The 106173-nt window shown below is 41.5% G+C and overlaps 8 protein-coding genes, 1 long non-coding RNA gene and 1 other non-coding gene across 12 annotated transcripts; 4 read left to right on the top strand and 6 right to left on the bottom strand.

The window, feature by feature from the left end:
* Positions 1 to 12187: 12187 nt before the first annotated feature.
* Positions 12188 to 27816, bottom strand: LOC143875203 (O-Glycosyl hydrolases family 17 protein). The gene is made up of 2 exons (XM_077376948.1): positions 27339 to 27816; positions 12188 to 13650 (listed from the first exon to the last, which is right to left on the bottom strand). Exons 1-2 carry the CDS (start codon positions 27668 to 27670, stop codon positions 12546 to 12548), a joined length of 1437 nt encoding a protein of 478 aa, XP_077233063.1. The 5' UTR covers positions 27671 to 27816; the 3' UTR covers positions 12188 to 12545.
* LOC143875219 (uncharacterized) lies at positions 16724 to 18352 on the bottom strand. The gene is made up of 2 exons (XR_013249881.1): positions 18060 to 18352; positions 16724 to 17711 (listed from the first exon to the last, which is right to left on the bottom strand). It is a non-coding gene; the product is annotated as an uncharacterized LOC143875219 (long non-coding RNA).
* Positions 27817 to 29361: 1545 nt separating the features above from the next.
* Positions 29362 to 42627, bottom strand: UBA1 (ubiquitin-activating enzyme 1). 2 transcript variants are annotated; one of them, XM_077376946.1, is made up of 7 exons: positions 42372 to 42627; positions 41844 to 42160; positions 40621 to 40838; positions 32122 to 32916; positions 30895 to 31763; positions 30269 to 30701; positions 29362 to 30171 (listed from the first exon to the last, which is right to left on the bottom strand). In XM_077376946.1, the coding sequence occupies exons 2-7, from the start codon at positions 42145 to 42147 to the stop codon at positions 29575 to 29577; spliced, it is 3216 nt and encodes a 1071-aa protein (XP_077233061.1). In that variant the 5' UTR covers positions 42148 to 42160; positions 42372 to 42627; the 3' UTR covers positions 29362 to 29574. The 2 variants fall into 2 exon arrangements, with proteins under 2 accessions (XP_077233061.1, XP_077233060.1); XM_077376945.1 differs by lacking the exon at positions 42372 to 42627 and having other exon boundaries at positions 41844 to 42333.
* LOC143881883 (ubiquitin-ribosomal protein eS31 fusion protein-like) lies at positions 37131 to 37668 on the top strand. The gene has a single exon (XM_077385214.1). It carries the CDS (start codon positions 37138 to 37140, stop codon positions 37666 to 37668), a length of 531 nt encoding a protein of 176 aa, XP_077241329.1. The 5' UTR covers positions 37131 to 37137.
* Positions 42628 to 49683: 7056 nt separating the features above from the next.
* LOC143875161 (ferritin-2, chloroplastic-like) lies at positions 49684 to 58602 on the bottom strand. Its single transcript, XM_077376944.1, has 5 exons — positions 58015 to 58602; positions 54051 to 54134; positions 53899 to 53959; positions 53688 to 53775; positions 49684 to 50173 (listed from the first exon to the last, which is right to left on the bottom strand). The coding sequence occupies exons 1-5, from the start codon at positions 58320 to 58322 to the stop codon at positions 50010 to 50012; spliced, it is 705 nt and encodes a 234-aa protein (XP_077233059.1). The 5' UTR covers positions 58323 to 58602; the 3' UTR covers positions 49684 to 50009.
* Positions 58603 to 64367: 5765 nt separating this feature from the next.
* LOC143875145 (ethylene-overproduction protein 1-like) lies at positions 64368 to 80149 on the top strand. Its single transcript, XM_077376943.1, has 4 exons — positions 64368 to 66790; positions 67852 to 68143; positions 68241 to 68550; positions 79505 to 80149. Exons 1-4 carry the CDS (start codon positions 64824 to 64826, stop codon positions 79735 to 79737), a joined length of 2802 nt encoding a protein of 933 aa, XP_077233058.1. The 5' UTR covers positions 64368 to 64823; the 3' UTR covers positions 79738 to 80149.
* On the top strand, positions 77461 to 77579 carry LOC143846072 (5S ribosomal RNA). The gene has a single exon (XR_013234643.1). It is a non-coding gene; the product is annotated as a 5S ribosomal RNA (ribosomal RNA).
* Positions 80150 to 87094: 6945 nt separating the features above from the next.
* Positions 87095 to 94626, top strand: LOC143885420 (Mad3/BUB1 homology region 1). Of its 2 annotated transcripts, none has more exons than XM_077389595.1 (6): positions 87095 to 87450; positions 87562 to 87706; positions 87844 to 88001; positions 92563 to 92647; positions 92731 to 92806; positions 92947 to 94626. In XM_077389595.1, exons 1-6 carry the CDS (start codon positions 87356 to 87358, stop codon positions 94122 to 94124), a joined length of 1737 nt encoding a protein of 578 aa, XP_077245710.1. In that variant the 5' UTR covers positions 87095 to 87355; the 3' UTR covers positions 94125 to 94626. The 2 variants fall into 2 exon arrangements, with proteins under 2 accessions (XP_077245710.1, XP_077245703.1); XM_077389588.1 differs by having other exon boundaries at positions 92731 to 92818.
* Positions 94627 to 95219: 593 nt separating this feature from the next.
* Positions 95220 to 95756, bottom strand: LOC143892284 (non-classical arabinogalactan protein 30-like). The gene has a single exon (XM_077396787.1). It carries the CDS (start codon positions 95754 to 95756, stop codon positions 95220 to 95222), a length of 537 nt encoding a protein of 178 aa, XP_077252902.1.
* A 5766-nt stretch (positions 95757 to 101522) lies between these two features.
* Positions 101523 to 102056, bottom strand: LOC143892276 (non-classical arabinogalactan protein 30-like). The gene has a single exon (XM_077396775.1). The coding sequence runs from the start codon at positions 102054 to 102056 to the stop codon at positions 101523 to 101525; it is 534 nt and encodes a 177-aa protein (XP_077252890.1).
* Between the last annotated feature and the right edge of the window lie 4117 nt (positions 102057 to 106173).

Genomic DNA, 106173 nt, shown 5'->3' with positions numbered 1-106173 from the left:
TAGTCCGGAGTCTGGAGCAGTCCGGATTCTGGGGCAGTCCGGAATCTGGAGCAGTCCGGATTTTGGAGCAGTCCGGACTCTGGGGCAGTTCGGAATCTGGAGCAGTCCGGATTTTGGAGCAGTCCAGACTCTGGGGCAGTCCGGATTTTGGAGCAGTCCGGATTTTGGAGCAGTCCGGAGTCTGGAGCAGTCCGGAATCTGGAGCAGTCCGGAGTCTGGAGCAGTCCGGCTTCTGGGGCAGTCCGGACTCTGGGGCAGTCCGGAATCTGGAGCAGTCCGGAGTCTGGAGCAGTCCGGATTCTGGGGCAGTCCGGAATCTGGAGCAGTCTGGACTCTGGGGCAGTCCGGAATCTGGAGCAGTCCGGATTTTGGAGCAGTCCGGACTCTGGGGCAGTCCGGATTTTGCCGCAGTCCGGCTTCTGGGGCAGTCCAGATTTTGGCTAAGCCGGACTGCTTCTTGTCATTTTGCGGAACGCGTCATATCCAGTCCGGCTTGGGCCGGACTGCTTTTTGTCGTTTTGCGGAACGCGTCATATCCAGTCCGGCTTGGGCCGGACTGCTTTTTGTCGTTTTGCGGAACGCGTCATATCCAGTCCGGCTTGGGCCGGACTGCTTTTTGTCGATTTGCGGAACGCGTCATATCCAGTCCGGCTTGGGCCGGACTGCTTTTTGTCGTTTTGCGACCCAGTCCGGCTTGGGCCGGACTGCTTTTTGTCGTTTTGCGGAACGCGTCATATCCAGTCCGGCTTGAGCCGGACTGCCTTTCCCCGCACGAGCATTTGTATGACTCCCCTTGGTCTTTTAGAGGTACGTGCGTATTTTTCGCTTACGCCCTTGCCTCGAAGTCTGCGCCCGCCATTAATAAAAGACATGTGGCACCACTCGGGCGTCCTCGAAACGTGTGCCCTTCATTTAATGCACACCGCCTCAGAGAAATCTATAAAGAGTGGGTTTTACCTTCTCATTTTCACTTTTTACTTCTCCTCCTTCTCCTCCTCTTTTTCTCTCTATTGGTTCAGCGAAGCCTAGTTCGGCGAAGGCCAGTTCGGATCATGTAGTTTTGTGAACAGCGGCGGATTCAGGAGCATTCAGTGTGATCCGGTAATTTTTCTTGAGCGCGTCTCATTCATTTCTTTTCCTGCTTTCATGTCTAGTAGCTCTAGTTCTGAATCCGGTTCGGGGGAGTCGTCTTCTAGTAGTTCAGGGTCTAGATCGTTGATTAGGACCGAGGATAGGCCTGCCTGGTCACCGGCCCCGAAAATGGTGAGTGTGAATATTATAGGTAGTGATGAGGAGGTAGAGGACGAGGCAATATTGGACTTGAACACCGCTCCGCTTCTGACGGATAGCTATGTCCCACAAGGGGGGAGTGTTGGTAGTGACGCCGGCGAAGCGTCCACAACGTTTCACCCGGGCCGGGCCGTTGAGGTCATGGCAAGAGCCCGGATGGATGCCAATCCTAAATACAACATACAGGCTCTCAATGAGGAGAACTACCTGGACGAGTCCGCCATGGCAGTGATTAGGGATAAGTATTGCATCCCATCCAGGTTTGGACTGAGGGAGGCGATGGAGGGAGATAGACCTGTAATGAAAGCTCCGACATTTGCATATATGACGAGTCACTAAGGGCCGGACTCAGATTTCCTCTGCACCCCTTCTTCGCCTCGGTGCTTCAGCACTACGGGCTGGCCCCGGCCCAGGTGGCTCCGAACTCATGGAGGCTGCTGACAGGGTTTGTATACCTCATTCAGGGCCGGCTTCAGAGGAACTTGCCAATACCGTTGTTCCGCACGTGTGCGCAATTGAAGAAGCACAAGGGTGGGGGTTGGATTTACATTAGCCAGCGTCCGGAGATAAAAATGATCACTGGCATTCCCTCCTCCATACACCTGTGGAGGAACAGGTTCTTTTATGTCGAGGACACAGAGTCCCGCGAGCCTTGGCCGGTCCCTTTGAAATGGGGAACCCCGGATACAGTCGCGATGAGTCGCAAGCCGTTCCTTGAGGGTGAAGATGCGAGAACCCTCGCTCTACTTCGAGAGGTGCTGGACCGGGAGGGGCCTGCTGATTGTTCAGACTTCTAAGGGGAAGAGGTTTTGGTTGGGTTGGGCCTTAGTACTGCGACCCGGGCACGTACGTAGATAGCCTCCTTTAAAATTTGTCTTTCCTTTTTTTCTTGTCTCTGACTGGTTTTGTTTTCGTCTATCTTTCAGAGATGCAGCAGCAGTCGTTAGTCGATAAGATGAGGAAGGGGGCCTTTGGGACGGTCCGTCAGGGCTAGAAAAGGAAGACCCCGGATACGGCGATTCCGGCTCCAACCCAGGACGCGCCGCCCCCACCCAAGGCCAAGAGTTCGGTGAAATTGGTGAGTTCATCCGGCCGGGGCGCAGGGTCTTCGAGGACTGTGGCGACATCTGCTGGCATCCTTCCACCCCCGGCGAGGTCCGGAGATAACGTTTTTCGGCCAAATTGGGCCGTCCAAAAGACTGATACCGGCCTTGGAGAGAGCCGGGTAGCTGTAGAGATTCAAAGTAAATGTATTATTGACAAAGACAAGCAACAGGTCCTCCACGAGCCGCCAGCTACGGCCGAAGAGGCCGTATTTTCTTCTCTTTATCAGGTAAGATGGCTGACGAGTACGCTCACTCTTTATTCGCCTTCTACTTCGTTTACCTGTGTTAACAATTGCTCATCTGTATTATATAGATCGGAGTGTACTTCAATGATCTTCGGGGGAAGAGTAAGAAAATTTCCGATGCTATAACCAAGTCTGAGGAGGAGAATGGGAAGCTGAAAAAGGATGCGAAGGAGCTGAAGAAGTCCGTCGAAAAATCTGCCGACGAGATCAAGCGGCTGAGAGAGGATTTTGCCGCTCAGCTGGCCGCGCAAAAGGAGGAAGCGACGGAAGCCCTCAACGCTCAGAGGGAGAGAGCCCTATCGAGGCAGGCGACGGCCGTTCAGAAAAAGGAGGACGAACTCCTTCTTCTATCCAGTGAGGCCTACAAGATAGGGTTTTTTGACTGCCTTGGGCAGGTCAAGGATTCCAATCCGGGCGTTGACCTGTCGAAGATGGTTATACCTGACCCACCGACGCTTACTGGCGAGGAGCCGGCCACAGCTGAAGCACTCTTGCCCCCGAGGGCAGATTCAGCGCGGGATGGGGGCAATGAGGCGCCTTGAGCTCTCTTTCTCCCCTTTTTGGCGATTTCTTGATTCCTTTTTGTAACGGCCCCTTAGAGGCCCAACTCTTATTCTTTTTTTTGTAACAGCCCGTTGAGGCGCCGCTTTTGTAATGGTCCTCTGAGGCCCCAACATATGAATGGAAAGCAAACTTTTATTGTCTACCTCTTCTATGCTTGTCCGTCTCTAGTTTATACTGCTTGGCCGTATGCTGCGTAGCTATCGCTCTAGGTAGGCGTCATGGACTTAGGTTGGTCCTGACGTGCTATGTTTTTCAGGAGCTTGGGTCTTTGCGTCCGGGCTGGTTCCGGACCAGGAGTGGACTCCCGGTCTTTGCGGAGACGAGCCGTGGTGAACCAAACTTCGAGTACCCTAGTTTTAGTGAACTGGGTTTTGAAGGAGCTTTGGTTTTTGCATCCGGGCTGGTTCCGGACCAGGAGTGGGCTCCCGGTCTTTGCGGAGACGAGCCGTGGCGAACCAAACGTCGAATACTCTAGTTTTAGTGAACTGGGTTTTGAAGGAGCTTTGGTTTTTGCATCCGGGCTGGTTCCGGACCAGGAGTGGGTTCCCGGTCTTTGCGGAGACGAGCCGTGGCGAACCAAACGTTGAATACCCTAGTTTTAGTGAACTGGGTTTTGAAGGAGCTTTGGTTTTTGCATCCAGGCTGGTTCCGGACCAGGAGTGGGCTCCCGGTCTTTGCGGAGATGAGCCGTGGCGAACCAAACGTCGAATACCCTAGTTTTAGTGAACTGGGTTCTGAAGGAGCTTTGGTTTTTGCATCCGGGTTGGTTCCGGACCAGGAGTGGGCTCCCGGTCTTTGCGGAGACGAGCCGTGGCAAACCAAACGTCGAGTACCCTAGTTTTAGTGAACTGGGTTTTCCAATTTGACGGACACGAAGACACTTGTAAAAAAAAGGTTCTTTCATTCACATTCAGGAGATATTTACAAAGTTTTCTTTTTTCTTTTTTTTTTGTGCCGGCTGCTTCGCTACTGCGCTACTGATGGTATTTGCGAAGGTTCTTTGAGTTTCAGACATGTGGTAGTAATTGTTCCTCGAGTGTTTCCAGTTTATAACTTCCCGGGCGAATCATCTCTTTTACCCGGTAAGGCCCCTCCCAGGTTGGGGAAAGCTTTCCGGCCTTCTTGGGTTGGGAGATAGCAGCTTTCCTTAAGACCAGATCTCTAACTCGAAACTCTCTAGGGCGTATCTTCTGCTTGTAGGCGGCGACTCTTATTCGGGATTCTTCTCTGGCCTCCTCCAATAAGTCAAGATTCGCGCGGAGCCCGTCACCGTTGAGCTGTTCGTTGAAGTTGGAAATTCTAGCGGACGGGGTGCCTACATCGACAGGTATTACCGCCTCTGTTCCGAAGGACAGGTTGAATGGAGACTCCCCCGTTGGTGTGCGCGGGGTGGTGCGATAAGCCCATAGGACATGATAGAGCTCATCTGCCCATCGACCAACTTTTTCGTCCAGTCTTTTCTTGATCCCTTGCAGTAGGATTCGATTTGTGACTTCTGTCTGCCCGTTGGTCTATGGGTGTGCTACGGAGGTGAACCTTTGCTCAATTTTCAGGTCGGAGCAAAACTTTCGAAAGTTTCGGCAGTCGAACTGTTTACCGTTATCTGTTATCAAGGCGCGAGGAATCCCAAATCTGCAGACCACTGATTTCCAGAAGAAGTTCTGTACATTCTGCTCGGTGATCTGGGCTAGAGGTTCGGCCTCCACCCATTTGGTAAAATAATCAATGGCCACTACTACGAAGGTGCGCCTTCCAGAGGCCGGCGGAAAGGGGCCCAAGATATCCATCCCCCAAATCGCGAAGGGTAGCGGGGTGATAATTGGAGCCATGGATACAGCAGGCTGATGGATGCTAGGGGAGAACTTTTGGCATCTCTCGCACCTCCTGACCAGGGTCAGGGCATCCTGTCTCAGGGTTGGCCAGTACAGACCTCTCAGCAAAACTTTGATCGCCAGGGCCTTGCCCCCCAGGTGCTCTCCGCAAATACCTTCGTGAGTTTCTTGCAGGGCGTACGCGGCATCGCTGGGCCGGAGGCACTTTAAGTATGGGAGGGTGTAGGATCTTTTGAACAGGCTCTTGCCATCGAGTGAAAACCGGGCTACCCTTTGATCACCTTGCGGGCTTCTTTCTTCGCCTTGGGTAGTTTCCCACTACGCAGGTAGTCGACGATTTCGTCCTCCATGATTTCAGCGGCCTTTCTCTCGATACTGGATCTCTGTAGGAACTCCATACATATATTCCCGAGAGTCGTGTATCCGGACGCGGCTAGCTTAGATAGTACATCTGCTTTTGTGTTCTCTGCTCTGGGGATTCTGACGACCTCGAAACTTTTGAAGTTGGTGGATAACTGTTGGACCAGAGAGAGGTACTTGATCATACGCTCGTCGTGGGCTTCGTACGTTCCCTGAATCTGATTTGTAACCAACTGGGAATCACAGTAGGCTTTCAGCCTGTGGGCCTTGACTTGAATGGCGAGATTCATCCCGACGAGGAGGGCTTCGTATTCTGCCTCATTATTAGATGCGCGGAATCCGAACCTTAGGGCATAATCTGCGGTGAAGCTGTTTGGTCCGATGAGAATCAGACCGGCGCCACAGCCACCCCTGTTCGAAGACCCGTCCACGTACACTTCCCAGAGGGGCTCGGTGGCTGATGGATCCTGCTCTACTGGCGCGGGGACGATTTCTGCTTTAGCCTCATTCGTCGCTCGCTCCTCATGAGTTACTGACTTTTCCAGAACTGGGGTTTGAACAATTTCAAATTCGGCAGCCTGTCGGGGGATGGAGCATTCAGCTACGAAATCTGCCAATACCTGAACCTTGATTGCGGGCCTGGGCATGTAGCGGATGTCGAATTCACTCAGTTCCACGGCCCATTTAACGAGTCGCCCCGAGGTGTCCGGCTTATGGAGAATTTGCCTGAGCGGCTGGTCAGTAAGGACCTTTATCGTGTGAGCTTGAAAATACGGTCTCAACTTCCTGGCCGCCATCACCAGCGCATAAGCCAATTTCTCGACCCGCTGGTACCTTATTTCAGCATCGTGTAAGACCTTGCTAACGTAGTAGACCGGCTTTTGTTGGCTGTGATCCTCACGCACTAGGACTGCTGCCAGAGCAAGGGGGCTTATAGATAGATACAAGAGTAGCTCCTCACCAGGCTCAGGCTTTGTTAATAGCGGCGGAGAGGACAAATATCTTTTTAACTCCTCGAAGGCGGCCTGGCATTCCTCTGTCAAGGGCGCGGTCTTAAATCTTTTGACTGCGTTGAAGAAAGGGAGACACCTCTCCGCAGATTTTGAAACGAAGCGCCCCAGCGCGGCTATCATCCCTGTCAGTCGCTGCACTTCTCTGATGGTTTCGGGCGGAGCGAGTTCCACCACGGCCTTGATTTTTTCTGGATTGGCTTCTATGCCTCTTTGGCTAACCATAAACCCTAGGAATTTTTCCGAGCTGACGCCGAAGGTGCATTTGGTGGGATTGAGCTTCATCCTGTGCTCTCTCAGGACTTGGAACGTTTCTTCCAGGTCGAAGACATGATCTTGCATACTCCGGCTTTTGGCCAGCATGTCGTCAACGTAGACTTCCATGTTGCGGCCGATCTGAGTCCGAAAGAGTTTGTTTACGAGCCTCTGATATGTGGCCCCGGCGTTTTTCAGGCCAAAGGGCATAACACGGTAGCAGTAGGTCCCCTGGTCTGTTACAAAGGAGGTCTTCGGGATATCTGACTCATACATTCTGATCTGGTTATATCCGGAGAAGGCGTCCATGAAGCTCAGTAACTCGTGACCTGCAGTGGCGTCGATGAGCTGATCGATCTTTGGGAGTGGGTAGCTGTCCTTGGGACAGGCTTTATTCAGATCAGTGAAGTCGACGCAGGTTCTCCATTTCCCATTTGCCTTTTTTACCAGGACTACGTTTGCCAACCAGTCCGGATATTGGATCTCTCGAATGAAGTCGGCTTTCAGGAGCCTCTCCACTTCTTCTTTGATCGCCCGCTGCCTCTCGAGGGCGAAGTGTCTTCTTTTCTGCTTTACTGGCCTGCAGGTTGGGTCAACACCTAGCCTGTGCGTACTGACCTCCGGATTAATACCCATGTTTGCGGAGGTCCATGCAAAGACATCTGCGTTGTCCCGAAGAAATTGGGTGAGGCTGCGCCGGGTGCCGTCGTCTAGAGAGGAGCCGATCTTAACGACCTTTTCATCATCATCTCTGCACAGGGGGGTGGAGATAAGGTCTTCTGCGGGTTGAGTTCCCTGAGCTTCACTCCTCATGTCGAGTAGCTCAATCGGAAATGACTCTATCGCATTTTTGCCTTTCAGTGCCATTGCATAACACTCCCTAGACTACGGCTGGTCCCCCCTTACTTCTCCAACGCCGTTGGGCGTAATAAACTTCATCTTCTGGTGATAAGCAGATGCGACAATGCAGATCTGGTTCTGGCCCGGCCGTCCTAAAATAGCGTTATAGACCGAAGTGGCTCGCACTACTAGGAAGTTGACCATGGTGAAGGCTTGGCAGGGTAATTCTCCGACGAGGACAGGAAGTTCGATCTGTCCCTCAACCTTGACTACCTCTCCCGAGAAGCCGAAGAGATCTGAGTTTGCCGGCCTTAGGCGGTCGTCACCTATCATCATCCTTTCGAAGGCGTGGTAGTACAGGATGTCGGCTGAACTCCCATTGTCTACCAGGATTTTCTTCAACTCCCAGTTCGCGACGAGCATGGTTAGGACTAGGGGGTCGTCATGTGGTAATATCAAGCTGTCGAGGTCTGCATCAGAGAAGGAGATCTCATTCTCCGTCTTCATCTTCTTGTCGCATGCGTGCACGGTATTGACTCGGCGTGCGTAAGCTTTTCGCGCAGCGGATGAGGTGCCACCAGCTGCCGGACCGCCCATGATTGTGCCGATGACTCCCCTTGGTTGGGAGCGGGGTACTTCTGGTTGTGGACTAGGCGGTGGAGGAGATTGTCTCTGGGCTGGGGGCGGTTGAGACCGCCGAGGACTCCGGCCCTGGGGACCTCTCTCCTTGGGTTCGTTCCTGTGGGTGTCACCTCGGACATACTTTTTCAAATAGCCCCGACTGATCAATTGCTCGATCTCCTCCTTCAGCTGCCAGCAGTCGTCCGTGTCGTGGCCGTAGTCCCTGTGGAAACGGCAGTATTTTGACTTGTCTCTCCTGTTCCCTTTGGAGATCATTGGGGTTGGCCACTTTATGAACTCCTCTCTGCTGATAGCAGCTAGTATGTGCCTTCGGGATGTGTTGAGAGGGGTGAAGTTTTCCTCCCTTCTTTGGGGGGACTTGTCTCTTCTAACAACCTTGTCATCCCTACGCGGCTTAGCAGGGTGCTTGTCTCGGTTCATATCATCAGAGGCCCTCCTTCGACTCGAGTCCAGAGCTGCCAAAGTCTCTTCTACCGAAATATATTCCTCCGCCCCAGCCATTAGGTCCGCTAGGGAGAGTGGATTCCGGCGGGCCACTGCTCGGCGGAAATCATTAGATCTAGCACCTGCGAGAAGTGCGTTTGTAGCGGCCGAGGGGTCTAGATTTGGCACTTGAAGCGCCTCCCTGTTGAATCGGTTGACGAAAGCTTTGAGAGGTTCATTATCCTCCTGCCGCAAGGCCATTAAGGATGTTGTTGTTTTCCTTGGCCTGCGGCTGCTCATGAAGTGGCGGACAAAGTCTTCCCCGAAGTCATCGAAGCTGCTGATGGAGTTCGGTCTGATCCTTGAGTACCAGTCCCTTGCTGCACCTGTCAGGGTCGTCGAGAATGCTCTGCAAAGGAAGCCATCTGACGCACCGTGGAGGAGCATCATTGTTCGGAACGTCTCCAAGTGGTCCACGGGGTCAGTGGTCCCATCATACTGCGGAATAGTTGGCATTTTAAATATCCTGGGTGCTGGGGCGGCCATGACGTCGTCGGTGAATGGCGTTCTGCTCGTGAACGCCCTAGAAACAGGCCGGCTTTGATCTTTAGCCAGCTCTTCAATTCTGTGGTCCATCTCTTCTATTTTCCGCAGCACCGGGTCAACTCTACGGTCTGGGGACCTGTTTCTTTCCGCAAATGGGCTCGCCGCGGAGCCGGAGTGGCTTTCCGGACTTCTACGACGGGACCGGGATTTTGCCTGTGGCACGCGCTCTTCATGAGCTCGGTGCCTTTGCGGAGAGCGAGACCGCGACCTTCGACGGTGGTGCGGCTCTGTCTGTGCCTGCCTGGCCGTGGGGTGACGGACTTGTCTGGTGGAGTGGTGAGTTCGGTCCTTACCATGGCGCGACGACTCTCCCCTGTGGATATCTGGCCTCTCGGGGACAGGTCGTGGAGCTTCCGGAGGAGGTTGGGGGGGCGCCTGGAGTAACTGCTGGTACTGCCCAACGAGAGCTGTCATTTGCCGAAAGAGGGCTTGAACTTGCTCTGGAGTGGGCATGGGGTTGAGGTGCTCCGAACGAGGCTGGCTCTGTTCGGCCGTAGCAGAAGCTGCCACCACTAGCGAGGCGAGTCGCTCACTCCGAGTCCTGTCGGGTAGCACGGCTCGGGTAGTCCGTGCGGTTGGCACCCGCGCACTCTTGCGCCCTGCCATTTTTGTAAAGTGATTGGAACAGCCTTTCGTTCTGGGGTCCCACGGATGGCGCCAATCTGTTAGGCCCGAAATCGGTTAACAGATATGACAGTGACGTAAGAGCCGAGCTGGAGGGCTCGAGGAGGTGAAATGGAGGTTAGAGTCCTGATTAACTATATCCTGCACAGAAGCAAACGAGGTCAGAATGGCCGACCCGGAGTGTACTCCGGACAGACCCTTCGACACTCAAGTCAGTAAGAGCCGGAGTGAAGGGGTGGTTTTTAGAGTGGTGGGTAAGAATTCAATACCCTGATTTATGAGCTTTGGGAGCCTTTTTATAGGGAAAGTTTGGGGTAGGTGGGGAGTTAATGCCCCAAAGCAGGTGTCGACCAGCTATAGGTTCAGGTTCACCTACTCCGAGGGAATTACCAAACTACCCCTGCTGACGTGGGTACTGCAGTGGGCCCTCCTCTAGCCACGTGTTGGAAGCCAACAGGCTGCTGCGTTTTTGCACCCCTTTGGCTATAGTATGGCATAAGAGAGAAACATGAGAATCTTCAAAGATAAAGAAAAACAAGAATAGTCAGGATCATATCTGAGATAAAGATGAGAATTTATATGATGGGCGGCTGTGAAAACACGTGAAGTCTAAAAAAGTAGGTACAGCTCAATCCATATGATAATCCAAACCGTTCATCTGTTTGGGCACAACGTAAATAGGTTGTGCCCCAAAAGCCATTTCCATAGAATGATCCTAACCTTCTGATCTGAACTATTCTGAATATGGAGTGCCCTCAAAATCATTTATGGAATCTTCTACAGATCAGACGGTTAGGATCATCCTATGTACATGATTTTTGGGGCACAACCTATTTATGTTGTGCAGATGAACTTGGATCATCATATGGATTGGGCCGTACCTAGTTTTTTAGACTTCACGTGTTTTCACGGCCACCCATCATATATAAATTCTTAGATAAAGATAGACCTCATCATCTCTTGGGCAAAGTCAAGCCATCTCTTGGATTCATATTCAATGACCGATAAGTTTAGAAATTGGCAACCAATCATTTGGGAGAAAATAGTTCAAATCCCTCCTTCTCCATTATGCAACCCGCTCACTCTTAGTTGGTTCAAGCTTAACTTTGATGTCAATGCCAACCGCAAACCGGACCCGGCAAGGATAGGAGGACTCATCCGTGACGCCAAGGGCAGTATAATCTTTTCAGACTCCGGACCATGCGAATCTAATTAGGCGCACTTGGGCGAGTGGAGAAGCACCAGGACCTTGGAAACTATCACCTATCATATTGGAAATCCGAGACAACTGCAAATTTCATCTGTCCAAGTTTCTTGCATACTTTCAAATTTGCCAATGAAAAGGCGGGAGAGTGGATACTCCGTGCAGAAGAGTTTTATCCTAGTGTAGCTCATGTCCTCTTGGTTGAGGTTTAAAGTACTATTCTATTGTTTTAGCCTAACACTTCAACAGTTTACCATACAATGTTGGGACAGCATCTCTCCTCCATCTTTACTTACTGAAGTCACCTTTAAAACACAAAAAACAAAAACTCATTACCGTTTTTTTTTCGAAAGGTGGAACTCAAAGCACATTATTAAATATAATAAAAAAGATGTCGGCCCACCACTTTTTAACTGAAATGATATATAAAACCTGAGTATCTTAAATTAAATAAGAATATTAGAGGTTAATTTAATTTCTTTGTTGTAGAAATATCACATTAACTCCTTTCATGGGGGCGAGCGTCAAAGTATAAAAGATTGAATAATGCCTCCTTCAACAGCTTAAGCTTCTGGAGTAATTGGTTGTTTCACATGGTATCAGAGCAATTGTCTCATCGGCAGGTCCTCTGTTCAAAACCTGGAGAGTTTGATATTAAAAATCCAAGTGTACGGCCAACCCAAAAGATGGGCCACATATGAGGGGGAGTGTAGAAGTCTAAATGATTAAATAACACCAACTCTCAACAGCTCAAACTTGTGGAGTAATTGGTTGTCTTCACATGGTATCAGAGCAATTGGCCCTGTGTTCTCCTTGATATTAAAAATCCACATCTAATGGCCTACCCAAAAGAGAGGCCACATGTGCCATGTGTAGGCTAACCCTAAAAAGAGGAGCCACACGTAAGAGGGAGTGTTAAAAGTATAAAAGATTAAATAAAGCATTCTCCAACAGCTTACGCTTTTGGAGTAATTGGTTGTTTCACCATTAAATGTGCTTGCCAATTCCAAGCAAGAAACCACCATTCTGCTTGATAACCTGCTCCGATTTCATAAATTGATGTCTGAGCTACTCCTTTGACAAATGAACCGATACCCGTGATCCAAAACAAAAGTTAACTATGGATCTAATACATCTTGCAAGAAAAACCAACAAAAAATCAGAGGAAAATATTGCAAGATAAAAATAGGGAGAACAATATAAAGACCCTGCAAAATTCAAGTTCTCACTACACACCGCCACCCAAACACAACTGCTATTTCCAGATTTCTGTTCTCACTCCACTATCCAAATCTAATGGATATAATCAAAGATTGAAAAAGCAGCAACTAATTGAAGTTCAATCACTACCAAGGTGTGTTCTTTCAAATGAGAACAGAAAAGACGGCTCTGAGAGAATCACAAAACTTGTACAACATGGCAAAATCTACAAGCTCAAGTGATGAAACAATCCCAAACTGTGGCAAACAAGCCAACAAGATCTCCCCGCATAGCAAATCTCTCCAATGACAATCTAAACAAACTCTTGCATACCAGTATATTTACTACAAACCATTCAACCATACCATTAGCAGGAACATCCACCAGACGAGCAAAGTCCCATGCAAGGAAGTAGAAAGCGATGTGTCGAGCCCAACAGAAAACCTACACTCACCAACAGAAGGGTCTACAGTAGTTATGAGGCCCAACCCACCAAAATCACAGCTCTCTGCCTTCTGGTCTTGTTGCTGGTAGTAACTATTAAAAGCATATGAAACATTTCCCGGCCAACCTACAGAAAAGCAAGAGCCTCCAGGAGATAAGGCAGTACAGTCAGCATGAGAACACGCTTCTAAAGCACTGGCAGAGACATTTGAGTTTGACAAGTCCTTGTTGTTATTCACCACACACCATTTGGATGCAAGATATTCTACATTCTGAGCGTTGACAAGATCCCTCGACCCTTGGCCTAAATCCACATTGTACTTAGCCTGGCCATCAAAAGTGAATACACCCCAATGTCTCTCAAAGTTCCCAGTGGCTATGCTTCTCTGATCTTCATCTAACAGGCTGAGAATGTAGGTCTCTATTGGAGGCTTCCGAGGTCTGAGTGGAGTGCCGGCGTTGCTCTTCAAATGATCCACTAGGCCTTTCATGAATGTCTGAGCAGTTGAGGATGAGGCATTCATTGCTCCATCTGTGGGCCATCCTATCTGCCCAACGATAATTTCCATGCTACGAAAGCCAACCTTTGACAAAGCTGTAATAAGAGTATCAATGCTTGTGTCGAAGCTATTTTTGTATGTCTTATGGTCATCTATTAGTGAATGTGCAGTTGGTTGGAAGAGGGCATACTCAATGGAGAAGTTCTTAGTTTGGTGAAGGCTCGAGAAAGGGTAGATGTTGACAACAAAAGGTGATCCCTGCTTGCTTAGAAATGAGAGGAGTTGGATCATGGTTTTGTTGAGATCTTGCCTAAAGTGCCCTTTCGATGGAAGGTAAGAATCAGACTGGTAGGCATCGGAATTGCAGGGTACAACAATTTTCAACTTGTCTGCTAACTTTGCTTTCGTCAAAGCCAGCAGGATGTTAGTCACCGCACCGATGACAAAGGGCTTGAACTGTTCTCCATAGCTTTGGAGGAAGGGCTCATCTCCAACGGCAATGTACCTGTAAATAGTTCTGTTAGAATATCATAATAAAAATGCACAAATCTGAGGAATGATTCCTTCATGATATGCTCTTTTTTGTAGTAATTGCTGCCACTTTTTTTTATTGACGTGATTATCTTCCGAAAGAAAAGAAACAGCAAGCATCTAACTGTAGTACAGTGGTTGACTACTCTAGTTATAACCACGGTTTTCGTTGTAGTCTTCCTCACATTCAAAAGTATCAAAGAGATATTGGGCAAATTCATACCTCATGCATAGATATAATTATGAAAAACGACAGTGGCAGGCATCATTTAGTTGTTTCACAGGTTAATGCATATCAAAGTCTGACTATCTTGATCTGGTTCCACCTCACAAACATTTCAACACCCAAAACTAGCACATTTTTTTTAAAACGGTGACTTTATCGATTCAAACTAGCATAATTAATTTTAGTTTACATGTAAGGCACTACAAAATGCATAAAACTAAGATAAAAATAGAGTTTGAAGTTTACTAACAGGATACCAAAGCTTCCATAGAGGGTTTGGTGAGACATGAGAGGAAATAGGGTTCACTCTAGCTGCTAGTATATACTAGAGTCTAGCATATACCATTGCGTAACATGTGCTTGCGTATACCATTGTGTACTTTCATGTGTAAGGACCTGGGGTAATTATCCAATTTCTATATGTTATTCTTGTTAAAAAGTACCTTGAGATAAATAGTGAGATTAGAGGAGGAAGAGATAGAAATCACACGGGGAGAAGAGTAATCTGATTTTTCTTTTCTTTTTTTCTTTTTTCTTTATCTTTTGATAAATCGTACTACCTCACCTTCTCTTTTATTATTAAACCACCTGTCAAAGGTTATTAGAATTCCGAAAAACCTCTGAAAGCCAAATCAAAAAGAAAAGAAAAGGTGAGATAGTGCAATTATCAAAACATGGCAACACCAATATCAGTAGCCTAACAATCTTTTCACTTGTTGATGGTGCCATCATATTTTTGCTTTAGCATGAAAACTCAATTGCAGCAACCACATTTTCTCTACAAGTCAAGTCCATAGTTACTAGGGTGGGAAACAAAACGTGAAACGGAAACGGGAAACGCATCAAAATAAATATAGGGGAAATGAGAAAATGATAGAAAATCGTATGAAAAAGGTCTTAGGAAACACATTAGAAGCGTTTCATAAACAATAGAAAAAACAATCATGAAATACAAGGAAAACACGAAATATGTGGTTTTGTAGATTTAAATTTTATTAATTTCAAATTTCTATTTGAAATTTTCTTATTTTTATTTTTATTACAATATATGCTATTGTTTTCTTTTTTAATATCTATTCCACAATTTTTGATGTGTTTTTTCAAAAATGATTTTCGTAAGTTCCACACATGTTTCCTACACGTTTTGCATGCATTTTCTACGACTGTTGAATACGTTTATCACGCTTTTCACACATGATTCCCATGCGTTTCTCATATGTTTCCCATGCGTTTCGGAAACATTTCTCCAATTTTTTTTTCATGTTACGGTAACATTTACGAAACGCAGGAAACGCGTTTTAGGGAAACGAGTTTCCCACCCGCGAGAAACGCGTTTTAGGTGAAACGAGTTTCCCACCCGCCCAAGGAGTTTCCGGAAACTATGTTCCAGTCACAATGTCCCACGTGTCAATATTGTAGAGAGCATTAATCTCTTCCACCATAGCTTTTAAACCTATCATTGGTTAATGCCTCTGCTAATGATTGTAGAAAACCACGATCTTTAATCACACAAATAGGATCAAACATGATGTACAACAAACATTAAGAAGAGATGCAAGAAACACAATCACAAAAAGCAAGAACACAAGATTTACGTGGTTCGGCACTGTGCTCACATCCACTGAAGAAGAGTTCACTATTTTGGTTTAGGGTAACAAAACTCTCTTTTTCTCTCGGCCAAGAAAACTCAGAGAAAATTTCACAATCCATAACCCTAATAGGTGGCTTATATATCAATGCCACTACATCAAGAAAATTACCGATATACTCTTTAGCACAAAACCAAAAGTTAAATTTTCCTTATGGGACGCTGCCCCATGCATGCCCAACTCAACCCTCGTGTACGTCGTGCACATTGGTCTGTCAGGGTACTATATCACTGCCAAAATACAAGACATCTGAACAACAATGATGATGCCCCATTTGACATTATCACTTGATTCGCTCAGAGTTAGTTAGATTCCCTACTGAAAAGAGGAGTTGAAGATTAACTAAGAAGTTCTGTCTCACAAGCTTCTGAGTTTCTATCCATATTAGATAAAAAGACAGTAGAACTTGTGTCTGTTGCTGAATTACCTAACTAATCTCAGTTTATCTCAAGCCCTCTGCGGAAAGCTTGATCTGTGAAAAGATCAAGACATGATCCTAATGTCTTTATGAGGACAAGCAGTTCTATTTGCGGGAATCTTAACTTGAGTCTAGGTTGACATGCTAAACTGTGACTGTTTGGTTCTCGATATCCATGCTCCTAATAACTTTGGCTGAATGATGAGTTTGGTGATTTTATCCTTCAAGCTTAGTCCATTCTCCACTAGAGAAGCTCTGTAGCTAAAGCCCATTTGGACTTTCGGAAAGCTTCAGTCAAGGAATAATACCGGTTGATAATCAGGCTACATGCTGGACTGAGTTGAATGGGTTCTCAGCAGACAGGATCTTTCAAACCTGAGAACAAATTCAAGACAGCAGCCTCAAAGTGGTTTCAGAAATGAATTTTCCTGGATTTTCTGCAGTACCTCGTTGTTTGATCCATGAGATTTTCAGACATAGTAGCAGGAAGTAGTCAACATATGAACAGATCTGAATTTTCATGGGTCTTTTCTTGAAAATTCTTCAACAAATTGCTGTAGTTTTTACAATGATTTGAATTTGAATTTGAGTAGGGCTGAGATTCCCCTTTTGGAGGGAAAAACTCCTAAGTGCAGAAATTTCACTTTGATTCTTGAAGATTGGAGGCTTGTTTTCCAAGATTTCTCTTCCGAGATCAATCCATTTCGTCCCTGTTTAATGCAAGGTTCAATCAATCTACTGTAGATCCTGCATCTCCCTCCAAGATCCAAAGCAATTTGATGAGAAGAAATAAAAAACAATCAAGGAAACTTGCAAGAACAATCCAATCTGCCCAGAAATTTTAAGGATGCTGCAACCTTGAATTCCATGAATAAAGTTGGTGAGATCTATCCTTGATTTTCGTCTCCTGCAAGTATAATTGTACCTCTTACAATTCAATAGATCTGTGATCTTGTCATGATCTTTGATCTAAACAAAGATGGAAAGGCCTAAAGACTAACACATTGATAGAGCCACTCTATAAAGGCCAGGGAACTCGTCTTTTGACGGGCAAGCACCACACCAAAGATCATGCCAGAATCGAATCCGCACCCAAAACTCATTCTACATCTGATACCCAGCTGAAAGACATTTTTGTCACCCGGGGTCTCTCTTCAAACAATGACTCTATGGAAACTAAAATCATTTTGAGAAGCTCACCCACCAAAACTAGAATCATTACTTCTCAGTAATCACAGCATGCAAAGATGATCCTGCTCCTCCACAACCACTATCTCAAATGCGTGTTGTTCATCTCTCTAAGAATGCATATACTAAGACCCCATTCAGGCTTCGACTTGCAGACAACCTCCCAGCTAATCAATAGTACTTCGTACTCTCCTCATCGTTCCATAAGAAGCTCTTCAAAAGTTGATACACCCTATGAATAATGCTAGGGCACCAAAATAGAGTCATGAAGTATAGGGGAAGGTTGGCCAGCATCGCTTTGAGTGGATAAGCAGTTTGCGGAGGCAGATCTTCTCACTGATTGCCTAATGGGTTTTGATCCGTCTTTCCTTTGGAGGAATATTGGTGACATCCTTCTGTAGGTCTTGGAAGGAAATAGATGAATAGGCGTGCCATGGAGGGTCGGCGGCCAAAATAGGAACCACCACCTCTGGGGAAGCTGAAACAGAACTTTGACGGCTCGAGACTCGGCAACTCTAGACCAGCTGGAACAAGGAGCTTCCTTGTTCGTAGATCTTTTAAGAATAGGGGACATGGTAAAGATAGAGGAAAAACCAATTTGTGAGATAAATTAAAAAATACACAGCAATTTCCATTGAGTGTTAGGGACTCATGGACACCAAGAACATGAAAATACCAAAGGAGGAAGAAAGACACAAAACCAACATGAGTGATGGGAAGCACCCATGGCAATGCGAGCCAAAAGATAGTAAGGGACAAGAGATGATTTGCCACCTCAACCATCAGGAATATGGTGAGTGGCACCATTCGGAAAAAGAAAAAAAAGAGAGAGAGAAATATGGTGAGTGACACTATATCAATCACCCACGAAACTTCAAAGAGTGCAGAGATGGAGAGCTCACCTATATGGTGTGTGAGGGCCGAGGGAGAGAACTCCTTACTTTTGAGTTATATTGATGGTAGCAATCTGCAGTAATGCGATTTCTTCCTTCACATATCTATCATCTGGTGAGACTCTGAGAGGATCTGCAAGCGTGGTAGAAGGAAATAGACATTGGTGCACAAGGGTAAACTAATCCTGAGTATCAGCTTGTGTGGACGTGGGAGCATACCATATTGGCCATGTGGGTACACCTTATCCATGTCAAAGGATATAGAGTCGAAGTCTTTCTCCTAGATAGGTGTTGGCATTGAAAATTATTACATATTAAAAATTATTAAAACATAGTACAGGAGACAAGGAGGAGGATAAAGATGAGGGTGTTGGAATAGAAAATCCGTGTGGTTCAGAGTTCCCTACTAAATTTAAGAATATATTATATATGCCTACATTCCTCAATATTACAAACATGTCACTTGATGTTTTTATCGATCTGGTTCCATCACTTTTAACATTTAATCCTTCTGCAAGAGTTCCTGATTTCAAATTGGAGAAAACCTGAAGACTTTAACAACTCTTAGTAGCAACTCAAGCTTCCAACCTTTTCAACCTCATTATGAAAGGAGGAATGAAAGACATTTGGTGATAAGGCAATTTCGTCATTTTGATTAAATGCTCGGTAAGAATTGGACAAGATAAAAGTGAGACTTGCAGGGTAACCACTACTTCTTTCCTATTAACGAAAATTATAATTTGTTACCTAATTTAGCAAGATAATATGCTTTCATGGTAAACTATACTTAAATTACGAATGAAGAGCTCCTTGGTCACAATTTTCAAACATAACAATTCAACATGAAAGAGGATTTTGAAGCTTCTGTCATTCCTTGAGGATGTCTTGTTTGATTACACCCTTTCACAAGCCCCTTTAACACAATTATGTGTTCAAGAAGATTTTCGCCTTCGTGCATCTTCAATTCGTACAATTGCCACTTCACATACAATTGTTTGGGCAAGCTTTTTGGCATTTTAATCTTCTCTAACTTATCCCATAACTTTGGCATCGATTCTTCTTCCATAACGCTAAAAACAACGCTATCCGCTAGATACAGTCAAATTGTGTTGATTGCCTTCGACTCTATGTATTATCACTCGATATCCGTCATCTTCTCTAGCTTCCCATCTTTTCCCTTCAACGTCTTAGCCAGGCCTTGTTGAACAAGAATGTCTTTTACCCCCATCTGTCATAGGGCAAAACTACCATTTTCGTCAAATCGATCGATGTTGAACCGGGCAAAACTCAACTTTATTGGCATTTCAAATAACCCTACACCTCTAAACAGGATTAAATTTGATCGTTCCACACATAGGAGAAAATATGGGAAAGGCAAGTAGGTAATCCCCTCTAGACACACCGATCAATCTAATCAATCCTAGATTGATACGATAACCTTTCGAAATTATAGAGAAATATTTAGATGGTAAATGCCTTGTTACGGAGCTCCACTTAGAAAGAGAATCTCTCGAACAATCTGTCTACCGCCAATGATCACTATAACCATGATCCAATCACAACACCCGGATCGCTCCAACCGCAGCCAAACCGACGATCACTCCATCCATGGCTCTGATACCGCTTGTTGAGAAATCCGTTCGGAAAATCTCAACCAATCGTGCGCAAAAGTAAGAAAATCATAGAAATAAAAGAAAAACACAAGATGAACATCGAGTATTTAACCATTCAAAAAAAAAAAGAAACATCAAGTTTTTATGTTGGTCATCCAAGCTGCTTACGTCTGCAGGCGTCTGCAGGCGAAAACATGGTCTTCCACTATGAGAAAGCAAAATACAACGATTACATTGGATTAAAGCCTCAAACCCACAGATGATAACCCTTTCCTTTCTTAACCAAGACTGTGTTAAAGATTTTTCAAAATCAAGTGTTTTTGGTCAAAACAATTTTTGGAAAATATTTTCTTTAAGTGTGTTTTGGAAAAAGAAAAACTTTTCTTTGGAAATAGTTGCTTTTTGCAAGAGAAAGAGAATAGTGTAATGTAGTTGAAAAGATAGTCCCAAATCGGATGAGAGAAAAGAAAGAGAAGGGCTTATAAAGCACTACACTTTTCTATTACTTGTTTGATTGCACATTGAGTTGAACCCATGGTTGGACCCGCGGGACGGTGCAACGCACCGTTCGCACACGCGCACGCGCACACGCACGCGCGGCGTGGGCAATGGGCTATAGGGCGCATAGTGGCGCTTTATTGGCGCTTTTTTAGGCGCACTTTGCACTTCGCACGCCGCATCGTAGCGAGGAGCGATTGGAGCCTTTAATTTTTCCAGATCTGATCTGGACCGTTGGATCTAGACGATTGTGGATCGGTCTAGTGGGTGGGCCCAATAGTTCAAAGGCCCATCAAGCCCAAGCCCAGTGTCGAATAGTTCGATTGGGTTGGGCTTTGATTCGAGCACAACGGTCGGCCCAGCGGGCCCAGTGCTCCAACGGTCAGTGGGTGCGATCCATTGGGTTGTGTCCCTTCCCAACGGTCAAGGATCTAAGGGGTGCGATCTGTACCATAGATGGATCATCTAACGGTTAGATGGGAGGACGGGAATTTAAATATCCCAACAGACTCTCTAGGATTGATCTGGTTCGTTGAATCGCGTATGGCCGCGATCTAACGGCCAGAATTCAAACCGATCTGGAAAGACTCTATACAGGGGTGCTTTTCACACTGAAAAGACACCAGAGGCTCTATAAAAGTTGCAGAACCCAACCATTTCAAAGTACAATCGAATTTACCCATTTCTGGATAAATTCTTAAGACTTCTAGTGCATTATACTCTCTTTCTTGCTCCCACCAAAATTCGTTTTACTAAACTATTTTCTTATTTTTTATCTAATTACTGTTATACTGCAGTAACAGAAATTAGACTGATTCTCTCAGGCTTGTAAGATTCTAAGGGCATTTCGGATTTGAGTCCGCTTGTGCATAGCGTCGTCAAATTAGTAGGACATTCCTACTGGCTTCATTGTATCTTGGAGGCAGTTCGCGGATCCCCTTTGCACACTTCTAGTGGGGGCGAAATCTGTCTTAAGGAAAGCGATTTCGCGCCTTGAAGCAAACTGGTTACTGTTTTTTCTTTCCAACAGATACAGAATTATTTCTCTAACAATCTTAAGACATATTTTTCTTTGCTTCAATGGCGTTGTACTCAATCCGTCAAATGTCCCAAGACTTTGTCAAACTTGAGCGATTTGACAAAGGGAATTTCAAGCGATGGCAGAAGAAGTTGCACTTCATCCTTACGTCGCTCAAAGTAGTTCGAGTTCTCACATCCCCAAGGCCGACAACAGTTGAAAATGAGACATTAGCGCAGGCTCGTGCAAGAATGAAATGGGAACAAGATGATTACATCTGCAAAGGGCACATCCTCAATGCTATGTCGGATACTTTGTTCGACATATATCAGGGAATGGGATCGGCAAGTGAGATTTGGAACGCACTCGAAGCGAAGTACATGGCGGAGGATGCTAGCAGCAAAAAATTCTCTGTGAGTCGTTTCCTGAATTATCGCATGGTAGATGATAAACCTGTTATTGATCAACTGCATGAAATCCAACACATGGTGAGTCAAATTCATTTGCAAGGCATTTTACTTGATGATTCCTTTATAATTCCGTCGATTATTGACAAACTTCCGCCAAGTTGGAAAGAATTTAGAAAAAGTCTTAAACACAAGAAAGAAGAGATTTCTCTTGATGACTTGGCTCTATGCCTCAGGATTGAGGAAGAGTCAAGGATTAGAGATCATAAAGATGATCATGAGAATTCTTCCTCTAAGATACACTTGGTGGAAAATGTCAATAAACCAAACCAACAAGGGAAAGGCAATCGGAAGAGAAACAAACACCCTGACAAGAAGAATAATAAAAATAAGAAAAGGAAGGGTGCTTGTTTTAATTGTGGCAAACCAGGCCACTACAAGAGTGAATGTCGACTTCTTAAAGATAAGAAGTCGGGAACACCAACAGACAACAACAAGTTTGTGGCCATGATTTCAGAAGCAAATATTCTTGAAGATGGCAATGATTGGTGGATTGACTCGGGTGCGACGAGGCATGTCTGCAAAGAAAGGAATCTGTTTTCGACCTATGAAACGGTTGAAGATGGAAGTGTCCTTTACATGGGCAATTCGTCGACGGCAGAAGTCAAAGGAAGAGGCAAAGTAGAACTGGAATTTACATCCGGCAAGCGCCTCACTCTTACCGATGTCTTTCATGTACCTGAAGTGCGAAAGAATTTAGTTTTTGGAAGCATTCTTAACAAGAATGGCTTCAAGCTCGTATTTGAATCTGACAAATTCATTCTTTCTAAGGGGGGTACCTTTGTTGGAAAGGGATATATGTATGAAGGGATGTTTAAACTCAATATCAATAAAGTAAATGTCTTTGCTTATGTTGTTGACTCTTTATCTTTATGGCATAATCGTTTAGGACATGTTAATACTAGGAAAATGCATGATATGGTTAAGTTAGATTTAATTCCAAAATGTGAAATTGATTTAGTAGATAAATGCAAAATATGTATGCAAACTAAATTAATAACTAAACCATTTCTCTCAGTAGATAGAACTTCTAATCTGTTAGACCTTGTACATAGCGATGTATGCGATATACATAGTGTTCCTACCAAGGGAGGTAAAAAGTATTTTGTTACTTTTATAGATGATTTTACTAAATTTTGCTATGTATATTTACTTAGTCATAAAGATGAAGTGTTGGAAAAGTTTAAGGTTTATAAAACAGAAGTAGAAAACCAATGTGAAACATGCATTAAATGCCTTAGATCTGATAGGGGTGGTGAATACCATTTCCCTCTTTTCTGTGAATCAGTGGGCATAGTTCATGAAACTTCTGCCCCTTATACACCACAGCAAAATGGTGTAGCAGAAAGAAAAAATAGAACTTTACCTGAAATGGTTAATGCTATGCTTGTTAATTCTGGTTTGAATAAAATTTTTTGGGGTGAAGCATTACTTACTGCTTGTTACATATTGAATAGGGTACCAAGTAAAAAGAATAATGTAACCCCTTATGAGCTTTGGAAGAAAAGAAAACCAAACTTGAATTATCTTAAAGTTTGGGGTTGTAGAGCCATTGTTAAAGTTCCTAAACCTAAATTAAGAAAATTAGGTGAGAAGGGTATAGAGTGTATTTTTTTAGGATATGCTAGCCATAGTAAGGCATATAGGTTTCTAGTTATAGAACCTAATGATTTTCTACAAATTAATACAATAATTGAATCTAGAGATGCCTTCTTCTATGAGAATAGGTTCACTTCAATTCCAAAAGAAGTTCAGCCTAGTAATACTGTGGAACTTTCTTTAGAACCACAAACAAAAGATGGTGAACCTAGTGAAATAAGAAGAAGTAAAAGAGATAGAAGTGAAAAGAGTTTTGGTCCTGACTTTGTTACTTACCTAGTAGAAGGGACAAGAGAAAAACTCAAATCTTCTATAATGTTAGATTTAAATGTAGAAAGTGACCCTCAAACCTATACGGAAGCCATAAAGTCACAGGATGTCGCTTTTTGGAAAGAAGCAATTAATGACGAAATGGATTCTATTATGGGTAATAAGACTTGGTATTTAGTTGATCTACCACCTGGATCTAAACCTATTGGGTGTAAGTGGATCTTCAAAAAGAAGATCAAAGTAAATGGAACTATAGAAAAGTTTAAAGCTAGGTTAGTTGCCAAAGGGTTTACTCAAAAACCCGGAATTGATTATTTTGATACATATGCTCCCGTTGCTAGGATTTCTACCATTAGAGTCTTGATTGCTCTTGCTTCCATATACAAACTTCACATTCACCAAATGGATGTTAAAACAGCATTCTTAAATGGTGAACTTGATGAAGAAGTGTATATGGAACAACCTGAAGGTTTCATTTTACCTGGTCAAGAGCATAAAGTCTGTAAATTAGTCAAATCTTAATATGGCCTAAAGCAAGCTCCTAAGCAATGGCATGAAAGATTTGATAAGGTGTTAGTCTCTAATGGTTATAGAATTCATGAGTCAGATAAATGTGTATATAGTAACTTTAAAGGTGGTAGTGGTGTTATTATATGTTTATATGTTGATGATATGTTAATATTTAGTACAGATTTTGAATGTATTCAAAGTACTAAATTATTTTTATCTCAAAACTTTGATATGAAAGATATGGGTGAAGCAGATGTGATCTTGGGTATAAGAATCATAAGACATAACAGTAGTTTGATTCTAACCCAGTCACATTATATTGAAAAAGTTCTTAAAAAGTTTAATCATTTTGATTGTTCACCTGCTTCAACTCCTTTTGATCCTAGTGGGAAGTTATATCTTAATTCTAGAAGGACTATTTCTCAACTAGGGTATGCTAGTGTGATTGGTAGCCTTATGTATGCTATGACCTGTACTAGGCCAGACATAGCATTTGCTGTGGGTAAACTTAGTAGGTTTACCAGTAATCCAAATTTCTCTCATTGGAATGCAGTCTATAGAGTATTAAAATATTTAAAGAAAACTATAGACTATGGTTTATGTTATGGTGGTTATCCAACTGTAATAGAAGGATACACTGACGCTAGTTGGATAACTGAGCGTATAGATCATACATCAACCAGTGGGTGGATTTTCACCCTTGGTGGGGGAGCAGTCTCCTGGGCCTCTAAGAAACAAACATGCATTTCAACATCCACTATGGAAGCAGAGTTTATAGCTCTGGCAGCATGTTGTAAAGAGGCGGAATGGGTTCGGAATTTGTTATTGGAAATTCCGTTATGGCCTAATCCTGTGCCATCGATTTATGTCCACTGTGATAGTCAGGCCACACTATCAAGGGCATATAATCATGTTTATAATGGTAAGTCCAGGCATATAGGACTTAGACACAGTACTGTGAGAGAGTTACTTACTAATGGAGTAGTAACTATTGATTTTGTGAGATCAAGCCAAAATTTGGCTGATCCATTTACTAAAGCTCTTGCGAGAGATATGGTGTGTAAAACATCATTAGGGATGGGGTTAAAGCCATTACCAAATAGTCACCAATGATGGAATCTCGACTCAACACTTGAATAAATATCAAGTCTTGAGTTCAATAAGTCAAAGTACATCATATAGAGTGATTGCAAGCACTATAATATATATTATATTTCCATCCCAAGGTAAAGTGCTTGGTACCTGTAATGTATAAAAGGGAAAGGCTGAGCATTTGAGCTCTTAATAGACTTATAACAAAGTGTTGGAGTGTTATAGTTACAGGGGCACTCTTGATAAGTCTACCTATGTGAGTGTGGGAGTGGTGCCGCTTCCTATGAGACCTGGCTAGTTTCTAGAGCACTCATGAAACCAAGATATAGACACAAGGCCAATTCATGTGTCGGTTTTTTAGAAATTGCCTAAAGAGATAAATTCTTATGTGTGAGATGTGTCCGGTTAACCAAATAGAATCGCTAGTTCAAAGACATGTCTACTATGCAATTCTGGTTAACTTTGATGTGTTTTCACTAAGTAAAGGTTCAAATCGAAAGATACCTTTATTTATGCATAAAAATTCCAAGCCTGATGAGAAAATCTTTTTTGATTTTGAAAATGGTGGGGGATTGTTAAAGATTTTTCAAAATCAAGTGTTTTTGGTCAAAACAATATTTGGAAAATATTTTCTTTAAGTGTGTTTTGGAAAAAGAAAAACTTTTCTTTGGAAATAGTTGCTTTTTGCAAGAGAAAGAGAATAGTGTAATGTAGTTGAAAAGATAGTCCCAAATCGGATGAGAGAAAAGAAAGAGAATGGCTTATAAAGCACTACACTTTTCTATTACTTGTTTGATTGCACATTGGGTTGAACCCATGGTTGGACCCGCGGGACGGTGCAACGCACCGTTCGCACACGCGCACGCGCACACGCACGCGCGGCGTGGGCAATGGGCTATAGGGCGCATAGTGGCGCTTTATTGGCGCTTTTTTAGGCGCACTTTGCACTTCGCACGCCGCATCGTAGCGAGGAGCGATTGGAGCCTTTAATTTTTCCAGATCTGATCTTGACCGTTGGATCTAGACGATTGTGGATCGGTCTAGTGGGTGGGCCCAATAGTTCAAAGGCCCATCAAGCCCAAGCCCAGTGTCGAATAGTTCGATTGGGTTGGGCTTTGATTCGAGCACAACGGTCGGCCCAGCGGGCCCAGTGCTCCAACGGTCAGTGGGTGCGATCCATTGGGTTGTGTCCCTTCCCAACGGTCAAGGATCTAAGGGGTGCGATCTGTACCATAGATGGATCATCTAACGGTTAGATGGGAGGACGGGAATTTAAATATCCCAACAGACTCTCTAGGATTGATCTGGTTCGTTGAATCGCGTATGGGCGCGATCTAACGGCTAGAATTCAAACCGATCTGGAAAGACTCTATACAGGGGTGCTTTTCACACTGAAAAGACACCAGAGGCTCTATAAAAGTTGCATAACCCAACCATTTCAAAGTACAATCGAATTTACCCATTTCTGGATAAATTCTTAAAACTTCTAGTGCATTTTACTCTCTTTTTTGCTCCCACCAAAATTCGTTTTACTAAACTATTTTCTTATTTTTTATCTAATTACTGTTATACTGCAGTAACAGAAATTAGACTGATTCTCTCAGGCTTGTAAGATTCTAAGGGCATTTCGGATTTGAGTCCGCTTGTGCATAGCGTCGTCAAATTAGTAGGACATTCCTACTGGCTTCATTGTATCTTGGAGGCAGTTCGCGGATCCCCTTTGCACACTTCTAGTGGGGGCGAAATCTGTCTTAAGGAAAGCGATTTCGCGCCTTGAAGCAAACTGGTTACTGTTTTTTCTTTCCAACAGATACAGAATTATTTCTCTAAGAGACTGTACCACAACCCAAGAGAGAAAAAAAGGTCTAGAAGACCACCCACCCCACCCCAAACACACAGCCTTTCTCTCTCTCTCTCTTTGGTTTCTCTCATCATCTCACGGCAGAGATCTAGCCACCACCTTATGATCGTAGGTACAAGGAGCTTCTATCACATAGTTTTCCAAAACCCTAGAGTGCCTCTCTTTCCCACCACAACTACAAAACCTAGTCGTGGGAAACAAGACACTTTCCCAACAAGGTGACCCCCATTTCTCATGCCTCCTCTTTTTGCATATTTTATAGTTAAGTATAGCCCTCTTTTCTAAAGCAATGCTCCTCCAAATCCATAACCCAAAGTCTCCCATACCCATAAAAACAAAAACAAAAAAATGGCAACTTACCCGATTCGAACACGTCCAACTCCACCATTAGAAAAATAGCGGGTAATGTTATCATGAACCCAACTCTCTGCAACCTTCTTAGAAGAACTCAAACTCTTGAGCATGGCATTAGGAATCCCAACCATGACATTAATTCCAGACCCAGAAAGAGATTCAACCACCTGAGGATCGGCATCAAAGAGCTTGACTCTGGTGATATTATTAGCTTGTAGTAATTTCACAACTTTAGAAGGTGGGAGAGGGTGTGATGATGAAGTCCCCCAGTTTATGCCAATGGCTCCAACCCTTGATACCCAGAGAATGACAAGCCCCCAAAAGGCAACACTTGCCATTTTCGTAACTCTCTCAGTTTTTTTGTCTTTTTACTCTTTCATCCAATTGGGGTGAGAGAGAGAGAGAGAGGGAGAGGGGGAGAGGGTACTTCAAATGTTAAAAGAAAGGTGGTCGGAAGGGTATATATGTTTTGGGCTTTGATTAGTTTTTGTAAAAAGAAACATTGTCTATGTATCTCCTCAGGCTCACATACACAAAATTAATCACTATTTCAATGATGGGTGATCTTTATTGCATTAGGATTTAGGATGAGATTATGGTTGGATTGCATCCCATCTCACTCTTTGGCTCTTTTTGGCTTTGTTTGGTTGAGACACTTTGCCACAAAAACGTCACGGAAAAGGGGGTGGAAATTGGCAAGCGTTTTGACTGTGTTCTGTAGGGGGACCCAGTGCTAGCCTGGTTTACTTGGGTTGCCCTAAATATCTGATGTGGCACCCTTTTAAAATCCATGTTCCACAGTGAATTTTTTTTTCTTCATTGAATTGGATCTTCCACGAGTGACTTCTTGATGGAAAACGCATCTTCCACGAGGGAATTTTCCATGGAAAATGGACCTCCCTCTCTCTCTTGATGAAACCCCATCTTCCACGAGCAAATTTTCCATGTAAAATGGACCTCTCTCTCTCTCTCTCTCTCTCCCCCTCCGACCTCCTGTCTCGGAGGGGGGAGAGAGATGGAAAACTGGGAAACAAAAATACTATTTTAAACAGAGAATCTTTTTTCATTTTTTTTTACTAAACCCTTCACAGGCTCCCCTCACTTAGGTCCCTCTGAGATCTCTCTTCCAACAGCCCTCTGTACCCTTCCTTCACCTTGGGTGAACAAATATTCCATGATTTTTTAATGTTTACCAAACATGCCCTTACATTTCTAATATATAGTAGTCTAATAGTTTAGTGCAGGAGTAGCAGAGAATTTATTTCCATGAAGACACAGGAACAAGAGTAGCAGAGAAAAATATCCCATAGTTGCAATTTTTCCTAACACAAACCTATCAGCATCAATGCCGTCTGACAATTTAAAAAGATGAGTTTAAACCATGTGAATGAGGGGGGTGAAAATCAAACCTATTAGTAAAGAGGGAATTGCTAGGGTCCATCGCAAAAGGCATTTCGCGGCTGGTCTGTCGCATGTCAGACCAGCCCCTTCGTGAATGGAGACTAACAGCTTTTGCCTCCATTCATGAGAGGGTTGGTCTACATGCGATGAACCCTAGCAAATCCCTAATAAAGAACACGAACTTTGTCCCTGCAGCCTCAGAGAGTAACCATTCTATAGCAAACTAGGACTCCAACGTCCACCTTATACTCAAGAGGCTACCTTTAGGAACACTTACCCAAAACAGACTAACACTAAAAAAAACCTTAAATCTGGAAATAAGTCGCACAAAGTGTGCCTTTACCAAAACCCCTGAAAGCAACTCTAAAGACTGGGGGAGGGGAACACCCAAATATCTTCAAAATAAAAGAACAATAAAAGGGAGATGATATTTTTCACCCCCTTCTGTTGGTCTTTTATAAAAATTGGCAACATTTCTGCTCTCATTTGGTTGTCTTCTCCTGGAAATACCCACCTCTAGGATAACACAAACATAAGGGAGTGGAAATATCATTCCCCAACAATGAAAAGCCACCAAAATATCTTTCCAACACATAAATTTGATGCCTGCTGTGAAAGAAGCCAAACAAGGAGAAATTATGTCAATGATTCATTATCAGTCTTCGTGCTACTAATTCATTAACTCAGAAATCTTAACATAGAATGAGATGATAAACAGATGGTTCAATCTAAAGCTCATAGCTAGTATTCTATTGCAGTATAGTATCTCTGAGGGATGTTGATACCAATTTGCTTTCTTCTATAGAAGCCACCAAGAACTTTGGATGGGGTACTCTCCTCTCTACCGAAAATATAAGGAGATCAGAGGGATGTCAATATCGTTGTCTTCGTCATCTTCACAGGCCACCACGACATCTATATGGCGCCTGTATGAAGGAACCTCTACCTTGGCGATTTCCCTTGCCAAATCCACCACCTTCTTGTCCATCCTCTCTCTGTGCCTGGGGAACATGCTATTGTAAAGAAGGCATGTCCCACACGAAATACTGTATGCATTCAGTCCCTTCTCCTTCAGCCACTGCAACAGCTCCCTCAGAGTCAAGTTCTCCTTGATTATCCACCGGTCCCACACCGTCCAGCTCATGTCCCGGTGCTTGATCACCTTTGGTGGGACGGGCTCCGCCATGGAAAACAGTGGCAACGCCAGGTTGGCAAACGTGTTCCTGTAGTCCTCCAGCTTGTGTCCCCCAGCCGCCACTTTGTATAGCTCAAGACATACAAGCCCAGTAGCCATCGCTGTAGAAGTTGCAATGGCAGGGATAATCCTCCCGGCGATGAACTTAGCTTTCAGTTTATCAACTTCAGGAATGCTGTAGTTTCTTGCTCGCATATTAGCTAGCCCGGCGATGCAATCCATATGGAAATTTGTGTCATCATCCTGCACGTTTATAACCAGAAAGAAGAATTATTAAAGACCCAATTAGGAAAAGATTGTCTCGATCACCAATTTAAGGTTTTGGGGAAAGCTAAAAAACCTTCTCGAACTGTATTGGGTTCATTCGGAAACCTGGAGGCAGCTTCTTAGCGCATTCTTCCAGCTTCATAACCAGATCGTTAATGACTGCAGCGTCATCAATAGAGGCAGTGGAGAGACTCGTGGCTTTCTCATCTGTCACGATCTTTACTCCTTGCCTGGGCTGGAAATCAGGAACTATCACTTTATTGACGGCCTCGGGTAACTTCTTGGGGTTCTTGGCCCAGTCAGGTATAGGGATTCCGAATGTCTCTGCTCGTAATATGGATGCTGCCATAACGAATTGAAGGTGACCAGAGTCATTAGATGAGAACTGTAGTGGTCGGGGAAAACGCTTGGGAGCTGACCAGAATGGTGCCCCAGTACTGGTAGCAGAATCTTCAGGGAAAGTGTAAGTCAACTGCTTCACACGGTTATCAAAGTAGTCTTCGAACCTGCTCGGGTACACATCAAACCACATCATTAGTAATAAAAACCCAGAAGATAATGAATACATGAGATTATATACCATAGTTTGGTCAAACCATATCGCAAAGTGAACATTATGCATAGACAACGCAATATTTTACGACAGCTCAGTAACAAAAACCCAAAAGAAAAATGAAAAAGAGAGTATATATATAGTACTTGAGTCGAGCCCAAGTGATGCAGTCTTGGAATGTTTCACATTTCTCAGTGTCAAGGCACTCAATAACACGTTCCAATTGATCCCTTGCCTGGGCATCACCTGCATTTTTCATACTAGACGTGTATTCACTAGGGTTCAACAGAAAAGTGTTTACTTCAGCCGGTGTTTTCTCAAGCAAGCCCTCAAACTCGGACCGGGCCCATGTTAGGCAGTGATCAATGTTATGAGGGAACGAATGAACTGTGCACATGGGTGCTTGTTTCTCAGGTGGATCTCTAGAGGCCCCATAATTCTCCGTCAGATGAGGGATGACCATCTGTGTGTTGCACTTGGCACCTAAAGTTCCTGATTCCAAAAGTGGCTTCTGGAAATATAAGCACCTCTGATCCATGTACATCCTGGCATTCACATTATCTAGTGCATTAATGACAACATCAAGATTTTCCCAAAATGTATCGTCAAACACGTTTTCCGTCTCGGGGCCTGCACGGTTTTGCAGAGCTTCTACATGGAGACGGGGATTTATTGAACCAGCAACAGAGGCAGCGACTGTAGATTTAGCCTGACCGATATTCCAATCACGAAAGAGAAACTGCCTGCTAAGGTTACTCTTCTCAATAACGTCGTCATCTGTTAGGGTTAGCTTCCCTTGGCTACTACAACAAACCCCCATCAGGGCTAAGTTCTTCAAAAACTCACACCCAAGTGCACCAGATCCTACCATAAATATTCTGGCCTCTTCCAGCTTCTTTTGTAGCTTGGATCCAAACACTGAAATCTGTGCATCATAACGGCTATTTAATGGCTTCAAATCAGCAGGCTCCAAAGGTTCCGTTGGAAGGGACTCGATCGAGTCGAAATAGAAGAACTGAAAACATTCAGTAGCATATATATATGTCAGATTATGAAAATATGGAGAAAGAAATGTAAATTCAAACCGTAGTTAGCAAAACGTGATACGGCAATAAAACGGGACACCAAAAATTCGAGTTTATTACAGTTTTGGTTAAAAAGTAGTAAAAAAATGGAAACACAAAACGATGCATTTAAAATTTTGTTTTTACAAAATTCAGTAGCGGTAAAGTTGGAAAGTTGATAAAAAAAAATGTGATTAATACATTTAAAATGCTTGTTTAAAAAGTTTTCCCCAAAAAAAACGGAGTAAAAGTTTTAAACGCCATTTTCGCTAACTATGGTTCAAACCACAAGGATTTTGTAAGTCGAACCTGAAAAAGCGGATGGAACTTTCCAGAACAAGCTTTCACAACCTCTTGTCCAACAATACCACCAAACATTGCAGCCATAGGATTCAGAACTGCTCGGGAGCCAAATGCAAAATGCCACAAAAGCTTTTTATCAATCACTTCAAGTTTAGAATCTCCCAAGCTTTCATTGATATTGGAAGCCAAAGAAATAAGCTTTTGAGCATCACCCTCTGATCCGGCAACAGGAAAGCGTCCCATGTCAGCGATAAACTTATCCAGCGACTGAAATGCCAAGTGTAACAGAGGAGGACGATCAAACTTGGAGAAATCACTCAGAAGAAAGTCGCCGGGATCTTTGAGAGCATCACTCAATGGTTTGAAGTTCAAAACCCTGGGTTGTTTTACTTGTGTGACAATACCACCTTTCTCATATGCACCAAACTTCGTCGTGTCTTCCTCGAGTGCAAATGAGTATGGCCTTGTGTTTTTTACTTTTCTTGGCTTTCCATCATTCAGCTCTGTCATGCCATGAACTTCGGAGAAGACAACCAGATCCCCATCCTGAAACTCGAGCCTTTCATCATCGACACAAGATACAAGTGCAGGGTTGTCATTGCTGATGGATGCAATTATACCCGTATGTGGTTCCTCCCCATCAACATCAACAACAGTGAACTCAGGACCAAAGTCACAAAACACGCTGCCGAAAAGACCTCGGACTTCAGATTTGATGAAGGAAATCGGTGGCTGGTGATTATGACAGTAATCATCAAACTCAATCGCTTCTTCTAAGCCGATATCGGTGAAAATAACAGCCTGCATTGCAAGAAATTTAACAAGGATAAATTATAACACCATAGCACTAGAGAGGACAATAAATCAATGACTATATAAGAGGACAAGCATCACAGCCATGACTCCGCCGCATAATAAGGTGGCATTAGACAAGAGATTCTGGCGGTAAAATTTAAGGCCACGAGCTGTACAAAGTTTTCATGCATCGATGGGTATGAAAACAAATAGAGATATTTACCATTCAGATATACAAATGAGGACACTAATGTCCTGACATTATTCCATGCATCATCCGGGATTCAAATGGTAGGATACTAATGTGCTATTCAGGTACAGGTGGGATTTGCAACTCCAACAAGGGTGAAACAAAAGCATTGCTATGGGTATTGAAATGGAACGCTTGTGCATGGGTCCTCTAATTATTGAAGGTGACTCAATCAACGTACTAGCTCGGGTGACCAACAAAGCGAGAGGCCCATGGATTTTATTTTTATTTTTATTTTTTTAAGTTGACAAAAGTATATTTAAACTATGAGAATTACTTTAGGGACCAGAGGTCCCAGCTTGCATTTACGTAGCATATCTGGTCAAGAGCATACTCCTGAACCATAAGGTAGAACTGGGAAGCGAGAGGCCCATGGAAATTAGCCACCATCGCTGCAGAAATTAAGGATCTCATCAAGATAGCTCAACCACAAATCCAACATATGAGGACAACAGTGGATGGGCTTGGTTTCTGTGTTACTGTGTTCGTGTTGTACCTATGGAATTCATTGAAGATTGGAGGTTTATGGGTTGGGAGGAGCATATAGCTGGTGTACACATGTAGGGGTATGGTGTAACTTTCCTTGCATTTGTGGGATAGCTTGTCCCTGCTGATGTATTTCGGTTAGTGCCACATTAATAAAATTTCGTGATCTTTAAGAAAAACCTAGGTTTATTGGCAAAAAAATGAACCTTATTTGCAGATCTTATGTACCATAACAACAATCGCCCACACAAGACAAAGTAATGAGGTGGGGGAAATGAGGTCAGATTCGTATATGTTAGGAGGAAAGTTAAACCGAACATGTCTAGGGAGATTGTTGCAGCATATCAGCAAAAAATCTGTTACAAAACCCCATGCCTGCGGCTATGAAATTCGGTCTTAATGTGGCTTTTTGCAGAGAAAGAAATAGCAGTAGTGTTTTATCTATAAAATGCTTCATAACTCCAAAATTAGTAGTAATCAATTTCTCAGCATTATAATTGGTACTTGAAAGACTGTTGCATATTTGCAGTTTTGACAACAGAAAAATGGATCAGCACTCTAAACTAAAAACTTGGAGCAGCTAATTTTATGTAAATATTAATCGAAATTGCAACTATTTAGTTCGTAGATTCTGCCAATATGGAACCTTTCTGGTCCCACAGTTTTTAGTCCTTGCTTAGGTCCAATTCCAGTACAGATTCAGATTCACCACTAAAACTATCACAATCCAAACTTGATTCACATGACTCAGCCGTGGTCAGTTTGTGACAGTTTCCATTAGGTAATCCTTTTCAAAAAACGGACCACCTCCTAAAGCTAATATCTTGCTGGACCGGAAGGGTGTGGCTCTTTGGCGTAAAGTCATGGGTTTGCTCCCCAGTGACGAGCGTTCGAATCCCCCTTGCTTACCCGATGCGCGTGGTTTCCGGGTGATTGCACGGATCCGTAGGAAAGTGTTGGTGAGCTTAAGCGCCCCAATCACATGGGTCCCACATTTTCTGTGGTGATCCAAACCATTCATTTGCAAGGCCCATCATAGATAGGGTGTGTACCAAAAATCAGCTCCATAGGATCATCCTAACCCCTCCATTTGTGGAGGACAGAAATGGGCAGATTTGTGGACAAATAATGTCTGTCCATTTTGACCTCCACAAATGGATGGGTTAGGATGATCCTATGGAGCTGATTTTTGGTGCACACCCCATCTATGTAAGGGCCTTTCAAAGGAATGCTTTGGATCATCCTAACAAAGTAGGCCCCAATGTGATTGGGCGCTTAAGCTCACCATAAGTTTGGTGAGCTTAACACTTTCCTCTCTCTCTCTCTCTCTCTCTCTCTCTCTCTCTCTCTCTCTCTCTCTCTCTCTCTCTCTCTCTCTATATATATATATATATATATATATATATATATATATATATATATATATATATATATCTTGCTGGACCGAGGTACCTTGAGCTCTATAATTATCCACCAACAAGGACCACCTCCTAAAGCTAGATCCATATTTAACCACAATCATCGTTCTCCAGAGACAGTCTCTATGTCCTACAAATCTCCATGGTCATTTCCCAAGCAGATCCTTATTCATCAATTTTAGCCTTCTTATGCCAAGGCCTCCCTCCTTTTTAGGCTTGTAGATGTCTTCCCAACCGACCAAATGGTATTTTATAATGTTCTCTATATCGTTCCATAGAAAGTTCCATTGAAAATGTTGAATTCTATCACTCACTGAAACATGACAATGAAATAATGACATGAAGCATGTGGATAGATTGGAATAGACAGCCATGTTGAGAGTGATTCTACCCTAAAGGACAAGAAACTTTTTTCCCAAGGGAACATCTCCTTTCCACTCGAGGCTTTTAGAGGGCCTATCAATGCACAGGGGATGGGTTAAGTAAGAATTAAGTATAATTTCCATATTACAACCAAATATATTAGCAAAATCCTCAACCTCTAAATCCTCCAATTGAACACCGATGATCATAGAGTTTGCAAATTTAATCCTTTAATCCTTTGCCCAAAAACAAACTCATAGCATCTGAGCACAACCTTGAGGTTCTTCATCTTCCGAATGTCAAGGCTGCTAAAGAGCAATGTCTGGTCAGCATATCCAAGTTGAGAAATTTCCACCCCAGACTGACCAATATTAAAGTCTTCAATAAGCCCTCCAAAGTGACTTTTTCCATCATCCTGTTGAAAGCATCCGCTAAGATTCTAAACAGAAAGGACAAAGGATCTCCCTATCATAATACTTTGATCGTCATGAAGAAACCTCTAGGCGAACCACTAAGCAAAATCAAGCACATGCCGAAGACAGATCTCAATATTCAAGCTCTCCACTTATTACAAAACCCCATTCTCCCCATTAGGCACTCGAGGCAGCTACCCTCCACTCTGTCATAAACTTTTTCTGTTTCAATTTTGTAGAGGACTCCTCGTTTTCCATTCTAGTGATAGAGTTCGACACACTGTTTGCAACTAAAGTTCCATCAAGAATTCGTCTGCCATGAATGAAAGCTGATCTATAGAAATAATATCTCAAGCATCCTCACAAAGCCTATTAAGGCACCAATTTGGTCAGGATCTTATGGACACTTCCCACTAAACTAACACGATGAAAGTCAATCAGGCTTCCTGCTCCGTCTTGTTTAGGGATAAGAGAGATAGCGGCTCTCGTGCATCAACCCAAGTTACAACCTTCATAAAATTCATTAAACAAGTCTATGATATCCCCATTAATCTAATCGAGCATTCCCAAAAGAACGCCATACATAAGTTGCCAAGCTTAGGGGCCTTTATCTCTCTTCATGGAAAAGGGAGCAATTTTAACGCCCTCCTCTTGGAAAGGCCTTCAAGCCCCTACCTAGAATCTTCATCCCAATACCCAAACAAAACATCCGCAGGCTTAGGAAGGATCCACTCCTCAAAGTTGTACAGCTTGTCACAGAAAGAAAATATAATCAAGAAAATAGTTGACCGATCTTCGACCCCAGCCCCATCAATAACAAGCGAAGTTATAAATTCCCTTTCGTTCACCGTTTCATTTTGGCGACCAAAACCGAACGTTTTGGCGACCGGAATGGAACGTTTCGGTGTTTGTCCGTTTCGTTCGGCGTTTCGTTCAAAACTTTCCGTTCAGCTACATCGAGAAGGCCCACCTCGTCGAACCAATATCATCTCCTCTGAGAACCCCGCCAACGCCCGTTAGTCCAGAAGTCCCTAAGCTAGACCCATCAAAATTAAGCTTTAATTGACCTAGGCCAGGAGGTTCCAGCCCTGGGCTATTGGGGGCCCTTTGCTCGCCACTAAAGCACACCTCACTCACACCATTCCAAAGATCAAAAGCTGAGGTGAAATTGAAAATAGCAACGGTTCTCACCCAAGAGATGGTTAGGGCAATTATCTTCAGAAATATGAAATGAGGGCTTTTAATTAAGCCTCTAAAAACTCGAGCATTCTTGGAGCGTGAAATCCCCTCCGCCAAGATGCAGATCTTCGTGAAAACCCTAACGGGGAAAACAATCACCCTCGAGGTAGAATCCTCAGACACAATCGACAATGTAAAAGCCAAAATCCAGGACAATGAAGGAATTCCACCAGATCAACAACGTCTGATCTTCGCCAGAAAACAACTCGAGGATGGACGAACCCTAGCTGATTATAACATTCAGAAGGAATCGACTCTCCATCTTGTTCTTCAGAAGGAATCGACTCTCCATCTTGTTCTTCGTCTCCGCGGAGGAGCGAAGAAGAGGAAGAAGAAGACATATACGAAGGCTAAGAAAATTAATCACAAGAAGAAGAAGGTGAAGCTCGCAGTGCTCCAATTTTACAAGGTGGATGATTCTGGAAAGGTTCAGAGGCTTAGGAAGGAGTGCCCTAATGGGGAGTGTGGGGCCGCAATTTTCATGGCGAATCATTTTGATCGTCACTACTGTGGGAAGTGTGGGCTTACTTATGCTTATCAGAAGGCCGGAGGCGATTGGCTTCCGATGCTGCCTTTCATTTCTAGGTGATTGAGATCTGTTGCTTTTCATTTCTGGATTTTAGGGTTTGGCTTAGGGTATAACTATTATGTTTTGTTTTTGGTAATATTTTGGAACTGGTTGGAATTTATATTTCTGGTACTATCTCTGCTGGTACTAAAGTAGAGATTTTTTATATTTCTTTTAGTTGATGGATCAAAAAAAAAAAACTCGAGCATTCCTCTCTTTCCATAGCACCCAGATCGTAGCTAGCAGTATAACATTCCAAAGTATCTTACTTTTTTTCTTGCAGGGGGCAGGGGTCCACTAGAAATCTGAGAGGGTGGAAGGGAAAACTCAAGTCATACCGAATCTACTTAGAATTCTACTCCACACAATCCTGGCCACTCTACAATGAAGTAACATATGACCCACCATATGATACACCCACTCCCTTTCTATGCATAATGCGCAGTTATCTATGATCAACATGTGGCGGATGCGATGGGGGTCAACTATGAGGATTGTCTTGGAAGGTCGTCCATCCAAAAGCACATACCCTGGGTGGTGCTGGGATGCTCCACACTTTGGCTATGCACGAGGTCACAGGGCTAGATACAATCATGTGGTAGAATGCTTTGACGTTGAAGATCTTGGAAAAACATTCGATCCGAACCCTTCTTTCTTCACCAGACTTCTAAATATATCAAGTCTCTAACCGCTCCAATAGACTTGCCACCTAGTCCAGCTCACTATCAAAGAAATTCCGTCTACAATTTATCTTCCAAGCTACTCTTTCCTCCCTCACAAAGCAGTCCTTTACAAATTTTTCTTTACTAACACTACAGATAAGTCAAGGTAGACGACCTTTAGGGGGACCTCTCCACACTATTTTTGAAACAAAATTTTATTTTATCTTTTCACCTGAATAGACTTTGAACCTTATCCCTTCATTGAATTCATTGAATTTATGTTTCTGATTCAGCATCTCCAACCCGGAGATGCTCCTTAAACCATTAAATTTATTACAGTATATCAAAATAAGAAAAACTAATTATAAAAAAATCAAAGAATGTTACAAGTAAGATCTCATTACTCAAACATAAGTCATCTCATTGCTAGTATAGCAACTATAACAAGAGTAAGATGAATTGAAGTAATTGACAAAGATAGTGTGTATAAGAAGTGGAAAATGGAGCTTAGATGAGTTTATATAGGTTTTTTTTTTTGTTTGGGGTCGACCCAACTCTAGCCAGGTAGATTCCTTTCACCTTCGTCTTGAAATTTTTCTGAAGGATTCATTTAGCCGACCCCAACTAGTTTGGGACAAAGGCTTTGTTGAGTTGAGGGGAGGCACAAAGATGAAAATACCCTTCAAACGGCTATAAAACGGTCAAAAGGACATAAAATAACAGTAAACAGACAAAAAGCAAAAAAAGAGATGTTGTGTGTGTGTGTGTGTCGGGGGGGGGGGGGGGGGGGGGGGCGCAAATCTGTAATTTTGAAAAAGAATAGTATGTCCTAGACAAAGTAGGGTGTTTCACGTTTCACCCTATTTCGTCAAACAAAGCGGTACGAACAAAAAATACTGAAAGGGACTGGATCAGAATGGATTTCCAACCAGTATGCTTCGTCACTGATTTGTGTTTCATTTGTGAAACGAAATGGAATGGAATTGACAACGATGGTAATATATTATTTAGTAATAAATAAAAGGAAAATGATATTCTCGTCCCCTTTCGTTTATTTCTTAAAAATGATTGCATTCCCACTCCATTTTGTCTAAGTTTTCAAGAAAGGACAAGAAACAGAGGTTGGAATAATCATTTCCCTAGCTAATTACTTGAATAGAATTAATGTTTTTGCAATGATCGGTTCGCTTAGGTGACTACTGCCATGACTTACACCATTATGACAATTACTATGCCCCAAAATGACCATTTCCATCCAAATTAAATTTACATTCTTTCAAAAAATGAACATTTTCATCAGCTTAATAGAGGTCATATCTAAGCATAATTCAAAATAGTTAGATGGACAAGTGTGCAAAAATCAAATGGCAGGGTAAAATTTGTCTACTGGCAAAGCTTATTGATGTGGGGATCAGATTTACGAACATGTAAATTAACATCCACGCAGCTATAATATTAATAGTAGCTATAATAAATATAAATAAAGTATTTAGTAATCACTAACAACTTAATAAGATTTAATGCTGCTGCCTTGGTCAGTTCGCTTAGGGATGAAAACGATGGCTACAACTTAAATCATTCTAATAATTAGTATGCCCCAAAATTACCATTTTTCAGCTTAATAGAGATGCAATACCTAAGCATAATTAACAATAGTTACGGGGACAGTTGTGTTAAAAATCAAATGGCAGGCAAAAAATTGCCTATGTGAAAAGCTCACTGACATAGGATTCTGATTTACGAAAATGTAGATGGCAACCCAAAGAAAAAGTATAGACCATTGCATTCAGAACAATACAATTGTATGAAAATTGTTCAAACCCATACCCAAATGCATCCAAGCATCTACTTCAGCTTCAACATGAACAGGAAGTAGGAACACATTCTATAGCCATGACACATATAGGTACATTTACTATCAAATGGATCAAATTATGCACTTCAACTGCAATTTTGGCCACAATGAGTCAATAAGTTATGAGGATCATTGCCTACAAGATTAATTACAAAAATACACCTAGTTCAAAGTATTCCATTCACTTTGAAAGGTCCAAACCAAGATCCCATGCACTCCCATGGACAAACTAATTGATCAGCTTGTTCACGACAAGTTGTTGACAGGGAAAATATCAACATTCAAGCAACACAGAATACACATGATATAAGCAATACCTACTTAACAAGCCTTCTATTGTACCACAATCCTTGCAAACAAAGTAAACCAATAACTTGGGAATGGTATGAAACCTAACCACCCCAACAAAGAAGGCAACAGTAAGAAAACAAAAAGAAATAAATTTAAATAACAAACCTGGAAGTCAGAAAGTTGTTCCTTGGATAACGTAGATGTTAAAGTAGATATCGCAACAGCACTGTTAAGCTCTTGCAGCTTCTGGATGCAAGCAAGTGCCCGGTTCTTTCCCACGTCATCCTCTGTGAAGACGAAATTGCTGGATAAGTCCCACAACTCGACAGTCCCCTCATCGTGCAAAGTAACAGATTTGACACCTGCAAGAATAAGGTTTTTTGCTGCAAGAAGCAAGAATCTCAATTAGCCCTCGAAGATAAAGGGAAGGAATGATAAAGAAAACAACTACTAACAGTACAAAGAGGGCGAAAGGGAGTAACAGTACAAAAAGGGCGAAAGGGAGAGAGGGGAAAAGTGTGGGTGTGTGTGTGTGTGTGTGTGTGTGTGTGTGTGTGAGAGAGAGAGAGAGAGAGAGAGAGAGAGAGAGAGTTAAGCTGGGATGAACCAGCAGTCCCATATCTACACGACACTGAGCACCATTCAAAAGACTAACGAGCTCAACCCCAGCTTAAATGTTTACAACTTTGCCAAATCGGACCATATTTTTGTGGGGTTTGGCATTACTTCTGGTAACAGATTAATGTTAGAATTCTCGTTCTTTGTTTAAAAAATTACACCTCATTATTAACGATCAAACAAAGACTTAGTTGAGTGGAAGAAAACGATCCATGTAGACGAACCCAACTAGTGACAGGATTAGACTTAGTCAATTTGAACTGGGTAGATTCTTTCACCTTCTTCGTGAAAAATTTCTAGAGGATCCATTATTCGACCCCAACTAGTTTGGGACAAAGGCTTAGTTGAGTTGAGTTGAGTATTAACGATCAAACAAAGAAAAATTAAAAAACAATCTCACGATAATCCACAAAATCAAAAAATCACCCACCATCCTAACAGCATTCAAAAGAACAACATCATACAGACCCAGATTCTAGATTTATCACCCAATAAAGCATAAGGTAACAGATGACAAAACTAATATTCAACCGACAATAATTCAAGTAAAAGATACCAGATCAGTTCTTCAGTCATTGCTTAATCTGAAAAACCTAGTAAAAGATTATTAAACAAGAATCTCAAAATCAGGATCCCACAACAATCCCCAATTAACAAACACCAGTGGAATCATCATCATGATATTCATCAACAGAACAACAATTACTGAGATTCAACAAATTCATAACAAAAACGAAATAACAAAAAGAGACGACCAGCAAATTACATACCGATTTCCACGCCGAGGCCCTGCATACCAGAGACAAGAACATTCGACGCAAAGAGCCGACGCATAGTCTCGCGCCCATAAACAGCGAGCTGTCGGCTATGGAGATCCTCATCAATCTCAGGAGGGTTTACTCCAACACCAGCCATGGCGGCGTGTTTCGAAACGAGATCATTCGTGTGGTTATTATCCATGGCCGCAGATTCCGCAGAGCAAGAGATCACGAAATCGCCCCGCGGCTTCTTCAATAAGGTTTCCGTATTGTGTTCTTCAGTTCCCTCTAAGTTCGTTCTCTTTCTAGGAAGCATATAGTGTAATAAACTGCTCAAAACCCCACCACATCCCATCGATAAGATCAAAACCAGTAGAAAAAGATTAAAGAAACTCAGATCGAAAGCTTTTTCGAACAAATACGCGACGGCAATTGATGATGAAACAAAAAATGCTAACCCTAACCCTAACCCTAATCTCATCGCCATGGAATTTATTAAGAAGAGAGAGAGAGGGGAAAGAATGAGTGCAAAGAACGTACCGATGATGATTTGTTCGGCGGCAAGGAATGGGATTCCAACCAAAGATTAGTCCTCTTTTTCTCTCTCTTTGTTGCCCTTTCTAGGGTTTTGACGTGGGATTTAGGGGAATTCTGGTGTCTCATGGAAGACGAAGTCCGGAGGGGGTTATAGACTTACATATAGGGAGGGCATTTTGTATGAAAGGGCAGTGGGGAATTTGTTCTTCTCTATCTTTATTTTTTTCCTTTAATCAATGATGAGATGGTGTGGGGTGGTCGGCTAGAAGAAAAAGTATTGGATTGCTATTATCATCCCATTTTTTATTCTCCTCCTTATGATTCCCATGTAAACAAAGTGGAAAGATAAATACATAATTATTTAATTGACTTTGTGAGAGCAACTTTAAAATTTCTAATGAAAAATTTAGGAAAATGATATCCGCACAACCATATTTTAATAATTGCACAAACCTAAGTTATCTTTTCTTTTTTAATTGGCTTGTGAGAGCTTATAGGGAACTGTAAATAAACATCTTATAGGAGTAAATAAACATCTTTATAGATAAATACCTTTCTTTATTTAATAAACTGGTAGGGGTCCGCCTAACCCATCTTACCTGCGCAAAAAATAAAATAAAAATATTTATAGATATTAAATAGGAAAAAATATTAAAAAAAATGCAAAGTTTTGTCTAAATTGTGAATAAAGAGTAGTGATTTGAAAATTATAAAAAAGGTGTTGTCAGGTGAGAGAATATGGCTTTTAGGACAAATATACCCCTCCTACCTCTTTTTTCCCTCCACTTTTTTCACCTATCCCTATACACTTATTACCTTCTCACCTACCACCTTCTTCTTCATCAAGGCTTTTTTAACGTGGAAAACTACATGAGAGGGTTTTGAAGGTTGCCATTTACCTACCACCTTCTTCTTCCTCAAGGCTTCATGGAAGGTTTTTGAAGCTTGCCATTGTAGTTTTGGAAGAAAAAAACTCCATTGCCAATGTTTCCGAGCTCCATTAGCATTTTAGTGTTGAAAAAAAAACTTCATTTGCAACGTGATAAAGCTCCATTGCCATTGTACTTCAGGAAAAAAGCCCATTGCCAACGTGATTTAGCTCCATTGCCATTGTAGTTTGGAAAAAAATCTCTATTGCTTATTTGGGTGATAAACATAGCCTCGGTTAGGTTTAACATCTTCTCTTCATGTTTTCATGTTTTTTGTGCTTTGGTTTTTTCACCCTATTTATGAGACTCTTTGTTTGGTTGCCATGTTTACCTTGACCTCTCTCTATCTCTCTCTAGGTATACAATCATGTTTGGTTACATATTATAACCTAGTAGTTCCGAGGTATAAAATGTGGTTCCGTAGTGGTTCGGGGTAGAAAATGTGGTTCCCCAGTGGTTCTGGGGTATAAAATGTGGTTTTGTAGTGGTTCTCGGGTATAAAATGTGGTTCTGTAGTGGTTCCGGGGTATAAAATGTGGTTCCCTAGTAGTTCCGGGGTATAAAATGTGGTTCTCTAGTTGTTCCGATGTATAAAATGTGGTTCACTAGTGATTGTTGTGTAAAAAATGTGGTTCCCTATTGGTTCCGGGGTATAAAATATGGTTCCCTAATGGTTCCAAAGTAAAAAATGTGGTTCCCTAGTAGTTCCGAGGTATAAAATGTGGTTCCCTAGTGGTTCTGGGGTATAAAATGTGGTTCTTAGTGGTTCTTCGGTATAAAATGTGGTTCCCTATTGGTTCCGGGGTATAAAATATGGTTCCCTAATGGTTCCAAAGTAAAAAATGTGGTTCCCTAGTAGTTCCGAGGTATAAAATGTGGTTCCCTAGTGGTTCTGGGGTATAAAATGTGGTTCTTAGTGGTTCCTCGGTATAAAATGTGGTTCCCTAATGGTTCCGGGGTAGAAAATGTGGTTCCATAGTGGTTCTGGGGTATAAAATGTGGTTCCCTAGTGGTTCTGGGGTATAAAATGTGGTTCCCTAGAGGTTCCGGAGTAGAAAATGTGGTTCCCTAGTGGTTCCGAGGTATAAAATGTGGTTCTGTAGTGGTTCTGGAGTATAAAATGTGGTTCCGGAGTATAAAATGTGGTTCCATAGTGGTTCGGAGGTATAAAATGTGGTTCCCTAGTGGTTCAGAGGTATAAAATGTGGTTCCCTAGTGGTCCGGGGGTATAAAATGTGGTTCCCTAGTGGTTCCGGGGTATAAAATGTGGTTCCCTAGTGGTTCTGAGGCATAAAATGTGGTTCCCTAGTGCTTCTAAGGTATAAAATGTGGTTCCCTAGTGGTTCCGGAGTATAGAACGTGGTTCCCTACTGGTTCCGAGGTAGAAAATGTGGTTCCATAATGGTTCTGAGGTATTAAATGTGGTTCCGTAATGGTTCCAGGGTATAAAATGTGGTTCCGTAGTGGTTCTGATGCATAAAATGTGGTTCCCTAGTGGTTCCAGCGTATAAAATGTGGTTCCCTAGTGGTTCCGAGGTATAAAATGTGGTTCCCTAGTGGTTCCGGAGCATAAAATTTGGTTCAGTAGTGGTTCCAGGGTAGAAAATGTGGTTTCCTAGTGGTTCCGGGGTATAAAATGTGGTTCCCTAGTGGTTCCGTGGTATAAACTGTGGTTCCCTAGTAGTTCCGGAGTATAGAATGTGGTTCCGTAGTGGTTCTGAGGTATAAAATGTGGTTCCCTAGTGGTTCCAGGGTATAAAATGTGGTTCCCTAGTGGTTCCGAGGTAGAAAATGTGGTTCCCTAGTGGTCCCGGAGTAGAAAATGTGGTTCCCTAGTGGTTCCGGAGTAGAAAATGTGGTTCCCTAGTGGTTCTGAGGTATAAAATGTGGTTCCCTAGTGGTTCCGGGGTAGAAAATATGGTTCCCTAGTAGTTCCGAGGCATAAAATGTGGTTCGGTAGTGGTTCGAGGGTATAAAATGTGGTTCCCTAGTGGTTCCGAGGTATAAAATGTGGTTCTCTAGTTGTTTCGATGTATAAAATGTGGTTCACTAGTGATTGTTGTGTAAAAAATGTGGTTCCCTAATAGTTCCGAGGTATAAAATGTGGTTCCCTAGTGGTTCTGGGGTATAAAATGTGGTTCCTTGTGGTTCATCGGTATAAAATGTGGTTCCCTAATGGTTCCGGGGTAGAAAATGTGATATCTAGTGGTTCTGGGGTATAAAATGTGGTTCCCTAGTGGTTCCGGGGTATAAAATGTGGTTCCCTAGAGGTTCCGGAGTAGAAAATGTGGTTCTCTAGTGGTTCCGAGGTATAAAATGTGGCTCTGTAGTGGTTCCGGGGTATAAAATGTGGTTCCATAGTGGTTCTGAGGTATAAAATGTGGTTCCCTAGTGGTCCCGGGGTATTAAATGTGGTTCCTTAGTGGTTCCGGGGTATAAAATGTGGTTCCCTAGTGGTTCCGAGGCATAAAATGTGCTTCCCTAGTGCTTCTAAGGTATAAAATGTGGTTCCCTAGTGGTTCCGGAGTATAGAACGTGGTTCCCTAGTGGTTCCGAAGTAGAAAATGTGGTTCCATAATGGTTCTGAGGTATTAAATGTGGTTCCGTAACGGTTCCAGAGTATAAAATGTGGTTCCGTAGTGGTTCTGAGGCATAAAATGTGGTTCCCTAGTGGTTCCAGCGTATAAAATGTGGTTCCCTAGTGGTTCCGAGGTATAAAATGTGGTTCCCTAGTGGTTCCGGAGCATAAAATTTGGTTCAGTAGTGGTTCCAGGGTAGAAAATGTGGTTTCCTAGTGGTTCCGGGGTATAAAATGTGGTTCCCTAGTGGTTCCGTGGTATAAACTGTGGTTCTCTAGTAGTTTCGGAGTATAGAATGTGGTTCCGTAGTGGTTCTGAGGTATAAAATGTGGTTCCCTAGTGGTTCCGGGGTATAAAATGTGGTTCTCTAGTGGTTCCGGGGTAGAAAATGTGGTTCCCTAGTGATCCCGGAGTAGAAAATGTGGTTCCTTAGTGGTTCCGGAGTAGAAAATGTGGTTCCCTAGTGGTTCTGAGGTATAAAATGTGGTTCCCTAGTGGTTCCGGGGTAGAAAATATGGTTCCCTAGTAGTTCTGAGGCATAAAATGTGGTTCGGTAGTGGTTCGAGGGTATAAAATGTGGTTCCCTAGTGGTTCCGAGGTATAAAATGTGGTTCCATAGTGGTTCCGAAGTATAAAATGTGGTTCCGTAATGGTTCTGGAGTATAAAATGTGGTTCCGTAGAGGTTTCGAGGTATAAAATTTGGTTCCTTAGTGGTTCCGGTGTATAAAATGTGGTTCACTACTGGTTCCGGGGTATAAAATGTGGTTCCCTAGTTGTTTCGAGGTATAAAATGTGGTTCCCTAGTGGTTCCGGGGTAGAAAATGTGGTTCCGGGGTGGAAAATGTGGTTCCGACGCGGGGCCCGTACAGGCCGGGTTAACCCGCGGGTCACCCTGATTTTTGCCGTATATTTTAAGATGTTTTGGGAAATTGTTATCCGCACTACCGTATTTTGATGAGGACACTCCTCACTTTATTAAAAGTACGGTATGGCCCTCACCATAGGATGATCCAAACCATCTATTAGAGGGCCACAGCCTAAATAGGTTGTGCCCCAAAAAGCATTTCCGTAGGTTGATCCTAACCCTCTGATCAGAATGTTAGAGGGTTGGTCCTAACCCTCTATAGATCAGAGGGTTAGGATCAACCTATGGAAATGATTTTTGGGACACAACCAATTTAGGCTGTGGACCGTCTAATGGACGCTTTGGATCATCCTATGGGGGGGGCCATACCGTACTTTTAATTAAGTGAGGAGTGCCCTCATCAAAATACAGTAGTGTGGATAACATTTCCCTTTTTTGTATGGGAATTTGCTAGCCACCTTCGCCGAGGCAACTTCTCGGCTTATGGCCCATCCTTTGATGCAAAGATTCGCAGAAGTAATATGGGTGCAAAGGTGGCTAGCAAAAACATAATTGCAAAAAATAATAATCATTACTTGCAAAAAATAGCAATCATTAGGGATTTGTGGTTGAAGTGCTAAGTTTTAAATGAAAAATTACAAAAAAATGGAAGCAAAGTAGTAAAATTACGAAAAAAAATACCAAAAGGGTGCACTAACATATGACAATTACCGAACTACAAAGTTCGATTGTCTTCCGTCGGAAGTCCGAACGTTTGTTCAGAAGTCCGACTCGGAAGTCCGAACAAACCTTCGGACTTCCTAATGGAACCAGTATTTTGGTTACGTATACTGGCTTCCATTCGGAAGTCTGAAGTTTTGTTCGGACTTCCGACGGAAGCCAGTAGAATATGGATAATTCCAAAGATTTTTATTTTCAAATTGAGTAATAATTCCAAGGATAATAGGAATATACATTGTGATCACAGTGTCATGCAGGCAACCATAAATTCAAGCTTAGTTTTGATGTTTTAGAATTCAAAAATGCAAAGAAAATGGATTTATCTTGAAAATGGGGAAAACAACAAAATTCAGTTTTAAGCTCAAAATTCATTTTCTTTGCATTTTGTAACACTGCTTCGATAAGTTTATTATGAATAAACCCTCATGAATACCAAACCTTGTTGTAAATGGCAACCCTCAAAACCCTTCCATGGAGTTTTTCACGTTAGAAAAGTCTTGAGGAAGAAGAAGGTGGTAGGTGAGAAGGTAATAAGTGCATAGGGATAGGTGCAAAGAGGTGGAGAGAAAAAAGAGGTAGAAGGGGTATATTTGTCCTAAAAGCCATCTTCTCTCACCTAAGAACATTTTTTTATAAATTTCAAATCACTACCCTTTATTCACAATTTAGACAAAACTTTGCATTTTTTTAATAATTTTTCCTATTAAATACATAAATTGTTAATATCTGCCTCTGATTTTACCTCATAAGATTTTAGTCCTAAAAATGCATATTTTTGCATGAATGATGAGTACCTCATTTTCTTGTTTTAGTTATAAAATGCTAGTCAACTCAAATGAGATTAGACTAACTCTACTCTTCTCTCCACCTATATGTATGATAATTTGCATACTTGTCGCTAGGGGTGTTCGTTCGGTTATAACCGAACCGAATAGACTTAATTTGATAACCAAAATAATTTCGGTTATCAATTTTCGATAACCGAAACCGAACCGAAACCGAACCAATTAAAACTTCGGTTATTCGGTTAACCGAATAGTGGGAGAAAAAGAGGAAAAAAAGTAAAATCTCGATTTGGATCGGAGGGCTAGGATCATCCTATTGAAATGATTTTTTGAGCACAACTTAATTAAGTTGTGATCAATCAAATGGACGGTTTTGATCTTCCTACGGAGTGCCCATATAGCAATTTTTTATTTTTTTTTGAAAAAATAATAATTTTTATCCGTAATTTCGGTTATTCGGTTAACCAATTTTATTTTATTTTTGAGATAACCGAACCTGAACCCGAATAACCGAATTTTCAAAAAAAAATAACTGAAACCAAACCGAAAAGGAAAAAAACCGAACCAAACCGACCAAACCAATTCGGTTTGGTTCGGTTATTTGGTTATAACCGAGTAATGAACACCCCTACTCGTCGCTTTATATTATGGGTTCATTTTTTGCATTCATTGGGTCCAAGACCGTGAGAGAGTGAAAATTGTTGACAGAAGATAAATCTCCCCACTTTTGTATGATTTGCACGGAATTTTCAATCGAAACTGAAATTTAAAACCTCACTTAGGAGCGGTGGGAGGACAAAGAATTTTGGATGCACATGTATCTATGCAACTCATCCTTAAATTATATTAGGGCATGTGTGGCAACTGATGGGGATAAAAATCGAGAAGCATCCAAGCATCCATACCCGGACACATCGTCAGTGACAAAAAAGAAGCTCCACCATATCCCGAAGATCTCGCCAACAACACATCACGCTTGGAGCAACGGAACCTCCTACAAACAGGAACCTTCCTCTCCATTCTAGGGGGTCGGCTCCCTCCGGGGCAACATCTAAGGTAATTCAGAATCTTCCTGGTGTCAAGTTCTCGTTTTGTTGATCTCAATACTAACTTGAGCGTCGGAGGGTTTCCCAGAGTTCCGATTTCGGGTGGTCCCTAACCTGTTGTTTGTGACTGCAGGTCAGATAGAACTGACAACAGGAGGGATCGATACCATCTAACCTGTCCAATTGCTTGGACAGATTGAGCATCATTAGCAACCATGAAAATTTTGATGTAGTGAATTTTATTTTATTTTTACTATTTTTTCCATTGAATAATTTTTCATGGTTGCCAAACATGCCCTCATGACACACTGATATATCTTTAATTTGAAGGATGGAGAGAGAGAGAGAGAGAGATTCCTTGATTTGTCTTAATGACACTGACATTCTCACTAATTTAAAGGATGTTAATTTGAAGGATGTCAAGAGAGACTTAAACTCAAGATTTCTCTTTTATGTTCTACAAAATGTGTTCTCTCCACGCATACACATACATGGACTCATATTTCCCAAGACTTCACACAAAGGTAATGATATTTACAAAGATGAAAGTTGGTAATTCGATTATTACATCTTGCCCTCACAGAGACCAAGGAACACTCGTAGGCTAAAAAAGAAATAACTATCAATCAAATAAGTTGGAAGGTGATTCACCACTTTTTGAGAAGGACAATGCTTATTTCACCATACTTGAGTCCTCCATTTACTAATAGGAAGCCTCATGTCGATCTAAAGCAAAACTTCCAAGAAGACCCTCTCTTGTTGTTGTTGTTGGTATTAGGAGGGCAAGAGGAGTGAATCATCTCCCACATCACTTGTATATCTGCATATCCACTGCAAGACTCTATCTCCTTATAAAGTTTCACAAGCCCATGTCCTTCCCCTGACATAGGTATATATTGTCATGTTAGAGAGAAAGAAAAGTTTGAAGAAAACTCATTACCCAAATGAAGAAATTCATCTTTTTAAGTATTTAGTAGAGATCAATTCAGAAGAAGAAAAACAAGAAAGTGTATGAGCCTGGGGCATAAACACGAAGAGAGAGAGAGAGAGAGAGAGAGTAAAGAGGTTTGCAGAAAACCTAAATGATGATGGGATTCACCTTTTTTTATTACCTAAGTAGGGATAAATGGAGAATAAAAAAGCTGGAAATTGTATGTATGTTAGAGAGAGAGAGAGAGAGAGATTAAAGAAGTGTTTTTAAAAAAAGAAAACATAGCCGTGATGATGCGTGCGATTATCCCTTTTTGTTACATGAGAAGGTAAGAATCAATGCAGAAGAAGAAAAACAAGAAATTGTCTGTTATAGAGAGAGAGAGAGAGAGTAAAGAACTTTGAAGAAAGCCCATAATCCAAATAACCCACAAATGATGATGGGATTCACCATTTTTATTTCCTTTGGGGGTAAAGGATAAATGCAGAAACAGGAAACAAGAAAGCAGGTGTGTGTTTGAGAGAGAGGGGGGGAGAGATTAAAGAAGTTTGAAGAAAACCAAGAACCCAGATAACCCAAAATGATGATGTGATTATCAGCAGAACACGAAATTGTGTGTGTGTGTGTGTGTCAAATTGCTTTATCTTTGTCCCTTTTATCACCCAAGGACCAATGCAAAACAAGAAAATGTATAACTGTATGTGTTAGAGAGTGTGTGAGTGAGATTAAAGAAGTTTAAAAATTAGCATTTCAAAACAGGTACGTTGACCAAAATGTCGCAAAAGCAAATCCTAGTAGACTCAACACGACACAGTCAAGGACTCGGTTAATGCCGCTGTGTATACTCGGTTGGCCGGTCATAATTCAAGAGTCAAAAGAGTGTTTTGATTGACTTTGTAAGGCAATACGTGGACTCAAACAAGAACACGGCCAAGGTAAAAGGGAGTCGACTCGGAGGAGTCCACGATGACGCGAGAGAATTTTGAAACTACTAGAAAAACTATAACCTAAATAACCCAAATGATGATGTGAATACTTTTCTATTACATGAGAATAACATATCAATGAAGAACAAGAAAAATAAGAACTTGTGTGTCTGACTGCGTTACCTTTGGCCTTGTGGGGGATGCGTGAGGTAATAATGTTTAACATGAAACGTTTTGTGGGGAAGATGAAGCCCTTCTTCCACCAGCTCCACATCTCTATATTCTTCCATGTCTCCTTCCACAATCCCTCTTCCTTTTATATACCCACCCCAACTTCCCCATTTTTAAACTAATCCCAAAAATACAAAAGAAGAAAGAACCAACCAGGGGACGGAGGCCTCAATGTGATGGACAAGATTTACTAGAATTACCCATAACTTTCTCTCAAATGAGAAAGCCTCTCTAGTGGGTCTTCTACAACAACAGTGAGGAACTAAGCAGAGTATCTTGAAGGTTATATGAGTCATTTAGCGTGAGAATTGAAGAGGAAGGAGTGTAGAGTGAAAGCATCTTTGAAAAAATGTTGAAGAAATGGACACGAGCAGGCACCTTACCTTGGACTTAGCCTTTCTCCTTTAGCCCTCCTCTCATAGATTCTTTTGGCTAACTGATGAGGGAAGGTAATAGTGGGGCCTTGGTCAAATGGTAGTTGGATTTCCACATTTTTTATGACATTGTTTATTAGAGTGAGAGAGATCTTAACTATATATGGAAACTCAATGATAGGGATTTGCTAGGCAATTTCGCGGCACACTTTTGCAGAGAGAACAGTGGCTCACTTTTTAGCATAATTTGTCTTATTCATTTAATTCATCTGTGGTGGCTGTTCTCTCCTGCAAAAGTCAGCTGCGAAATGGCTTTCTCGAGAAAGCCATTTTGTGGCCCCTCTTTTTCAAGAAAGAAAAGCCACCTCATACATATTAAAAGAATAAGACAAGATGAGGTGACTCTTCTCTTGAAAAAACAAAGGCAGTGAAATGGCTTTCTCCCAAATTGCCTACACTCCCACAAATAATACATATAGTAGGGTTGCTAATAATAGTAGTTCTAACAGAAAATTCATGTTCTTGATTGGTTTACATCGAATTTATTCTTCACATCTCCGTCACCTTCTTCTTTGTCCTCACCTATTTGGTTTATTAAGCAATACAAGTCGTCTTCAAAATTCTTAGCTCTCTATCAGCTGAATACTACTGAAGTTTATGGCTTTGGAACTACTTTGGTCTTCTAGTCATTTTGATGCTATACCATCACTTAAATATTGGTTTTTATATAAATAGATTATTCAAAAATAAATTAAAAAAATAATTAGAGACCGAAATGAAAACTTTGCCTAGTGTGACATAAAAAAAAAAGGGAATTGCTAGCGTCCATGGCAAAAGGGTTTTCGCTGCTGGTCTGTTGCACATCAGACCAGCCACCTTGTCTCCATTCACGAGGTGGCTGGTCTAGCGTCCATGGCAAAAGGGTTTTCGCTGCTGGTATGTTGCACATCAGACCAGCCACCTTGTCTCCATTCACGAGGTGGCTGGTCTGACGTGCAACAGACCAGCCACGAAAAGCCTTTTGCGATGAAGCTTAGCAAATCCTTAAAAAAAAAATTATCAAACAATGCCAAGAGTGACATAAAAATAATTTTATTAGTGTGAAACAAGCCAAACTTAACAAAAGTGGATAGAGTATGACAGGTAGATAGAGATGGGTATAAATGAATCATTAGAGACTAGTAACACAAGTAATAGACGTATGAGAATACGTGTAGAAAATATAACCTATAACTATGAAAGAAACGACTCTATACTCGACGAAATGGCGGATTTGTTCGTGGATATACCTTATGTACCTTAATTCCAAGAAAAAAATGAGTTTTTATGAAAAACCAATTATGCGACTAAAATGAGGTATGAACTAGGTCGCTATCTTTAAGGTGAATGTGAGACTTTGCGGAATGAATACACCTTGCAACATATCTCTGCACGATAACCCCTGAAGAAAATGACCAACCACATTGTTGATCTCTTCACACTCTGCACCACCGAAAAGAGTTACACCGCACAAATGGAACACCACTAGTCTAGCCTTATAGCAAATGAAAGAGAATACCATAGTAAAAGATACATCAAGAGGATATAAATTTCTCCGCATATGAAAACAGAGGAACACGACTAAATCATATGCAGAGGAGTGCTAACTCAGGTCCACCCTTGGGACGTGACCATTAAGCATTTAATCATATGAGAGAGAGAGAGAGAGACAGAGAGGGAGAGAGAGAGAGAGAGAGAGAGAGAGAGAGAGAGAGAGAGAGATGCACAAAACTCTGTATTTTCTTCTAGTTCTAAAAAACATTTACTCATTCTAGTGTTATATTCTTCTTGGAGTTAAATCTACTAGAAATTTTCTTTTGCGGCCCAATTGATTTTATACTGCAGGCACAGAAAGGAATGCGATCCAAATAAACTTAATCGAATGAAACTCACCATACAGTGCATCTCCCTTGTCTGGGTGATCAAACTCACTGAGAGGCATCAGTATACAATTCAGCTTCACTCTTCCTCCCCGCTTGTTCTGAAATTATAAAAAGAACAGCTTAAAAGACCGAATACAAAGTGAAAGAAAGCAATGCAAGTTTCATCTGCAAACTGAAGATGAATAAAAGAACCAGACCAAACAAAGAAAGATTGCAAGAACCTGATATTCCATCAGTTTCTCTGCATGTTGTCTTTCCTCTTCGCTCGACTCCTTCAAAAACCTGAAGTTAAAGGAGATCATAAACCAGCTTAAACAGCAAGGCAATCACGAAAGCAACAAAAAAAAGGGTGCTCGGATTTTCCATCAATTACTTTGCAAGTCCTTTGAGTGCTACATTGTCTCTGTCGAAATAGGCAAACATGGCGTGGTAGACGTACGAAACGTTGTATTCAACACTGTTTTTCAAATAGCAAATATAGCCACAAATTAGAGAAAACAGATAACAGGCTCACATGAATATTGGAAAAAGAAAAAGGAAAAAAAATTAAAATAAAGAAGAACAGATAGATATAAAGAAGGACCGACAATCAACAAAGACGGTTTCATAGTAGATATAAATTTCTTTTTTGGGGGGTTTGGTAGTAGAGACAAATTTCTTTTTACAGAAAGATCGATGCATATATTGAAACCCTAAATAAAATTATTTAGTAGCAAGGGATATTTTCTAAAAGAAACGTCAAAAACAGCAAAAGAAACAAAGACAGAGGGAATCACACAATAGAAAATCGAAACAACAAGGAATCAACATATTATTCGTAGAGAAACTGGATGATACCATTCCAAAAAAAAAAAAAAAAAACTGGATGATAGACACAGTTCTATCAAGACAGAAAATAGAAAAGAAAAATAGAGTAAGAGAAAAATGGAGAAAACCATGAGTTACTTCGAGGAAACTCAGCCTCAAATGTGCTAACAACACTAAATGTGATTATTGCATGCTGAATAGCCATATGATATCTGCATGTTATAGAAAATAGGGAGAGCAAAATAGGAAACATTAATCAGCATAATAGAAAGAAAAAAAGATTATGGAAACCTACATAAATCAGCATAAATCAACTTTGCCCTGAAGGTTGATCAGTAGTAAACTCCAAAAAAATTTGTTGGAGGGAATGGTACAGTTTCCACGTGGCACCATCTCCATTGCACAAGGATGCTTGACAATCAGCTGGTCCAAGATAGCATGTGGTTGCGTTTTAGCTTCACCTGTTAGAAACGTGTTTGGCAGTTGGAATTGAGCAACAATACGCTCTCAATTTCTTCTTCAAGTATGACATGTGAAAAACAAGGTGTGTTTTTGAGCCCTTTGGTAGATTTAACTGGTAAGCAACAGATCCAATGTGCTTATGCACCTTGTAAGGCCCATAGAAACGTGGAGAAAGCTTCCTAGAAGCACGAATATTGATGGATAATTGTTGATGAGCTGTAGAAGCTGGAATACCAAATCACCAACTTGGAATTCTCGCATAGGTTGATGTTTATCCGCTTGTTGCTTCATGCGGGCTTGAGTACCATGTTTGCGGTGATCATGAGAACTCCTCTTAGGAAGCAGCTCCTCCGGTTTTTCAAATATGACTGCAAATTCTAAGAGAAGAGTTTCCACGTTAGCAACTTTTGTGGCAAATTTAAAATTTTGCAGTCTTCGCAGCTGCACTAGGAAGACGTCATGCTCCTTTTGCACTAGCTTTATGTTGGATGATTGTTGATCGTAGTCATGCTTTCTCCACCTTTACCCATGATGGTCACCTTTTCTCCATTCAATGAAATTTGTATAATGAACTAGGAAAAGTTCCAAGCAATATCCCAAGGGTATCAACCATTGAGCTCCCAAGACTAGATCACAACCATCTAGTGATAATAGGAATAGATCTGTGAATAACTCTTGACCTAGTATGAAAACTTTCATATTAGAGCATTTTCCAATACGAGTTAAGGTTAGAACATGTGCTACCTTAACCTCAAATTTATAAAAGTGTGACACGCGACAAGAAAGTCTTTTAGCAACCCAAACGTAGATAAAATTATTTATACTACCCGAGTCAATTGAAATTGTCACGGGCTTACGTTTGACATATCCCTTGACCCACATAGTCAGAGAAGTAGAATTTCCTGCTAAAGCATGCACAGAAATAGAAACTGTATCATCATTTTCTTGATTGACATCCTCATGATGAGATTCATCCTTATCCTCGTCCTCTTTGTCGGGATGGTCTGCAGGCTCAATCATCAGCAGCCGTTTTTGTCTGTAACGATGACTCCTGTACCACTAGGGATGTTATACCACTAGGGATGTTACAACCCGGGGATACGACAGGACCTTCTCGAGGCACATCAACGCGTCGACTATCTTCATGGAGTCTTTCCTCCTGCAATCGTGCATAAGAAATAGTCGTTGTCATCATGCGAGGATGATACACCCTGACTTCTCGTCTAATGTCTGGGTGCTACAAACGTGCCGACCAACTATGGCTCGAACCGGTCTCGGGCTCAGTTAGTCATACGAAGCGGCCATGATACCCCTAGTCAGTTGTCGTTGGTCTTATTTTTGCTAGATCTCCATGAACAACTTCGTACTTAGAGAGGCTGAAACGAACCAATTAACCCCCCACGAACTCCTTCCAAGTAGGAACTCCATGATAGATTGCTTCAAACCAATCATACCATTGGGTATCATTGCCTTTAGGATTGATTAAAGCGATTGCGACCCTAAGATCTTCCGTTGTCTAATGGAATCGGTAATATCGCTCTGCTAGGGACACCCGGCCAAACGGATTGCTACCATCCCATCCCATAAACTCTATTTTCATGTGAGGAGAATTTTGATCTCAATCAAAATAAGTTACACCTCGTCGATTGTCTCGTTCATTGATACGATGATCATGAAAGTTTGTAGTGCCCTGATCAGACCGATCCCTATGCATAATGGTTGATTTAGACACAGGATTAAGTGGATCTCGGATGGTCATTGCATGGGGACGATTGAGATTTTGGGAAAGAAATTCTATAAACATCTTTAGCATATTCTCTTTTGAGGGCTTGGATTCTTGATTCAAGTCGTGATTCGATCTTCGCATCCAAACTCGCTTCCAAGGCTTGTTCTTCTGCGGACGACTCATTCTTATTTCATGTAGTCATGGAATAAGGCTTTAGAGCCTTGATACTAGGGGTGTCAATGGACCATCATAATCCGAACTTAAATGGACAGCATCTGGACACATTATCAAGATCAATGGACTCATTTCGAGACCAAATCATAGGATCCGAAATTATTACAGATAGGCTCCAAATAACCAACAAAAGTTCATGGGACAATCCTAAATCTGATTTTATTATACTATTTTGCGAAAAAAACTCTCTAATTTTTAATACTTTAAGTATTACTTACAGGGTATTTTAGTAAAAATAAGTCATGTGCATTTTTTTAGAACGATTCCTATTTTTAGTATCTTTTTTCATTCATCTCTCTCAAGTCTCGAGTCACCATCTTCTCTTCCTTCTTTAACCACTGACCCTGAGTCCATGGCCCAATGCGTTTCTGCCGTTGTGGCTCACCCTTGCAGCTATTGGTTAAGTTTGCACTCGCCCTCTTCTAATAATTTTAACTGTGTAAAATGTAAGTAGGACCTACTAGGGCACTCCGAGTCTCCGATGGATGGTTCGATTTGAAATGGATTGTGACTAAGACCCCAGGAAGTAGGAAACAAAGAACACTCCGAATCCAATCCGACCAATAAGAGATTTGAATGGGTCGTGACTAAGACATAGGTGGATCTGAACCAAAGTGGATCTGTTGACATCCCTACTTGATACCATGATCGGTTTTTTTTTTTTTGAAGGCGCCTCTCAGGCGTCCACCAAGAAAGTCCTCTGATGGAACACAGTTCTATCAAAACAGAAAATAAAGAAGAAGAGAAAAATGGAGAAAACATTGAGTTAATTCGAGAAAACTGGGCCTCCAATGCTCTTATAGAAAATATAGATAGAAAATAGGGAGAGTAAGGAAATAAATACTTGTAACACTGGAGATGAGGAAGACCCACATAAATCTAATATGAAATAAATTGGATTTCTAACAGAAAAGGAAATAAAGATAGACAAACCCAAACACCCCATAAAAGAATTTCTTTCAAAAGAAGAAAAATATGAGAGTTTCAAGTAGAAAACAGAGAAAAAACCCAGTCATGGAAAACCCAATTCATAAACACAGAAAGAATGAAAGATAAGAAACATGAACAAAATTCCTCAAAAGAACAATGAGAAATCAAATAGACCCACTTGATCTGCTCATTGATTGCAGCCTCACAATCAGCAGAATACTTTTGCCGGGCGATTGAATCATGGGGAACAGTTGGCACGAGAAGGAGCTCCTTCTTCACCTCTTCAAAGGGCTCGAAAACGATACCTGTTAGCGGCCTACTATTCTGATTCTTCGAAGCCATAGCAAATATCCCATCTATTCCTCCTCTTCTCTGTGAAGAATTCAGTCTTAGAGAAGAAGAAAAAGATGAAGCAGAGCTCAAAGGGTTTTGATTTTCTCCATGTGTAGAGGAAAAAATGAAAGCACACGCAGCTCTTAGAAGCATGGCTTTGTATGAAGAAAAGGGTCTTGAAAGCTAGGAGGAAAATGGAGTGATTTGGGAAGGAGATGAGGATAATATAGAGGGAGAGAGAGTGGCTAGGTTTTGCCTTTTTTGGATCAATGGATGCTTGAAATGTGGACGGCTAGGATTACTAGTCTGAGAGGTGTGGCGCGTGGAGGACTCGTGCTCTCTGTACAGATATTTACGCACCATCGAATCCCGAGAAACCCTCTCAGAATCGTCTCAACTAAAAAATTATACAAAAAAAAGTAGGGTTTTTTGGCTTTTTGCCTTGGCCTTTTGGGAGATAGAAAGAAGATGAGACACCGAATACTAGTTTATACAGGAACTTGGTGTATAAACTATGACTATTGTTTAGATCATGTAATGGATTAAGTGTTAGTCTGGGACTTATATTGATTAGATGTTCTTAACTCTATGGTTATTAGTAAGCTTTTGGAAGCTCGAGAACAACTACCTAGTTGCAGTTTGCTAAGATAATTATTGATGGAAAGATTGAGATTATAAATCTAATGTGATGTTTTATAGATTTCCATTGAAACTGGACGAGTGGGTAGTCTTCCCTTTGCCATCTCATTGATAGGGGTGTAGCTTGGTCAGGCTCAACCCGAACCTATGGGTTGAACCCGAATTCAGATAGAAAAATGAACTAGATTCCAAAGAAGTGGCTCATCCTAAAAATCTCAAAGCTTCTCAAAGAATGAAAAATGCTACATCCCATTGATCCTTAACTTGTTTGGTTTCAGTTAAAAAGTTATTATAACGGTTAATTTAGTGGGGAGTGTTTAGAAGCGTGTATGAGGGAGAGAGTTGTAGAAGCATGGCTTTGTATGAAGAAAAGGGTCTTGAAAGTGATAGGAGAGAGGCTCAAAAAGGAAATGGAATGAGTTGGGAAGGAGATGAGGATAATATTAGGTTTTCCTTCTTTTTTTTTGGATCAATGGATGGTTGAAATGTGGACGGCTAGGATTACCCGTCTGAGAGGTGGCGCGTGGAGGACTCGTTCTCTCTGTACAGATGCTCAGGCACCCATCGAATCCCAAGAAACCATCTAAGAATCGTCTCAAAATAAAGAAAAAAAGGTTGGGTTTTTTGGCTTTTTCCCTCGGCTTTTTTAGGGAAAGAAAGAAGAAGGAGATACCGGTACCCTTTTGCTTTCAGACTCTGAATCCCAGTTTGTACTGCAACTTGGTGTATAAACTATTAAACTATGACTATTGTTTAGATCATGTATTGGATCTAGATGTTAGTCTGGGAGTTATATTGATTAGATGTTCTTAACTATAGGGTTATTAGTAAGCTTTTGGAAGCTCGAGAACAACTACTGAGTTGCAGTTTGATATTATATTTATTGATGGAAAGATTGAGATAATAAGTCTAATGTGATGTTTTATAGATTTCCAATGAAACTGAACGGGTGGGTAGTCTATCTTTGCCATCCATCTCATTGATATGGGTGTTAGGTGCAGCTTGGTCAGGCTCAACCCGATCCTACGGGTTCAACCCGAATTCAGATCGAAAGATGCACTAGATTCTAAAGAAGTGGCTCATCCTAAAAGTCTAAAAGCTTCTTAAAGATTGAAAAATGCTTCATCCATTGATCCTTAACTTGTTTGGCTTTTGTTAAAAAGTTATTATAACGGTTAATTTAGTGGGGAGTGTTTAGAAATTATAGAGGCAAGATGATTTTTGCTTACTCACATTTCTATAATAGTAGCATTATTGTGCTGACTGAAGTAAGAAACATTCTAGGTAGAGCTGCAACTCGGGTCGGGCAGGTCGGGTTTTGGAGAACTCAACCGTACCCGAGAAATATCTCGGATCGGGTCGGGTTTTGGAGAACTCAACCGTACCCGAGAAATATCTCGGATCGGGTCGGGTCGGGTTTTTTTACATTGACGCAATTTTTTAAGGAAAATTCTTGTTTGGCAAGGCAACTCAACTCATAGAAGCAGAAATTACACTCACATTACACTTGAATCAAACAATGTTGTAATCAAACAATGTTGTAATTACAATCAAACAATGCTGAATCAAACACTTGAATCAACTCAATTCATAGAAGCAGAAATTACACTCACATACAATAACAGTAGGTGCGTGGGTTTTCACTTTTAACTTTTAACTAACAATAGAAAAAAATGTACATACTATAACTTATGTAACTCGGGTCGGGTCGGGTCGGGCCCCTTCAAACCCAGCTCGACCCGAGATTCATGCAGGCTTTTGAATGCTCAACCCGGCTCGACCCGAAACCCATGAAACCTGAACCCAACCCAGGTTATTTTCGGGTCGGGTCGATGCGGGTCGGGTAAAACCCGGCTCGAGTTGCAGCCCTAATTCCAGGTGGACACAGATACAGCAAAGAGCTTGGGTTCACAAATATTTGGATTGAATGGGATAGTAGGATTGTGATTGATTTACTTGGAAATAATAAAACTCTTCATTGGACCATTAAATTATAATGGCAAGGACTGATATAGTTGATCATGTAGTTGAAGTCTAGGATATCCCATGCCTATAGAGAGACCAATCAAGTTGGTGACTCCATGTTAAAGTATGCTTGCAAAAGAAAAGATAATAAAGCATATAGTTGGTGAAAGGATCTTCCAATTATCGCTAGGGGTGCTAGTAGATGTGATGCTTTGGGTATTCCAAACATCCGTTGCAAGTAAGTTGTGTTTACTTTCGGTTTTTGGGGTAAGGTGGAATGGCCTTCTCTTGTAATTTTTTTCTTTCGTCGGTAAAATCCAAGGTGCCACCCCCTAGGATCCTAGATAAAATTTGGTGTAAAAAAACACTTAATTTAGTGGGAAATGATATCTATTTGTGTGTAGACATCGTGCTAGGTTACATTTTTTTATATCAATGATGTGAACCCACACCAAACAGGACAAAAAATATTGGTTAGTGCCTTAAGGGCCCGTTTTGATACCTCAGATTTTGTATTTGGATTTGGAATTGAGTTTTCAGTACAAAATGAACAGACTTGCCAGCTCATGTTGAGAGGGAGACAGAGAGGGAAGAGGGTAATTCCTTGCTGCAGGGGAGAGGTTGAGGAGCTAAGAGGGTGAAGGGAACTCCCAGATCTACGTATTTCCAATTTCTTATTTCCAGAGTTTATTTGGAAATCTGATTTTTGTCACTGTCACTCGCTGAATTGGAAACTCAAGGATTTGATTGGGATCCAAATGTCAACGCAAAAAACGCCGCAAATGTGAGAATTCCAAATCAAAATATTGATTTCCACCTAAAATCTTGTTTGGGAATAAGGTCAAGTTTACATAATATGATTTTTATTTTTTTTGTTTCAGTTTTTGCACAAAATTATTTTGGAGAATAGTTGTTGAAAGTGGCCAAAAGAACTAGATGACAAGAAACTCATTCCCCATGCAATTTCCTTTTCAAGATATCATTTTTCAAGGATGTGAAGGACAAAAAACTGAGAGCACCAATTACAGGAATAGATCAACGATGGGTTTCCCTCATAGAGTAAAATATCTAATCCAGAAAAAAAAATCTATTTTCATTTCATAAATAGACTAAACTCTGGATAAAACAAATCTTATAATTGACAAAAAAACAATAGTTCATTATTTTTTACCTATTTTATTAAGTACTGTACATCAGATTATATTTCATTTTCATATCGACTATTTAATTATTGCTAAGAGACAATATCAATGAAAGAGAGATTTTAAACTCATATTTAAATAAAAAAAAGGTAATCCCAATGAAATCCTCCTAATGCTTATCCATCTACTTCCAATGCCTCCCAAAAAAAATGCTAAAAAAATGTGGTAGGTTAGGCTCTTTCCTAGCTGACACTTTTTGGGCCCTTGGTGACGTACGGCATGATCCGAAATCCGAAAGACCGACACCGAAACCACGCAAAACCGAAATGGTCATTTATTTCGGCCGAAATTTCAGTTTTTTCCGAAATTTGACCCAAAAAATCTGTTTTTTTTTTTTAATTAATTTAATATTTCACCGAAATTTTGACCGAAATTACCAAAATTTAATATTGAATAAATATTGTTTTCGATTTTTGAACCTGATTTCGATTGAAATTTCAAAATTTCAAGGTCTGAAACCGGTACAGAAACCAAAATTTTAAACCTTGATCGAATCAACATTCACATGCTCTGCTCATTTGATCTCGACCTCACCTTGATTAGATGCTTACATATTGTTTTACCCACGTAGGCCACAAATCGATGGTCGGGATCAATCCAATCCTAGTTATATAAGTTTATTGTGTCTCCCCATTCATTCTCCTTTCATCCCCCACCAAAATGATTACAAATTTACTACAACTTCAAACTCAAAGATAAAGAAAAGCTTTTCTACCAAATTATTTTCTTGAAAAAAAAGCGAATGACAATGGAAAGAAACATACTTAATAATGTGATAGAGGGATTTGCAAGGGACCGTCCCAAAAGGCATTTTGTGGGCCGGCGCTCTTGCATGATTAAGCAGTCGCAAAGGCTTTGTCTTATTCATTTAATTCATCTGACGGGCTGCTCTCTCGTGCAACAGACCCCGCAGAAATGACTTCTGCAAAGGTCCCTATCATCATAAACAGATAGATATATACATAGATTTTTTAACTCCCTTTCTTAGTACTTTTACCTCTTTCTATTTGTTTGTCTTTTCCCAAAAATTGAAGAAGAAGACAAATAAGAAGAGTGATATACTCTCCCCTTTTTCTTCCATTCGCCACCCCCTTGTAGTGTAGGAATGATTGTCATAAATTGATGGAGCGCAGTCTAGGGGTGCAACTCGGGTCGGGTTAGCCCCGAGGAACCCATTTTTCCAACCCAACCCAACCCAACCCGACTTTTAAGCTTACTTAAATAAAAAATTATAAAAAATGTCGGGTTTCACTTGGTCGGGTCCAAAGTCCCAACCCCTCAACCCGAACTCAAGTACTTAACCCAGGTTGGGAAAAGTCAACCCGACCCGACCCGACCAACCCGAGTTTTTTTTTTTTTAACGGTAAGAGGGGGTTTGGCAGGACCCGATCAGATATCATAAATAAAAAGAGGTTACAAAAACTAAGGGCAGCCATCTCTGAAGGAACAAGCTCCTTCATCATTACATAGGAGAAAATCTTAGAAATAAAGAGACAATCTGAACAAGCCATCTCCGGAACAGGCACAGTAGAGGGATAGGAGAAAAGGACATAACCAAAATAAAATAAACTAGGATACATCATTTGCGCATGTAAATTTGCCCCGAAAAGTCTGCTATGGCTATATCAATCAGCTCGAGGGGGAGCGAGTGCAAGGGGATGTCATCACCTTTAACCGGACAGGTAGTCTTGGAGAGGAGGTCAGCTCCTCTGTTTGCTTCTCTCCAAGAATGAGTAACCTTGAACTGGCGGAAGAATTGCACCCCTTATTAGAGGGAGGGGGGGGGTGTCCCGATGAAGAAAAGGGGGCATATATATAGACACCCTATCTATGTGAGGGCCTTTAAAATGGATGGCATGGATCACCCACACAATGTGAGCCCCCACTGTATTTTAAGCTAGTGTGTAGAGAACTCTACACATATGTGTAGGAACCGTTTTCTCATATATGAGGGAACATTTCCTACACACTTGTGTAGGTAAGTTACCTACACACTACCTTAAAATACAGTGGGGGTCCACATTGTTTGGGTGATCCAAACCATTCATTTGAATGATCTTTACATAGATAAGGTGTCAACAAAAAATCAGATCCATAGGATCATCCTAACCATTCAAACTATGGAGGCAAAAAATGGACTAATTTGTGAAGGTTTATGCACGTCCATTTTACCTCTACAAATCGTAGGGTTGGGATGATCCTATGTATCTGACTTTTTGTGGACATCCTATCTATGTGAGGACCATTCAAATGAATTATTTGGATCACCCAAACAATGTCGGCCCCCACTGTTTTTTTGAGGTAGTGTGCAGGTAACTTACCTACACAAGTGGAAATGCTGGAAATACCATATTTCTATTTTAAACATATCAAATATAAATAAACATGAACGATAGATGCGGGAAGGAGAGTGGTTGCGACTTTCGAGAGAGAAAGAGCAAAACACGGAAGAGATAGAAAGAGAAGAAATACAAAACCCATCTTCAGATCGACAACACCATCTGGTTGGCTACAGAAAACAGAAATCACCCACCCAAGAAAACTTCTTTTTTTTTTTTTTTTATTGATTTTATTTCTGAAATTCAAAAAAAAAAAAAAAAAAAAAATTTAAAATCTCTCTCTCTCAATTTTTCCGGTGGTGGGTGGTGGTTTTTGCAGGTGGACGACCCGCTCCAAAAAAGGTTTATCTTTCCTCCTCCTTTCTCCATTTTATCTCAAATAAGAATTAGAGAGAGAGAGAGAGATAGAGGGGAGAGAGTAGGTTGAAATCATAGTTTTATTCAAGTTATTGATAAATAGGGTATTTGGGATGTGTGATTATCAATCGAGAAGATTGAGATAGTGAAAAATGCAGCACAAATTCTTTACCACAATGCGTAGTCTCAAAATCGTAGATAGTTGCAAGAACAGCAGCCAAGTCCATGCCCTAAATTCCACCGGAGAAAAACCCACCCAAGATTCACATAGGGCAAATCATAGAAGATCCAAATCTAACCAATCTCAAAACAATACAAATCACGAATCCAATTCCCACCTCTCTGAAACCTTCCTCCCTTTCGGCCTCCCAGATCCCAATCTCATCGACCCCCCTATCGAACCCCACCTCAAATTCGTCGATTTCATCCAAACCCTAGCCGACACCTACCGCAAACTCGACAATTGCTGCCCCCAATCCGAAAAATCCGACCTTTATCTCGAGCAATTCTCCGTCTTTCGCAGCCTATCCGATCAGAAATTGCTCCGCCGCACTCTTCGATCTGTCCGCCAACATGCCCCCGATGTCCATTCCAAGGTCGTGGCCTCGGCTTGGCTCCGGTTCGAGCGGAGAGAAGATGAATTAGATGGTTCGTCCTCAATGGATTGCGGTGGGGCCACATTGGAATGCCCTAAGGGCACGCTTATATCTGGGTATGATCCAAATTCTATATATGATCCTTGCCCTTGCCGCATTCCTCTAGATGCACATGTTTTGAACCCGTTAGAAGAAGAGTGCTCGACATCGGCCAATGAAGGAGATGTCGCATTCTGTATTGGCGATGAGGAGGTGATCTGTACTAGGCATAAGATTGCTTCACTCTCGACGCCTTTCAGGACAATGTTGTATGGTGGCTTTACGGAGTCTCGAAGAGAGAAGATAAACTTCTCGCATAATGGGATATCGGTGAATGGAATGCAAGCAGTAGAAATGTTTAGCAGGACTGGTAGATTAGATGATTTCCCTCCGAATATCTTCTTGGAACTCCTCTCCTTCGCCAACAAGTTTTGCTGCGAGGGACTGAAATCCATGTGTGATGTGCACTTAGCATCACTTGTATGCTGCATTGAGGATGCGCTAGTACTTGTCGAGTATGGGTTGGAGGAGACTGCATATATGCTGGTGGCCTCTTGCTTACAGGTCTTACTGAGAGAGCTCCCGAGGTCATTGCAAAATCCAGATGCAACGAGATTGCTTTGTAGTGCAGAGGGTCGGCGGAGATTAGATACAGTTGGGCATGCTTCATTTATGCTTTATTACTTTTTGAGCCTGGTGGCAATGGAGGAGGACATGAGATCGAACACAACGGTGATGTTTTTGGAGAGATTAGGAGAGTCCGCGGTTCCAGGGTGGCAGAAACAACTCGCATTGCACCTATTGGGTTGTGTTATGTTGGAGAGAAAAGAGTACAAGGATGCACAGCATTGTTTTGAGGCAGCTGTGGAGGCGGGTCATGTTTATTCGTTGGTGGGTGTTGCAAGGGCTAAGTACAAGCGTGGGCATAAGTATTTGGCGTATAAGCAGATGAGCGGCTTGATCTCGGATTATAAGCCAGTTGGGTGGATGTATCAAGAACGCTCACTATATTGTATTGGAAAGGAAAAGATGATGGACTTGAATACGGCGACCGAGTTAGACCCGACCCTTTTGTATCCATACAAGTACAGGGCCGTCGCAATGATGGAGGAAAACAAGAATGGCGCCGCCATATCAGAGATCAACAAGATCCTTCGGTTCAAGGTTTCTCCTGACTGCCTTGAACTACGCGCTTGGTTTTCTCTTATCATGGAGGATTACGAAGGAGCACTGCGAGATATAAGGGCGCTGCTGACTTTGGATCCGAATTACATGATGTACCATGGGAAGGTGCATGGGCCTCAGTTGGTGGAGCGTCTCCACCAACATGTTCAGCAGTGGAATATGGGTGATTGTTGGGCGCAACTTTACGATCGATGGTCCTCTGTGGATGATATTGGCTCTCTGGCTGTTGTCCATCAGATGCTGGCAAACAACCCTAAACAGAGCCTTCTAAGGTTTCGACAGTCTCTTCTCCTCTTGCGGTACGTATAATCAAGAATGTAGTTTTGTTAATGTTTTATGGACTGTATTTTTGAGTGGCCTTTGTCTGCACCAGACTTGGATCCAAATTGATATGTTGTAGGCTTATCCTTGTACCACATATCCAACCAGACTAGAGTTTTCCTACCACTGCTTGCTTTGGATTTTGACCTCCTTATGAATAACCATGAACTGGACGAATCCTTTCTGCTACTCCAAAAATCTAAAATATGCACCAGCTTTTCATTTTCCCCTCCAAGATAGATGCCAAAGCTCCTCATAAGATTTGAAGAGTGTTCCTTTTCTCACATTGTGAAGGAAACTCCAGGGCTGATTGCCTTGCAAATTTTGGTGTAACTTGGGCATAGTTTTTTGTTTTTTGTTTTTTTGTCATAAAAAAAGAAACACAGCTTTTTGTTTGGCAGGATATTTCAGAGTTTTAGATTATTCTAGATTTTGTCTTCTTTCCTTTTTCTATTCTATTGTAGGCTATTGGTATGATTCTTGTATTTCTCATACTTTATAAATTACCTGTTCGAAAAAAATGGATGCCAAATTTACTGGACCCACACATGTTGGCACCATCTCCTGAGCAAAGCCAAACTAGCACTTTCTGCCCCTATTTCAAAGATTCCTTTTCTCCAAACGATCAAATGAGCTGTAACATTGCTCTTATCCCATTTCATAGAGAGCTAGCCGGATTGTAATATTTTCGGTGTTAACAACTAGCATCCTAAGAATTTGCGTTTGGTAACTAGCCGTTTGGAAAAGAAATTTCTTTACTGTGCAGGAAGAGAAAGCAACCATTGCACAAACTTTTATTTTCAATTTGGATTATATAAGATCATGCATATTCCAAAAGCACTGAATTCTATATTCCCACAACCTATTTCAGCCTCAGTTGACATTTCTTCAAGCCAAAAAAACTTCTCAAATCTCAATGAAATATTAATGCTAACAGAAGATGATTTTTTTCTGTAGAATTTGTCGTTTCCAATTTATGGTTTTTGTCAGTAGTTTAGTTATTATTTCTACAATGTAACAAGTAGTTCTGGATTTTTAGGTTAAATTGTCAGAAGGCTGCAATGCGCAGTCTGCGTTCGGCTCGTAATCATTCTGCATCTCCATGTGAAAGGCTTGTTTATGAAGGATGGATTTTATACGACACTGGTCATCGTGAAGAAGCGTTAGCTAAGGCGGAGGAGTCCATTTCTATCAAGAGATCATTTGAAGCATTTTTCCTCAAGGCATATGCTTTAGCAGATACAAGCCTAGATCCTACATCTTCCTCTAAAGTAATACAACTTCTTAAGGATGCTATTACGTGCCCTTCTGATGGGCTTCGGAAAGGACAAGTAAGCATTCATTACAAAGTATTAATTGAATCGAATATCTTGGTAATGTAGCCCTAGCATATTTTTCTAGATACTTTCTTATTATGATTTCTTCCAGGCATGGAATAATCTAGGAAGCGTCTATGTGGATTGTGAGGAGCTGGATGAAGCCGCAATCTGCTACCACAATGCTCTTGGCATAAGGCACACTCGAGCGCATCAAGGTCTTGCACGTGTTTATCATCTTAAGAATCAAAGAAAAGCCGCGTATGATGAGATGACCAAGCTGATAGAAAAAGCACGAAACAATGCATCGGCATATGAAAAACGTTCAGAATATTGTGACCGTGACATGGCAAGGAGTGATCTTAGTATGGCGACACAATTAGATCCATTGAGGACTTATCCCTATAGATATAGGGCTGCAGGTAAGCTTGTTAATTCTTTTCTTAGAGCTTTATCTTGTAGTTTACTTTTGGTCATTTTAATTACTTAAACCCTGGTTTAACCTTGTATTCATTTAATTGATTACATAATAGGAAGTATCTTATAAGAATATATAACAATTAAGATGCTGTTCGTAATAATTTGTTTCTGCGATCAAACTGTGCCAATGTAGATGAAGTAAACAATGAATTGTAGGTTTCATGGGAAGCAGCATGCATCTGCTTCCATCTTATTATGTACGTGCTACTTGAGAAGTGCATTTTCCGTGGGCTTCTTGGAAGGTGGGTCTAATACATGTTAAATAATTTTTCTCTGCGAGCCATCAGCTACCAAAATTGTGTCTTTCTCTGATATAGTTTTGGACAGAGCCCTGTCTAAGAGTAGAGAGTATGGTGGTTTTCTAATTTCCAAGTTGATTAAATGCTTCATGTCAACATGTCTCTAGCAGCAGCTGAACATTTTTTGACTGTTTCTTTAGTATTTATAGTAGGGTGCAATCTGATTCAAATATCCATGGAAAGATGCACCATATAAAGTTCGTCAAAGATACACCATGTTGATTAAATGCTTTATGTCAACCGGTGGTTCCTCCGTGCCATATATAATATTGGAAATATTTCAACTAAAGTACCCTTAACATTGTCAAAATTACCCCTCATTTCCTTGGCACTCTTGATTCCCGAATGTCCCTATGAAATTCTCTATTGACAAGGTTCTTAGCATGATATTTTTGTATAATCCAGTGAAATCCCTTCCAGAAATTGCTCTGACTTGACGTAATTGATTTTATATCCCTATCTGTCTTATTGTTCTATTTTTCCGTAGCTCTTCCTCTTCCACACACACACACACAAACTCTCTCTCTCTCTCTCTCTCTCTCTCTCTCTCTCTCACACACACACACACACACACACACACACACACACAACACCTTTCTTGTCCTTGTTTAACTGTTGGGATCTGGGATGCATGTCCCAGAGAGACAGATTGATGTGACATGCATCTTCTCATGACAACCAACATAAGACTACCCATTATGTTGGCAGGTGAGAACCTATGTGCACATATTGGACTATTGCTGAAATAACTGAGTGTTATTGTTGAGGACTGAGGTAGACCATTCAATCTGTAGAAATTAGAGGGGAGTGAGAGAGAAGGGGGAGTCATGGAATAGGGTATGCTTTCCTTCATGGAGCATCCCTCTTTGATTCATTTAAGTGAGAGGATATGTAAGACATAAATGACCTCAAGTGAGATATACATGTAACACATGAACATACTATATCTTTCAGCACCCCTCCTCAAGCTAGTGCGTAAATGTCGAACATGTCCAGCCTGCAAAGAATATCTTGAAGTTTGACTCCGAGAAATTACTGTGATGAGAATCTTAGCAAAGCTGATCTTTCTACCTGATGTATGGAACAATTATAATCTTGGCCTTCATGTTTTCCCTAACAAAATGACCCTCGATATGCTTGGTTCTCTCATGGAACACGAGGTTATATGTAACCTTCAATGAAGGAATTGAAGATCCTTTGTTTGTAAACCCATCCATGCTTTCCGTTTAAAACCGAACTACTTGGCTTCTACCTTCAACCATCACTTCCAAAATGACCAAAGACTCCACCTCTGATGATCACCCAAGCCGTAGCATACACCATCAACCTTTCTAATCCATCCGCAACTATGCCTTCAAAATTGCATAGGTGCAGGTATTGTTTCCTTCAATAAGTGTCCCATCCTAGATATGCAAGGGAATGCGATGTACATGATGCCTTTTTTCCTTTTCACTGCCTACAACAAAAAAAGGTTTGCCATATTGTTTCTGGTGCAAACACATATGTCCAATGTCTCCAAGGACTGTTCGTACCAGGAGGAAGTATGAGAAAAGGTTTTTGGGGGAGAGGGGAGGGGATGTATACTGAATAGCATATCAACTTGCTTAATTCAGCAATGGCCTCCATCCACAATATGCAAAACGAAAGGAAAGGGTTGATCAATAGGATATGGATAAGGAGCATCTGAACTGTATCCCTTACCCTTAACCAAGTATCCTTATCCAATACTTTGATACTCTAGGTTTTTGTAGAATCCGGATATCATAGGAGTGAGGAAGGTGATGAGCTGAAAGAGAATGGAGAGGCAAGGGCTGCAGATGGAAAAATGGGGCTGCCGGAGATGAGAAGGGGCGGTGATGGAATCATAGGGGGAAGGGAGGTTGAAGAGGACGGTAGGGCCTACTATATAGCTAATAAGATAGGAGGTTGATTTGGGGAGCGTTTACGCGACATGTAAGAGGCTGCCAGGGGGGTACGTATGATTGGATATGGTGAATGGCACTACAAGCCATTATAGTGTCTTGTGTTTTGATTGTTGGCTTCTACTAATCTTGAGGCAGATATGCACTTGATGGCCACCCTCTTCGAAGATCAAGTTTAGAGTACATTTTCACACCATATAGCACATCGTGCATATCTTCAAGTTGAGGAATAAAGAAGCATTATTTGTTGTCACCAATTAATTGTGGACACGGACACGAGTTTCGTGTGTCGACACAGACACAGAGTTTCAAACACGGCAAACCCCCAAAATTTAGAAATGGGGACACGGCTAAAACATTGGGTATGTATAATAATGATTTGTGGACACAGATTCGTGTGTCGAGTTGCGACACAATTACGAGGTGTCTGACATGGCAACTCCTAAAAATCTGGAAATGGTTATTGAGTACTACCATAATTTAAAAAAAAGGGTGGCCCAATGCACGGAGGCTCCTGCCATTGCGGGGTCTGGCCCTGGGAACGGCTAGATGTATGCTGCCTTACCCCTGCTTTGCAGAGAGGCTGTTTCCGTGACTCAAACCCGCGACCACCTTGTCACAATGGAGCAACCTTACCATTGCGCCACGTACTACCATAATTTATAACAATATAAATACATAAATACGGTATTCGCTTAACAAACTAATAAATCTTTGTATTAAACTATAATATAAAACAAACATGAGATAATCAAATAACAACACATTCGTCAATTCAATCTAGTTCTCTTCGGTCTCCAATATGCAGAGAAAGGGAGATCAATAGGATACAATGAATATACCTTTAAAAAAAAAGAAGGATACAATGAATATAACATTGGAATAAGAGTTTGTTTAGGGTTTTAGGTTTAGGGAAGTGGATATAACAATAAATATTAGCTAAAAGAAGAGATTATGATAAAAGATGAATTAATAATACAGAGGTAAATACAAGATTCAATAATAAGACATAATATTGCACTTGACATGGTACAAACACGTGTTGACACGCTACAATATTAACTATTTAACTCACATTTCTAACAGTACATTTAAAAGTGTCGAAAGAAGTGTCGACATGCGTGTCGTGTCGGCAATAAATTCAAAGGGTCGGCCAAATCATAGGTTGTTACTTTGTTGATGAGCATGTGCACAAGCACATCCTCCAACTTCCATCCTTTCATGTGAAGGATGCAGGCTTGGCACATGGGGGCATACTTAAAAGAGTTTAGGCCTTTCTTGAAGGAGTCCATAAATTCGCATTGGAGCTCTTCATGCTCCTTTGTGATCACATGATAGTGTGCAAAGTTTGGAGACTCTAATTGGGCGTCAAGTCAATGTAATGTTGGTTGTTGACCAATGTGTATACAACTCATATCTCCTTGCTAACCTCCATGAACTTTTGAATGTTTAGGAGGTTCAAACAGTCCTCTCTTTGAGATTTTGGATGAACTCGCCTTTCATAAAAAACCGTAACCTTCTCTCCATCTTTTATGAAATAATTGCTCCATCCTCAATGAAGAGAACCTCGATCATATTGCCATGGTTGACCCAAAAGTATACGACATGTATCCATGAAGGAGACTAAAAGTTATACTTCGTTCATTAATGGGCACCTCATATCCCTTCTTCAACCATTGGATCTTCTGCAACTTTAGATGCTTTTCTTCCTTTGGCTTGACCTTTCAATCACCTGCTCCACAATTTTCACTAGAATCACTACCGATGATGAGGTTGGAAAGCTGTCCTCTGTATTGATTGGGCACTGCTTCCCTCCCAATACTATGATAATAATTGCTCTCCCCATAATTGACCTTTGTTGAGCCCATCTCGTCTTCTTGCCAAGTCATCCTCTTCAACCACTACTAAGTATTGTCCCTCTTTTTTTTCCACACCTTACCTTCCAGGGGCCATATGATCATCATTATGACCTCCCTCTAGGATGTTAGTTTCCTCCTACTCTTGCCTCTTCCACCATCATGTTTTCCATCCACAACACCCCCCCTCCCCACTCCCCACTCCCCACTCCCCACTCCCCGCCCCCAAAACCCAACTCCTCTTCTCTTCGCCATCCCTTGGGTAACTGCTCGATTGCATCTCTTCTAACCATCTCCTCTTGGAGAGACTGCTCACGAATTGCCTTGCATTTGGAAGCAAGAATTTACAGCGGGGAAGGAATTGCCCTGCATACAAAACCGATCTTTCTATCTCTCTCCGTAAGTTAAGAACTGCATCATTAGTTTCTCTTAAAAAACCCAAAACAGGTATCTAATCCTCAACATTCGCCAATAATGTGTGCTGGCCTTCATGGCCCATGACTTTATTGAGTGGTATAAGCAATCTCTTGGTGAATTGCCGTAAACCGCAAACCTACCTACCAACTCACATACATGTTCAAAGGTAATTATTATTGTTTTTATATGGTGGCCATTGTCACGGGGAAACAGTTCAGGACACAACCGGTATTAGAATCCATCTCGCCTCGTCTCGTTGCGTCTTGGAAATGCGTTGTTTATAGCACCTTTGGTCGCCACTGGTGGTTAAGGGGGTTGGTTGGCCAAACACTATAGGAGGAGGTGACCCTGTGACTTGTGACTTCTCCCCCATTAGGCCCAGCAGGTGTGGGCAGGAGCCTTGGTGGCTTGCTCATGGGTTGCAAGAGGACTTGCTTGTGCATCTGTTGCACACAGTAGGAAATCATACTTCAACTCGTAGGCGTGCCCTAAGGAAGCTTTTGGGTGCGGACTGCGAGCTATCCATAGGGATGCTCCAGTTTCTTTGGTTGAGGATGGGGGCCAAAGACAGTGCATGTGGGTTGGGTTCCCACATGCATTGCGCGGCGGACCGGTGCAGGGGGCTTCTTATACTGTTTGCCCCTCTGCATCGCGGTACGTCTCGTGGGTAGGCCATTCTCTAGGCCTTCCATGGGTTCGTGCCGGGGCGACTTCGGTTGTCCTCGCGAGGTACACACCTTGCGGATCAGTCCATGGGGCATCTTGCTCCTTGGATGACCAAGCCCTAGTGCTTGGCGGATTGGTGCGTGGCATCGTCATGCCTCGTACTCGATGGACTTTGCATTAGGCCCCAAGGCCTTATGTTCGATGTACTCGTGATGCAGGCTGATCATGAGTGTGGGTATCTAGAAGCGCATGTCAAGATCTGAGCCAAGTAGCCTGTTGAACAGCTTAGAGTTTGTGTGCACCTTTGAAGCATCAAGGGGTGTTGGCGTGCAGGGCCTTTAAAGGCTTGCAGGATTGAAGGCTGGCCCTAGCATTCGTGCATGTTGGGGCGCCGCACGGGTTATTCCGTTGCTCAAATATTTGGCCCGTGACAGTTGGTATCAAAGCAGAATGTCCAAGCTATGTATTCAGAGTGTGCTTTGAGAATTGGTGCCAGATGGTATCTAGTGCCAGATCAGAGCAGTTATGAATCAAGAGTTTTTCAAGGAGCTATGATACAGTTGGTGTCTGTGTTGGCATAGTTGCAGCAAGTGGCAGTGTTTGCGGCTATGATTAGCGCATCTCTAGTGCATGTTGCTTTGCACAAAGGAACGGGAAATGCTTTCTGTTGTGGCGGAGTTGGAAAGAGCTTGAATGTTAGCACACCAAGTTGGAAGTGCTAAGTTGCGGATGTCTTTGAATCTAACACTTTGAAAGTCCATTAGTCAGCCGAAGAAGAGCTAAAATTGCGTGGGTATGTTCCTTTCTGTGGACTCTCACTTATTCTACTTGAGTCGCGCAACAGAGGCGCGATGGCCTGGAAAGATTAGTACCATCAGTGTTTGTTCAAGCATTGCTCAATGGATTTGCTCGAAGCTTGATACAGTGTTAGAGCTGCAACCATCAGCGAACAGGTTGGCATCTTTCAGTGACCCACCGATGTGTGAGATCGGAAGTGGCAGTTGGGGAGTTGTGAATGCTCCGTTGCAGTGTTGGCTAAACATTGATGTGTTAGCATATGGCCTTAAGGGCTTGCTATGAAAAAAAGGGTTGGCTGCTGGTATAAGCCTTCCCCTATCAGATGAGGTGTCGAACGTGTCGGCACCAAAGCGCTCACCGAAGTGAATTTGCTTGCTCAGTGTGATGGCATAACCAGTTTGACGAATTAGCAGACATGCTCAGGATGAAGAGCTGGTCAATGACTGAAGTACTTTTATGGCAGTTCACAATTACAATCGAGCATGCGTGATGCTCTTCTCAGAAAGACCTTGGAACGAACGCCAAGGCCGCTTAGATTTGATAATGGGTTTGCTGTGCTGATATGGGACAGTGTGGTGAGCTCAGATGGCATATGGGCAGACTGTGTTGGTATGGGACGACATGGTATGTTTGTGTGTTTCTTGCTGCTTTAGAATCTCTTAGTTTGTCGAAATTGAAAGGACAGCTCAATCTGAATGATGGAATATTTGGGGTGGTTAGCAGTGTGAGTACTAGCCGCAAGTGCCCAAGGAGACCATTTGTGGCATAAGGGTTGATTGTTCAAATCAAGTTCTATAGTGTTGAACCGAAGCAGGCAAGACTAAGCGTCGCAGTTGATTGATCCCAACAGGGGATTCTTGGCCTCAGGAGGAGGCGAGACTGATGTGGTGGTCTCTTTGCTTGGGAGTGCTTGTGGACTCCGTGGTTGGTTTGCACTTTGCAGGTGGCAAGTGCAGCACTTGGCCGAAAGTGAGGCAGGTGCTGTGCCAGAAGTGGTGGCACATTCAGGGAGAGACGAAGCGGTGCAAGTTGGCCATTTCGGAAGACCACTCCAGAGGAAGCTCGAGTGTAGCTGAGGAGGAACTTGAGAGTTGCTTGAAGAAATGATTCAAGCTGGTCGCTCTGCCCTCATGGAGTTTGGTGGAGTGCTCAGAACCATCATAACCGGTTGTAGGTGAGCCAAAACCTTCAGTGCCGAAAGTGTTGGCACGTTAACCGGTTGTAGGTGAGCCAAAACCTTCCGTGCCGAAAGTGATGGCACGCTACCCGGTTGTAGGTGAGCCAAAACCTTCCATGCCGAAAGTGATGGCGTGTTATTCGGTTGTAGGTGAGCCAAAACCTTCCGTGCCGAAAGTGTTGGCACGTTTTCCGGTTGTAGGTGAGCCAAAACCTTCCATGCCGAAAGTGATGGCGTGTTATCCGGTTGTAGGTGAGCCAAAACCTTCCGTGCCGAAAGTGGTGGCACGTCATCCGGTTGTAGGTGAGCCATAACCTTCCGTGCCGAAAGTGATGGCACGTCATCCACAGCGTTTGTAGGCACCGTCAGAAAACCTTCGCCTAGTTCGATGGAGTCCGGGAAAACCATCGTTGTTGAAGATAACTCCAGCAGAGCTATAGTGCAGTGATTGGCAGAACTTGAGGCAGTGTGGTATGCAGTAGAAGTCAGAATACGCTGATTGTCGAAGTACCAGTGGCAGCTGCTTTCAAGATTGAGAAGTCATCGTTATTGTGGAACTGAGCTTCATAGAGCGTTCAGTGTCGACGAGGACGTCGACGTTATCAGGTGGGGGAGTGTCACGGGGAAACAGTTCAGGACACAACCGGTATTAGAATCCATCTCGCCTCGTCTCGTTGCGTCTTGGAAATGCGTTGTTTATAGCACCTTTGGTCGCCACTGGTGGTTAAGGGGGTTGGTTGGCCAAACACTATAGGAGGAGGTGACCCTGTGACTTGTGACTTCTCCCCCATTAGGCCCAGCAGGTGTGGGCAGGAGCCTTGGTGGCTTGCTCATGGGTTGCAAGAGGACTTGCTTGTGCATCTGTTGCACACAGTAGGAAATCATACTTCAACTCGTAGGCGTGCCCTAAGGAAGCTTTTGGGTGCGGACTGCGAGCTATCCATAGGGATGCTCCAGTTTCTTTGGTTGAGGATGGGGGCCAAAGACAGTGCATGTGGGTTGGGTTCCCACATGCATTGCGCGGCGGACCGGTGCAGGGGGCTTCTTATACTGTTTGCCCCTCTGCATCGCGGTACGTCTCGTGGGTAGGCCATTCTCTAGGCCTTCCATGGGTTCGTGCCGGGGCGACTTCGGTTGTCCTCGCGAGGTACACACCTTGCGGATCAGTCCATGGGGCATCTTGCTCCTTGGATGACCAAGCCCTAGTGCTTGGCGGATTGGTGCGTGGCATCGTCATGCCTCGTACTCGATGGACTTTGCATTAGGCCCCAAGGCCTTATGTTCGATGTACTCGTGATGCAGGCTGATCATGAGTGTGGGTATCTAGAAGCGCATGTCAAGATCTGAGCCAAGTAGCCTGTTGAACAGCTTAGAGTTTGTGTGCACCTTTGAAGCATCAAGGGGTGTTGGCGTGCAGGGCCTTTAAAGGCTTGCAGGATTGAAGGCTGGCCCTAGCATTCGTGCATGTTGGGGCGCCGCACGGGTTATTCCGTTGCTCAAATATTTGGCCCGTGACACCATGCTTGTAGGTACACATGCTGCCAAAAAGTACAGTGAGGCCCACATAATTGGATGATCTCACCCATTCGTTTGTTGGTCTTGCCGTAGATGGGCTATGCCCCCAAATCTTCTCCATAGGATTATCCAAACAGTCCGATCTATAGAGGTTTTGTATACTGTGACGTCCATTTTATGGCAAATATATAGCAGGGTTGGATGGTGCGATCATATCAGCACAAATGCACTGGATCCCATCAGAACTCCGAAGTTAAGCGTGCTTGGGCGAGAGTAGTACTAGGATGGGTGACCTCCTGGGAAGTCCTTATGTTGCCCCCTCTAAACTTACTTTTCAAAAAAAAAATAAAAAAATAAAAAATATATATATATATATATATATATATATATATATATATATATATATATATATATATACATATGAGTAAAGTGAAGCTACACCGCCGGTGTGGCTAACTTAGCTACACCGCCGGCTTAAAATACAATGGGCCCACATTGTTTTGGTGATCCAAACCATTCATTTGATTGGCCCTCACATAGATAGGGTGTCCACCAAAAATCAGCTCCATAGGATCATCCCAACCCTTCAAACTGTGGAGGCAAAAATGGACAAATTTGTGAAGGTTTTTACACGTTCATTTTTGCCTCCACAAATCGTAGGGTTGAGATGATCCTATGGAGCTGATTTTTGGTGGACACCCTATCTATGTGAGGGCCAATCAAATGAATGGTTTTGATCACCAAAACAATGTGGGCCCATTGTATTTTAAGCCGGCGGTGTAGCTAAGTTAGCTACACCGGCGGTGTAGCTTCACTTTCCTCTATATATATATATATGAAAACATTTTCTACACACTAGTGTAGGTAAGTTATCTACACACTACCTTAAAATACAATGGGGACCACATTGTTTTGTTTGATCCAAACCATTCCTTTGATTGGCCCTCACATAGATAGGGTGTGCCCGAAAAATCAACTCCATAGGATCATTCTAACCATTCAAACAATGGAGGCAAAAAATGGACAGATTCGTGAAGGTTTATACATGTCCATTTTACCTCCACAAATCGTAGGATTGGGATGATCCTATGGAGCTGATTTTTTGGGCACACCCTATCTATGTGAGGGCCAATCAAATGAATGCTTTGGATCACCCAAACAATGTGGACCCCACTGTATTTGAAGCTAGTGTGTAGATAACTTATCTAAACTAGCGTGTAGAAACTGTTCTCTCATATATATGAAAACATTTTCTAGTGTAGGTAAGTTATCTACACACTACCTTAAAATACAATGTATATGTATATATCCAAAGCATTCATTTGATTGGCCCTCACATAGATAGGGTGTGCCCAAAAAATCAGCTTCATAGGATCATCCTAACCCTTCGAACTGTGGAGGCTAAAAATGGACAGATTTGTGAAGGTTTATACACGTCCATTTTACCTCCACAAATCGTAGGGTTGGGATGATCCTATGGAGCTGATTTTTTGTGGACACCCTATCTATGTGAGGGCCAATCAAATGAATGGTTTGGATCAACCAAACAATATGCTCTCCACTGTATTTTAAGCTAGTGTGTAGATAACTTATCTACACTTGTGTGTAGAAACCATTCTCTCTCTCTCTCTCTCTATATATATATATATATATATATATATATATATATATAGAGAGAGAGAGAGAGAGAGAGAGAGAGAGAGAGAGAGAGAGAGAGAGAGAGAGAGAGAGAGAGAGAGAGAGATTGGGGTCAATCACACTACTTTTGGCTGCACGTCTAGCTAACAGACCCGGCCACCTTATAAAAACTCTTCCCAGCTATTATTAATGCCATAATTTCAATCATACATAGAAGAGATGAAGTGATCCATTTTTTCCCCTGATTCTTTGGTAGGAAGGTATCTCTTTCACATGTTAGGGGGCCCCACAGAAAACTTCAATGGCAACTAACTGTATTTTGCATTGAACACTATCAGAGTATGAAAATCTTGAACTTTGAGTGCATTACCTCTTTCTTGATCTGTATTGATTATTGAATCTGCAAAATTGAATTGCAAAATAGGGTTCTTCTGTATGGATTCTATGGGATTGAGCACCCTGCTTGTGGAACTAGAAAATGATATACAATAATGATCCTAACAACTGAACACACTTGTGACATGCCATATTCAAATGATCTTGTTATATTGATGTATTTCATCACCCAAAACAGTTGTAAAACTCATATCTAATCTGGTTGCCACCAGTGCTGATGGATGACCATAAAGAAGCAGAGGCGATCGCGGAGCTTACAAAGGCAATAACATTCAAACCAGACCTGCAATTACTTCACCTTCGAGCAGCATTCCACGACTCCATGGGTGATTCTGCTGCCACTTTGCGAGATTGTGGGGCGGCTCTTTGCCTCGATCCTAACCACATGGATACTCTTGACCTCTACAATAAAGTGTGTGACCGGCCCGATCAACTCAAAAAATAAAAAAAATTAAAATCTCTGTTGCTCATGTTCTCGGTATTGGCAAAACCATTGTCACCTCATGCATACCTCTCCAGTTCGGGATTTCGGGCTCATTTTCAGAAGCATATGGGTGCAGCACGCTTGGCTGTTGCCATGAAAGAAAGAAAGGAAAAGGGAAAAGCAGGACAAGTGTATGTATACACTTGTGCCTTTGTTTACGTAATTGATGATAAGAGTGCAGATGCCGCCACCGATTAGGCTGCACCGGAATCAGAATCCGGTGCTTTAAAAATATGTATACATGAAATTGCAGGTGATTATGTTATGATGGAACTCTTTCCACCAAATGGTTCTCCTGTACAATTTTTTCTGTATTGTTTCTTGTATTATTTACCTTCCACAAATTTTCTCTGATAAGAAACAAGTTCTTGAATTGTGTCCTCTTCTGTCTCTTTGTTATGAATTAAGTACACCAGAGCTCTTCTATGTTTAGTTTTTGCAGGCTAACAGTGTGCCAGGTACGCTTTTTGCCATTTAATCATATAATCTCATCTTGATGAATGAAAAGGACCATGGTCTGATGAAGACAAGGCATAGGTGCTCTATGATACGGACCGATGATCTGATGGGCCATCACAGGCGACCCAGTGGGTCCAGATCTGATGCTTAATGGAGTTCTCATTCTCAAGAGGCGTGTAAAAGTAACGAATTTTTGTTGTTAATAATGCAGAATTTTGCAATTTCTTTGTATTTGTACACTCCAGGAGAAAGGCAAATAGGCTTTGTTTGGATTGCCAGAATCAGGAATTAGAATCAGTATCCTATCCTGAGTCCCCTGTATAAGAATGAAAGAAAAAAAATTTAATTCAAAAAATTCTTATAAATTTTTCTTTCTAACCGGAGCAATATCAGAATATCAACTCTTGGGACGGTAAATAGATTTAGACTCCCCCACTTTTAATTCTGCCTCAATTCTTTGATTCTATTCACATTTTGGAACCAAACGTAGGAATCGGGCAGCACACGAGACTGGCAATCCAAAAACACTAATAAATATTGGGAACTCTAAAAATCCCTTCACATCCGCCTCAACCCAACGCTTGCTTTACATTACATGAATCAAAAAAATGATATTGAAGGGGGCTAGATGTTGGAGCATAGAGCTTCTTTCGAAGATTGGAAAATAAGAGCTTCCTTGGAAGATTGGAAATGCTTGCATTGTCATTACAATAATTTTGAATGGAGGAAAAGTTGCAGAAGAAATGCTGCTAGTGTCCTCAGGTTAGAACCTCTCTCCAGTAGGTTCCTCGTTCTAGTTCCTCTATTGAGGCTTCTAATGGTGTTGTGATTAACCTTTGGCCCGATTCGGGTAAAATATCCCATCACAACAATTCAGGGTTTCCATCCTTATTTATCTCGGGCAAGGAAGTGGAGAATCGTATAGGTTCTTTAAGAGCTTGCTTGATAGGGAAAAAGAAGAACAACAACGAATTCTTGCAGGAACTCTGGAATTGAACTCAAGCGTCCTAGGATATCCCATCTTTACATTGCCCCTCTGTTTTGGCGTCAGATGATGTCCTCTTTATGTTTGAGTCTGAATCTCAAGCCTCACAGATTCTTGCTAAGGGATCTGAGGCTCTGGACAATCATTTGTTCTCCCTTTCACCATGGAAAAAGGAATTCATTCAGGGTGAGGAGATTTTTTGGGTTCATTTCTTCGGCATCCCTCTACACGCCTGGGCTGTTTCAATGGTGGAGGTGCTCGGGGGTCTCTTTGGCAAGGTTGTAGAAACCAAAATGGAAGGTCACCATCAGAACTGCATGAGTTTTGTTTCGGCCAAAATTGTAGCTCCCCACTGGCACTTCTTTCGGTCTTGTGTTAAGCTCAAAGTCTCTGATCAGATCTATACCGTTGGGATTGAGCTTTCAAAGGCGATCCCTGATTTTGTTTTCCCTGGCTTGGACTCTTGTCAGCCGGGGAAAAAATCTCTGGTGATCGGGGATCCTTTGCCCGGCGAGCCGTTGAACCTTATAGTGATTTCAAATTTCAAATCTTCAAATCTTTAGGGCGGCGCTCCCAAGAAAGGCTTTTTCGCTCGTCCCGAAAATCCGATGGTTAGTCCTGTGATACCTAATCCTAGAACTATCCATAGGCGGAAAGTAGACTGTTTGGACAAGATCACCAAGGCAACTGGTCAGCGCTCAGGAGTTAGGAAATCGTTTGACTATCGAGCCACTACTGGTGTTTATAATTGTAATAACCGGTAAAAATATATATATATATAGTCACTATGCAAGATTACTATGCAGAAATACTATGCAGAATTACTATTCAGAATACTATTCAAAACTACTATTCATAGTAGGACCCACCAAGTACTATTCACATCAGCGGGTCCCACATCAGCGGGCCCCACACAAGTAGGTCCCACATCAGCGGGCCCCACACAAGCGGGACCCAACACAGTCAAGCACGCCGTTACGAGTCAAGCCCACCAACAACGAAAATAAATTTAAATAATAATTAAATAATAATTAAATAGTATTATTTTACTATTTAAGGTACTATTGAAAATAATTAAATAATACTTCCGCTGCTCATAAAAAAAATCAGGTGAATTTGTCAAATAGGTGTAACGGCTTGGTTTTGAGAAAATCGGGTCGTTACAGTTATGGTATCAGAGCTGCGCCAGGTTTAGGCTGTGAGGAACCTGGTGAACGAGTCTTGGGTACGTCTTAAGATGGGATACGAAGACCTAATAATTAAAAGTTATGACATCTTCCTATTACCTCGGAACAAACTTAAAGGAAAACACACACCAACATAGATCGTTAAGATATTCGAGTTAAAATCTTCCAACACACCCTGGAAATGTAAATTAATTGTAGGCATCCCAACATCAGCCTCAAACTCTGAGACAGTCTGCCCCTCAGCAGAACCAGTGGAGGGGTAATCAGAATCAGTGGAGGGGTAATCAGAACCAGCCGCAAAATCAAGAGAAGAGAAACCAATATCGCCCTCTGAGTCAAGATGAGAAAGCGCAAGGAGGGTCAGGAAATCGTTTCTTTGCACTCGTTAACGACAGTGCTAAGGCATCTACTGCGATAACTGAAGGTCAGGATTTTAATTACTATTCTCCTTACAATTTTATTATTCGTATAACTAAAAGTAAGCCTGCGAAAAGTTAGATATGAGATGGTAGGATTTGTAAGGGGGAAATAGGAGGCAAATCTTTGAGACATCTGTTCAGGAGTCACTCAGGATAAAAAGGCAGGAAGGCAGGAACTTGAGGTCATCATAATAGAAGATAGTGACTCCGAGAGTGAACCTTCAGAGATCAAGAAAATCCCATATTCAACTCAGAGATCAAGAAAATCCCATATTCAGCTCAAGTTGTGAGGTATGGTAATTGATAGCCTATGCGAATAGTAAATTTCGGGGACGAAATTTTCATTAAGGGGGGTAGAATGTAATAACCGGTAAAAATATATATATATATAGTCACTATGCAAGATTACTATGCAGAAATACTATGCAGAATTACTATTCAGAATACTATTCAAAACTACTATTCATAGTAGGACCCACCAAGTACTATTCACATCAGCGGGCCCCACACAAGTAGGTCCCACATCAGCGGGCCCCACACAAGCGGGACCCAACACAAGCGGGACCCAACACAGTCAAGCACGCCGTTACGAGTCAAGCCCACCAACAACGAAAATAAATTTAAATAATAATTAAATAATAATTAAATAGTATTATTTTACTATTTAAGGTACTATTGAAAATAATTAAATATACTTAATTATTATTAAATAGTCTTTACTATTCACGCAGCAGCCTTCTACTATTCATAAATAATTAAATAATAGCCTTTACTATGCACAAAAATGCCTATAAATAGAGGAAGAGAAGAAGAAGAAAAAGAAAAGAGAAAGAGAGAGGAAGAGAAGAAGAAGAAAAGGAGAGAGAGGAAGAGAAGAAGAAGAAGAAGAAAAAGAAAAGAAGAGTGAAGAAAGAGTAAAAGAGAAATAAGGAAAAAGAGAGAGAAGGAAAAAGGAAATCCACTATCCAGGTAAGTCTGTCAATAGTTATTTATTTAAACAGTGAAATAACGGTGATATGGTTGGTTCTACCACCTATGGATAAAGCGTGCGTATGAGGCGATAACTCGCTATAGATTATGCAAGTTTTATCATCTTAGGATAAAGCATGCATATGAGGCGATAACTCGCTATCGATTATGCAAACTTTATCATCATATTTGAACGGTGAAATGCTCGCATAGTAACCGTAAAGTAACATACAGGGCCCACATGAATAGTACATACAGGGCCCACATGAATAGTAACATGCGGGGCCCACATGAATAGTAACATGCGGGGCCCACATGATCTTAAATTTGATAGAAAGAATACAGGGAATATTATCAGAAAGGAATTTGATAGAAAGAACACTGAACACAGGGAACATCAGAATTTGAAAAGGGTACTTCTCACGTTGCTTTCGTGAAATTCTCATCTGCACGATCCTTTCCACGTACATTCAGGCAAGTGAATATGGACTCACTTCATAACGGTAATTCAGTGTAATTCCTATGATTATTTGATATGTGATTGTGTTAGAAGGTAAAAGTATCTTCAAAGGAAAAAGCATCTTCAATACCATATGTCTTTAAACTTTCATTTCAGAAAGCAAAATTTGCATATTCATTTCAGAAAACAACATTGCATAAATCCTGCATGCCATTCTAGGTTGAAATGAAGGGAGGGAGGACTAAGGCAGACCCTTAAGATCCGAGATAGGACTAAGGCAGACCCTTAAGATCCGTGAGAGGACTAAGGCAGACCCTTAAGATCCAAGAAAGGACTAAGGCAGACCCTTACGATCCGTCCTTGGGCAAAAGCCAAAAGTTAGGACTAAGGCAGACCCTTAAGATCCAATAAAGGACTAAGGCAGACCCTTACGATCCGTCTTTGAGCAAAGCCAAAAGTTACCCAGGCTGAGAGCGTACGACACCTGGCTAATAATGCATATTCGGGTGGAACCATATGGTGACCCAAAGGAAATCCTAGAAAGGAGCACGTCTCATTAGGGGGACGGGGGTTCCTTGATGGTCAATAGTTGACGGCCAGGCCAAGGCCACCGAACATGATCTTATTGGGAATTGCCGTATGACTATTGGGGGAGAGAACATATTTGGGAATCACAGTGAGGATGAGAGTTCATACAAAGTTGATTTATTTCCAAATTTGATTTATTTGAGAAAAACTGTATAGTTTAAAATGGATTCTAATGTTGATCATTGAAATTTTTATGGTTATTGTACTGTTTCTTTTATGTCGTGAGCCTTTTTCCTTGCTCTTACGTTGCTACATTTCCCTCCACAGGATTAGTAGAAGAGGGAGCCTTCGCAAACGAAGACATATAAATAAAGTGGGAATGGGAAATAAATAGAGAGGGTGGAGTGACAGATGGGTCACCTGTCGTATTTAGACTCAGTTTAAGTATTTAATTTCGGACTGTAATAAATTTTATTTGGGATGCTAGGTCCTTAAATTGGAACAGAGTGAGTTTTAATTTTAAATGGGTTTCATTATTGAGAATGCTTCCGCTGCTCATAAAGAAAAAAATCAGGTGAATTTGTCAAATAGGTGTAACGGCTTGGTTTTGAGAAAATCGGGTCGTTACAATAATGGTGCAATGTCGGCGGCCAAATGGCCTCATTCTCATCACAGTGAAATGATGAAAATTCTGGAGACCACTTTGGCCTCAAATCCAGGGTAAAAAAAAAAAAGATTACTCAAGCTTCTAAAATCCTTCTCCAAAATGGGAAGGATTGCTTAATCTCATATTTCTGACTTGGACCTTTTCCGTGGAGCAGAATAAGGTTTTTGGGCCGAGGAGTGGATATACTTCTTCTTTTCCTTTTCTGGTTAGTGGTAGGGAGGGCAAGGAAATGTCATATCCCCTCCAGATGTATCTGTATTAATATTCCACCTTGGTAAGGTGCGCAGGCTCTCCTGGATGGGATGGCTTGTTTAAAGTAATAATTAGCAATATTTGTCAAAGTTATTTGGGACTTTTGGGTTAATGATAGGATCCTCACGGCGATGTCATAATTTATACTGCAATTTATATTAGGTTTTAAGGGCTTCCTTTACCTCCAGGAAAGTAAAGATGGAGGAATCATCTTCTTGTCCGGGGGGGCAAAAGTGGAATCTCTTCATGAAAATCACGGTGTTGAAATCAATTCTTCACAAGATAAGCAGAATGATTTATGATGAAGAGTTAGCCTCCACCAACGCTTTTCATGATATCTCTAGAGATTCGCCAAATGATTGGAAGCGGCGGAGTAGATTATGGGAAGCCTCGAGGGAGGTGGCCATCTTTTTCCTGGAAGGACTCGATCTTGCCCTGGTTTCTTAGAAAGAAACCTGGAAGCAGTTGGCATGGGCTTTCCGACTTCCCTCCTTCAATGTTTCTTGGACGAATTCTAGAAATGCTCTTATTAAATGATTTTTGGTGGGTTTGGATGAATTCATGTTTTTTTTTTTTGGAGGAAGACAATGGATAAAAAAGAGGCAAGATTGCAAGAGGGTCTTTTTGGTACCGCTAGGGAAAAACCTTTTTTGTGTGGACTATAGGCAGTGTATCTTCTCTTTCACCTTTCTGGCCCAGGGTATGCCCTGGCCTGTTCTTCTTGATGCTATGTATTGCTATGGGGACCCTTGGTCCCCTTTGTAAACCTTTTAGTATCAATGAAATTGTGTCGCTTTTCAAAAAAAATAAAATTTGGGAGCTCTAGCTGAGAATTTGGCACCTTTACGTGAGTTTAGTCCAAAACTTGGGTCAGGTTGAGGTCAACCCTAGTCCAACCTGAGGTAGCATTCCCTCAACCCTAATATGAGGCTCAGCTCGAGGAGGGTTAACCTTAACCCATCTGCCTCTAAATCTCTCAACTCTAACCCAACCCGTCTAACTCGATTTTTCCAAATCGGGTAAGGGTTGAGTTGGTTGGCACGCGGCAAAAAACCTGGGAAAAAAAAAGAAAACCCTAGGCCGTTTGGATACGTGGATTTTCAAATCCTGGATTTCCTCAAAATCCTGGATGGGAGACATTTCTCACCCTTCTTTCCATCGAGAGAGACATTAGGAGATTGTCCAGTGTTTCCAAAGGATGAGGGAGAGATTTCTAAAACCTAGATTTCTTACTTAAAATCAGGATATTGTAAAATCCAAAATTTTTCACCGCTTTCAAACTTAAACCTGGATTCTAAAATCCACATATCCAAACAGCCCATAAAGATTTTGAAAACATGATAAAATCAAGGGATGTAGTAAGGTTCGACTCTTGTTGGGTCTGACAATACCTCAACCCTAACCCTAACCCAAACCTAAAATTAAATTGGGTTGGCTTTTTCCAACCCATCCGAGGAAATGCCAACCCAACCCTAGCAGAAATCTGGTTGAATCCATCGGACTCGCGTTGAGCCCAACCCAAGTTGTACCCCCCAACAAAGACGGACCCACTGCGTTCAAATTTGAATTTTATGGCTCCGAGTGACAACGTTCAATTTCATCTCTCAGACACTCCTTTTTCTTCTTCTCTTGTTTTCTCTCTTTCTTTCTCACATGGCGAATGAACTCCATTTCAAAGACCTATTCTCTTCCTTGATTTCCGACATCAAAACCTACAAAGGCAAAGACCCTCTTCTCCCATGGCTTCAGTAAGAAAAACCCACTTCATCTTCTCTTTAATTTTCCCCCAATTTTCTTTTAATTTTCTTTTCTTCACCTTCTTCATTTTTTCCCCATTTCTCATTCCATATGAAAACCAGAGGAATTCGGAAGATGAAGGAATCTCTCCCCCCTCACATTCTCAAGGAAAAGCTCCCTCGATTCCTCCAGAAATGCGCCCTCACCTTCGAATCCGATCGGCACTACCGGAATGATTTGCGCTACCTTCGCGTCTGGGTCCAACTGGTGCTAAACCATAACCCTAACCCTAACCACCCATTTTGTCTTTTTCAGTGATTTTGCATTGTGGGTAGTTTTTTTTTTTTTTTTTTTGGGTATTTTATTTGGATGATTTTTTTTGTCCTTCTGTTATTTTCTGGTAGATGGATTTTGTGGATGATCCAAAGATGCTTTTGAGAACGATGGAGAAGAATAGGATTGGAACAAAGTTGGCTCTCTATTACCAGGCTTATGCACTCTACTTTGAGAAGCACAAAAAATTTGAAGAGTCTGAGAAAATGTACCATCTGGGTGTACAAAAGTAAGGCTTCTTTACTCGTGTTTATTAATTTCTCTCTTTTTCTTCCAACCCTACATTTTTTTTGGGTTTGTTGTGGGGTTTTGCTAGATGTATTTATCTAATGTGAACAACTCTCACTTTTAGATTGGATATTTATATTGGAATTGCTGGTGTGGAGATTGATTTTGTGCATTGGATGCTCTTAACTTGGCTAGGATGTCATGTCATCCTCTTATAGAATTGAAGAGAATTTTCTTGAGTAATCTATGAAGTCAAGTCTTGCAAGCTTGTTTTGTGTGCATTGTTTCTAATTCAATCCTTATTTCCTGATACTTTCTGAAAAAGTCGTGTGGACCTACACTGCCTTACTGTTGGGACCTGGGTAGAAGTAGAACTCACCCTTAAAAGCTAGCTGTTAAGGGGAGGGTGTCCAAGTCCTTATAAGCCAATCCACATTCATTCACTTTTCCGGTGTGGGATCTTTGCTTTCGTTTGGATGCCCCAACAATCTCACCCGTTCACGCGGGAGCAATGTGGGAACTATGAGATCTTCCCGGAGGGATTTTCTCTGTCGAGGGTACACTGGGGTTACTGAGATCTTCCCCGAGGGATTTTTTCCCTCCGAGATGGCATGCAAGAGTTATCGTGCTCCAGCTCTGATACCACTTTTTGGGACCCGGGTAGAACTCACCCTTAAAATCTATTCGTTAAGGTGAGGGTGCCCAAATCCTTATCTTTGCTTTCGCGTGGAACCCCCAACACTTACATACGAGCAATGGTATTTTCCCCCCACTGACGGATAAATCCCCCCCTTTGAAGTTATTCGTTAAGTTTTAAAGGCAAAAGAGAAACGTTAAAGGGGGTGAATTTATCCTCAAGCAGTGAACCATTCTCACAGAAACTGCTGGGGTGGGGGGGGGGGGGGGGTGGGGGGGGTTGGTGTATCATTTCCCTTACAAATTTGTGGTTGTATATAGAGGCTTGCTTCCAAAAATCTGGAATCTTGTACGTGGCCTTTGCAGATTATGTAACTCCATTTGTTGACAGATTATATGGGCTGGAGAAAATGGGTGAATCATGTCCATAGTTTTTTATGATATATTGGGAAAATTTTATTCGAGTATGATAGGGAGCATAGCATGAAGAAAAGAACTGAAATTCTAGTCGACAAATTTGGAAGAGAATTACTGAATGATTCGATTGGATCGGTAAGATAAACCATAAACCATTAATATAATAACATAATGATAAAACAACCCCTATATAAAAGTAGCTACAAAATGTTTGAACCATAGTTGCCGGAAACTCCTTGGGCGGGTGGGAACCTGTTTCCCCTAAAATGCGTTTCTCGCGCTTGGGAAACTCGTTTCCCCTAAAATGAGGGAAACACGTTTCGGAAACGTTTCCAAAATATGATACAAAATTGGAGAAATGTTTCTGAAACACATGGGAAACATATGGAAAACTTATGTAAATAATGTGTAAACGCGTGATAAACGTATGCAACACTCGTAGAAAACGCATATGAAACGTGTTGGAAACATTTGTGGAACTTACGAAAATCATTTTGGAAAAAACACATCATTTCCTAGGACATTTCTCGTACGGTTTTCTATTGTTTCTTGTTTCCCCTGTATTTTTTTTCATGCGTTTCCCGTTTCCGTTTCACGTTTCGTTTCCCACTCTGGTAACTATGATTTGAACTAAGTTCTACATACAATGCCAAAACCACCTTTCTTGTGTGCAAGTTGGTGAGACCAAGGAAGAAGGATTCTTCCCTGGGAGTGGGGAACCGCAATTCTCCGGTTCGCGAATCCGAAATGGGAATCTTTTCGAATCTCCAAAAACTGGGAATCCCGGTTCGGATTCCCGAAAACCCAATTCCGACTTTTGGAAATCGCGGTTTCTGATTCCCCGGAAACGTGATTCCCACTTTTGGGAACCGTGGTTTAATGTTATGTGAAACGCGATTTTCCTGTGATTCCCCGGAGATTCCTTGGCTATTCCGAACTCCCCAACGATTCCCGACGATTCCCCGACGACTCCCCAACGACTCCCCGACGAATCTCCGGTGACTCTCCGATGACTCTCCGGCGACTTCACGATTTCTTCTTCCGACCATTCCAGGAGCCTTCGATTCCTGCTTTTGATTCCCGATCTGGCAACCTTGGGTGAGACCAAACTGAGAACACTGTGAGAACACAACTCTGCCTAATTTCTGGAACTCAGTAACATAGGTTTGTATGCCTAAAGGTTTATGACAACCTCGTAGTGGCAGAGAATTACCATCTGTACCATTTGTGTTTCTCATCAAATCTAGAACTTCTCCGTGGTTATGGGTGATCTTGGTTGTCTTTCATGCTCTCTTTTTTGTTGGATTAGTAATATAAAATCACTTGGGATTAACTTCTTTAAGAACGGGCATTTTTGGAATGTGTTTTTTATAAGTCCACCAAAGAGGGTTTTATCTTTAGTTGGGAGCTTGATTATTTTCAAAAGAGGTTAGGGATTTTCTCTACAAAAAAGGAGGGTTTCTTTCTCTGTAAGGGTTTTTCTTCTTCTTCTTCTCATGCAAGAGCTTGGATCCAAGGTTTTTGGGTTTCTTTTATGCTGTTTTTCTGAAGATATTGTGAAGAGAGTATTATTGGGTTGGAAGAAGAGGGTGTTGGTGGAGTTTTCACCGTCATTGGAGAGGTAAGGGTTTTCAACCTTGTTTTGTAATTTCCCATTCTTCTTAGTGAATTTCTACTTGCTGAATTGCTTGTGGATGTAGGCCATGTGCCGAACCACGTAAATCTCTTGTGTCTCTTGTTTTCTTTCTTTATTTCACTACACACTTGATTTGTTGCACGTACTTGTTTGGGCTAATTCCGTGGGTTACCGGTGGCCATTTGTTATTGTTTGCTTTGAGTGCTTACCGGTGATCGGATTTCTAGCGGGGGGGTCTTGCCTCAACAATTTTCATATTGACTACTCTGGGGAGAGCATCTTTGTTTTCCAAGTTGGCTAACATGAGATCTAGATAGTTTCCAACAAGGTATTCTCATATTTGATTTCCAACTTTGTATCAGCATCTTCATAACTAGGTTTATTCTTAGTTGTCTTTAACCTCTTGTTAGCATATTTTCACATTGAAACAATGTTTAAAAACTCGTTGACACGACAAGGAATTCGGACGAGTCGACCGGGATTTTTCTTGGCCGTGTTCCGTGATGCACCACATCCGCATTCCGCGTTTTGCCCTACAGAGTCAATAAAAACTCTATTGACTCTCCCGAGTTATGACCGCGTCAACCGTATTCTTGGCTGTGTCCGCACCGAGTCGACAAGGATTTTTCTCGTGTCACATTGGCGTTTTTAAACACTGCATTGAAAATGCCTTTTTTTTTGACAAAAATATGTTTCCGGTGCATTTTAATCCTTTCATTTGGCTTTTATTTGGGAGACTAAAATACCTCAAATGCCTCTTAGGATATGCAATATTTCCTTCCAAAAATGGTTGGAATCTAATATTTTCTGGAACATCTCTGTGATGGACATTTTTCCCCTAGTCAGCGCCAAGGTTTTAAATTTCGGTTTCGGAATACGTTTCAGCCCTCAAGCAATTTCAAAATTTCGGACGAAATCTATCGAAATAAAATAAAGTAATATTTTATCCGGTACAAAATTTCGGCGAAATTACAGAAGAAATTTCAGCGGAGATTTCGGGATAATATTAGATAATGAATAAAAACCTGATTTTTTGGAGATAGTCCTTAAATTTCGGCCTGAAATTTCAGGGAAAATGAAAATTTGAAATTTCGGTCGAAATTTTGTAACGTTTCATCCGATTTCGGTTTCGGTCTCGACCAAAACAGACTGAAACCCAAAATCTCGGATTTTAGTCGAAATTTAAAACCTTGGTCAGAGTACGGTGTTCTGGATGGAACTCTCTGGAACAATCAGGATACCCGAAATTTCCCAGAGTACCTCTGGTACATTCTAATGTTGTTCCTGTTCTGTTAGCCTCTTTTGGTATGGAACGCTCCGAAAACTCCACCAATTATGGAATGGAACTGAAAATATTTGTGTGCAAGGATGCAAGTAGGGGAAAACACAGGAAAATAATACCCTTATGGAAGACAAACAATAAGGTAATACAACCAAATACAGAAAAAAAATGAGCAAATGCTTTAACACCTTTATATGTAGGATAAGCTAGGTGTATAAAATGTTTTTACTCGACACTGGACAATGTTTAACACTTACACATAAGGTAAGATAATGTTGGACTACCAAATATTTCAAAAGTTTCAATTGCCAATCAGAGCTCTCTTCATGAAAATTTTCTAAAGGATTCATTAGCTGACCCCAACTAGTTTGGGACAAAGGCTTAGTTGAGTTGAGTTAACCAGAGCTCTCTTCACCTATTGAATATTGTGAGTTTAGTTCTATATCGATGCCTTCCTATTTATGCCATCAATATCAGTTTGAGACGTAACTGAGGTTGAAAATCTGGATTTACTCTGTATCTGACAGTCTACGGACGTCATTTTTCAATTTTAGATGCAATTGATTTTCTATGAACACTATTATTGAACAGTCTTGCAGAGCCAGCCGCTGAGTTGCATAAATCATATGAGCAGTTCCTTCTTCGTATGAAGCTATATGAGAAACGGATGAAAAGAGTATGTGTCTGTTGTAAGTTCTGTTCTTACAGTAATTTTTCTTTGTGTATTCCATTATCTAACCGTTGACAGATTCCCTGCAGAGGCAGCAAGTACGAGCTTCTTTGACTTCTAGGGGCGTTCCTTGCCATCATAGGGAGATGAATCTTATTGGAAATGGTGAGAAAATAGGTAATGGTTAGATTAGATAAATGTGCTATCACCACTTATAACTTTTATCATTCTTTTTCAAATTATGTCCCAGATTTGGTTTACCGACATGCGTGCAAATACTAACGAGTGGCCATTTGTTATTGTAGATAAGGAATCTGCCACATTGGAGATTGAAGAAACTACTGAAAAAAAATCTACAGACTTTACGGATACATTGAGGGAAAAATCTTCTGAATTAAGTACTTGTGATGTTGGAATAGTTAGTGATTCGCCTATAAGGAAGGATCTTGCAAAAATTACAAGCTCCACCAGTTCCTTCGAGGAACGAAAGACCAACGGTAAGGATTTGGATAAATCAACCACTCTTTGTGGTGAGGACACAGTTGTTGTGAAGTTTGTAGGTTCTGCCATTGTTGGTAAGCGTAACGAAGAAGATGCTTGTCATCATGGTCTTGTTGACCCTACAATCAACATGAAAGAAGCTATGAATACCATAAACAATATGTTTCGGGAGCCTTTAGAGGCCGAAACAAAGGATAGAAGATCACAGAGAAGTCGACCCAAAGTAAATCATCTTGGAGACAATGGGTTTGAGGTGTTCATCGACGAAAGCTTAGAAAATGAGGCAGGATTGTCTAATCAGAAAACAGAAAGTGATGATTTACTGAAACACAATAACACCGCCAAGCGTACTTCCCATTTCGCCCCTATCAAGCATCTTAAGCTCGGAAATCAAACATCATTGAAAAAACACACAAAAACTGAAATGCGGAAGCCTCAGCAAGGAACCTTCAAAATATTTGTTGATGATGGCGACAACAATGAGGGCAATGATGGAAATGATGAAGTACCATTTCTTGAATCTCGGGCTCAACATCCCGTGGAAGATTCCAATTGTTCTGATGATCCTCATATAGACAGCTCTCCACAAGTCAGATTGAGAGATGATACAGTGGTTTGTAGATTTGTAGGTTCTACAATTTTCGGTGAGTCTGAGGTGGAAAATGCTTGCCATCATGGTTTAGTAGATCCAACAATCAACATGAAGCAGGCTATGGATGACATAAACAGCATGTTTGGGAAGCCATTAGATCTTGTCAAGACCAATAAAAAAAAGAAGCGAGGAAGATTAATAGAAAAAAAGCAAAATATTTCTGGGTTTACCATATTTGCTGAAGAGACTTTGGAAAAACAACCGCAAGTTTCATCATGCTCATCTCACAAGTTAGACGGGGAATTCAATGATTTATTTGAGCCGACTGTGTTTACAAAGGAGGCTATGGATGAGATAAATGAGATGTTTGGAATGCCATTAGAGTTTTAGGATCATGAAAGGTCGAAATTAATATTGGTCTACATTTTCGTTTTGGAATAGGCATTGTTATCTTTTCCAAAGAAATAAACCTCTGGTTTGGATGTTTTCTTTCTTCTCTTTCTAGAGAAGTTGCTAAAGATACAAAGATGTATTTGGTTACCAAGAAAAGTATCTAATCCAAAGGTTGAGATACCCTCTATATGTTGTGGATGCTTTGGCTTGCACCACTAATCAGAACTGTGTGTAATACAGTTGCCAATCGGTGAAAGTTCGTGCCTAAGACTTAAGGTGTGATGCTGAATTGGGTTTTAATTAGGCTTTGTGATTCAAGGGAGGTGGAGAGGCAACTTTTACATGATTAGTGGTCGTTTCCATGGACCATTGCCATCAGAGTATCTGAGTTTTTTTCTTTTTCTTTTTCCTCTTACTCCATATTTAAGCAATGGAAAAGTTCTGTCATAATGTAAGAAAAACACTAAATTTACAGAATATTATCAGCAATATTTCTGCCTTTTATGAAGCCTTATTGGGTCAGAATGATAATATCTGCAATTATACCCTGCATTCTATTGGCTAATATTTTGGGAATGACTTGTGTAGGAAGTTGCTTTGTTTTTACTGACTTCATTGTTTGCTTATGCATTTGCTTTTTTTGAGGATTTGAGCTTAAAAGAGTGTTGCTCTGCAATGGGTGCCAACTAATGTCAATTGACAGCATTGTTCACCATGTCTACTTTGTGGGTAAAGTCATCTGGGCAGTATTTGTTTTTGGTACGGAAGCTGAGATTGAAACTCTGACCTCAAGATTGGAGAAAAAAAGCCTTAACCAATTGAGCTAGAGGCTCAACCCTGTTCTCTGCAAAAATTGATTGCATCTGCCGATAAGTTTAAATTTGGTCGAGAAAAATATAGTAACTATTCTTTCTATGCTTATTTTATATGTTTAAATTTTGATCTATATGTGCATCAATGTATAAATTAACAGTTTTATTGATGAAATGACTTGAATTTGGAAAGTAATGTAACGAAATGAAAAATAACAATCCTAAATTCAGAGAGGGCCCATGGGCTATTTATTTAGAGACGAGAAACAATGCTAGGGAACTAGTCAATGTGAGTCTTCTCAGGACAATTGGCAGGACGGAAAGCTAGTGGTCCGGCGGCATAAACAACTGCTTCATAATTCACCCCAGACAACCTCTTCTTCTCAAACCGAAGTGGGGATCCTTCGATTCCGTGATTGACATTGGTGAGGAGGTTACAGTCAGGACGGGGAGAGGAAATCAAGCTAACGGTGCACGATTGGAGGGGGTGATCCAAGTAGTAATGGTTCATCTCTAAGCCTTGGAGTGGTGCGTAGAAGTAGCCATTGGCATCTGTCATGAAGGCCTTGTAGAAGCTAACTCTACCCTTGTAGTCTTTGCAGATAACACCAACTTTGGCAGATGAGATGGGCTCGGCGCCAGTGAGAGACCATGTTCCGAAGCTCTCGCATTTTTGGCAGTAAACCACACCTTCCACAACCACCTCTACCATGTCCTTTGCTTCATATGAGGCTTGGGTGGATTCAAAAGAACTGAAGGTTAGTAGAAGTAGAAGCATGAGTGATGGGAGGAAGTAGAAGTGTTGGGTTGCTGCCATTTTTGTAAGTGTTCTTTGAGGAGATATGAGCAGAGAACTGAGAGGAAGAGAAATGGATGAGATGAAGGGAGAGATTAAACTCCATATTTATGTGAAAATTTTGATGGGTATTTGGTCTGCACGTTTGAGTTGTGATGGACGTGGGGACTACTAAACTGCATTTTACAAGGAGAATGACATTCTTCAATGTTCATGTCATTGAGGGTCAACTTCCAAATCCAAATTTGTGTTTTTGAGTTTGGGAATAAAAAAGGGCTGCTGTTATTAGGGGTGGACTTGGTTTGGTTCGGGGGTACCAACCCTATCGGTTCCCAATATTGGGAACTAGAACCGAACCCTAGAACTAAACCGAAGATCGGTTCTAAGTTTATCCAACTTTTTTATTTATTTTTTCAGCCCCACTTTCTTTCAAATTCAGCCCCCCATCTTATTTTTATGAAAATAAAAAAGACTTAGTTTTAACACTCCCTTCTAACCTCACTTAATTCAATGGCCCATATTTTTTTATGTTTGAAAATCTAAAATTTGATATGGTATTTGCTAGCCTCCTTCACAGAAGCACCTTCACGCTTCATCTTTTGCAAGTTATGAAAGCCACATATGTTGACTTTTGCTTTATTCATTTATTTCATCTGTCAAGGCTCTCTTGCAAAGGACGGAGCGCGAAGGTGCTTTAGCCAAGGAGGCTAGCAAATCCCATTTGACATATATATATATATATATATATATATATATATATATATATATATATATATATATGATAATACGGTTTCTACACACGAGTGTAGATAAGTTATCTACACACTAGCTTAAAATACAGTGAAGGGCATATTGTTTGGGTGATCCAAACCATTCATTTGATTGGTCCTCACATAGATAGTGTGTCCACAAAAAATCAGCACCGTAGGATCATCCCAACCCTAAGATTTGTGGAGGTAAAATGGACGTGTATAAACCTTCACAAATCTGTCCATTTTTTGCCTCCACGGTTCCTATAGAGCTGATTTTTTATGGACACCATTGAAGGCTAATCAAATGAATGGTTTGGATCACCCAAACAATGTGGGCCCCCATTGTATTTTAAGCTAGTGTGTAGAGAACTCTCTACAATATGTGTAGGAACCGTTTTCTCATATATATATATATATATATATATATATATATATATATATATATATATATAGATGAAGTATGTGCAGCTATGTGCATGGCTGCACAAACCATAGTGGGGGCCACATTTTTTGGGGGATCCAAAGCATTCATTTGGAAGGCCCTTCCATGGATAAGGTGTGTACCAAAAATCAATTCTTTAGGATCATCCTAACCTTGCCATTTGTGGAGGGAAAAAATGGGTAGAAACAATGTCTGTCCATTTCCCCTTCCAACTTTGATTGGGTTAGGATGATCCTATAGGGCTGACTTTTGATACACACCCTATCCATGGAAGGGCCTTCCAAATGAATGCTTTGGATCCCAAAAAATGTGGCTCCCATTATGGTTTGTGCAGCCATGCACAGGTTATCTGTGCAGCTGCACATACTTAATTTCCTCATATATATATATATATGAGAAAACGGTTCCTACACATATGTGTAGAGAGTTCTCTACACACTAGCTTAAAATACAGTGGGGGCCCACATTGTTTGGGTGATCCAAGTCATCCATTTTAAAGGCCCTCACATAGATAGGATGTTTACAAAAAATTAGATCCATAGGATCATCCCAACCCTACGATTTGTGGAGGTAAAATGGATGTCTTTAAACCTTCACAAATTAGTTCATTTTTTGCCTCCAAAGTTCGAATGGTTAGGATTATCCTATGGATCTGATTTTTTGTGGACACCCTATCTATGAGAGAGCCTTAAAAATGAATGGTTTGGATCACCCAAATAATGTGGCCCCCACTGTATTTTAAGCTAGTGTGTAGATAACTTATCTACACATGTGTGTAGGAGCTGTTCTCTCTCTCTCTCTCTCTCTCTCTCTCTATATATATATATATATATATATATATATATATATATATATATATATATATATATATGAGAAAACATTTCTTACACACTTGTGTAGGTAAGTTACCTACACACTAGCTTAAAATACAGTGGGGGCCCACATTGTTTGGGTGATCCAAACCATTCATTTGAATGGTCCTCATTAAGATAGGGTGTCCACAAAAAATCAGATCCATAGGATCATCCCAACCATTCAAACTATGGAGGCAAAAAATGGACTAATTTGTAAAGGTTTATACACGTCCATTTTACCTCCACAAATCGTAGGGTTGGGATGATCCTATGGATCTGATTTTTTGTGGACACCCTATCTCTGCGAGGACCATTCAAATGAATGGTTTGGATCACCCAAACAATGTGGGCCCCCACTGTATTTTAAGCTAGTGTGTAGGTAACTTACCTACACAAGTGTGTAGAAACTGTTTTCTCATATATATAGAGGAAACTGTTGGTACGCTTAAGCTCACCAAGCTTATGGTGCGCTTAAGCGCCCAATCACATGGGGGCCCACTTTGTTAGGATGATCCAAAGCATTCATTTGAAAGGCCCTTACATAGATGTGGGGTGTACCAAAAATCAGCTCCATAGAATCATCCTAACCCATCCATTTGTGGAGGTCAAAATGGACAGACATTGTTTGTCCACAAATCTGCCCATTTTTGTCCTCCACAAATGGAGGGGTTAGGATGATCCTATGGAGCTGATTTTTGGTACACTCCCTATCTACGATAGAGCCTTGCAAATGAATGATTTAGATCACCACAGAAAATGTGGAACCCATGTGATTGGGAGCTTAAGCGCACCATAGGCTTAGTGAGCTTAAGCGCACCAACAGTTTCCTCATATGTATATATATATATATATATATATATATATATATATATATATATACATATACATTGTTTGGATGATCCAAAGCATTCATTTGATAGGCCCTCGCATAGATAGGGTGTGCCCAAAAAATCAGCTTCAAGGCATCATCGGTTTGGTTCGGTTCTGGGTCTCATGACCCCAAACCCAGAACCGAACTGAAAACCAACATTTCCAAAATTTTGGAACCAGAACCAAACCATATATTTTTAGAACTGAGCCGAACGAAACCAAATAGGCTGGTTCGGTTCTTCGGGTTGGACCCGAACGATGTCCATTCCTAGCTGTTATCAATTTATTACGGGGTTTTCATGTATTATGGAACCTGGTAAACTTAATAATGAAAAATGATATTCCAACCTTTTCTCAGCATTTTCGCCTCTTTTGGTTGTCTTTTCCTATAACTGCATTTTCATGTCCTTCTGGTTGTCTTTTCTTAAAAAACAAAATCATTTTCAGGAAGATACAAACAAAGGAGAGGAAATATCAACTCCCACTGAATTGAAAAAAGAAAGCAACATCAATTTGGCAGATGTATCCGATCCACTAGCTGCTAATGCTAAGAAAAAGAAAGAAAGCTATCAAAGGACCGATTTCCTGCTAAAAATATTCAAATCTTAGAAGGAATCTCACCTCCATGTGGAGGTTTTCACCTTGCAAATGTTCAGGGCGAAAAAAACAATACCACTTAAAAAAACAATAACACTTTCCCCATCTAGTAAAAAAATGGACTATACATCTGTCAATCCAAAGGAGAGGAACCACTCACTTGGCACAAACTTCTGCCTTGCCCGTCACACAAAACTAGACCACATCCCTTCAAAAGAGGAAGAAGAAGACTCAGAAGTGATCTTCAGTGAAGAGAACGCAGCGTAGGCTGAAAGCAAATGGGCAAGCTGTCTAGTAGGCTACTTCCTAAGTAGACAACTCTACTTCATTGCCCTTAGGGACTACCTCGCAAGGAAATGGACCCTCAGAGGGGAGCTTCAACTCTTTACTTTGTATAATGAATGCGTGCACACTCTAGAAACAACAACCCACAACTATGGAGGCAGACCATTGATATTACAAACATGTTTCCCGGAGATCTCCCTTGTACGTCTAAGCCTAACGACGATACCCATTTAAGTTCGGCTCTCTAGTTCTAGACACTCCAAAATCTTTGCAAAATAGCCAGTAAAATTTGGAAGCTCCTCTATATGGATACCTCTACAATAGAGACGTCAAGCCTAAGCAACACAAGGTTTTGTGTAGATATTGATGCCCGGAAGAACCTCTCAGATACCATAAGACTCACCACTCCTATGGGGGTTTACTTTCAAAAATTCGAGTATAGCCAGACCGACACATGTCACAAAAATCAATAATGTTGAGAAAAAAATCATACTAAAGACTGGAGGCTAATAAACCAAAAGATGCTCCATGATAGAGAACCCATTCCAACCACGTCGGAAGGAAGGCAAAAATAGGCAGATATTGCAACCGAGGGGAAAAACTTGGAGAAGGTAAGAAATTAAATGCTTTATGTAGACCCTCTCCACCTAGAAAACAATTTTTTTCATTCCAACAAGAAGAAGCCCCTGTCAGGCGAGACCCAACCCACACCAAACGAGCCTAGGAAAATTCGAAAAGTGACTCTCGAAATCCTTCGGAAACTGACTCCAAAGGTGAACAAGGGCAGTTGGTTCCAAAGAAGGAATGCCCCCACATCCTCCCATCAAGCTAGCCATTTATGTAACCTAAAAGTATTGAGCAGTTTGAACTTTTATTTGGTGCTCTGTTTGTTTTTTTTTGTCTATCCTGAGTTTTGGATCTCCCTCTCTCATGTGTTCCGAGTTAGGGATGGTGTCTTGTACCTGTGAATGTAACATCTTTATCTTTATCTAATAAACCGGTAGGGGTCCCTGCCAACTCCATCTTAAAAAAAGGGGCGGCCCAGTGCACGAGGCTCCCTCCATTGCAAGGTCTGGGGAGGGCTAGATGTACGCCGCCCAACCCCATGGTGGGCCCACATTTTTTAGGTGATCCTAAGCATTCATCTGAAAGGTCCCATCATGGATGGGGTGTTTACCAAAAATTAGTTCCATTGGATCAACCTAACCCTTCCATTTGTGGGGTAAAAAGTGGGTAGATTTGTAGATAACCCCCCCCCTCCCCCACCAAAAAAAAAAACAAAAAAAAAAAACAACAACAAATGGACACCTAAGATGATATAATGGAGCTGATTTTTGGTACACACCCCATCCATGATGGGGCCTTTCAAATGAATGCTTAGGATCACCCATAAAAATGTGAGCCAACCCTTGTTTTCTGCACTCGAGCGCAAGAATTGTTTTCTCCGGTGTTTAAAAATTCGGACGTGACACGGAACGTGGCCAAGAACGCGGTTATAAATCGGGAGAGTAATGACTCTGTAGGGCAAAACGTAGAATTCGGATGTGGTGCAATGCGGAACACGGCCAATCTAGAAAGGAGTCGACTCGGGCAAGTTCCTTGTTGAGTCAAGGCGTTTTTAAACACTGGTTTTCTGAACCACCCTTGTTTTCTACCTCTACATATACATAGAGGCTCAACCGTGTCCTCTGCAAAATATTGATTGTATCTGCCGATAAGTTACGAATATCTCAGGTGAGTTTCTTCGAGAAAAAAAAGTAATTATTCTTTCTTATGCTTATTTTAGATGTTTAAATTTTGATCTAAATGTGTATCAATGGATAAATTAAAAGTTTTATTGATGAAATGACTTGGATTTTCCTAAGTAACATAAAACCATGAAAAATAACAATCCTACATCCAGACAGGGACCATGCCCAATTTATTTAGAGAAAAGAAACAATGCTCAGCAACCAGTTAATGCAACTCGAATCCGCAAGTCTTCTCATCAGTAGTGAGTCTTCACAGAACAATTGGCAGGGCGGAAAGCTAGTGGCCCGGCCGCATAAACAACTGCTTCATAATTCACCCCAGACAATCTCTTCTTCTCAAACCGAAGTGGGGATCCTTCGATTCCATGATTGACATTGGTGAGGAGGTTACAGTCAGGACGGGAAGAGGAAATCAAGCTAGCGGTGCACGATTGGAGGGGGTGATCCAAGTAGTAATGGTTCATATTTAAGCCTTGGAGTGGTGCGTAGAAGTAGCCATTGGCATCTGTCATGAAGGCCTTGTAGAAGCTAACTCTACCCTTGTAGTCTTTGCAGATAACACCAACTTTGGCAGATGAGATGGGCTCGGCGCCAGTGAGAGACCATGTTCCGAAGCTCTCGCATTTTTGGCAGTAAACCACACCTTCCACAACCACCTCTACCATGTCCTTTGCTTCATATGAGGCTTGGGTGGATTCAAAAGAACTGAAGGTTAGTAGAAGTAGAAGCATGAGTGATGGGAGGAAGTAGAAGTGTTGGGTTGCTGCCATGTTGGTAAGTGTTCTTTGAGGAGATATGAGCAGAGAACTGAGAGGAAGAGAAATGGATGAGATGAAGGGAGAGATAAAACTGCATATTTATGTGAAAATTTTGATGGGTATTTGGTCTGCACGTTTGAGTTGTGATGAACGTGGGAACTACTAAACTGCATTTTACAAGGAGAATGACATTCTTCAATGTTCATGTCATTGAGGGTCAACTTCCAAATCCAAATTTGTCTTTTTGAGTTTGGGAATAAAAAAGGGCTGCTGTTATTAGGGGTGGACTTGGTTTGATTCGGGGGTACCAACCCTATCGGTTCCCAATATTGGGAACTAGAACCGAACCCTAGAACTAAACCGAAGATTGGTTCTAGGTTTATCCAACTTTTTTATTTATTTTTTCAGCCTCACTTTCTTTCAAATTCAGCCCCCATCTTATTTTTATGAAAATAAAAAAGACTTAGTTTTAACACTCCCGTGTAACCTCGCTTAACTCAATGGCCCATATTTTTTTATGTTTGAAAATCTAAAATTTGATATGGGATTTGCTAGCCTCCTTCACAGAAGCACCTTCGCGCTTCATCTTTTGCAAGTTATGAAAGCCACATATGTTGACTTTTGCTTTATTCATTTATTTCATCTGTCATGGCTCTCATCACTTGCAAAGGACGGAGCGCGAAGGTGTGTTTGCGAAGGAGGCTAGCAAATCCCATTTGACATATATATATATATATATATATATATATATATATATATATATATATGAGAAAACGGTTCCTACACATATGTGCAGATAAGTTATCTACACACTAACTTAAAATACAGTGGGGCCACATTATTTGGGTGATCCAAACCATTCATTTTTAAGGCCCTCACATAGATAGGGTGTCCACAAAAAATCAGATCCATAGGATCATCCTAACCATTCGAACTGTGGAGGCAAAAAATGGACTAATTTGTGAAGGTTTAAAGACATCCATTTTACCTCCACAAATCGTAGGGTTGGGATGATCCTATGGATCTGATTTTTTGTGGACACCCTATCTATGTGAGGGCCTTTAAAATGGATGGCTTGGATCACCCAAACAATGTGGGCCCCCACTGTATTTTAAGCTAGTGTGTAGAGAACTCTCTACACATATGTGTAGGAACCGTTTCCTCTCTCTCTCTCTCTCTCTCTCTCTCTCTCTCTCTCTCTATATATATATATATATATATATATATATATATATATATATATATATATATATATATATATGAGAAAAGGGTTGATCCGCTCGAGCGCAGCTAAGCACAGAAACAGGGGGGATGGCCATTGGGGGGGTGATTCTAAGCATTCATTTGGAAGGCCCCATCATGGATGGGGGGCCTACCAAAAATGAGCTCCATTGGATCACCAATGGGTGTCCATTTGTGGGGCCAAATATAGACAGATTTATGGACAAACAGTATCTGTCCATTTTTTGCCCCACAAATGGACACCCTAAGGTGATCCAATGGAGCTGATTTTTGGTGGACACCCTACCCATGAAAGGGCCCATCAAATGAATGCTTTGGATCCCACCCAAAATGTGGCCCCACCCTGTTTCTGTGCTCGAGCGCAGCAAATGCATGATATATATATATATATATGAGAGTAGAGTTCATAAGGGTGCCCTCATATAAGCTTATATGAGGTGGCTCTCACAAAACATAAGGGGCCCACATTGTTAGGATGATCTGAAGAATTCATTTGAAAGGCTCCATCATAGATAGGGTGTGTACAAAAAATAAGCTCCATTAGATCATCCTAACCCCTCCAAAAGTGGAGGAAAAAATAGGCAGATTTATGGACAAAACGTGTCTATCCATTTTTGCCCCCACTTTTGGAGGGGTTAGGATGATCTAATGGAGCTGATTTTTTGTACACACCCTATCTATGATGGGGCTTTCAAATGAATGCGTCGGATCATCCTAACAATGTGGGCCTCTTATGTTTTGTGAGAGCCACCTCATATAAGCTATATGAGGGCACCCTTAGGAACTCTACTCTCATATATATATATATATATATATATATATATATATATATCATGCATTTGCTGCGCTCGAGCACAGAAACAGGGTGGGGCCACATTTTGGGTGGGATCCAAAGCATTCATTTGATGGGCCCTTTCATGGGTAGGGTGTCCACCAAAAATCAGCTCCATTGGATCACCTTAGGGTGTCCATTTGTGGGGCAAAAAATGGACAGATACTGTTTGTCCATAAATCTGTCTATATTTGGCCCCACAAATGGACACCCATTGGTGATCCAATGGAGCTCATTTTTGGTAGGCCCCCCATCCATGATGGGGCCTTCCAAATGAATGCTTAGAATCACCCCCCCAATGGCCATCCCCCCTGTTTCTGTGCTTAGCTGCGCTCGAGCGGATCAACCCTTTTCTCATATATATATATATATATATATATATATATATATATATATATATAGAGAGAGAGAGAGAGAGAGAGAGAGAGAGAGGGAGAGAGGAAACGGTTCCTACACATATGTGTAGAGAGTTCTCTACACACTAGCTTAAAATACAGTGGGGGCCCACATTGTTTGGGTGATCCAAGCCATCCATTTTAAAGGTCCTCACATAGATAGGGTGTCTACAAAAAATCAGATCCATAGGATCATCCCAACCCTACGATTTGTGGAGGTAAAATGGATGTCTTTAAACCTTTACAAATTAGTCCAATTTTTGCCTCCACAGTTCGAATGGTTAGGATGATCCTATGGATCTGATTTTTTGTGGACACCCTATCTATGTGAGGGCCTTAAAAATGAATGGTTTGGATCACCCAAATAATATGGCCCCCACTGTATTTTAAGCTAGTGTGTAGATAACTTATCTACACATGTGTGTAGGAACCGTTCTCTCATATATATATATATATATATATATATATATATATATATATATATATATATATATATATATAAGTGTTTGTGTGCTAGAGCTCATATAAGCTTATATGAGCTAGAGCTCACAAACAGGGGGGCACATTGTTTGGATGATTCAAAGCATTCATTTGATAGGCCCTCACATAGATAGGGTGTGCCCAAAAAATCAGCTTCATAGCATCATCGATTTGGTTCGGTTCTGGGTCTCAGGACCCCAAATTCAGAACCGAACTGAAAACCAACATTTCCAAAATTTTGGAACCAGAGCCAAACGATATATTTTAAGAACTGAGCCGAACGAAACCAAATAGGCTGGTTCGGTTCTTCGGGTTGGACCCAAACGATGTCCATTCCTAGCTGTTATCAATTTATTACAGGGTTTTCATGTATTATGAACCTGGTAAACTTAATAATTAAAAATGATATTCCAACCTTTATTCAGCATTTTTGCCTCTTTTGGTTGTCTTTTCCTATAACTGCATTTTCATGTCCTTCTGGTTGTCTTTTCTTGAAAAACAAAATCATTTTCGGGAAGATACAAACAAAGGAGAGGAAATATCAATTCCCACTGAATTGAAAAAAGAAAGCAACATCAATTTGGCAGATGTATCTGATCCACTAGCTGTTGATGCTAAGAAAAACAAAGAAAGCTCTCAAAGGACCGATTTCCTGCTAAAAATATTCAAATCTTAGAAGGAATCTCACCTCCATGTGGAGGTTTTCACCTTGCAAACGTTGAGGGCGAAAAAAACAATACCACTTTCCCCATCCAGTAAAAAAATGGACTATACATCTGTCAATCCAAAGGAGAGGAACCACTCACTTGGCACAAACTTCTGCCTTGCCCCTCACACAAAACTAGACCACATCCTTTCAAAAGAGGAAGAAGAAGACTCAGAAGTGATCTTCAATGAAGAGAACGCATGGTAGGCTGAAAGCAAATGGGCAAGTTGCCTAGTAGGCAACTTCCTAAGTAGACAACTGTACTTCGTTGCCCTTAGGGACTACCTCGCAAGGAAATGGAGCCTCAGAGGGGAGCTTCAACTCTTTACTTTGTATAATGAATGCGCGCACACTCTCGAAACAACAACCCACAACTATGGAGGCAGACCATTGATATTACAAAGATGTTTCCTGGAGATCTCCCTTGTACATCTAAGCCTAACGACGATACCCATTTAAGTTATGCTCTCTAGT

The sequence above is a fragment of the Tasmannia lanceolata genome, unplaced genomic scaffold (assembly GCF_043159265.1).
Source record: "Tasmannia lanceolata isolate RefF3 unplaced genomic scaffold, GAP_Taslan_0.1 ptg000002l, whole genome shotgun sequence".
In the NCBI taxonomy this organism is placed as follows: Eukaryota; Viridiplantae; Streptophyta; class Magnoliopsida; order Canellales; family Winteraceae; genus Tasmannia; species Tasmannia lanceolata.
The sequence above is the reverse complement of the archived record's forward strand: the minus strand, read 5'-3'. Positions and strand labels throughout refer to the sequence as shown.

Excerpts from the sequence above, each read along its gene's own strand:
- LOC143875203 (XM_077376948.1), bottom strand. The coding sequence starts at position 27,670 with ATGGCAAGTGTTGCCTTTTGGGGGCTTGTCATTCTCTGGGTATCAAGG. Across the intron at positions 13,651-27,338 it reads GTTGGACGTGTTCGAATCGG|GTACATTGCCGTTGGAGATG; the intron begins GTAAGTTGCCAT and ends AACTATTTACAG.
- LOC143875161 (XM_077376944.1), bottom strand. The coding sequence starts at position 58,322 with ATGCTTCTAAGAGCTGCGTGTGCTTTCATTTTTTCCTCTACACATGGA. Across the intron at positions 53,960-54,050 it reads GCACTCAAAGGACTTGCAAA|GTTTTTGAAGGAGTCGAGCG; the intron begins GTAATTGATGGA and ends CTTTAACTTCAG. Across the intron at positions 50,174-53,687 it reads CAAGGGAGATGCACTGTATG|GGGAAGGACATGGGCTTGTG; the intron begins GTGAGTTTCATT and ends TACCTATGTCAG.
- LOC143881883 (XM_077385214.1), top strand. The coding sequence starts at position 37,138 with ATGCAGATCTTCGTGAAAACCCTAACGGGGAAAACAATCACCCTCGAG.
- LOC143892276 (XM_077396775.1), bottom strand. The coding sequence starts at position 102,056 with ATGGCAGCAACCCAACACTTCTACTTCCTCCCATCACTCATGCTTCTA.
- LOC143892284 (XM_077396787.1), bottom strand. The coding sequence starts at position 95,756 with ATGGCAGCAACCCAACACTTCTACTTCCTCCCATCACTCATGCTTCTA.
- LOC143875145 (XM_077376943.1), top strand. The coding sequence starts at position 64,824 with ATGCAGCACAAATTCTTTACCACAATGCGTAGTCTCAAAATCGTAGAT. Across the intron at positions 66,791-67,851 it reads CAGTCTCTTCTCCTCTTGCG|GTTAAATTGTCAGAAGGCTG; the intron begins GTACGTATAATC and ends CTGGATTTTTAG. Across the intron at positions 68,551-79,504 it reads CTATAGATATAGGGCTGCAG|TGCTGATGGATGACCATAAA; the intron begins GTAAGCTTGTTA and ends GGTTGCCACCAG.
- LOC143885420 (XM_077389588.1), top strand. The coding sequence starts at position 87,356 with ATGGCGAATGAACTCCATTTCAAAGACCTATTCTCTTCCTTGATTTCC. Across the intron at positions 87,707-87,843 it reads TTCGCGTCTGGGTCCAACTG|ATGGATTTTGTGGATGATCC; the intron begins GTGCTAAACCAT and ends ATTTTCTGGTAG. Across the intron at positions 88,002-92,562 it reads TACCATCTGGGTGTACAAAA|TCTTGCAGAGCCAGCCGCTG; the intron begins GTAAGGCTTCTT and ends ATTATTGAACAG.
- UBA1 (XM_077376945.1), bottom strand. The coding sequence starts at position 42,318 with ATGGCGATGAGATTAGGGTTAGGGTTAGGGTTAGCATTTTTTGTTTCA. Across the intron at positions 40,839-41,843 it reads GGGCCTCGGCGTGGAAATCG|CAAAAAACCTTATTCTTGCA; the intron begins GTATGTAATTTG and ends TGCTTCTTGCAG. Across the intron at positions 30,172-30,268 it reads ACCCAATACAGTTCGAGAAG|GATGATGACACAAATTTCCA; the intron begins GTTTTTTAGCTT and ends ATAAACGTGCAG.